At 52.8% G+C, this 140810-nt stretch overlaps 6 protein-coding genes across 7 annotated transcripts; 2 read left to right on the forward strand and 4 right to left on the reverse strand.

The window, feature by feature from the left end:
• Positions 1–19134: 19134 nt before the first annotated feature.
• CNTN2 (contactin 2) lies at positions 19135–31547 on the forward strand (the record flags this gene model as incomplete). Its single annotated transcript, XM_082494604.1, has 22 exons — positions 19135–19267; positions 20516–20681; positions 20964–21139; positions 21457–21552; positions 21874–22083; positions 22632–22731; positions 23004–23179; positions 23875–24011; positions 24549–24678; positions 25572–25722; positions 26005–26132; positions 26508–26683; positions 26822–26942; positions 27228–27386; positions 27528–27677; positions 28422–28492; positions 28685–28919; positions 29362–29477; positions 29826–30012; positions 30363–30475; positions 30564–30732; positions 31438–31547. 22 exons carry the CDS (start codon positions 19135–19137, stop codon positions 31545–31547), a joined length of 3210 nt encoding a protein of 1069 aa, XP_082350730.1.
• Positions 31548–46578: 15031 nt separating this feature from the next.
• Positions 46579–47370, reverse strand: TMEM81 (transmembrane protein 81; the record flags this gene model as incomplete). Its single annotated transcript, XM_082494396.1, has 1 exon — positions 46579–47370. One exon carries the CDS (start codon positions 47368–47370, stop codon positions 46579–46581), a length of 792 nt encoding a protein of 263 aa, XP_082350522.1.
• Positions 47371–49041: 1671 nt separating this feature from the next.
• On the reverse strand, positions 49042–60673 carry RBBP5 (RB binding protein 5, histone lysine methyltransferase complex subunit). The gene is made up of 13 exons (XM_082494650.1): positions 60492–60673; positions 60209–60381; positions 58756–58896; positions 58117–58279; positions 57543–57652; positions 57249–57368; positions 56807–56960; positions 56628–56699; positions 55933–56050; positions 55060–55129; positions 54728–54957; positions 54356–54433; positions 49042–50874 (listed from the first exon to the last, which is right to left on the reverse strand). Exons 2-13 carry the CDS (start codon positions 60349–60351, stop codon positions 50846–50848), a joined length of 1428 nt encoding a protein of 475 aa, XP_082350776.1. The 5' UTR covers positions 60352–60381; positions 60492–60673; the 3' UTR covers positions 49042–50845.
• Positions 60674–64651: 3978 nt separating this feature from the next.
• Positions 64652–89052, reverse strand: DSTYK (dual serine/threonine and tyrosine protein kinase). Its single transcript, XM_082494433.1, has 13 exons — positions 88768–89052; positions 81306–81691; positions 74470–75133; positions 71688–71962; positions 71223–71306; positions 69853–70029; positions 69444–69573; positions 69041–69197; positions 68177–68309; positions 67869–67982; positions 67269–67383; positions 66018–66152; positions 64652–64972 (listed from the first exon to the last, which is right to left on the reverse strand). Exons 1-13 carry the CDS (start codon positions 89006–89008, stop codon positions 64785–64787), a joined length of 2799 nt encoding a protein of 932 aa, XP_082350559.1. The 5' UTR covers positions 89009–89052; the 3' UTR covers positions 64652–64784.
• Positions 89053–98786: 9734 nt separating this feature from the next.
• Positions 98787–116792, forward strand: TMCC2 (transmembrane and coiled-coil domain family 2; the record flags this gene model as incomplete). 2 transcript variants are annotated; one of them, XM_082494542.1, is made up of 5 exons in its annotated part: positions 98793–99272; positions 105305–105469; positions 113430–114364; positions 114680–114815; positions 115425–116792. In XM_082494542.1, the coding sequence occupies 5 exons, from the start codon at positions 98793–98795 to the stop codon at positions 115734–115736; spliced, it is 2028 nt and encodes a 675-aa protein (XP_082350668.1). In that variant the 3' UTR covers positions 115737–116792. The 2 variants fall into 2 exon arrangements, with proteins under 2 accessions (XP_082350669.1, XP_082350668.1); XM_082494543.1 differs by lacking the exon at positions 105305–105469 and having other exon boundaries at positions 98787–99272.
• A 12242-nt stretch (positions 116793–129034) lies between these two features.
• NUAK2 (NUAK family kinase 2) lies at positions 129035–140606 on the reverse strand (the record flags this gene model as incomplete). Its single annotated transcript, XM_082494641.1, has 7 exons — positions 129035–130778; positions 130868–131000; positions 131357–131476; positions 132510–132575; positions 133566–133717; positions 135188–135308; positions 140376–140606. The coding sequence occupies 7 exons, from the start codon at positions 140604–140606 to the stop codon at positions 129646–129648; spliced, it is 1956 nt and encodes a 651-aa protein (XP_082350767.1). The 3' UTR covers positions 129035–129645.
• Between the last annotated feature and the right edge of the window lie 204 nt (positions 140607–140810).

The following is a 140810-nucleotide window of genomic DNA, read 5'->3' on the forward strand; positions in this document are numbered from 1 at the left end:
GTACCGGGACAAGACGGTGTCTCTGCCTCGAGCCCACCAGAGGTATCCCGGGCGAACGGGACGAGAGCGGCTGCGGGGACGGGGAGGCACAGCACCGGCACCTCTCGCTGCTCACCGCCCTTCGAGGAGGGCAGGTTTGCGTTTGGGGAACCACTCCAAGAGCAGCGATAACTGCTCCCACCCACCCAGGCAGAACTCGCCACTCTTCGCAAAGCGCTTGCCAACCGCCTCGGCCACCAGCGAGGCCTCAGCACAGGCACCGGCGTCCTGTCCGGGGGGGGGAAACTGAGGCACGAAGGCGCAACGGTTGCTCAGGGACAAGCCCTGAGTGTGGCTCCCCGGGACTGCCCGTGCTCGTGGTGCTGGCTCGGCATGTTTTGAGACACGCTGTCCGGGCAAACAGCAGCGCCGCATCCTTGCCGCCGCCGGCTGCAGTACCAACACCCTTCAGAAGCACATGATAGGAGCCGGAGAAAGAAGCCCCCGCGGCTCAGCAAACATATGGGAGCATCAGGGTTTAACCCAGCTCCCCCCTCCTGACCCCGCAGGTCCTGGCAGCGAGCGATGCCTCCCCCCGGGGCCAATCCGGCACTCCCCAGCCTCTTCTGCCCCCGAGGCTCTGAAGTGCTCTTAACGGAGGCTCCCTGGTGCAAAGCCCTGACGGGAACCGGCTGAAGGAAGGGGGGGGAAAAAAAGCCAGCAGAGCCTATTTGGCTAATGAAGATGTAATTGCTGCGGCCCTCGCTAATAGGATGAAAGTATTAGTGCTTCCTGCTCCCGTGCTGCGGCGGGGGCTTTATCCCCCCCTCCCCACCGCTTACTTGAACAGCAGTAAGGGAACAACAAAAAAAGAAAAGCCCCTTTTGGCCAGTGGAGGAGAGCTCCCCAGTGCAGACCGGGGCGATGGAGGCACCGGCCACCCTCGGTCTGTGCCCCAAGGAAGGATGAAGAAAAAAACTGGACTTAGCCTTTGATGCAGAAATTCAAGCTCGCTGGAACCCAGGGCCCCCTGCAACACCTCAAAGCCACCACGTCCCACTGCCCACAGCCACAGGAACCGGCAGGGCCACAGTCTCGGGCTGTGCAGGCGGCTGCTTCCACCATTCCCATAGCACACGCGGCATTTTCATCATCCAAGAGCAAGTGACAATGGACCCATCCTCATCCTCGCGATCGATACAGGGGGAGACACGCGCACATTAGCACTCGTCCCTTTTTACAGCAGGATAATGACACCCATATCTTCCCTGACCTCTGCCCGCCCAGTGGGGCGACGGGGCTGGATCGATGCCGACAGACTGCCTCCAATTACCCTCCTCCTCCTCAGAGAGGCAGCTCCAGCCTATTGCCCATTACCATAGCTAAGAGCCATCCACTGTCGGCACCGGGAATATCCAAGGGAGCCCTTAGAGAGCTGCTTCCTCCCCCAGCTGCTACCGCTGCCATCTCAGAACACGTCTGCACTAGGATGAACGCCTGAGAGGTCACCAATGCCCTTGTCACCTGCAGAGAGACCCTCGGGGAGCTGCTGGTAACAGAGACACACACAGAGAGGGGGCAGAGGACAGGTCCCCCTCCCTCCCCCGGGGACGGGGCTCATCACCTCTCTTGGGTTTCCCTCTGCGTGGTCCCTCCATTAGTTCCCTCGCTGGGGGTCAGGATCCAGCCCTATTCTTCCTTTCTGCCTGGCAAAAGCGAGTGGAAAATTTATCTGAGCGCCTGCTATTCCAGGTGAGGGCTGCAGGAAGGGCTGTGGGCAGTTTCTCCCAGTCTGACCCCAAAATGCCAGCAGGGAGCAGAGGACGGGGCAGCTAGGCGAGAGGAAGGGAGGTGGGACCGGCAACGCACCCCGCTCCATCCTGGCCACTCTCCTGCCTGCACCCGTCTGCTGGAAGAGTCTGGACCGCTGGAGCTTTGCCAATCGATAGATACACTAATGCCTTAATTACTCCTCTGTAATTGCAGACCATTAACCTGCGGACAGCCCCAGAGCCCACTGATCTCCTTACATCATTAACAGGTCTGGGCTGGAGCTGGGAGGGATGGAGAGTGCAGGGTGGTCCCCGCCACGCTCCCGAATCCTCCGCTCCCCACCTCGTCTGGCAGCGACCTGCCCACCCGCAACACCCACCGCGGGGGTCCTTCGCACCTCAGCTCGCTCAGCAGCAACAGGATCGGCAGCACTTCTTTCCCTAAAACCTCAGTGCCTGCAGGGCGTCGTGGAGGAGGTCCTGGAGTGTCCCTGTCACATCTCATAGCGTCACTCCACCGGGACAGCCCTCCCCCCGCAGCCAGAAAGCGGCGAAGATCTCGTGGCTGCAGATATTCCCTGGGAAGGGCTCCGGGCGCAGCCTCGGGGGGGGCACAGCCGCTGTTTGCAGAGCGCTGCCAACGCAGGCGAGCCCAGCCCGAAGCCCCTTGGACCACAGCAACAGCCAAAGGTGTTTCTGCACACCCAAAAACCCAAAGCTGACCCCGGCTGCCACCCCCGTGTCCCTCCCCCCCCTCCCCACCGGCAGCGGCGTGCAGAGCCACCCTCTCGGTCCCTCTCCGCTAACCCCGCTGCGAGGGAACCCCGTCCTCCCCCGTAGGTACCACCTACGACAGCCGCGCTCGGCTCGATGGAGCTTCCCAAAAATTTTGCTATAAAGCAATCTCCCCAGCGCGCCCCCAAGCCTGGTTACGTGTGCATCTATACAGATACACATACATTTAGGCACAGGGCTGTGCATACACACACCGCACAGAGGTGGGTGTCTGTGCGGAGACACCACCCCCCCCCCCTCCCAGCTGGCGTTAATCCCTTTTCTGCTTCCAACCCCACAGACGTGGGCTTGGACACCACCCACCCCCCCACCCCCCCCCGGGCCCACACCTGCTCCGGCCCCAGGGACGGGGGGAGCCGGCGGCGATGGGGCAGGAGAGGGGTTTCTGCTGGGGACTGGTGGGAGCAGCAGCCAGGGAGGCAGAGGAAGGGCATGAATTATGCATGATGCTGCAAGTCGCTCTGCCTCCCTGACTGGTCCTTGGACTGTGGCAAGTGAGGTAAAGGCAGAAGAAAAAAAATACCCTCTCCAGGGACCGGCGTGGTGGTTGGCAGCGAGCGAGGGAGCGCGCACGCAAGGAGGAGGAGAGGGAGGAGCACATCCTAATGCAGAGATGCTGCAGTGGCTTTGGGCACACACATCCACACTCCGGCAGGCACCAGCCGAGCACTGCCTCGCAGCTCAGCCCCCGGCGCACGCATCCACCCCGCACAAGGTAAGCGCCTTCTCCATCCTTCCTCCATCCGAGAGGGAGGAAAGCGGCTCCGCGTTTCAGGGCACCGTTCCCCCATCAGAGCCAACTTGCAGCCGCGCTCGGCTCCGCTCCGGCGAGAGGGAACCTGCCAGACCGGGGAAGCAAGAGCAGGGGATGGTTTGGGCATTTCTCGGAGGGTGATGGCTCTGCAGGCGATGTGGGCTCTGCCTGCGCTGGAGAGGAGCCGGGGGTGGAGGTGGGAGGGAGAGGGGGGGGGCTACGGCTGTGTCACTTGTGGCAGGGACTGAGCGGCCGAGGGGGACACGGCTGTCAGCAAAAATGTCTCTTATGGAATAACTCTGGAAATATTTTTATTATTAATTATTACCGTTATGCTTTTCCGGGTGCGTTCCGGCTGGGGGCACTTTGCGAGCCCGCCGGCAGGGTCGGGCATCTTGAACGCGGCGCCTGGGAGGGGTTGGGGAGGGCTCGCACAGCTTTTGCTGCACAAAACTACTTCAGCATCTCCAGCCCAGGCTGGCAGAGCCCGGAGCAGCCCAAGAGACCCGGGCTTCCCCTCCAGGGAGGGAGGACGAGGAAGACCGCGGTGTCCCGAGTCCCCCTCCTTATACACCCCCCCCACCCCGGGCAGACCCCAGGTGAGGGGTGGGAGATGGGGATGCTGTGGGCACAGGGGGGGGTATTTCTGTGTCTGAGGGTGGTTGGGGCTGTGTGTGGTTGCTCCCCCAGTGTGGTGGGGGAGCTCTGGGCAGTGATGCACTGGGGGGGGGTTCAGTGCAAAGTCGTGGATAAGAACTTGCCCACCGCAGGGCGGGGGGGGCAGCAGCAGGCAGGGCACCACTTCGCTCTCTCCCCCTCGCAGCGGGACGGGTGGTGGGACGGGGAAGCAGCCGGCGGCAGGGCAGGCTGGGGTGTGCTTTGCGGGGGCTCCGGTTCCCGGGTCTTAAATTTCCCGAGTTCCCTCCTCCCTTTGCATCTCGCCCACGCTGACCCACCGACTCCCCCGGGCTCGCACCACTCCCACGAGCCTCAGCATTATTTTTCTGGCTGGACCAGGCAGTATTCATAAGCGATTGCCATCTCCCTAAGGAAACACTAGCTGCTTTGAGGACGGGAGGCAGCGGCCTCTCCATCCCAGAGCTGGGAGCAACCCCGGGCCAAGACTTTAGCCAGAGCCCCAGAACGGCTCTTACTCCTCCCAGGCCACCTCCAGGCACGTCCACAGCAAGTTGTCGGGGTACCGAGCTGAAGCACAGGCTCTCGCATAAGATTTCGGAGCAGGTTTGCATCCACAGCCTGGAGAGGTTCATCTGTATATTTGGTACCGAGCACACCCAACAGCAACACCACCAACCCCAAATTGCTTCGCTAATACAGGAAAGCAGTAGGTCCCAAACTTTCTAGAAATAACTGCTCTTTGCAGGGTAGTTTAGAATTACCCAAGACTAAAGAAAACCGAAAACGAGAGCGTCATGTCAAGCCCAGCTGCACGCTCGCCCTGGAGCGCGATTAGAGTGGACCGAGACAAAGGGATGCAAAAGCTCTGCTCCATCACCCCATCAATTACTACCAAACAGAGCAACCACGACTTTTGTCACTCAAAATACATCTGCAGAGAATGTAATGGCCTGTGTTATTTTCTCTGCAGATTTACCACAAGCGTATCATAGAAGGCAGAAAACCCGACCATGTCATTAGGGAGGTATTTCCCCCCACGCGTACCAGACGCGCCGAAACGCGGCGCACATGGGGTCTGACCCACGGAGCCGGGAGTCCGCACGGAGACTGAGCTCACGTGCATCAAAGCCCGGCCCGGCCGTTCAGCCACCTGCACGCTTTGTCTATGCCCAAAGTCCAAATTATCCATGGAAAGTCCTCGACCCCGATGACAGGCAGACACCTCCCCGCATTTCTCAGTGCCTCCTCCCTTCAGCAACGCCTGCGAGCCCCGAGGTCTCCCGTGGCGCTTCGCCCATTTGCGATGCCCACGCCACCACCGCAGGCTTAAAGAGTTCTCCCCGGCGGTGCCGGGCACAAAGCAAACCCACGCAGTCACCTGGAGCACGTCACATCCCGAGGAAGCCTCCCGACAGCCGAGCCGTGCGGGGGTCCCCGCTCAGCGGAGCGGAGCTGCGGGAGCCAGCGAGCCCTGGGCTCAGTAGCCACAGGGCTTGCTCAGGCTTGCCCACACCGGCCAGCCCAGAGCGCTGCCCTTCTGCTCAGAACAGGGATGGGTTTTGCTCGGCCTCGTGGGGACTGACTTAACACAGTTAACTACTGCCTGTAGGTATCCCACACAGCTGCAGGCACAGCTGTCCCTTTCCTAAATCAGTGCCGGGCACTATCAGCCCTGCTTGCCAGGGATGAGGAACCACGGGCACCCAGGATGATTTTGGGATGGGCTGATGGCAACCCGGAAAGCTCAGGGCTCTGCTGCAGTGGGAGCACATCGCTGCGCACATCCCCTTCGCAACAGGTTAGCTTGCAGCGGTGCCATATAAACAAATACATCATGTAGGAAACCCCAGAGTTGACACGGGGCTGTCAAAAACGCTGTTAAAGCGCAGATACACAGAAAGAGATAAGAGAAACTTCCTTAGAGACTCCTTTAAGAGCCAAAAAACATAGATGGGAGGGAAGAAACATCATTCAAATCTGCTGTGATAAGCTGTATCAGGCTCCTTCTCGACACTTTCTGTGTTTTTCTGACACTAGATGTCTTTGGGTGCTTGCAGAGCTGTAGAGAAGGAATAGGTCTCGGCAGACACAGAAACACAGTCAGCTCTCAAGCTACATAAAAGCTGTTTCCTTGAACCCCAAATGTTTTCTTTATGACAAACGCTCTCGGTCCCATTCCCACAACGCAGTTGTAGGGTCTGGGATCTTACCGGAGAGATGTTTAATGCAACCACGAGGGAGATGGCCCAAGACCTCGGGGGGCACGAGAGGTATTCCTACCCACAGCCCGCTGTGAAATGCTGAACCCAGCCCCCAACAGCAGCCTGGGTCCTAAATTATTACATGTATTATTTATTGTACAGCCTGTAGAGCTGTCAGTCCCGCACCAGAGAGCCATAAAAAAGGGAGCCTACACTGGAGGAAGGAAGAGGGATACGTGTTTTGTGCCGGTTCTTGCTTGTTTTTAGAAAGAAGAGAGCAGCTTGGCGCGATTTGGAGACTGAGTACTAAAAACTGCTTTAACAAAGACAGGCGAGAAGGTCGGACACGGGGCTGATGCCTTCCGAGGAGCAAAATAAACATGACACCATTGTAGGGGATATCCTAACCTTCTCCCAGGAGGGAGAGGATTTTAGCAATGCTTCACCCAGGTCCCTTCTGCCTGGGGGTACTACATCCCCCCAGCGTCCCAGTGCCCATCACCCCCAGTATGGCCAGCACAAGCTCCCAGCGGTGCCAAGGGGAGGGCTGAGGAGCTCTGCGGGGCCGGGGCAGACGCCCGGTGCCGTGCCCGGACCCCCACCGCACCGGGAAGGCTCTTGCCCTCGCCGCTGGCGTGACTTTACCCAGCAACACCAACAGGGTGGCCAGTGCTGGTAGGCGCTGGGGCTTCCCCATCTAACACATCACCTCCCTGGGGCTGCCAGGACGCTTTCCTTGAGCTCTGCATTTTATTCCCACCCCCCACCCCCCACCTGTGCCTCTCCCGGCCCCTGCCAAGTGATTTACCAGGCAGCAGCAGAGGGGAGGGGACACGGAGCCCGGCTCCGTCGCAGGTAGGAGCTATTTATACCGGTGCCACATCAAAGAGTTTCTGTGCCGACGCCACGGCAGCGCTAATAGCGGAGAGTGGGTGGGTTCGCCAGGCTGGCGGCGCCGCGGGCGTCCCGGGGTTCAGGCAGAGCCCCCCGGGGCCGCGCTGCAAAGAGGAAAGGAAAACCTGCAGCGGGGAAGCTTTATTTTGGAGTTTTATTTGGGGGAAGATGATGGCAGCACATGGCTCCCTCCCCGTCCCTTCCGCCAGCACAGTGCCCCGACGCTCAGCCTCCCTCAGCATCCCCAGCCCTATAACCTGCAATTCCTAAGCAAAGAGGGTGCGGGGCTGTGCCCAGAGAGTGGTTTGCAATACAGTGAATTTGCAGGGGGCTCTCTACGAGACAAGCCCAATATTTGGAACTTCAGCAACTGTAATCAGGGTATTAACGAGGGTTTCGGGGACACATCGCCTCTCAAGCACCCGTTTGCTAAACTGGAGTCACTTGTGGCCTTGTTTTCAAAGACTTTGAGCATCCTTCCAGCTGCTATCGACTCGGGCTATCGATTGAAACAGAAATCTTCGGGGAGAGCTTAGGAGCCGCATGCTGGCGGCCTCGGTCCAACCCCACGCTGGTGCCCAGCTCGCGGGGAAACCCCCTCCCGAGCACAGCATCCTCCAGCCCCCTGCCCCCGGGGTCCCCAGCCGGCGGAGGGGGGGTGGGGGGGGTGTCCTCCTGCCTGTTTCTGCCCATCTCCTTTGCTTTCCGTGCTGGTGCCCACGGTATTTCCTCGGGGCTGAGGAGCTGCTGCTGCGGCCGCCCCGGCAGCGCTGCCCGTGGACCCCCGGGTCTCGCCCGGGGGAGGCACACGCCTGGTGCGGGTGTGGGGAACCCTCCTGGTCCCACCGAGCGCTTCAGCTCCATAACGCCGGGGATTTAGGAAGGGCTTATCGCAGCCGAGCTGAGGGTCACGCAGCTGGGGCTGGATTTCCCCCACCCCGAGGCACTCAGGTGATCGCAGCCAGAGATGGGATCCGGCAGGTTCAGGAAGGGGAGGGAGGAAAAAAACAACAGAAAAGCAAAACCAGAAAAAGCAGAAACACCAACTGCAAAGCTCAGGTCTAAAATTCAAACTGCGCGACACAAAAGCAGTAAAGGCGCACTCAACGTCACCTGCTTTATTACAATTGGATTTTACCACTACAGTGACTCCGGCCCCAAATCCATCCCACCCCCCCGTCTCCGACTGAGCGCGTGTCCCGGCTTTGTCTCCCGCGCAAAGCGGCGCTGAGCTGAGCACCAGTGCGGGGGTTTGCCTCTCCTGGGAGGGGGGAACTTGCTGGCAGGGGGCTGGACCGAAAGAAAACTCCCACCGAGACCCTCTTGCAATGAGGTGCCGTGACCCGCGATGTACACGAATGCGCCAACCAATTATTAGGAAAAAAGCACTTAAAAGACACAGAGGAAACAGAGAGTACTCAAGGACGGTGCCTTAACGCAGCTGTGCTGCTTGGCATCGCCTCGGAGAGCCCTGCCTGCTCCCTGCGCCAGCGCGAGAAGGACCAGACAGGCCTGCTCTGTCCCCAGGTGATGCTAAACCTCTCTCTGCCGTTCGCAGGAGTTGCTCTCGGGCACCGGGACTGTCCCGCCTACGGCACAGTACACACTTGTCCCCGTACCACACCATATAATCCGCTCGGGGAAGCGCAGACCGCGAGCAGCGACTCTTCTCCCAGCGAGAGGCTCCAGCTCCCGGCGCTTTGCTCAAACACGGGTCCATCAAACATAAAATTGATGCAAAAGGCACAAATGTGGCAGCCTCGGTCCCCTCCCGGCAGCGCAGGGCTCTCCCCGGTCACGCCAACGAGGGGTTCGTTGAAGCAGAGTTTCCCGTGTCCCACGGGCAGGGCTTTCCCTCCCCTTGCAGGGATTTTTCTCCCCTCTTTTCCAGGATATCGGATGATCTGGGCTGCCCCCTCCCACCGTGAGCCCCCCGCACCTCTGAGCCGCTCCCCTCCCGTCACCCGCCTCGGGAGGAGAGCGCAGGAGCCACTGATCAAATATTGATCCTTACCACGCCAGTTCCATTACAATTCAATTAATCAGTGATGGATAAGACACAGCGGGGCAGCCAAGGGGCTGGCGCAGGGCGGGAGCTGCCGTCCCAGCGCGTCCCCTCCCCAGTTGGTCTCTCAGCCCTGGGAAAGGGATGCCCAGAGCCCTTCCTCCCCGGGGCAGGCAGCACACAGCGGGACACTGGGGACATGAAACACACCAGTAGCGCTGGAGTCACTGCTGACCATGCCCCAGTGCCGTGTTACCCCACACACATGTACCTGCGCACGGACAGCCCACGCGTGGGTGCCCCACGTGTTGAGACGTACACGTTCCCTCCAGCTGATCCACCCCGGCACACTGCGCAGCCACGGGGGGTTTAGGCACCATCGTTCACACGTGAGGCTCTGCCCTCCACCCGCGTCCCACGCCAAATCCCACAGCCCGCTGCACTCTCTGAAGCGATTAATTAGGGTCCACCCCGGCCCTACGAGGGCTGCCAGGCAGGGAGCGGGCATGGCATCGCTCCGGATGCTCCGTGTCAAAGGGAGAAGCACATTAGTTTCCATGGATATGGTGATTCAGAATTGCTCCAGATGTAAATTGGTTTGCAGCAGCGCTCTGCCAGGAGGCCCTGCAGCATCCCTGCCCAGCCCCGCGACGCAGCACCACGGCGCCCAGTCAGCTCCACTAAAAGCGACGAGGACCAGAGCCAGATCCGATCTGAACCAAACCGAGCCTCACCCCAAATAAAATCCCACCCCCGAGTTTTGGGGGTGCCCCATCAAACACAGCTAACTTTCCTTCTAGCAGCAGGCACAGCAGGATGGCGCGGTGCACTACCCCTGCATTGGGATTTTGCTGCTTGACTTAATTTCTAGAAGTACGATGCGTTTCAGCCAACAGCTCCCAGAGGCAGGCAGGACGCTGGAGGCTCTTGCCAGGGAAGGGACAGGGACACAGAGGCCACGCTGGGGGCTGAGACCACAGCACAGCTGGGACAGGGCACCCCAACCTGCCAGCAGCCACCCAGCTCGCAACACAGCAGCACAAACCAGTCCGGGCTGCAGACCCCACAGAGAACCAGAGCAGATGCACAGTGCCAGCACCCAGTCACCCCAGTGACACCAGTCCCGAGGGAGCTCGGGCCACCCTTCCCAGCCATGCCAAGGGGCAAACCCCCACACCCATCCCCTCCTGTTAGGGTCCTGCCACACTGCAGCTCCTCACCCTTCTCCTCCAGGTGCTCAAATACCCCCAAATTAAACTTTTTGCCCCCCCTCTTCTTTCCCTCCTTACCTCTCTCCACGGCACCCTCCGGTCTCTGCGCTGAGCTGGGAGGGCAGAGCCCAGCCCTGCCTCCAATTATACTAACGAGGGCTGATTGCAATTGCTCACACCTGGGACACGGGGCCAGGGCAGCGGCTCTGGGGGCTCCGGCTCAGCCTGGCTTCTGGGAGCCCCCCGCTCCCGGCCCCGCTCCCGGCCCGGGGCTCAGACCCTCTGCCACGCACCGTGTCCCCTGGCCCCGAGCCGGGCTGTTGAACATCACAGCCACGGCACCGCATGTCCGTCCGTCTCCCCCCCCCCCACCTGGCCCAGGTGCAAAAGCAGCAGTGAGGGCAGACGGACAGACAGACAGACAGACTGAAACCACTCGCTTTAACCCACCGCAGCTGGGCGTGAGCTGCCCGCTCAGGTGCCCCCTTCGCCCAGCACGGCAGCAAAGCCTTCCCGAGGCAGGACGCGCCGTGCCGGGCACTGCAGCGTGGTGCAGAGTGTGTCCCCCCCCCCCCCTCTGTGCCAACGCTTCAGCCCATCGGGCAATAACAAACGCATCCGGAGAGCAGAGCCCCCGCTCCAGCCCCGGCTGCGGGGGGCATCGCCGCGGCCCGGCAGGGAAGGAGGTCGGGCTGTGAGCACCATCTGCTCCCGCAGCCGCGGGCCAGGGGGCTCCGAGCATCCTGTGCCAGCCTCGGCGCCTCCTCTGCAAGCACGGCCCGGGGGGAGCGCCCTCCTCCTCCTCCTCCTGCGGGTCCCCACGCTGTCCCCTCGCTCTGCCCGGCTCCTCCGGGCGATGCCGGGAGCGCCCAGCCCAGGGCAGGGGAGCGCGCCCTGTGCAGGTGAATGCCACCCCGCAGCGGTGACAGCAGCCACCCCCCGGGCTCCGTCCTGGGCAAGGGTGACGGGGCGGTGTAGCTGATGGCCGGGAACGTCCCCAGGCAGAGCAGCTCACGCTGCTCCTCTCCCTCAGCTTGCACAGCGGAGGAGAAGACCTGCGCAGAGGCAGAGCCTTTGGGACTTTTCCAGCATGCCAGGAGCGATCCAAACCCACCCGGGCAGGAGAGAGGGCACGCGGGACTCCCCCAGCTATTGTTGGAAGTGCTTCTGGGCCACAGCTCTGCTGCAGCTGGGGACAAAGCCAGCAGTGCCCTCGACATCAGGTCCTGACCCGCACCGGGGAGCAGGTTCCCCCCCGACAGGTTCCCCCCATGGCTGCACAGGGTTTGGTGTCTGTTACGGGGTGACTGGTGAGTGTAGGGAGGGCTGAGCTCCACCGCAGCCCCCTCTGGGGCTGCTTTTGGTCCTCATCCGGACCTCGGAGGCTTCACTGCTTGGGGTGGTTTTTGAGTGGCCCAGGATGCTGCTGCAGGTCCTGGACCCACTAACAGATCTGAACCCCCCAAAAAAAGCTCAGGAAAGGCTGAATCCAGAGTCTGCATCTAAATCAACCTCTCCTGAGCACAGGCAGTTTTACAAGAGGACAGATACATTACAAGAAAACCATTTGCAACTCATTGAAACACGCTGTTCGGGAGACGGCCAAAATGTCCCTAACCTTGAGCAGGTTTTGCGAGCCAAAATCCAGGAAAGATCAAAAGCGTGCCCTTTCCAGCCTCAGCGGCGATCCGCGATGAAAGGGAACTCACAGCGCAGGACAAATTCCTGCATCACCCACCCTCAGGAGCAATCCTTCCCCGGGGAACGCTGCAGCAGAAGGAGCTGCCCCACTTATAGCCCAACCGCTCATCTCATCACCCAACCGCAGGAGATTGAATTACACCCGTTTATGCTGGTAATAGCATCGCTTTGCCTGTGATGGCCACGTCACCTCTTGCTAAAGCCCATCTCCTACCGAAAGCCATTTCTGGCCCTCTCGCCCCATGCCCGGAGTCCTGCCGGAGCTCCCTCCTCCGAATGATGCTGCTGCACAGTCAGAACCGGAGCTGCGGGCGCTGGACCGGGCAGCGTCTCCTCTCCCAGAGGTTCGGGAGGACTCCAAATCTCTCTGTGGCTCTTTAGCTCTGCCTCTACGATAATGGATCGCTCCCGGCTCCCAGGGGCTCCAGAGGAAAGGGCTAATGCACGTGTTTTCGAGTGTGCCCGGGCCTCCCTTGCTACTGGAAGTATTAATGACAGCATCCATTAGCGGGGATGACAGATCCCCTTTCAGTACAACAGAAGGCTCTCGAGTGACTGTCAAAATACCCGATGAAGAGGGGAAAGAACAGGTCCCCGTGGGCCCTCTTCTAATTAAGGATGGAGAGCAGGCCTCAATATCAGATGCGAAGCGCCCGCCCATGCTTCGGAGAAGTTCAGAGTCGGGATCCGCGGCTCTGGGTTGCAGCTTTAAGATGCCCCCAGGGTCCCAGCGCAGCCCCAGGTGCGATCTCGCAGCGTCGGGCCCTCGGGCACAATCCGATCCCGGCACTTAGGTGATGAGAGAATCAGGAACACGCAAGAGGATTACTTCATCCAGTCTCTAATTGCGAACAAATACAGCGTCAGCACTTGTAGAAATTACTCTGTTACTCTCTTACATGTTCGTTTGCTGCGGATCATACCTGCAGCTCTCCCTGGTTATCACATTCCTAATTTTTCACAAAGGGGTTAAAGCACGGGCTGGGCTGGGGCTGCGTTCGACAGCCCAAAGCAGCAGCATCTCGCCGTGCCCCGGCTCAGCCCGCAGAGCAGCGGCACCGCACGACTCATCTTGGGAAAGTTTCAGGAGCAAATACCCGTCTGTGTGTGTGAGGGGGTTCTCGGAGCAGTGGGAGGGACGGACACGAGGAGGTGAGAAGAGAAGAACGACGTGAACGTTAAGGACCAGAGCAGATGCGGAGGTCGGGGTGGGAAAGAGGGAAGCCTCAGAGCCAGAGCCAGCAGCAGAACTGGGCATCAAAACTCTAGTTTACATCATAAATAATGAATCAATAACTAATTAAATAATTCAAATCAGCTTAATTTCTACAAGATAGCAGCTTTGCGCAGCCACAGGGAAGGAGGCCACAGGGGGATGCCGGCAGCGGTGTTCCCGCAGAACAGCATCGCAGCTCGGCCCCCTCTCCCCCTGCTCGGGTTTCAGCTCAGCCCTCAGCACCGCTCCTTTAGGCGAAAGCACCCAGGAGCGGCAGGACGCGGTTTGCTCTCCCTCGGATGCAGCATCCCTCTTTCATACAGCAGAAAGCCTGAAGCGCTGATAAAAGCCGCAAGGCGGCAGAGGGGCAGGAGCAGCCCCTCCGGCCCCCCGGGAGGGCGGACGGCCAACACCGCCCTCCCCGACCTCCTCACGCTGCCCGCTCCTTATTACAAATAACAAAAATCCAACTTTCCCACACTCTTTCCTATTTGTTTTACAAGCGAGAGGACAAACGAACAGAAGAGAGCGAAGCTGCAGCCCCCGGGGCAGAGGCAGAGGAGGACCAGGGCTGGCAGCGACGGAGCCGCCGGGTGCAGGGACGGCTTCGCTGCACGCTGCCTTTCGCAAACCCCGGGCATTGGAACACGCCGGTGAAGAAACCAAACCGCGGAGACTCGGAAAAGTCAACGTATTAATTAGTGCAGCGCTGGCATTGCCTGCAAGCCCACATCGCAGCGCTGCCTGCAAAACAGATCCCGCAGAAAGCCGGTCCTTGTCCCAAAGTGCTTACGCCGCGAGCACAGGACCCGCGAGCGCGAAGCGGGCAGAGGGTGAAGGCAGGGGAACAATGAGGCAGTGTTAGCTGAAAGGCCGTGGGTTCAGGACACCGTTTGGGGCACGATTGTCATCGACATCAAGTGATTTCATGTGACCGACTCACTTCAGGGCTGCTGGAACAAACTGCGCGGAGCAGCTTTCATGTCAACGCGTCTCGCGCCCTTCTCCGCTTCGTCCCCAAATCGCCTCCCTGTGACACCGCTCGGCCCTCTCCCGCCGGGCGCTGCCGTTTCTTTATGGCGGGGTCCCTCCTTCCCCGGTGGGGACGAGGAGGCACTGGCCTTATTTAGGGGCCCGGCATAAAAAGAAGTATTTCAGCGTGGCACGAGCTAGGTAAGGGCAGGCAGGGCTCTGCGCTCCGCGTGACCGGGAGGCCGGGATGCCGCCCTGCGACACAGGATAAAAACCGAGGAGGATTTGGGATGGGGTCTCCTCCCTTTCGAGTGCTGGTAGCAAAATGATGTCTTTGGGGTGAGGAGACAAAGAGAGCGGGTGTCTCTCCCCCCGGCGGGGGCCCCGAGGCAGGACGGGAAGCAAACACAGGACTATCTCTGTTTGCTCAGGTGCGTTTCAAGCGCTGCCATTAATGAGCGGGGCACGGGGCTTTTTAAAGCGGCCAAGCGCAGGGGGCTGCATCCCATGGGAGAGGGGGCTAATCCCCGCTCGGAGGAGCTCAGGAGCAGCACTGCCTGCTCGGGCAGACAGATGGGCCGGGAGAGGAGTGGAAGCGGCACCAGCTGGAGCAGAGGGATGAGCAGCACGCGCAGCCCACCAGCAGCCCCGCTCTTGGCAGCGCCTTCGGCGGCAGCGCACCGGGGCGTGTGTTTGGGAGGGCACCGGGGAACACGAGGCTCTGCTGGGCTGTGGGGCTCCTCCATGCATTATTTCAAAAGCGTTTGTTAACAAAGAGGAGGAAAAAAAACCCCACCCCAGCTGGAGTTAGGAGGAAAGAGGTGCATGTGCTGAAGCTGCTCCCACGGTGGGTTTCGCCAGGAGAGCGCAGGGACCAGGGTCTGCACAAACACCTCGGACCAGGGTCTGCACGAACACCTCTGTGTTTTGTTCGGGTTTTGTTATTTTTGAGAGATCTTGGAAGATGGGAGTCTGCAGAGGGGACTGGAAATCACTGCTCCACCTACTAACGTGTCTCAGGGCACCAGGAGGCGCCTTGGCGCGCCGTTAGCTCTTGATTAACTATCCAAATGCATTTAACTTAGAAGAAAAGTGGGAAACACCCCAGCGGGCTGCGGCTCAGCCCCACGGAGACGTCCCGGTGCGGCCACTCTGTGCCGCTCGCCCCCCGCGCCGCCCTGCGAGCCCGAGTGCTGCGCGGAGGCTCCGCGTTTGAGGCACCGCGCACGGGGACGAGCTGCGCTCCCCCGACCTCCGCCAGAACAAGAGACTCGGGGCTGCCACGACTCCCAAAAGCCGCCACTGCCTGCCTGAAGAGTTTCAATTAAAGATGCCTTTTTCGGCAAAATAACAAGAAGAAATTCTTTCTTCCTTCTCCCCGCCCCCTACCAATACCCTGTGTAATTCTGGCTTTGCGCTTTTTAATAAAAAATGGTAGGAAAGAAGCATTATTTTTGGAGGGAGAAAGAGTAACAGATAGTAAGGGAGGAGCAACAACAGTTCCCCAGCCAGACCCGTCACGTCAGAAAGAAAAAGAGCTCCTTCAGACCAGCTGTGTCCCTCCCCAGGCAGCTGGATGTTTGCTCCCGAGTGACTGTCACCCCGGGCCCGTGGCCAGCGGGGACGCGCAGCTGGACGCCGGACCCTCGAGCAGAGCCACAGAAACGCTGCAGATAACTCCTTTTCTGTCTCTCGCAGGGCTGCTGTCCCCGCTCACCCGCAGAGGCTCGGCCGCGGTGGCCGTAACCCGGCCGGAGGCGCAGGATGGCAGTCGCCGCTGGATTTGTCCGCACATCCGTGGCTGTCGTCACCTTGCTGGGTAAGAGCAGCCCCTCGCCTCTCCGGCCGGAGGTTTCCGTGGGAGAGCCGAGAGGGGCCATCCGGAGGTGCCAAGCGGGACATCGCCCGGAGCACGCGCTGTACGTGCTGCGATGCTCACCCGGGACACCGGGACGCATCCCTCCCTGCTCCGCACGGGGCTTCTGCGGCTGCAGCGATGCTGAAGCCCGATTCTCCCGGGTGGTTTACGCGACCGGGGGATGCGACTGTGCTACGTCCAACCTCTCTGTACCACTCAAGAAAAGAGGACGGGAATGGCTGACACACAAGTCTCCCCCTTCCCAAATTCAACTTTAGGTGAAGTGCAGGAGATGCAGGTCCTCAGGCGAAGCCCCTCTGCAGCCCGCGCTGCCCAGCCTTGTCCTGGCCTCGGCACAAGGAGGAATCTCCTCCTGCCAGCAGGACTCGTTCACGGTGAAGCCGCTTCGCCTCCCGGTTTTTCTAGGGATGCCTTTTTGGCCATACCCTGACTGCAAAGATTCCCTCATTCATCGGGGACCATTTCTGGATCTCAGGGAGTCTCAGGCTGCACTCTGAAGGTCCCTTTTCAGCAGGGAGACATTTCTTTTCAGACAACTGAGAATTAGATGATGTCTTCAAGCTAATTCATCATCCCAGGCAGAGCCTGCTCGCCTGTCCTTATAAATATCTAATTACCTTTTAATGTTCTCTGGATCCCCGAGGAGGCAGAGGGAGGGGTGGCTGCCCTAGATTGGGAGGCAATTAGCCTGTTTGGAAATTGGTCTGACCCAAATCTGGTAGAGGCAGCAAGATGGAGTTGGGCTCTCCCATTAACCAGCTGAGTTCCCGCAACTCGCTCCCTGTCCAAGCTGAGCCCACAAAAATGACTCACTGTAAAGCCCGTGAGGGTTATTTTCTCTTGACCTTTGGCTGATGATGCAACGGATCTCAGGAGCCAGCTGAGAAATCCTCACTGGGAACACCAGCGAGGGACCAGGGACAAAATGATGCCAGCTATAGATGAGGCTCAAGGAAACACTCCAGAGGGGGGTGAAGATCCAAAGCCTCCAGATCCAGGCTGTCGGCTCCAGCCCCGGGAAGCCGGGTTGGCAATGTCACCCCTCCCTCGGCCGTATCACCGAAAGGAGGACTCCCCAGTGATACGTAAAGGTTTAAAGCTTATGGAGTGCACAGAGGCGACTCTCTAATGAACAAGGTTGTCAGGACAGTCTAAAACTCTCTCTGGCCTTTCCTCATTCAGTAAAAGCCACAGAAAATCTTGAAACGTAACGCTAGCCAAAGCGCTGTCCCTTTGTTCCTCAGAAAGCTTCTCGTTAAAAATAACCCTCTGTTCCTCAGAGAGCTGCTCTTTAAAAATAACCGCTTTGATTCTGTGCACGTGTGTGTGTGTGTCTGTGTTCAGATTTCCTATAAAACCAATTAATTGCCCAGCTCCCTCATGTGCCAAGGCTTCAGGCGGTGGTCAGTGCTCCGGAGCTACGGCTATGCTGCCTGTGCTCAATAAAGGGATTGCTGCTGAGGTCCTCGTAAACTGGAATACATCCTGGAAAACGTTCAACGGAGACATTTAGCATTTCCTGGTCTCCAAAGCTAGTGCGGAGCTCAGCACAAAGGCAAAGAGTTCGGCCTCCAGGACACCTGGGCTTTCCAGGTCTGACTTTCAGCATATTCCAAATACTAATAATAACACAAAACCGCCCTGCCAGAAATAGGGCAGCGCCACGGCACGAGGCGGGCACTGGCAACCACCTCCCTGCTCACCGCACTGGCAAAGGAGATAAGGTTTGAGTTTTGTCTATTGCAGCAATACCTGGTATAAAGTTTGGGATTTTTTTAATGTGCACAGAGACTGCTGTGTCCTTGGTGGCGTATTTCACGATACGGTATTTTCCTCTCCCAAACAACAGCACAAGTCACTCCTGGAGCGCTCTGTGAAACGTACAAACATTTCTGCAGCTCTTTTCCCAAATCTTAATTTTCAGATGTTCCATTTTCACCTATTCCTATTTATTTTGGTGTTAACATTTTATTATTCCTGATAACAAATGTTGTTCTAGAGAGGCGTAGCAGCGTATTTACCATAATTTCTGCTCTCCTAGCTGGATTTTTAACACAGAACGTAGAGCTGCATAAGGCATGCCCAATTCTGAGCCCATCACTCTGCTTCTTGCACATTTGGCTTGCAGGCTTGAAGACATTTCTTTTGTGTTTGTCTTCTGCCCGCCACCTGAGCAACAGACCCCAGGGAAGGTACCTGTTTTGGTAACATTAAAAATTAGAGTCCTGGGGTGACAGAAGTAGCCCAAATGATCAGTCTCAGAGGTACTGAGATTTACCGCTCTGCTTTGCTCTCAATTCTTAGTTCTAACCATACCCTGAACTTCTAACTGCTTAATTATTACTTTAATCTCACAGTTGCTTTGCCTAATGAGTGAGATCCAGGCATTTCACCCCCAACATCAACCAGACACCTTGGAACTGCAGATAAAAATTCATCCGAACTTCTGGCATTGATTACATTTGAGAAAATCAATGCCTGAGAGTTGTAGTCCATAACCTTGGCAGAGAAAAAGGGACAGCAGCAGATAGCAACGGGGCGCAGACTCTGGGTGGAATCAGAAGGGATTATTAGCATAATTTGGCTTGATTGGGAAAGAGCACCCCATGAGAAAAGGCATGCATGTGAGTGTTAATAATATATATTTTATTAGTTAAATAAATAGAAATTATTTACCATATGCTACCTGTTAATCTCAAAATGTAAAGCTGTTAAACCTTAACCTCTTCACTACCATCTATCAGAACACAATTAATACATTACTTTCTTATTAATTCTCCCTTAACTCATGATTATTTTACCTGCTGGCCAGCAGAGTTATTTCCAGCTGAGACTTGCTCAGCACAGCCATCGCTGACCCAACTGAGAGCAGATTTCCAGTTTACACAAGCTTCTCCTTTCTGAGTAACTATTTCAGAAGGAAAATGGCACCTGCACTGATTTGAAGAGGATACGACCCTCAAAACGCTGCATTTCTCTTATTCCAAAGTAGTAGACACGGGCTACAGTCCCTCTCCCCTGCGTGACACCAGGGACCATCAGGCTCCTGCCTGCACGCAGCTCCCTCGCAGCAGCACATCCCTGCTGCCGGAGCCCGGGGCCCGGGTAATTGGCTGATGCTCGGACACCAGGAGCAGCCGACAGCTGCTCTGAACCCACAGAGCCAATTAGTGGAGCCCCTCTCCCGTCTCACCCTCATCTCCGCGTGCAAGAGCAGCCGGAACATGAGACGAACCCCAGGAGCTACAGGTAAAGGGCTGCTTCCCCCGAGCCCAGGAGAGCTGAGCTGGCCATTCCCTGCTGGAAGTTACTCTTGCATAAAACATCACACTTACTGGAGTCACTTAATTTAACTAGTACCCATGCTGTGTACTGCAGGGAAGGAAACAGATTGCTGGTTGGCATGGCAGTTTTAAGACAGTTATTAATTCAATTACAAAGCACGGAAAGATCCTGGGGCTGGCTAAGCATCTCGGAGCTTATCGCTGCAGAGGCAGAGGGGGACTGTGCTGGGAGCACACCGCCTTGAGGGGGCTCCATCCCTGCTAAGGGACAGGCACTTCTCAGGGTGCCAGGGAGAGAACAGACTTGCTGGCGATCATTATCCCGCTAGCCGCTTCTGCAGCGAGGAGATTTCCAGGCAGCTTCTGCTTTGTTCTTACTCATTTGCACTGCCGTTCCCATAAAGCCCGTGCGGAAGGGGGTCTGCTAGATTTGCCATCTATCTCAGAGTCACTCCCTGCGGACAGCTGGCACTCTCCAGCATAACATCATCACCACACCAAAGGGTGGCCCAGGACGGCACAGGAGAAGGCAGAGAAGTTCCTCTTGTGCCTATGCCTGAGCCATACTCGTGACAGCAAGATCAGAGTCAAACCCATGTCTGAACACTACAGAGGAAGCTTCAAGCTCACCCTGTTAGTTCAAAAGTAGAACTGATACCTGCAGCATCGGTTTGCGCATCAGCGAACAGCAGGTTTGAGTTGTCAAGAGCTGATGATGCTGCAGACATGGGGATGGAGGGGATCTGCCAGGCGTGTGCAGGGAGGCAGTGGCAGAGCTGAGAACTTACTGCGATGATCCAGATTCTCCTCTCTCCTCCCTTGTCCTGGAGAGAACTTAGGAGAAACCAACCAGCCAAAGTTTGTACGGACAGGGGAGGAACCAGCACGTCTTCGCTGCCAGGGAGGGCATCCAGGCGTTCCAAGCTCCAGTCTTGTCCATGCGTGGTTTTCCAAGAGGCGTGTGTCAGTGCTCCTTCACCTTGACGTCTTTAAGCATGTCTGGCCCCTCTGGCAGGGCAGAGATGGTGCGAGATGCTCAGTGGGAATCGCACATTATCTGCCCAAAGCCATAGTTGGGGCTGCGCTGTGGTGACAGATGGGTTGCGATTTTCATGTTGCTCCTTCTTTTATTCTAGATGCAGTTCTCACGCTGCCAGGGACACCCTACAAAACTAAAAATGAGACATTTTAGAAAAAGCTAAATTGAGCTGAGCGGGTTTTCCCTCTCTTGCAGTTTGGTGCCAAGCACAGAGTAGCACAAGGAACTACGGGCCAGTGTTTGAAGAGCAGCCTGTCCACACCCTCTTCCCCGAAGGCTCAGCAGAAGAGAAAGTCACGCTGGCTTGCCGAGCAAGAGCCAGTCCTCCTGCGACCTACCGGTGAGCTCGCCTGCTCTCTCTCTGTACCAGGACTGGGACACAACCATCAAGAATTTTGCTTTCTGTTCTCCCCTTTTATATAAAGAAAATCACTAACACAGGAATCGGCCTCCTCATCTACATGTGATGCGCATCCTTCCCAGGACACAGACCAGATAAAAATCTAACTCAAATCCCAACACACCACAGCTGGAAAAACAAACAAGCACAGCCTCCTACGAGGCACCGTGAGTGTTGCAATGAGTATTTACCCCTCTCCCTCTTTACATTTGCTCTTGGCAGGTGGAAGATGAACGGCACAGAGCTAAAGATGGAGCCAGATTCCCGTTACAGGCTGGTTGCCGGCGACCTAGTGATAAGCAACCCAGTGAAAGCCAAGGATGCCGGCTCCTACCAATGCGTGGCATCTAATTCCAGGGGCACGGTGGTCAGCAGGGAAGCCTCCCTCCGCTTTGGCTGTAAGTTTGTCTCCACAAGGTAAATGAAATGCAGCCACAGTTACGCTGGGGGTAAACTGAGCCCTCCTGCTCACATTAATAAAGGCTGGAGAGAAGCTGTCCTGTGCATGGTACACTTGCAGAAAGCCCCTGGCACTTTCCATTAAGATGGAGGTGTAATAGAAATTTGATGCACTACAGAGAAAGTCAGTAATATTTTTGGATCTCTCTCTGTACAACGACTGAAAACACCAGCCTGTGGAGGGGGATATAAAATACAGTCATTCCTCCAGCTGTTCTTTTTTCGTCCACGGACAGGTTTCACTTTGCCTGTTTAGTTTTGCAGGAATTCTCCGCAGAAGAGCGAGACCCTGTGAAGATTACAGAAGGCTGGGGAGTGATGTTCGCCTGCAGCCCTCCTCCCCATTACCCAGGTAATGCTTGTCAGCATCGCCACCAGCAGGGATCAGCAGCACTGCTGGCACCAGGTGGAGAGATGCAACGGAGCAAAGGATTCCCTGACATGTGAAGCACTCCTTGCTTTTCTTTGGGAAGTTTAGGGAAGCAAATTTGTTTTTAATTCAGACTCTGTAAAGCAACACAACAGAGGTAGGACTTGGCACAGGGAGAAAACAAGGACCATCCCAGGACCAACTTCAGCTTGGGCTGGTCTAGAGAGGGGCTGGCTGGGTGTAGTCCCACCTGGGAGGTCACAGGCAGCTCGTGCAGTTTGTTCCTATTCCTTTTCCCCACAGGCTTATCCTATCGATGGCTCCTGAACGAGTTTCCCAATTTCATCCCAGCCGATGGAAGGCGTTTCGTCTCTCAGACCACCGGAAACCTTTACATTGCCAAGACAGAGGCTTCCGACCTGGGGAACTATTCATGCTTTGCCACCAGCCACATCGACTTCATCACCAAGAGTGTTTTCAGCAAGTTCTCCCGGCTCAGCCTCGCCGCAGAGGGTCAGTGCTCTTGGATTATCATAGGGGACTGGGCACAATGCAAAATTAACAAGCCACCACAAAGCACTTGGGCTCCACAGGACTGCAGCAGTGCACAAATCACCCACCACCCTCCCAGGGGAGTTTAAGAGCTTAAAAAATATTAATTGGCTGGAACGTGGGGGAAGCAGCCCTCTCTCCAGGCTTTGCTGCTTGTGCGGCTACAAACCCCATCCCGGAGTTACTCTATTTGTTTATAGAAGGGAAATGGGAGAAGGTGCAGCCTGCGCAGGCTCACATAGCCCTGAAACTACTCTCCTCTGCCTTTGGTGACCTGCCCTTCTTGGGAATTAATAATAGTCCTGAGATGTTGTAAAGAGTTTTTTAGAGATGATAGTAAGTGCTGTTGTAAGAGGAAAATGAAACTTAGTCTCTGCCACCTGTAAATTATCCAAATGCATGAAGGTTTTGCAAAGTAGCGTAACCTCGTGGGTACCTCTGCCCTTTAAGACCTCACATGTGCCATTTTAGTCACCCAGAACTCCTCAACAGTGCTTTCCTTTTAACAGATGCCAGGCAGTATGCACCCAGCATAAAAGCCAGGTTTCCTGCAGACACCTACGCTCTGGCTGGGCAGATGGTGACTTTGGAGTGTTTTGCCTTTGGAAAGTGAGTGCAGCGTCTGTGTCGCTCAGGCTCGGGATGGGGAGGGCATTGCAGAACCTGGAGCTTTCACAACCCCTTTCTTCAATGGGTCTACTGTAGACCAGATATGGAGGGGGAACAGGAGGAGGGAGGAGGTGGCTAAAGCCATCTGTCCTGCTGGCCAGGGCCCAGCTGGGGTGGGACCTGGGTGGCTGAGTGGGGATTGAGTTACACCCCCTCGTAACACAGCATGGGGTACGCGAGAGCTGGCCTTCACCAGATTCACTTTTGCATAGCCCCGTTCCTCGAATAAAGTGGAGGAAGCTGGACGGCTCGCAGTCCTCCAAGTGGATCGGCAGCGAGCCCCTCTTGCAGATCCAGGACGTCGGCTTTGAGGATGAAGGCACTTACGAGTGTGAGGCTGAAAACATCAAAGGGAGAGACACCTACCAGGGCCGCATCATCATTCAAGGTAACACATTTAAACACACGCCTTCCCAGAGCACAGCAAGATGCTCCAGGCAATGGACTGAGCCTTTGGGAGCGGAACCACCACCTCTGATCATGCCTCTTATCAGCCCAAATTAAACCTATTGCAAATCCCTAACAAAGACCTGCAGAGATCACTGGTATCTTTCCTCAGTGAATACATTTAAGCAATGGCAAGCAGAGAGACACCTCCTAAATTGTTCTAAAATAATCCTAGCAAAAATGAGGTAACCAGGGAAGGAAGCATAGTGGTAAAAATCAAAGTTGGCTCTCAACCAAGATCCTCTCCAAGCCTGGGTACTTCCACAAGGGTTAACGCTTGGAGCTATTGATCAGATCTAGTCAAGTTACAAAACTTAACCTGGTTCTCTTAGTCTGAATCCAGTCTTTCCTGAAGTTCAGAATGACAGCATTTACTAAGAAGAGAAACCAGATCTTCTTCAGATCTGGATTCTGCCATAATTTTGTGCAGTCCACGTGCACAGCTGCAGCCAGACCCACAGAGGACTCGGCTTTGCATCACTGCACAAAAGGCAAAGGCTGTTACTATGGTGAAACACGCTGTGATAAATAAATCTGCCAGCAGAGATGACACAATGAGCATCCTTCTGCTTGCCTGGCACGACAAACTTCTCATCTGATCTCCTTGGCTCTGCCACCTCTCTTGCTCCTTTGCAGCTCAGCCGGAGTGGCTAAAGGTGATCACAGACACGGAAGCCGACATCGGGTCCGACCTGCGCTGGAGCTGCGCGGCCGCTGGCAAACCCAGGCCCGCCGTCCGATGGCTTCGGGACGGGCAGCCGCTGACCTCCCAGGTACCGCCAGCGCAGGTCTGACAGGGAGAGCAGCTCAGCCAGTGCCCACCGCAACTCACAGTACCGAACTACAGCTACTCCAGACTTAGACCCTCTCCTGCCTCGCTGCAAATGCATCCCAACCCCGTTTTATCACCCCGCATCCCTTTTCCATCTGCCCCCATGAGGCTGCAAAGCAATGCCACAGTCCTTACTGACCGCAAATTCCTTCCCCTGTCACTGCCATCCCAGCCATTGCTTCATGCAACTACAGGAACTCATAGCCAGTTATCAGGGCGGATAAATAGCACCTTGTACCAGTCTCTGTATGACCTGCACGTTGCTGCTCAGGCGCTCGGAAGTCTCAGCAAACAGAGCACAGTGACGTGGGGCAGTGACTGGACACACAGCAAAAATGTCCTGCGTTTTCTCCCATGGAAAACCAGGCTGGCTTCAAACTGGCAAAAAGTCTGTAACGAAACTCAACCCTGAACACACGAGGCTTGAGTTCCATTTTTGTTTTTCTCATCTAATGGGTTCATCCTCTTGTTTGCACAGAACCGCATCGAAGTGAGCGGTGGAGAGCTGAGATTTTCCAAGCTAGTCCTGGAGGACTCTGGCATGTATCAGTGTGTGGCTGAGAACAAGCATGGCACAGTATATGCAAGTGCTGAATTAACAGTGCAAGGTAATTTCTCATCTCCCAGTGCTCTGGGTTTCAATGGGACACTGAAGCATTTTAGATCTCTTCCTAATAATCTATGCTTGTGATCTCAGAGTAAGATAAGAGCAGACAAAAACTGCTTCACTCACCATTGAAATATAGTTACTCCTTCAACAAGACACTCTACAACCCTTTAAAATTTACATCTTGTGTAAACTCAGTAATGCTGAAAGAGAACAAGGACATCTGTTTAGCTACAGAAAGTGTACAGGACAGACTGCAGCAGCAGTACGAGCTCTCTTCCACTACACAGCCTTCCTCTTTTTTTGGAGGAAAAAGGTCAAAGAAAAGCGTTCAGTATCCATTCAGCCTGCTTTGATGGATGGTGACTGGAACTGGAGAGATGCCAAACTTGTTCCACATTGGTCTCAAAGCTTATCTCCTCGTGGTCAGTAGATGCCAGAGAGAAATCAAAGGCCCTAAGCATCAACTGTTCAACACTAACACACTGCAATGCATGAGGCCAACAGATAAACCCCAATTCTATCTCTGCAGCTCCAGGAGGAGCTTTAGGCAAGCTGGATGTCTGCATTGGTGACTTTGGTCAGGATATTGAAGAGAATATCCTCTACATTTTCAAAAGCAGCTGTTCTTGTGTCTCTCAAAGACCTTGCACTTGTTAGGGTCATATCCCATTGCTACGTACGACACGTATGTCGCATAACACCTGCCTCGGCAGGCGTTAGAAACTGCCCGGCAGCAGAGGAATCACTCCTTCATCTTGCTCACCAGATATTGCCATGCTTCTATTACCAAGTCATCTAACAACAAATCAATACCTAGTTACACGGCAGTTAAAATGCTCACACAGCAGGGTTTTCTAATCATTCCTTAATCCTCTTTTTTTCCTCCTGTAGCCTTAGCACCAGATTTTAGACTAAACCCAGTGAAGCGACTGATACCTGCAGCCCGAAGTGGGAAGGTCATCATCCCGTGCCAACCAAGAGCAGCACCAAAAGCCACTGTGCTCTGGACCAAAGGGACTGAACTTCTGACCAACAGTAGCAGGTAGCAGCACAGAGTCAGCTTCTACCTAGAAACCATAGCTAAAATCACATTTTTTTCCTTGCCAGAAGACTGGACTTGATGACCAAAGTGTGCCGCTACATCCCCGAACATGAGCACTTCGTTATTCCTCTAGTTTCTCCTTTAGAAAACTCCTACATAACATTTCGCAGTCCTGTGTCTGTCACCAATTCCTCTAAAATCAGCAAGTGTTGGAAATTGTCAGGTGTACAGAGTGAACAGACATTTTAACCTTCCTCTTGTATGGTTCTTTTTTCTTTACAGAGTGACTATTACCACAGATGGCACCTTGATCCTCCAGAATATCAGCAAATCTGATGAGGGAAAGTATACCTGCTTTGCTGAGAATTTCATGGGCAAAGCCAACAGTACTGGAATCCTCTCTGTTCGAGGTAGAAATGTTTGCCTTGATTTGGGGTCAATCGAGCAAGAAACATCTAAGAATGCCATGATGTGATGTTTCTCCTTTCCTTATACTCCCCAAAATCAGTGCAATACTCAGGGAATCAAAGACTTTTCAACCTGTGGAGCAGCAAATCTTCTGCCTGACCCACCAAATCATACCTACCAACAACTGGTCCTTGAAACAAGCATTTCCATTTTCTAACCCCCGTAATCCTTCATCTTCCTCCTGTAAAACTACAGCTGTTTGAGAGGGATGGCAGCAAGTTGGGAAATGTTAGTTGATTTGGATGCTCTGCAGCATTAATATACACCCGGTACGTGGACATTTGCAGCTAACAGCCCTCCCTGCTCTTTCTCTGCAGATGCCACCAAAATAACATTGGCACCATCTAGTGCTGACATCAATGTAGGTGAAAACCTTACTCTACAATGTCACGCATCCCACGATCCAACTATGGACCTAACCTTCACCTGGTCACTAGATGATTTCCCCATTGACTTTGATAAGTCTGAGGGGCACTACCGGCGAGCCAGTGTGGTGAGTAGAAAGGGCCACCACGTACCACCAAAAAGGACTGAAAATTGATGCGAGCCTCTTTGTTTGCATGTAGAATGCTGGATTGTGATCAGGCGTGTTCAAACACTCTTCCCACTGTCTTTTCTCTTCCCCATGCAGAAGGAAGCTATTGGAGACCTCAGCATCTTCAACGCCCAGCTAAAGCACTCGGGGCAGTACACGTGCACAGCTCAGACAGTTGTGGATAGTGCTTCGGAGACAGCCACGCTGACTGTCAGAGGTAATTTCTGTCGTAAGGTCCCCTGCTCCTGACTAGCCCGAAGTAACGGCATGGTCCTCACAAGGGATTAGCTCACTCTTCCCTTGCGACCACCTCACCATCTAATATTTGAACTGGATGGGACAGGCTTATGAGCTTTTCTGGAGGCCAAAATTGGAGGTGAGGCTTCCTAGCTTCCAGAAAAGAAAGGCCCGGTTTTAATTTATGACTTGCATAATATAAAAAGAAATAAGTTACCAAACCTTTCATCTTAGTAACGTGTCCATCTGTCTCCCATCATCCCAGGACCTCCAGGCCCCCCCGGAGGTGTGGTGGTGAGAGACATAGGTGACACCAGTGTCCAGCTGAGCTGGAGCCGCGGCTTTGATAACCACAGCCCTATTGCCAGGTACATCGTCGAGGCGCGGACCCTCCTCTCCAGCAAATGGAAACAAATGCGTACCAGTAAGTGTCCTGAGGGCAGCAGCGGTGGCATGGCCTGTGGTGGCTGCGGGGCACCGCTTGCTGACAAGTTCTTGCTCTCTGCGCGTAGGCTGGCTGCCACTCGCTCTATTTGTTCTCCTCTCATGTTATTGGATTATATAGATCCTGTCAATATTGAAGGCAACGCAGAGACAGCCCAGGTGGTGAACCTCATTCCTTGGATGGATTATGAGTTTCGGGTCTTAGCGAGTAACATTCTTGGAGTTGGGGAACCAAGTTTACCCTCCAGCAAAATCCGCACCAAAGAAGCAGGTACGTGCAGATACACTCAGAGGCAGAAAGGGGAATCCGAGGTACCTGTCCCTGCATGCGGGAGGGGGAAGGCTGGCTCGCAGCACGCCTTGGGCCCAAACAATTAGTCATCTCCTTGAGTGCTCCTAGAGGAGATGCCATCGCAAAATGTTCTGCCTTTTTGCCCATTTACACGTCGAAGACAAAGCAGTACCAGAGCTGGCAGCTAACTTCACCAGCACTACATGCAATATATTAAACCATTATAAATCCTGTCTTCAAATCCTATACCTTCTGGGCAGTAATGATTAGAAAGGGGAAAGAGCAGTCATATCACAGAGCACAACTCTGCAAAGACAAGGTAAATTTCCCAGCAAACAGCTGTGAATTTTCATTCTGTCTTCTGCTGCTTGATCGTGCAAGCAGAAGGGATGTAAGAACAGCAGGAGAACTGCTCTCAACATACCAAGTGCATATTAACTCTTTTCTAATAAAAGCTCTCCTCCACATCCCTGCTTTTGAGCTTGATTCTTGTCTCCTCTGAGACATGCTGCCTCCAAATAAGCTTGTCAAGCCCTGGCCAGTATTCTAGACCTGATTTTCACAAAACATCTGAAATATGGCTGAAAACATAGAGACCAGCACTTTCATACGAGCTGTCAAAGCCTGGCTACTCCCAGTCCACGCCATGTCTGTGCTCATCTTCATCACTATTGTTTCCTTAACCCAACCTGTGCTGGCTGCTTTTGTTTGGGGACCCGACAGCACCTACTGTGGCACCATCTGGGCTCAGCGGAGGCGGAGGGGCTCCCAACGAGCTGATCATCAACTGGACGGTAAGTCAGCAGCACGGCACCAGCCGTGGATGCTGGGAGAGGGCCAAGGGGAGGAGCACGTGCCATTCTTTTGGGAAATCGGGGCTGTAATTACATTTTTGATATGTGGTTGAGGCCAAGCACTGTGCTTAGTCCAAAGTCTTGCTCATTTGAACGGACCGAGGCTCCTCTCTCTTTCCACCCCCCTCACAGCCAACGCTGCGGGACTATCAAAACGGAGATGGCTTTGGCTACATCTTGTCATTTCGCAAGAAAGGCACCCAAGGGTGGCTGACAGCAAGGGTGCCGCACGCAGAATCGCTGCACTACGTCTACCGCAATGAGAGCATTGGTCCCTACACCCCCTTCGAAGTGAAGATCAAAGCGTACAACAGGAAAGGAGAGGGACCAGAGAGCCTCACTGCCATCGTGTACTCTGCAGAAGAAGGTAAAGAGGGACTGCGGTGACTCTGAATTCACCGTGCTTTGTCCAACCTACCAATGTGTCCTCAAACAGCTCCCTGCAGAGCTGTGTCTGTCTGAGAGCTCAATGATAGGAGAGGTTTCTTTTACTCAAAGAGCAGCTGACACTGATTTCAGCATAACATTTATCTTCTACTTCAAATACGCAGCTAGATGTTTCCCTAAGCCCAGCCCTGACTGTACACCCAGAGCTTCAGAGCAGACGCAGATCCTCACAGCACACAGCTGTGGCCCTGCTTGTCCTGCTAAGTCCCTAAATCCCTTCCCCTTGCTTTGCTCCGTACACATAATACCAGCTGTCTGCCTGCACGGTAATGGTGCTGCAGGAAAGCCCTTCGTTTCAGTATGGTGATTAAGCTGCCCAAAGCGAGGAAGAAGATTTTATTCCCTTTTGTTGTCTTTTTCAGAACCGAAAGTGGCTCCTTTCAGAGTTATGGCCAAGGCTGTTCTGTCCTCAGAAATGGATGTGTCCTGGGAGCCCGTTGAGCAGGGAGACATGACTGGAGTGCTTCTGGGCTATGAGGTACGAGCCCGCAATGGGAATTAGAGATACGAAACTGAGATCGGAGAGTCCAGCAAAGAAAATTCCCCCAGGCTGAGAGAGGTGAAAGGAAAGAGCATTTTGTTTCCAGAGATGGAGGATAATTCCTGGACAGCACGAGGCTCTAATAGGGCCAGTACTACTGCTCACAAGAGAGATTAGTAAGAGAGAAACATCCTTTTTTTCCCCGCTGTAACCTTACTCCTGGGCACATGCTAAGCTAAATGCATAGGAAAAATACCAAAGGGTGTCCAGTGCTGGTTGTGGATGGGGCTGATATCTGCAGATACCTCTACCTTTACTAAACCTATCGTACCCTCTTCTATTTAGATCCGGTACTGGAAGGATGGTGATAAAGAGGAGGCAGCCGACAGAGTGCGAACAGCTGGGCTGGTCACATCGGCTCATGTAACAGGCCTAAACCCCAACACAAAATACCACGTGTCAGTCAGAGCTTACAATCGGGCTGGAACCGGCCCCCCCAGTCCCTCTACCAACGTCACAACAACAAAACCACGTGAGTGAGCCCTGACCGCCTCCATTTAGCACACTGTACTCCCGGGGGCTGCTGCATCCTCAGAGGATCCCCGGTGATCAGCTAACCAACTAGCTTTTACATCTTGGTGCTCTAACGCCTTTTTAATTAGTCCATAAAACAGTTCCCTAAACTTCCTTAGATCAGCCTTATGATCTGTGCATCACTTACCTGAGAAGATCTGTGCTCAGAGTGCTGTTTGCTGGGACACCTCCCTTTAAACCAACCATCAGCCCTGTTGATAGTCGTAGAGTCTCAGGAGACGGTTGGAACCAGCACAACCTCATCGGTCCCTGACTTACTGAATCTCTGTCTTGTTTTGTATCTCTTAGCACCAAAGAGGCCACCTGGCAACATCTCCTGGACTTTTTCTGGGTCTACGGTCAGCATCAAGTGGGACCCAGTGGTGGCGAAGGCAGACGAGTCTGCAGTGACGGGGTACAAGGTACAGGCAGCACGGAGCTGGCCGCCTCTTGTAAGTGACCCTAAGGAAATCACAGTGAACATAAACTCAAACTTGCTTCTTCCAACAGATGCTTTACAGGCAGGACTCCCACTCTGCTCCCACACTATACCTGGCCAGCAAGAGCCGGATCGACATCCCCGTCCCTGAAGACTTCACTCACGCCTTTGTACAGATCAGGGTGACGGGCCCCGGGGGAGACGGAACCCCAGCAGAAGTTCACATCCTCCGAAATAGTGGTACGTACGCTCCTCTGCCTATCCACACTCCGTGCACCAACACTCATTTACAGGGTGCTTCACAGACCACTGGAAAATGAGCTCAGAGAGAAGAGTTAATCTGCAGGACTACTTGCCTGTCATTCACTACCACTGTCCTTTGATAAGTAATGGCTTAGTCATTACCTCCTCCCCTCCCTGGCCATAGCACAACAACAATAAATGCTGTTATGTTTTAAAATCTCACTCTTCCCCCCCAGGCACATGGGGGAACATCCAACCCCAGTGTTTTAGGTTGAGACTCTTGAATTGGTCTTGGGCTCCCTTGTGCTGTTTGCTCAAAGGATCTTCTGACATACTCCTCTCCAGCCCTCCACCAGCTGACCTCTCCCCATGCTCTGAGCAACCTTTCAGTCTAGTCTGGACCCAACTTCATTATTTGCAGCTAAAGCCCTCGAGGCCCCACACAAGCCCAACTCACATTCACTAAGTGTGAAATCCTAACCCTGTTTGTGAGGCCCCAACTCCAGCAGGTTCCCTTGATTCAGGGGGTAAGTACTCAGGGCTCACCTCCAAATACTGCGAGGTTCATCAGCGACAATCACAATACGAGCACGCAGAACCCCAGAACGAGCAGTTTACCAGCCCTCCCAAGTCTTTCCTCAAGACGTCAGGTTGTGTCTGTGCAACAAGACAGTTGCTCCTTCCCCGTTCCCTTTCTTTCAGGGACGAGTATGATGGTGGAAGACTCAGTGACGAGGCCAGTGCCACATGCTGTCATTATCACAACTAACTCTCTAGTAATGGTGGCCCTGATCAACTACCTGGAGCTCTGACGACGGCCAGTGCAGCAGAGGACTCCCGGACACGCTTCCTCCCAAGCCAGTGGGGAACCACGTAATACTTGGTGCTGCTGCAACTTCGAGTTTGTACCACAGCAGCATTACAGAGAAAGGATTTGACAACATTGTTTTAAGGGAGAAAGAAAGAAAACAGCTTTTTGTTTGTTTGTTTTGGAAGAATATAAGCTTTCATACAAGACATGGGTCTTTAACCAATTAAAATTTTTTTAAAGGAACGAGTAAAACGAAGAATTCTACGTGAATTCTGACAGCCAACTGCCCCAGACACTGTATCGAGTAGGTTCTCTGCCTTATGAAGCCATGTACTAAAATAGCCAGACTGCTAAACTTGACTTCTTTTTGATTTTTTTTAAAATATGTACAGTGAATTTTGGGGGGAGGTAACGGGAGGACGGGGACTGAGGATTTCACAGTGATCAGCATGTTCCATACCAATCCCAGTCACAGCCATCTCTAGCAAATTATGGGACAGGATTTCCCCCTCACCCCCCATAATACGAGCCAAATTCTGCAGCAACCAGCCCAAGGAGATAAAGCCACAAGACAGACTGATCTCTGCCCCATCCTGAAGATCGGTGAACAGAGAGTTCAGATTGTGAAAAGCTTTTTTTACAACCCTGGTGTTAACTTGCAACCCCAGCCTATTGTTTGTATCAACTGTTATGCTGTGAGGCGCAATGTTCAATGTTATCCATATCCCACACGTTTTTGGGGTGTTTTTGTTATACTTCTTTCCTTTTTGTTTGGGAAGGAGAAGGGGTAAGCGAAAAGGAGATACTTTCTCAGCATCCGCTAATTCGGAGAGGCAGTTCTGCCTAATAATGGAGACGTCAACATACCCAATTTCAATAGAGAGAGGGTCTTAAAGGAGGAAGAAAGAGGAACATTACATAATTTAACCAAGAACTGGAGACTCAAGGAAGCCATCACTGGGGCAACAAGGACAATCTGGACTCAGACTCATCTCCCTACACAAACAGTCCTGTCCAGCCAAAATACCAGTCTCAACTTGGGACCACAAGACTGAGACTCAGTCAGTAAGTCAGTCTGGTTTTCGGGGCCAAGGCTCACACAGCCAATGTAAGTGGGAGAGTGAGACCCCAAAGATGTACAGGGATGGGAGGGTGAGACCCCAAAGATGTACAGGGATGGGAGGGTGAGACCCCAAAGATGTACAGGGATGCTGAAGTGCACCATTAAGTAAAATGGCTGGGAATGGATGTCGCATATTGAAAGCTCTCGGTCTCCCAGTAAAGCAAGCAAACAACCAAAGTTAACTAGAAGCTGATTCACAATTGCTTGCTGGTTAGATCCCAAGTGCGCTTTTAGGGAACTTTACCTGCCTGCAACTCCCTCCTTCCCAGCGGACAACACTGCTGGCCAGAGCAAGCCGCCTTCCAGAATCACCTGGCGAAGGGCTATGCTTGCGGGACTGCGCGATGGCGAGGGACTGACACGCAGTTTCTACACTAGATACCCATTCCTTGCCCTTGCTAATCATTTTAAAACTCCCATGTCCTAGGCGTTTGTGAGCATTTGAGAGATTACACGCGTAAATCCCTGGCCTCCCCGAGGAGTTATGCCTGTTGCATCTATCCACAGTATCCCTTTACAATTCTTTTAGCATCTGGAATCAACAAGGTAAATGCGCCGGTAGGTTCACACCGCGTGCTGCAAACAGCAAGGCTCTGGAGGGAGGAAGAAGGGCTCCTACGTGTTTAGCAAACAAGAGAACTGCTTTAAGAAACAGGCAAAGAAAAAGAAACTTAATAAAAGAGTCTAAATATTTAGGAGCACAGCTGCAGCAAAAAGAAAGCGTACCTTATTGTTTCCATTACAAATAATACCTGGGATAAAGTGGAAAAAAAAAAAAAAAAGAAAACAACAGCTCCCACTGACACAGGGCAGACTGAGGCAGGCAGGGCAGGCAGGGCACCATCACCCCCGGCGCCTGTCCTGAGCTCTGCACCTCTCCGTGAATTACCCCCCTCGGTCCCTCGAGCAGGCTGAAGCACTTCTTCCAGAAGGATAACAGCTAAACATAAATTATATTTTTGTATTATTTATGTTCTTAAAGATTTAAATATGTTTTTATTGATGTTTGGAAGCTTTGTTTGGCAAAATATTTTATGTTGTTAATTCAGCATTTTTGTTATCACCTTTATCTTGCTGGGCCTTCACCCTTTCTCCCACAAAAGATGGGATGAAAGGAAAATTAGGCATTCAGTGTTAGCTCAAAAGCAAGGCAAATTAGGGCTTGGGAAACAGCTACCTGCTGGATATGCAGAACTAGCAGTAGCCATGATGACAAAATTTAGGAGGCACAAACTAACTGAACCTCTGGAGCTCACGAGCAGCGCTGGACGATGCCCACTGCAGCCCTGCAGAGGCAGGGCCCCGATTCAGGAGAGGAGCAAACAAAAGCAGCGAGGTTAGATGATGTGCCCAGAGCCTTCACCGAACGGAGGTGCAGATGCTGGAGGCACCCCAGGTCCAACCCTGCGGAGCAGCCAGCACTCCACAGGGGGGACCAGAACCGAAAGCCCTCGCGCTGAAGATGTCTGCTGCGCTCCTCGGGAAGAACTGCTGCACGGGAGGGAGCTGCTTCCACGCATGGCTGCAGCCATGAGGTTCATACTGGTTTCAGGCACAGACTCTATGTGACACCAGATGTGTTCACCCCATCGTGCATCACCAGTCCCATCCGGGGCAGCCGAAACGCTGGCTCTCGCCCACGGACACAGCTAATTCCCTTCTAGAGGGATGCTAGACACCTCCAGGGCCGAAGAACGTGCTTTGATGGACCACATGTTGGATGGGCTCTCAGCAGCAAGCAAAGTCCTCCTGCAAAATTCAAGGGCTGAGGTTCAGCATCAGTCTAGGTCTGACCACGCCAGCTATACAATGACTCTTGCAGAAACTTGGTCTCAACAGATGTTTCCAAATGTGTCTGGTAACACTGGTGGCTCTATTTTATTGAACTTTACAGCGTTGGAAAGCATGATGCTTTATAGTATGGTGCAAACAGTACCTAAAGTGGGTTTTAAATAGCAGTCACCTGCAACATTTCCCTGGGAAGGTTAATATGTTTTCCATGCATTTCTTTGTTAAACTAGATCACAGCCACATTTTATATAAGAAGTGAAAAACTACATGAGTTGGATTTCAAATGTTCCTGTTTGCACTGTTCTGCATTGCAAATGGGCTGAATGTATTCTAATTTGTAAAACTGATGGGATACTATTTTCTAAAGCCTTCAAACGACAAGTAGCTCCTCTTGAAAGTTAAATGTCTTCAATCTGAATTCAAGCTATGCCTCTTTTTTGGGAAGGTAAATCATCAGTACATAGAGTTTCATCAGTACGCATTTTAAACCAAAACACTGCTGAGCTTTTGCAACATTTTAAGGATGACACATAGAAGCATAGAGGTACGACCTAGTGATAACCACGACGGCATTACAACCACCCACTCTAATCCCAGCTCTGACACAGACTCCATCTACAGCTCCAAGCAATTACTTCACCACTTGCTGCCTCAGTTTCCCTTCCTGAAAAGCGAGGCACAAGGGGGTCATTGTGTGTTTGCAAATTCTTGCAGTGTGACAGTCTCTGTAGTCACACTGCTGGCAGAGGCGGGACTGCGGCTCCCGTGGGGTATCAGAGCTGACCCAAGCTACCCAGCTCGGGCACCAGGAGCAGCGCACCCGTGGCAGCACAGGCATCAGCAAGGCTGATCACTCCCTGTCCCGCTCCTGGGTGGTAAACCTGTCCTTGTGCCTGTGTTGTCTCTGCTACCTAGTCCTTACCTAACTCGGCCAGCCACAGCTCAGCCGACACCAATGTTTCCTGAGCATCAGCATAAAGACTCTGAAAAACGCACATGGTAAACAGGCAGTCTCTCCCCCACAGACTTTTTTTTTTTTTTTTTTTTTTTTAAAATTTGAGGGGAATTTGTTGATACGCCAAAGCTGCAGAGCGGAAAAGATAGCGGCATATTATGAAACACAACAGGTAAAGGACAAGGAAATGCGCTGGGTGAAGGACAGGGGACATTGGGAAGGGCAGGGGACAGAAAAAAACTTTCCACTTGCAACACTGGTAGATGGGAAAGGCCAAGTTCAGGCGCAGACTGTTACAGGCTAAACCCCGCTCCAGACAAGACAGCTCAGTTTTTGTGTTTAGGCACAAGCCACGTTAACACAAAGACTGCCACTGCCTTAAGTGGTCTGTTCTGCCATGTTATTTATCAGGGGGTTAGGTGACCCACAGAAAAGGAATGGCACATGCAAAGGCAGCATTTGCACCTAGTTAAACTTTATACAGGCTATAAAAAAACTACACAGAAAGCCTGTCCAGAGCCACCAACGTGAGAAAAAGATGTGGAAGAAACCTTCTCTGAAGCCACTTAGAGCTTCCTAAAATGCAGCACAGGGGTTAACAGGAAAGGTATTCAGAGCTGGGGGAGAAAACTTAGATTTCAACATCTTAACAGAGTTTACTGTCTTTACAATATTGCATTACATTGCAAATCAATTTCCTTTCTCATTAAGAATCCCCTACATTTAATTGCTTTGAGCATTTGCTGTAGAGAGCAACTGACAGGGATGAGTTAAGTGCCGTGGTTTCTGTTCTCAGCACTGTAATGGCTCACTAAGGAAAGTCATCTAATTTCACAGGGTCCCCCTGACCCGTCAGCAGTAAAAACCCACCTGACAAGGGTGCTGCAAGGAGTTTGCAACAAGGGTGAAACATTCTGAGACTCCCAAATGAGAGGAGTTTTACAGTTCCGATTTATTCATATTTACCATAAGGTAGTCTTCTACCTGATACTGTTGAATTTACAGACTGAAGATTGAACTTCTAGTTTTAGGTTGTCTGGGCTGAATTCAGCATTCAGCTGTATGAGTTTGAACGAGGAACAGCTCACATTTGCAACAGGACAGATGAAGTGTTGTGCCCCGTATGAGACACTCATATCTTTGCCCAAGAAACCAGTTGGATAACACAAGCATCACATCCAGCTAGTGCCTGGGGGGCCTAAATCCCATCTGCTCTAAACGTGCAAAGCTATCCCCCATCCACAGAAACCCTCTGCTGGGAATATTTTAATCCAGCTTCACTACACACAAACAGGGCAGTTTTCTTCTCAGTAACTTTGTTGTACACTATTTTTTTAAGAAAACCAAATGGGAAACATTGTAAGCATACTGTACTTATTGTAATTACGGTTATTTATTGGCTACAGTAGCACGCAGTTCATAAATAAAGATCTTCAGAGACTTTAGACGACTACTAGAGCCTGGAGTACTTCTGTCCAGCCTTAAATGCAATTAGTACCTTGCTTGCTCAGGAGTCCCCCTGGCCCAGGACTGTATTTTTCCTGACTGCCCATTGTGCATACTAATACAAACAAGGAGCCCAGGGAGACCCCATCCGCACAGAGCTGGACCCTTCAGCAAAAGTTAAGTCAATTAAGATATAGTAAACACAAATTCTATCCCATGACAGTGATAACTAACCAAAACAGGAGACTGTCCATAGAGCAAGGAACTGCAGGTGTTGAGGGTCTGGTTAGAGATGTTAATGTAACTCATTCTCTCTGGCTGGTATTCCAATGGCTAGGAAGCAATGCTAGAAAAATAAAAAATTTTATGCACCTTATTAGCAGAAAGGGTAATTGATTTTTGGAATAGCTTGCCAAAAAGCTTCATCATCAATCACAGCCTTTAAACCAAGACTGGAAGTCTTCCAGGAAAGGTATCCACTAGATCAGCCCCAACCTCGTAGGCTTGTGAAGGTTCACTTACATTATAGAAAATCATTTCCTTCATTGCAGGAAGTGCTGCATGAAATCACCTCATCTACATTATGTCAGATTAATTCATCACAGTCATTCCGTCTGGCCTTAAAAAAAACAATCTACTGGCTTCCTTCTACCTTTGGGAAGGATGTCAGGAGATCAGTTTGAGCAACTGTACGTGGTACAGGCCTGAGGGTCTCCACCGGAATCACAGAATCATGGAATTTTCAGAGTTGGAAGGGACCTCTAGAGACCATCTAGCCCCACTCCCCTGCCAAAGCAGGATTGCCCAGAGCACATCACTCAGGACTGCATCCAGGCGGGTCTTGAAAACCTCCAGAGAAGGGGACACCACCACCTCCCTGGGCAGCCTGTGCCAGTGCTCCGCCACCCGAACCGTAAAGAAGTTTTTCCGTGTATTTGAACGGAACTTCCTGTGTTCCAACTTGTGCCCGTTGCCCCTCGTCCTGTCACTGGGAACCACTGAAAAGAGTCTGGCTCCATCCTCCTTCAACCCACCCTTTAGATACTTGTCCGCAATAATAAGGTCTCCCCTCAGCCTTCTCTTCTCCAGGCTAAAGAGTCCCAGCACTCTCCGCCTTTCCTCATAAGGGAGATGCTCCAACCCCTCAGTCATCTTAGCTGCCCTACACTGGACTCTCTCCAGTAGTTCACTGTCTCTCGTGAACTGGGGAGCCCAGAACTGGACACAGCATTCCAGTTGTGGCCTCACCAGTGCAGAGTAGAGGTGGAGAATGATCTCCCTCGACCTACTGGCCACACTCTTCCCTATGCAGCCCAGGATTCCACTGGCCTTCCTGGCAACAAGGGAGTTCAGCTGAAGTCAGGCGCAGCCGTGCTGGAGAGCAGACATGGGAAATGGGGCTCAGCAGCACAAGGTCGTGGGGCGTCTCACCCCAACCCTTTGCCTCAGCCCATCTTGGATGCGTTCACTTTCCTGCAGTCCCTAAAAGAAACACCATGTTTGACCGTGGGGTGCAGAGGGGGGCTCAGGCTCTGGCCACAGCAAGAAGACCCTCTGAGCCCCTAAGGACAGAGGGATGGACGGAGGGAAGCAGTCACTCCTCCTCTTCCCAGAAGCTACAGCCGCCCAGAGCCTGGGGGGACAGGCGTATCTGATCGCCATATAACACTGCGCAGCTCCGGGTGCCGATCGCAAAGGGCTCAAAGAGACTGGGCTCAGCTGTGCTCAAACCCCGAGCAGGCTCCTGCCCCTCTAGCCCCTGCTCCGCAGAGCTGCAGACAAGGCTGCTCATCACCGGGGCCATAATTAGCTGAGGGATTTATGCTGCAAAGGGGCTTTGTAAAGGTGAGGGCAGCATCATTAAAGAAAGCAGCAGGGAGCAGCCAAGACTGATATGAATCCCTCCCCAGTTCACCCCCCCAGCAAGGGCACTCCTGCTTTCGCAGGAGCCATCATTAAACGCTGCTGCACATGATATAAATCAAGGAGACAAATGTATCGTCACTGACAAACTGGCGGGTCCTACTGGTAAGGCAAGCACAGCCCTGCGGAGAGAGCACGCTGCAAGCCGTGCTGCACCGAGGCTGGAGGAAGGATGCTGTGAGGCATCACTTGCGCCCGTCAGTCCCAGAGCACCAGCACCAGCTGATTACTGTAACCTCACCACAGCTCAGCTGCACTTAAGAACAAAAAACAGTTTATCTAGGAGTGCCAGTGTGTTTCCAGCAAAGGCTCCCACACAGATTTCAGGCATTATGGCCGTAGCCATGATGAGTACAGCCCTTGCTGCGGTGTTTTGGCAGGCCTGGTCCCAACAGAGGTATGTTTCTACCTGTAAATACCAAGGGGAAGCAGTTAGCTAACTTTCCATGAAACTTAAGGCATTCAGCACACAGTTCAAATTATTATGAGTTGTTTAGGGTTATTCCTGGGGGGGGGATGCTGGTTGGATCCATCATGACTGATGGATGCTGGTTGGAATGAACCCAGCAGCCTGGGGCAGACGGGCAGAGTGAAGCCAGACGAGGCTTGTAGCATCAGCCCAGCCTGCTTCGCTCCTGGGAAACTGATAGAGCAAACTCCAGGAAAGAGGAACCACTTGAAAATGATCTTTCTTCTCTCCTTTTGGGACCAAATCAAGGTACAACTAAGTTATCTCTGTGAGTAAATCTTTAAAGCCAACATATGTAAGAGAGGGTTCTCACCACTCTGAAGATGGTTCATACCCAGCATTTTCACAGCATTCCAACTCAAAAAATAAGCAGTTGATCTCTTTACCTCTGTGGACAACAGGGTGCAAAACAAAGCAATACTTATATTGTCAGGGATGCGCAGGGTCAGTATGTTAAAAGCTTTGTACAAACCTATGCTACAGTTGGTTTTGTTTAATCATATTCTTTTTGCTTCTGTCTTAGCGTTTGGGCGGTTACTACCTAACACGAGAGCCAAATTTTCAAAAGAACTCAACATATAATATTTGAAAACTCAGAAACCCATATTTTACTGCCTAAAGAGAATTTGTCCCTTATTGACACTCAGTTGATATTCAATAATATCAATATTGACCCCCCCCCCCAAAGCCAAAGACAAAGCTTTTGCTAAAGGAAATCTCAAAACAGTCAAGTGAAGGAAAGAGCTATTTTATATGCTGCTAAATAATTCTCGTCTAAAGGTTCTGATTAAATTAAATCATTGCATCAAATTAACAATCATCACAACTAAGCACAAAAAAAAAAAAACCTTATTGTGGTGTACATTTGACTCAGCATACACTAACTGAGAGTTAACTGAAACACTCCTGCTTAGAATTACTGCTGCAATAGTGAATTTGCTTTTCTACACTCAGCCTAAGATGACGCAGGAACTAAACCCGCAGTATTCTGCATGCTTTACCAAAACACGCTGCCTTGTACATGAGTTCCACAGGTCTAAGCTGGCATCACCAGAGATAGGCAACAAACAAAGATATTTATGCAGTATTCTGTGGCAGAAATAACTGCCAAAAAGCTGCAGTTTCCTGGAAAAAATGCAGGGAAGAACACAGGCAAAACATCAATAGCTACTCAATGTATCTGTGCTGGGAAAAGGACAGCAAAAGGAAAGGGGAGAGTGAACTCTGAATTTCTCTGGTTTTCAAAAGCATCATTCCATGGACTTGGAAGGAGAACGTTCATTGGCAAAGCGGTTCCCAGAACAGTGCAGAAGAGACCATACACTGTCCTTGGGAAGAGAGGCACACGATGCAGTCCGTAGTTACGCATTCACATGCATTTCTTAGCCATAAGCAAAGTATTTCACTCTTTACCTCCTAAAAAACTCTACAGGAGGTATGGAAACATCCATCCTGCCATCAGCCGCCAAAGCAGCCTGAGCACCACCGACGGGGACTGCATTGCTGGCGCGTTCACCAGCCCTGCTGCTGCTTCCACAGAACCAGAGTCACTCCTGTTTTGTAAAATGCTCCCCAATACCTGACTAGGAAAGAAGTTTTACAAAACCAAAGGTCATTAAAGAAAATTACTGCATTTCCCGTTACTTCCTTTATGCTGTGCAAGGCTTAGGGAATGTCTGCAGCAAATGAGATGCTAAATAAATGAGCCAAAGGGAGAGGGAAGCAGCACATGAGAAGCAGAAGTGAGTGGGAAAGGGGGGAGGAAGAACACAACAGCCCAAGAGCTGCACTGTTCCATATACCCCGGCAGATCGATGAACTACTGCAGGCAACTGCAGGAACATGCAGAAGAATTAACACAGATCAGTGTGAAGAGGATGGAAGAGTCAGACAGTCCCACCTCGGTGCAGAAGCAGCATATGGGGTTTGTTTTCCTCTTTGCTGCCATTCAAGTTCCAGCAGTTAAGGCAATCTAGTTATTCAATTTAGATAAGCTTCAGTAGCTAACAGCAATTTAAACAGCTGCCTATGCCTCACCATTCTGTTATTACCTCCTTCTTTCCAAGTGCTAATGCCATTAGCAAATTGACTTCCTCCCTCACACAATCTGTCTGGCTTTAGTACGTACAACACTAATTGCTTCCTAATACTTAGGACCATCAGCAGTCAGCAGAAGTTTGTACCGCAAAAAACCTCCAGCTGGGAACTGGCAACGCGCAGGGTTTGCATGCAGTCCTTCCATCCTCTCCTCCAGGTGAGGCAGACAAACTGGCCAAGTGTGGGGAAAAATAAGTTTAGGCACCATATTACCAGTTCAGAGCAGAGAAACTTTTTTTTTTTTTTTTTCCTGCAACTCAGCCAGTTATGTTGGGAAGAACAGGGACAGTGACTAAGAAAACATGCAGATTACAGGAAGAGACAAAGAAACGTAGGGGTGGGGAGAGCGCGCTGTTCTGAAGGGCCCTTGCTTCCGCTGCTTTCGCTGACCTCCCTGTACCTCCAACCTCCCCTGTTCCCCTTTTGTGACCTTTCGTTCCCTCAGCTCAGGCTGCTCTCCCTTCCTTCCCCTCCATCCCCCAGCAGACCTGCTAATGTAAACATCAGCCAACATACTTTAGATTGTTGTAAAACTCAAAAGTGTACAAGGAAAGTGCTGTTTCAAACAGGAACTGTGCCAATAAGGGGCCCGGTCCCATCCTTTCTGACAGCTGGAGTCACACTGTCCATCACAGCCCTCCATCTTAAAATAAGCATTAAAAAAAAATTAATCTTTCCTGCTCCAGACATCTGGCTCCCCTTGGAAAAAAAAGAACACCACACCACAAAACAAAGGGAGGACACAATAAAAAGATGAAGGACCCTTTTGGCTCTCGCTCTGACCTCCTCAGCTAAGCAGTGAGAAAATGGATTGTCCTGGACCTTTCATGTAATCTTTCTGCATTTCTAAAACACAGCTGCCCACAGGAGCAAGCCCTGCATTTACATTACAAAGTGCAGAGAGGGTCTTCCAGATGGGACAGCTTCTCTTTGTTGATTTTAACCATTAGCTCCCAAACCAAGCTTATGTGTTCCCGCTATCCACAGGCTGTGGAAAGAGAAGAATTTCCTGGGGGTGAGAAGAGTTTTGTAGGGCTCGTTTTATGCAGAGTTCACTCGCTGTGGCGTTAAATCTGGGCAAAAGGCTGAGTCAATGTGTTTCGCCCTGCACAGACGAGGCTCACTGTGGTTTTACTCAAGGTGATTAGAAACAGGTTTTAAGATAAAAGAAACCAGTTAACCTACAGCAGGTATCAACAGGGCAGCTTAACAGTAAACCGATCCGAAACAGAGAGTTTACTGTAACCTTTTTTTCACATTTATCTTATATATCTCTTACCTGAGATACAAAGATACGATTTCATCTCCCATCTCTGCAGCAGAAAGAGGAAGCGATTAAAAGCCCTACCTACATAGATCCCTTTCCACAATTTGGAGAGATACTGCTGAACCTCTGAGCAGTTAATGCTGTAGTAGAGCTACTGGCTTCAGGGGCAGGGGAGCTCTTTGGCAGGGCAAAGGAATCGTGCATTAAGGAAACATGAGATTAGGACATACGAATGGGCTATTTTGCAATCTGCTCCCCTTCTAATCAGGTCAATGGAAAAACTCTCTCCAGAGCCAGCTTACAGGAGGTCCTAGAAACACTCCAGAGCACGGGGGAACAGGTTACACTGGAAGTGCATAGACAGAAGTCTGCCATGAGCCTCCACGAACATCTGATGCTGCAACGCAGACGGACTTCAGAGTAGGGAACGAGCAATGCTGCAAGGAAGAGAACGGCAGCAAATCAGGTTTAAATCTCTGCCTAGATGGGTATGTACCACATGTTGCTCAAGGTAAAACGTCTCCTAGAAAGCCACAATAGCGTAGCATGCGAAGCGCAAGGTCAGCCGACATCTCTCAAAGTTGCTTTCCAATCAACTGCATCCACTAACCTTAGAGCAGGCTGATGTAGCGCCTGCCTAGCACCGGTTCTTTGGTTTGGCCACTCGGACAATAACAAAAATACGACCCTCAGCATGCCAAAGCCCAGAGCCAGCCCCTCTCGCTGGGCTGGGGAGGGACCCATCTCCCTGTTCAGTTTCTCCACAGGGCTTTGTTTGGTCACTTGCTGCCACAGGATTGCAACAGCGATAATGAACCTAATTACCCATTTCCTGCACCCCACGCCACAGGAAAAGAAGAGTTGAACTATAAGGTATCCCATCCCATTTTGCCTCCATAACTTCCAAAAATCTTTCTCAGTCACCTCAGCCTTACGTCATCAGGTTTGCTAAACCAGATGTAACGTTCCCAGCTCTCATTGTATCTCTCTTTCAGGCATTAGCCCTCGTTCGTCACGATGAGTGGTGTTTCAGCAGCTGTTGCTCCATCCCTGCAGCTCTCTCCAGCGTCTCGGGGAGCTCGGTAAGGCCCCGTCTCGGGCGGTTTACAGCAGCAGCAGGGAGAGCTTAAGGCAAGAGAGAAACCCTGCAGTTGCACATGGTTGGAGGATGCTTAGAGAGATGACTCACGCTCAGCCAGGGAGGAGAGCCCCAAAGATAGCTAACAGCTTGTGGGTGTTTGTTTTTAAGGCAGAGAGCAAAAGCAGTAAAGGCTAAGAAGAAAAGCAGGCATTTCTCCATCCCAAGTGGGAGAGCGGCCTGGGCTTTAGCGACACCAGCGCTCAGCCGGGTGAGAATTCAGGGCCAGACGCAGGAGCAGAACCGGCCCATGGCCAGGAAGGTCCCAGTGCAGATCTCTGCACCAGTACACCTGCACAGAGAGGACTACTCACGGACAACTCCCCCACCCACGATGAGTTAAGCGATTCCAGTTTCTGCGGTGTAAGCACAGAAGATTTCAAGAACTCCTGGAAAGCAGGTGCAGCCAGTACCAACCAATTCCCAGGGAACAAGAAATGCCTCACGGGTCAGGAGCCGAGGAGGAGGGCTACAAGAAAACAGAACCAGTGCCTTTGGGTTGGTGAAAATAGCACCCCAAGAGAGAAAGGGCTGCAGCACAGGGGTGGACTCTGCCTGCAGAGTGCAGCGAGCAGGGACAGAAATAAAGCCAGCGAGAGCAAACCTTCTGCACAGGCCATAGACATGTGCCCACCAGCTCAAAACAGCTTACGATTCCTCACCAGGCACATCACTACAGGAGCTTCCCACAGGAAAAGGCTGCTGCAGAGTGTCTAAGCGACCCGGCTAGAGTGTCAGCAAAAGCAAGGCGATGCAATGGAAGCCCAGAGGGCAGAGCAAGGGATAACGGGAACAGATGGAGGCTGGCATGCGAAAGGAGCAAGTGGTCCTTGAAGAAGCAACACAAGAAGCGACTGCTGAAGGACAGGGCCTTGAGAATCGCAGAATAACGAAGCAGACTGACCACAGATGAGGATGCCCTCAGCGAGCTAAAGATTGGGAAATACTGGAATAAGGCTCAGAGAAGGCAGCACGTGCTCTTAGCCAAGGAACAGAAACAGAGAAAAGCATTGCAGAGCCAGAGGGAAGAGCCAAGCGAAGACAAAGCCAGCACCGAGCACAGGAGAGACTTGAGTATTGTGGAGCTGAGCCAGAGGAAAGTGATGAAGAACAGAAGCAAGAAAATCTTCGACAACTAGATCACCATCCAGGAGCTTCTGACCCACGGGACCAGGTCACCAGATGGAAGAAGGACATACCGTCCCTTGCTGACTGCCACAGCTGTGTAGCAACCCTCCTGTCCCTTCCCAGAGGGTCGCCCCAGGCATCAGGAAAGCACGGTGCATCTTCCCGAAGGCATCTTCTGTCATTGCAGAACAGTTCCCCCCAACACCTCCAAACTCCTGCTGGTTATTGTGCGCATTAAAGTCTCCCCACAGAAACAGGGAAATCAGTAGAAATACAAACTGGGAATCCAAGGCTGATGACAGGCTTGCTTCTCCACTCAAATACAGCTAGACAACCCCAAGGTCCACAGATCATCGTACTGATACACTTATTACTGACTTCACTGTACATGAAGATTTGGATCGTTACGTTTCAGTCTGATTTTTTTTTATACAGGATTCTCTGCAAACAAGGTATTTACATCTATATCCATCTCTTTCTATATTAAAGCTCTTTTGTTGCTGTTCTGGTAAAAATAAAAAAATAATAGTATGCTTCAATCTTTAATATTAGAGACGTATCACTATCTTCCCCAGAACTGGGCATGCTATGCATTCCTGTACTTTAGTTCACAGAAAAAAAAAAGGAAACAGACTTAGTAAATATAGTTGTTTACTGTAAAATAAGAGACAGAAAGTAGAAAGAGAAGGCACTTAATAGGTCCCTCTGTGGATTCTGCTACCAAGGGGGAAACAATACTCCCTACTGAGCTGCTGCGTGTTTTATACTTATTAATCACCAGGAAAAATGAAAGATCCACAAGCCCACTGAACTCTTCCCTTCCTCCCCCTTTAAAGATTTGAGGAATACGCTCAGCTCTGAGTCATGATTAAAAACACCCAGTTACGTTCCTAAGCAGCACTGCTCAATTGGAAGATTTGCTTGTGCGACCCAATGCTCCCTGCTTTGCTGTTCTACACTACAAAGGAAACAGGACAAGCTCCAAGCTATCACTTGAAGATATTTACAGTTTTCTGGGCTCTAGCAGAGAGAGATAAATCTTGCTAGAGGAAGCAGGCAGTGGTGGTCCACCCCTCATCCCCACACTGCCCCGCAGTTGCTGAGACCAGGCCCTTGGATCTGATGGAAAGGACACCACACAGCCAGGAAACCTGGTCTGTAAGCCCACCTCGAGAACATCCTTACTTCTTTGAAACCTCTTGCTGGAGAAACACCATCTACCAAACAGTGATCTGCGACAGCTCACATCACCACCGAGTTCTGGGCAAAGCAGAAGAAATTCAAGGAAATATCAGGATTATAAGTTATTAGCTAAATAAATAAAAAAATCCAGACACCTAGAGGTAAAATAAAGGCCAGCTAGAAGAGCGTGGCGAGGTAGCTAGCAGCAAGCAGTGGGCAGTTTCTCTGGCTCAGTGTCCTCTAATTCCTGTCTGGCCCATTCCAGACCATCCTTTCACGCACCGTGGAGGCAATCTGCCTTGCCCCATCTGGAGCTATTGTCTGCAATACTCCATTAAGACCCAAGCTCTGGTGCTACAGTCCTGTACTAACTTAGCAGCCTCCAAAGCTTAAGAAAATATTTGGTAATAAACTGTGTTAGCCAGAAAAAAAAAAAAGTTACAAACATTGCCATGAAATACCATGTCAATACTAACAGAGAGACAGAGACAAGCAATTGCATTAAACCTCAGTTCATTTCTTGGCAGCTCTCCTTCCCAAAATCTTCTGCAAGAAGTAAAGAGCCATGCTCACCAAGACACCTGCTATCACTCCGCTTACAACTCCTATCAAGCATTCATAAAACAATTCTCCTTGCCAAAAATGCTGCTGCTCTTGCACTTCTTGATGGGTGCTATTTTCTGTGTTTCCTTCCTCCCTGTTTGCCGCTAACTTCTGTTCCCAGGTCAAGGATTTTTGAAAGTTCAGATCCACTAAGTCATTTTGGATCACTCTGACCCCAAAGTAGACCCTCTTGATGACTTTGAATGTCTTCAACATCTGCACATCACATCGGTAAGTCCCTGCATCAGACTCCCTGGTAGGGGAAAATCTGATGACAGGATCTGGGTTATTGAAAGGTTTGAACAGTACATCGTTTGTGGTGATAAGGCCTTGGGCAAGCCTCCACGTATAGCTGTAGGCTTGGCTACCAAAGCCGACTGCGTCGGAGGTCAGGCAGCTGAACTGGAAGGGTTTTCCCACATGGACAGTGAAGTGGAGTAAGCCACAAACCCAGCTGGTCAGGCAGTTGGACCTGCGCAAGGTACAATTCCTCCTCTCTCCGGCAGGAGTGATCTCGCACATCTCCTCCAGCTTGAAGCCCGGCCCACAGGTGACGCTGCAGGATGTGGCGTTGACTGCAATTTTCACTACAGCTGACTTCAGCTCTGCTGGGATGGTAACTTTCTCAAAGGAAACTACCAATGGCAGATAGAAAGCACAAGATAATATGCCAAGGATGTGGCTGTTCCCCCAGGTCTTCATACCACGGTTTTCCATCAGACATACTGCTTTCTAAAGCCATGCAGATTCAGTAGTCAAAAAAAAAAAAATCACAAAATCATTCTTTGTAAGTCTTCAAACTAAGTATTTCCGAAATCCCACCAGCAACATCTTCAAGACCTATAACTTCCATTAGGAAAAATCCTCCAACAAGACAGGCTTGAAGTACAGCACTGCTAGAAAAGATACAACACGTTACTACATCGGTCAGAACGTGAATCATGAATTCCAGTTCTCGTAACAAGGCAGCAGAATGTTTTAATCCACATTATGCCAACAATTTGGATATATTTGACAATTTAAAAAAGATGAAGTCCTCCTTTCTCTGTAAGATTTTACATACTGTTCTAGATGAATTTCCACTGTAAATTAGTACTGTTCCAATTTAATTTTCCCACCAAACTATAAGGCAATGTAAGTAATCATTACTGGAATCCTTAAAATAGTGCTGGTGAGCATAAGGAAATCATAATTCCCGATGCAGCACCTGTACAGTTCTGTCTTACATACATGCATCCTAAAATCTGAAAGTACTCCCCAAATTAACAAGATCACAAAAACACGATTTCAACCTCTACATAGCCCGGATGGCACTGACATCAAAGGGAAGCTGAACAGTATTTTATCACTGATGACATCCATCTCTACGCAGGGCTCAGTGCAGTCACTCCCATCTCCGTGAGCCCACGTTTCTGGGGGAGCGGTGACGATGTCACAATCTGGCTGCCCAGGTCAGAATGTGGCCCCAAACCTTCCAAGGGAGAACAACCAACTCCCAAGTCAGAAGCCAAAATGAGTCCTCTGAGATGAGGACTCAGCCTAAAAGCATCGTATTGGGCTCCTGACATCCACTGTCAGACTCGGAAGGCATTCAACAGCACCGGTCTCATGGCATCACTCAGAGGAGCAGCGAGCCCGAGCCCTTTGCTCTGTGTCACATAGAGCCACCAATTCCAGAGAGATCCGAGCCAAAACCTCCACGTTCAACTGATGCATCTGTAAAACAGAAACCACTCATATGCTGCCACTGCAGCAAAATGCTTGAAGAGGAGACATCCCAGCATAATTCACTTAGTGCTCAAGCGCTCCAAAAGAATAATGCACTACTAAAAAAGTTCTTCATGAAAAAAATCAGTTACTTATTTTTGACGAAGTAATTGAACTATGGCCAAGGCGGTTCAATAATCAGCACCTCCCTACCAGCAACCGAATTATGGATTGCAGAAAGGATTTGGATTGCCATGTTCATCAACAGTTCTGCTAATGAATATCCATACTTCTCTTCCTAACGCTCCTTGATTTATTAAAATTAAGGCTTCTGAAGATCTAGTATTTGTATTTTTGACATTCAGTTTCCGGAGGTGCACTCCACACCCAGCACGCTTTGTGTTCAGCCCCCCTTTCGCATGTCTGTCTCAGAGTGCCGAGGCTGCACCCGGGTATACCGGGCTTTTATTAGAGTACAGATTTACTCCTCTCTCTTGAAAAGAGATCATCAACCAAATACCACACTGAAAAAACCCAAACAACACCACACCAGCTGTGGTGAAGGCACAATATGTTTGTGTTTGCACCTGAGCTGTATTGTAGGATTCCTAAATATTGTCACAATACAAACAATCGCAGTTGTATGGAAAAGCCAAGACTTACCCATTGACTTTAGGAAATAAAACATACCTCTTTATTTACAAACACAAAAACTAACATCACTGCGATATACTACCATCAAGCCAGTATCTGACAAATATTGTACAAAACTACAGATACCAAAAAATAAAATAAGAGATGGAAGAAAATAAACCAAGGACATATACACTGTACAGAGAAGTTTTAACAGAAATGAAGGCTGGAGTCTGTGGCAAATCATATGCTTTAAAATAATCTAGAGAACCACTGCCTGTGCATCTTTTAAAGCTTGTGGGGTCAGCCACACCGCATACGGGTGGATTTGACATAGCAGTGTTCCAGGAAAGATGCGACTCATCCTACAAGCAGAGAGAACAAAGAAAACTAATCCTGTACGCATGGGAATGAATTTCATTAAATGAAGCAGACCACTGTACCAAAGCCGGAAATGAAAACACCAGTTCTAAAAAACCTTCTGATTTAAAATGTCTCCTCTCTTCCCATGCTTATATCTCACTCAACTACTGCATACTTCCAACTGCAAATTAATAAATCTCTTTACGACTCCTCTTCTTGGTTTTTAATGTCTGCGGGATACTTTGCAAATTTAAATATGTGGTGATAATCTCAATAATTACATCTAGGGAAAAACTGAAAGTAATTGCATAGGAATTATAAAAGTCTATAAAACAAGGAATGAAAACTTTCTTTTAACAGGCGGTTGGTCTAGCACAGAGAGGTGTCAGGATGTAGGCACAGGACAGAGACAGTGTCTCTACCCCTTCCCACAAGGAAAATATTACAATCATCTTTAAGGAATAAAAGGTTAAAGCCTGGCTGGGAATGAGCTGTCAGCATTCATCTTTTTTCCATTCTTGATCCAGAAGTGGGGAAAAAAGCCCTGAAAAACGATTGTTTCAGTTTGGAGAAATACTGGTTCTTTTTTTTTTCTCTAACTGCCAGTACCTACCAGCTAAGGAGGAAACCAATTGTTTCTGGTGGGGCACCTCACAGGAAAGAGAATAAAGACACTGGCAAGGACAGAAATAAACTGCCAACACAGCTTTTCATATCGCAGGCTAGAAGAAAGCATATAAACCGAGTATTTTATCTAGAGCTATTTTCACTTGTTCCTTCTCCCATAAGCAGAGTCATCCTTCATGTCTAAAATATTCACAATATGAAGATTCATTCTTTGCAGACTTCAGAGGCGTCTTGATTCTTCACATTAAATCTCTATCCACTTGAGACGAAATCAAACCTGGCACACAATCAGCAGCAGCGTTTCACTAAGCATGTCAGCACAGAAGACATCACACTGAGCTAACAGAACAGCTACGGCAATGCAGCTGGCCTAGAAGGACTTACAACTCACCGAAATGAAAATTAACAGCAAAGAAAAGGAAGTTTGCAGGATACACAGTCATACTGCATCAGGAATAAAAATACACACTTTAGGTATTCTTCAATCCAGGAACAACAAAAAAATATATTTAAAAGACAATGGCTGATAAGCTCTGGAGTGGCAGATGCTGGGTACCAGCTCACTTTAGAAATAGTTTTATATGTCAACACAAAGGCAGTCCAGTTAGTCTCTTTGCAAATCGCATGACCTGAGAGTCAGCATCTTACACTGTTCGATGAAGAGGCAGTTAAGGAGGAATGAAGGCCGTTTCCTCTTCCATATTCATTTCTTACAAAAGTCACTCCCTGAATCCATGAACAATCAGTCTGCTGTATTAGTCAGTCCACTCTGACTGAGCATTTCATCTATTTTCCACATTATGGTGCCAATATAGGAAAGAATACAGGAAGATAAAGAAGAGTGTCTTCATAACAATTCTGAGATTGCCCCACCTGCTGAAGAGATCAAAGACAGGTGAAAAATAAGTAACCAGACTCAAACAGATGTTACCAGAAACCAAGAGACCACCAAATATGGTAGCATTTCCAGAAAAAAAACAGGAGAACAAGATTTTCTAGATAAAGCCATTCTTTTCAGAATGAAATATAATCAACAAGATACTATCTATGACAAATTAAGACCTCCAGTATTTCTGCATTTGTATTTGAGATCACGTGCACAGGCATGGACGAGGTGGCTGAGGAACTCTGAGCTTTTACTCCACAAAGCGACAAGCAAACTTACCTGGTGTAAAATGTTTTGATTCATAATCCCAAAGTGTCAAAGCAAAAGCACAACTGGAAACATCAAGTTCCACCTAAGTTTGGGTTAAACCACACTGCCGTAAGATTTATTTTAAAACTATAAAATGGATCAAGCTTCTCCGTTTGGTTATTCTGAACCCTGATTTTGACATAGCAGCTTTAAGAATAAGATATTTACTGCTGGACTGCACAGCACAGTGACACGGACACGCTTGCAGCAGGCTCCAGGGCCCGGCCACGCAGCTTGCAGAGAGACGCTGTATTAGGGCATATCACAAACATTTTCCAGCAGAGAAATGCTTGTCGTGTGACTGTTTTAGCGACTGATTAGTTACTTCAGAAAGCAACAGCACAAGGAACTAGCAGAATTAACAGCTTCATGCACGAGAGAGGGAAAAGGCAGTCTGGCTCTAGGATCCCAGGGAAGCGGGTATTTGCACGTAGCGGAACACCGGCAACCCCAAGGAAAAAAAACTGGCTGCCCGAAACAGGAATTGTAAGCGCAAGCCTTGAAGAGAACAAAGGAAGACAGACATGCACTTCATGGATTAAGAGACTGCTGTGAGTTTGGAAAGATCCAAGTGACAGCTTCTTTCAGTGGACAATCTGTTCTTCTCGTAACATGACTCATTACAGACACTTCCAACACTGACTACTGAGATCTACTGCATGGATCTATTAGATCCTCTTAAGTCAACAGTACTGCAAAAGGAAGCACAATAACAGGTCCTAATGAGAGACAGAAATCCGTCCTCGCAATATTAATTATTTGCCTATAGCTCAATCAAGCTAAAGAACACCACCACGGTAAAAACACCTTAAAGTGCTCACAGGCAACAAAACTTAAAAGTATGTCTTAGAAAGCTCAACCAACTCCAACAGGTGGGTAAAGTAAGTAGGGAGCTTGGGTCTAAACACAGTTGTTCCTAAGAAAAGAAAAATTCCATTTTACAGTGTCCAAAAACCAAAGCTAACTGTACTGGCACCGGTACGCACATCCCAAGTTCAGTGGCAGTAAAATTCCACTGTTGTCTTTTATAGCCAGTCAGACTATATTATAACAACTGCATGGGAACATTACAAGAAAAAACACAAAAATCCTCCCAAATATGGCTTTGCAAGGATATGTAAAAAAAAACACCAACCAAAAAAGAAGTCTAACGTTGCTTCATTTGAAAAGTGTTAGAGGAAATGGGAGTATTATTTTTCCAGCTCTCAGAACAGACTAATGCAACAGTGATCACAAGCTGCAAGAAGAAAATACAGGGATCTATCTACAAATGTAGATCAAGCAAATTAGTAAAACAAGTTAATAATGAAGTTACATAAACATACCTTGAAAAAGCTGAACAAAAACACTTGCTATGAAAACCACTTCTCTGAAAACAGACTGCTTATACAGCTACTTAAACATGGGAAAGTCAGAACATCCAGCATTGGTTATTTGAAGCAAACGATGACTGACATTCATTTTAGAAGCCACATTGTTAAGTTTCCAGTGCACGATCCTTTCTCATTTATATCTATTTGCATAGGGTCATGTTAATTTGCGGTGTGATAAAAGAAAGCAATCAAAAGGCCTGCTGATGAAACTAACGGTTATGCTCATTTGGTCTTCAAACCACTCTTGTCCCTCCACCGTGGTACAACAGAGCAGTCAGGATGTGTAACAGATGCCAGCAAAGACACCTGAGGATCCACACAACCCACATCATTCCTTACTATCATACTTTAAAACATACTGGATGCCCCCTAATGACTTGAGAAGTCAAAAGAGAATCACTCTGTCCAGTAAATCTGACACACCAGGAGCTAATCACTACCTCCCAGCCTACAAACGAGGTCTAAGGATATTCTTGGCTCTCTCTTGAATTTCTGGATTTTGCAAGGTGCAGTATGAGAGGATTAAATGGAAGCCCAGAAAACATCCACCACGTTTTTCCATGTATAGATTAAGTTTCTTTTATCCCATTCCCTTTTTCTGCAAACAGCAATTATCAGTACTAGTACAAGCCAGATAACAGGAGCTGAGCAGGAAGGACAATGAGCAAGGTGGGTAGCGTAGGACCAGCAGTGAGGGAAGGAAGGGGGGAGGAAATAAACTCACTTCTGTACAGTCTAAAATCCACAGCAGCAGCTGCTGAGTTCAAGGAAATGCAAAATTTGCTATACCAATTCCACCGTGTCTTTGAAATTGTTCATATATCAACCCTGAGTTCTTCATTACCATCTAAAAAAATTGAGCCCACATCACTTAATCCAAACATGCGCTTCCTTTACTGCGCTAGAATGAACTTCTCCCAAATAAGAAGCTGAAGTAGCAAATGAGACAGATGGGAATCAGTTTCTCTGAGACTAAGCCTGGGCCCCAACAAAGGTGTCTGCAATAGTCCTGTTTTTTGGTACACAACCAACAAAATATGACCAAAAAAAAAAAAAAGAGGAAAGTCCACCAAAACACATCCTCATTTACAGCAGCCGTACTTTCTGGAATTTAAGGCTGCTGTATAGCTAGGAACAGAAAATTCAGCTCCTGAATTTTATCTCAGGGTTTGTTTATCAAACGGACCATTATCGATGCTCCATTTCCTAGTTCTGCTTACAGAACTTTTCTGTTCTTCAACACTCTGCCTAGTATCGATGGCACAAAATGTCAATTTCAGCTTCAGAATCCTTCACTATTCACATTTTCCTCCCTCAAAATCAACCCACCAAAACCAAATGTTATCACTCTTTACGTAAGAGCTGACAGAAGTTATTGAAAAGATTAAAGTTACCAAAAGAGTTTTTGCTTTTGAAGCAGTGCTCAATCTCTATTAAAAACCCTACATGCTCTTCCTATGCAGTAACACAGGCATGGATATCAGTTTTACTGCAAATATTGAAAGCACTTCCACTTAAAAAAATGTAAAATTTTGCCTATCCTTGACAGCAGCTAAACGTTTAGTGAACAAGTGCCATTTGGGAAGATAAAATGCTATGACTATATTAAGTCAGGGTCTGTACAAAGCAAGGCCACCAAGCAAGCCAACGACGCTCACGCTGGGTTCCTTACCTGTCAAGGGCTGTCCCAGCTCCGCCTGCACTTTACCCTTCGCTGCTCCTTCCAGAGGTAAAGCACCTCTGTCCCCTTTGTAGAGTTTCGGTTTAAATGGAGAATCTTTGTCTTTACCTTTTGATCCTTTAGGCCTGCCTGCTTGCTTCTTCTTGGATTTACCATCTCCCTTCACACCCAGCAGCGGATGGACTTCTGTGGAGAGACAATGTGTTACCAAAGTGAATTATCCCTTAAGATGCTTATATCAGGATGTACAGCCCTTGGTGTCAGACACAAACACCATTAAGAATGACAGTTTCAGGATGCCTTTACTCATTCCTTGCTTGCAAAATGCCCCCACATTTGCAGAGTTGGGGGCTATTAATAACTTTTGTAAGAAGTGACTTCACAGGAAGGAGAAAATTAAGGAGTGACCTTCTGAACCTGTGGTTTTCAGACCATCTCAGATGCAGAACAGGCAATAAAACAATGGCAGCTTCTACGCACCATCATTAGGTACTCCTTGTAGTTCAATGTTGGTGGTTTTGGGCTTCTTCTTTGGTGCCTGAGGTCCATCAGAGGAGGACTGCCTCTTCTTCTCAGAACCTATTCCCTCATCAGTTAAGGAACTCTGAACCGCATCTGGTGGAGGTCCATAGGGGTTTTCTTCTGGATCTTCCACTTCAGGAGCAATGGGTAAGTAAAGCAGAGCCTTGGAGTCCTCCAGTTCTTCATCACTGTGAAGCAAAAAAGTTTGTTTTCATTTAAATCTAACATACTGTATAGGGAATATTAGTGATATATTTTGTATTCATACTTTAAACAAAATATTCTTTCACCTGCTACAGAAGGCAGCAATGGGATCCACGCTAGTTACATCCACTTCTTCATCTTCTGCAGCATCAGCACCTGAGAACCAGGGAAAAAAGATGAACTATAGACCATAAGGACCAAAAGACCAAATTACTTAGAAAGAACGAGACTGACTGTGCTTAAATGTCTAAGCATGCAGAGTGACAATTAAAGCAGAAAACAAACCTAAAGTATTTCCTCTTAAATCCATCAGGTTTTTGTTTTATTTTTCTGTGTTCTAATACAGACCTATTGTTATAAAACACTAGTAAGAAAGCTACATAAAAGATTTTAAATCTCCTAGATGTTTTGTTGTTTTCACTAAACTAGTTCTAAATCTGATTAAATTTATGTTAATGCTTAATTCTGATAAGCCAATGTTACACTTGAATATTCAAAACTGTTACACAACAATTAATCTAAATATGAGAAGTGCTGCAAAGCCTGGTAATGAGGAGAGCTCTGTGGTGTGCTGGGAATAATCCTCATCTCTTCCCATAGTTTAACCGTAGCCTTTCACAGTACACAATTTTTTGGCACCACCAAGTGGCCAGTTTGCACTGCTATTGATTCAGATTCAGCACTGCTGCTGCTCAGAGCAAGCCCATAGGACGATACACAACTATTTGCTACTGCTTTCTGCTTAAACGTGTATTGGAGAGGAGAAGCATTTCTAAAAAAAAAGGCGCACGTCAATTGGCAGGAATCACATTGTGTTAGTTCATACAACTTCATTTACCCCCTCTTGTTTTGTCATTTAACACCCATGTATATTACTGACCACTAGTTTTATTTTTTACTACAGTCACGTAGTCAGACTACAAACTATTTGCTACATAGAAACACAGTTTATGCAGTACCTGTCTGTTCTGGTTCACTCTTATCTTCATCTTCAATGTCAAACTCTGACTCTCTCTCTTCATATTCAACATTTTCATCCAGCTCTTTGAAGTCAGGCGCAAAGGCACTCCAGTTTTCCTAAACCACAAATTCAAAACGGTTTTTACCTTGTGCAAAGGAACAGCAGCTGTAGTGAGGACTCATGCAATCACAATCTCATTCTGCATTAAAATCCCCCAAGCCACACGCAAGATCACAAAAATCAAGCTGCATTCAGGTCCAGTCACGTGGCAAATTATAAACTGCACAAGTTAGTTCCTACTGAAAATGACATCATAATATTCCTTAAGTATTGTGATGTATGTAATAATTACCCTCTTCGGCAATAATTACCAAAGCTGTATATTCATGTTTAGCCACTTAGTCTTGTTTCGCTCACCCAGATTTCCTGAGCTTGCACAACACATTCAGGACACCATTTCCGCACAGTGTCCCTGTGATGATATTTAATGCAAAGCTTAACTAGTTCAGCAACTGAAATACGAGCACCCTCCTCACATTCAACAAGATGGCAAACATATGTCAAGTTAGGCAGGTGAACCTAACGAGCTTGTTGAATTGGGATTTAATAAAGCATACCAACATGCAACCATTCAGTCTACTAGGATGGAGAGCACTAGGAAATCCTCTTAAGGAAAGGATCTACAACGCTTACCACTTGATTCTGAGCCCATATTGACACAACACCACTCGAAATAGAAGCTATGATCGGTCGGACAGGATGCCACTAGATTTATTTGGAAGAGAAAAGAGGAGCTTAAGTGGTAAATGGAATTCGGCAAGCTTAGTTTTCAAAATAACAAGAAACATAGAAATAGCAGACAGCTTTCTTACTGCTACATCCAAGAGCAGCTCTCCTCTGGTCCCGTGGAGAATCTTCACTAGGTTTCCGATACTCTTCTCCCAAATGTACAGGGCATGCTGTCGTGCTGAACCTGCCACTATATATTCACCATCACCAGAGAAACAGCACTTCTTCCACGGCGTCCTGCACGCAAAGACAACATCACAAGTTAAACAGTTAAACAACAGCACATAGAGGACGAAGAACTGTGGAGTAGGCTTGTTCTTCAGACCGAGATCTCACACACTCCCATCCATCAATAATATTTAAACTTCAAATCAAATCGAGACAGATGGGTTTCAAATGAAAACATCTGTGTATTACACTGAGTAAGACACTGAGCTACCCTTCATCCAGAGACTCCCATTAGTGCCGAGCACACAAACCTCACCTTTCCAAGTCAGGCTGACCAGCCATTCTGCCGCCTCTTACCTGTTCACTAAATCCTGCAGCTTCTGCATCGGTTCAGGCTCCCCATCTCGTCCACAAGTTAGAATTTCACGGCCATCGTACACCCTGATTATCCTGTCAGCTGTGTTTATTAAAAAGCAGCTGTAGGAAGGAAGGCACAGAACACGCATCGCATTAAAAGACTAAGAAGATAAAAAGCATCAGAATGTGTTCCATGAAATAATTGTGGGGGTTTTAAGACTGTATTCTCTGTCAACCTACCCTACAGTTTCAATTAAACTTTAAAAATACCACTTGACAGATGAAGTAACTCACCTTCCTTTCCGAGCAAATTCAATTGATTTAATAGCTGTTGTGTTGCTGGTTCCAGTTGTCACTCTGAAGGAAGCAACAAGATCCTGAGTGTCTGTTTTTAAGACCAAGATCTGAAGATTAAGGAGACAGAAGGCAATCATTGTCTTCACTGTAACTCATTCCCCTTTCGGTACCTTTCACATCATCTACTAACCCTGACAACAGAAGCCTCAGCAATCTACACAGGAATAGTTGGGATTCTGCGACTGTAGTTTCTACTACAGTTTCTGCGACAGTTCTGCGACATAAACATTGGTTTGTTTACACTGGAAAAGGATCCAAGAACATGGTCAAAGTCAACAGCAACACAAAGACCTAACTCAGACAAAGTATTATCGTCTAGAGATCTTCAAAGATAAAGTGCGATGCTTTATTCAGAATATCATATCAGCGCATTATTAATTATTCAAGAGACATTCGGGAAGCCTTACTTGTGTATAAAAACAAGGAATACAACCCAGAAACGTTAAGCATCTTGATAAGAACAGGAAGTAATCTAAGCTTTTGCATCCAGTGCTGCCTGCTGAAGTCTCACCTTCCCCTTGGCATTGCCTGTATAAATGTATTCCCCTCGCCTGTCAAAGGAGGCCACAACGTTGAGATCGGAATCATCATCCACAGGCAGGACAACATGTTTGGAGTCTGACAGCGTTAGCATCACCGGTGCCGACTTCATGGGACAAACCAAAACTCTGTTTCTGCAAAGCAGATAAAGAAAACTTAGTAGGTTCTTCTCTGGAAAAGAAGTTTCCACGTTTAGAAGAAACAAAAAATCTCAACCTATAACAAGAAATACAAAACACCTCTGTATTTTTATTATCTTATTTCATCTTTGTCACTTTAATTGCAACATGACGTTAGGCTAAGTCTACTTTCATTTCCTTTCTTTTTCTGGAAGCTTCTCCAAGTTTATGCAGTAAATTTTAAACTCAACAGGCCATTTCTATGCATGCTTCCAAGAATTATTCTCTTGTTTACTTGCTTCCTTTTTATATTTTCATAATAAAAAAAAGCCACAACAAATCCAGTTAGGGCTCTAATCACAAAAAGATACGCTGACAGCATCTACTAGATTTGGCAAAAATCACTTTTCAAACTGCAATAAAAACTGTTTATTAACTCTTAAATCTATCAAAATGAGAGCATTCAACCCTTTTTTTTTCACAGGACTTACTGGTCTCGAGGGTGGTACTGAACTTTTAAGATAGGTGAAGGAAACCGAAATCTCTGGTCGCAGTCTCCAGACAGCACATCCCATTGCGACACAATGTTATCAGTCGAAGCACTCACCAGTTTGTGACCATCTCGACTCCAGCTACAGTAACGAGAGGCAATTTGAGTACAAGTTACTCCTTAAATGCACAAAACATGCAACCACAGTTTAAAACTATCAGACCGAATTATCAGACTCAGATATAAATATTAGCCTGAAAAATAATCTAACATCCAAAAACTTAATACGCGTAACACATTTGATAAAGACAGGAAGGGATTGAGTGCGCCCTCAGCAAGTTTGCCTTGCCACGACACCGAGCTGTGTGCCACAGTCTACACGCTGGAGGGAAGGGATGCCAACCAGAGGGACCTACACAGGCTTGAGAGGTGGGCCCATGTCAACCTCATGAAGTTCAACAAGGCCAAGTGGAAGGTCCTTCACCTGGGTCAAGCACAACTCCAGGCTGGGCGGAGAACGGATGGAGAGCAGTCCTGAGGAGGAAAACTCGGGGGTGTTGGTTGATGAGACACTCAACATGAGCCGGCAATGTGCGCTGGCAGACCAGAAAGCCACCCGCACCGTGGGCTGCATCCCCAGCAGTGTGGCCAGCAGGGCGAGGGGGGGATTCTGCCCCTCTACTGAGTTCTGGGGAGACCCCCCTGCAGTGGGGGGGGGCCCACCAACAGCAGAAGGATGTGGACCTGTTGGAGTGGCGCCAGAGAAGGCCACGAAGATGCTGTGAGGGCTGAGCCCCTCTGCTAGGAGGACAGGCTGGGGGACTTGGGGGGGGGGGGTTCAGCCTGGAGAAGAGAAGGCTCCAGGGAGACCTTAGAGCCCCTTCCAGTGCCTAAAGTGGCTACAGGAGAGATGGGGAGGGACTCTGGATCAGGGAGGGAAGCAATAGGATGAGGGGGGATGGTTTTAAGCTGAAAGAGGGGAGATTTAGATTAGATCTTAGGAAAAACTTCTTTCCTGTGCGGGCGGTGAGCCCCTGGCGCAGGGTGCCCCGAGAAGCTGTGGCTGCCCCATCCCTGGAGGTGCTCAAGGCCGGGTTGGACAGGGCTGGGAGCAACCTGGGCTGGGGGGAGGTGTCCCTGCCCAGGGCAGGGGGTGGCACTGGGTGGTCTGTAAGGTCCCTTCCAGCCCAAACCATTCTGTGATTCTATGATTTTCGAACTCTCTCAAAGGAAACCACCCTAAAGTGTAACTGGCTATCCCACCCTGGGCTGGCATTTCAGCGATCGACACGCCCAGGTGTTAAGAGCTGTCAGGGTACCAGAGCTCAGTAAACACAGGCATGCACAAATTCTAACAAAAACACGAACAGCCTTTCATATCCACAAAACTACGAACTCAATTACGAGTAAACACCGAGGTCAGTTCTTCCGAGAAAAACCGAGCCTGTTCTCACCATAAGGAGCAGACGGGGTGGATGTGGGCGCTGATGATTTTGGCGATGCCCCTGGTGAGGAAGTCCCAGATGACGATGCGCCCGTCGTTGCAGCCCACGGCCAGCAGCGTGCCCCAGCGGTTGAAGGTGCAGGTCAGGGCCATGCTGATGCAGTCCAGCGTCCCATCGGCCTCCTGCGGGGAGAGGGCAGCCCGGGGAGGGGGCCGGTCAGGCCGTCCCGCCCGGCCGCTGGCAGCAGCGGGCGGGACGGGGGCAGCCCCGCGGGGCGGGGGAGGACGTTTACCTCAGGGTAGTTCTGGCCGAAGGACTCTGCAACGAAAGGCAAAGACGTGAGGTTCGCCCGCCGCCCCCGCCCCGGCTGACCGCGCTGCGGGGGCGCCGCCTCGGTACCCGCCTACAGCCGGTCCCCGGCCCGGCCGCCCCTCCAGCCCCGGCCCCGGACCCACCGAGCAGCTCCAGGTTCATCGCGGCCGCCGTCCCGCTCCCTCCGTCCCCGCCGCCGAAGGACCCCGCCGAGGGGATGGGGACCTGCGCTGAGCCGCCTCGGCGTTCGCCTGACGAATCCCCGCTTTCCTCCTCCTCCGGTCCCGCGGCCCACCGGTACCTCACGGCTCGGTTCGACTCGATCCGCGACGGCGGGGCCCGGCGGTGCCTCCTTCCCGCGCGGCGGCGGGGCTCGGTAGCGCGGCGGGGCTCAGGCAGCGCGACGGACAGCCCGGCGCCTGCGCGCGGAGGGGTCCGGGCGGGCCCCGCGGCCGCGGCCCGAGGTTCCGGGGGCGGTGACTCTTACAGCGGACGGAGCGCGGGGGCGGGTGGGACAGCGCGGGTCGGATGCAAGAAATTAACAACACTAATGATGACACGAAGATGCTGGGAGAGTTGGGGGGGGTCCAGCCTGGAGAAGAGAAGGCTCCGCGGAGACCTCAGAGCCCCTTCCAGTGCCTAAAGGGGCTCCAGGAGAGCTGGGGAGGGACTCTGGATCAGGGAGGGGAGCGATGGGACGAGGGGGAACGGTTTTACACTGGCAGAGGGGAGATTCACACTAAGTATTAGGAAGAAATTCTTCACTGTGTGCCCCGAGAAGCTGTGGCTGCCCCATCCCCGGAGGTGCTCAAGGCCGGGTTGGACGGCGCTGGGAGCAACCTGGGCTGGGGGGAGGTGTCCCTGCCCGGGGCAGGGGGGGGCACTGGGTGGTCTTTAAGGCCCCTCCCAACCCAAACCATTCTGTGATAAAATACAAGGGTTGAGCTGGGCTGTTCCCGTTATCACACTCTCTTTCCCCCCCAACCAAGCACACAAAGCCACTGTAAGAACATGTAGTGCTATTTTATTGTTAAGGCCCGAGGGAAGTTGAAACAGATAAAGGGATGCTTTCTCTGGAAAAGCTTGAGGGTGAAAAAAAAAAGTTAGTTATGTAACTTAAGCTAGAATTAGCAGGGCTGAAAGCACGAGGCTGCACATCCCATCCTGCACCAGGACCGTGCAGGCTCCCAGGAGCCTTATAACACCATATCTGCTTTTCCATCCTACAACAAGGCATTCCTCTGAATTAAGGTATCTGCTGCTTCAAGACACATGGTAAGCGTGCTGCAGGCTTCTGCTCCAGCAGCAAGACCCAGTGTCACTGGGCCAGGCTGCTGCAGCCCTCCAGACCATTCCTCAGCCCCTGTAGCATGAAGGCCTTTTCTCCCAGCTTGTCCCACCAAGTGTAGGGTGAAGGAAAGGCTTAACGCTGGGCTGGGGAGTCTGAAGTTCAAAGCAAGCTCTGCACAGCTCTCAGGCTGTACTTGAACCTGTCGCTGGTCAGCGCATCTTCTAGCGGAGCCTCCTCAGCCACGGCAGCATGTAAACCTCCCACCTTCGTACACAAAGCTTTTTTCCAAAATCACTTTAGACCTACAGGATTGGAGAGGAGAGGTTTACTCCCCACTGTTCACAGAAGTCAGCCTCAGCCTCTGGGATGTACCTTGTTTTAAGTGGCAATGATCACATTACTGGAACAGCACACACTGGTTTGTGTCCACGTACAGCAGAAGCCAGGCCAGCACCTGCTCACATGTGGTACATTGTACAATGCACAAGTTAAGGACCCTTTTATACATAAAAAAAACATACTGTAACAAACATCTTCAGTAGATTGAGGCGATAACGGTAACCTTATCTGGGAGAAGGATTCCTGCTCAGCTCAGACTCACTGCACCAGGCTCAGAGGTGTTTGAGTTTGGTACCACTTTCACTTTACAGCCTGTGAAATCTTTCAATAAAGTAATTATTCTCCCCATTTTCCTTGTTGGAGGTGGGGAGGGAGAACACTAGTTTTAAAAATACACAGGGTGTGTGAAATCTCTCAGAACAAGTTCAGTCAGGCAGACTTTATACCCAGAGGAAAAAAAAAAAAAAAAAAAAAAAAAAAAAAAAAAAGGGAATGCAGAGAAGCAGCGGTACTGAGTTTGGAAAAACCTGCAGATCTACAATGCCACACATGCAAAAAGACAAACCAAACAGAAAAAAAAGACATCAAGGTAGCTACAAACAACAATAAAAAGGCATCAGATAAGTGTCTGGAGATGGCTACAGAGGAAAAGCTATACAAGACATTTCTGGAATTGCATATACAGAGATTTAAATTTTATTCATACATTTATTATTTACACAAGCTACCCCTATTAATCACAAGAGACTGACCTTGACTCTCCTAGTTTTAAATAAGGTTATTAACCACCACACACAGTAGAACAGAGTTAATACTGTTAGTGTCATAGGTGGCATGAGCGTGCACCAAGGCAGTGAAACGCCTAACGATTCTACTTTGGAAAAGTATTCGTTCTTCTGCGCATGTGGTTCTTGGTTGCTGCACTTTCAGCTGGTGAGGCTGTATCTATATAGAACCATTCTGTTAATGCCATCACAGACCAGAAAAATGCCTACACGTGCAGGTAAATAAAAAAGTCTTTTATATATATATAAAAAAAGCATTATTTCTGTTTATTGCACAAAGAAAGGAAGATTTAAACTAAACTAATACTGCAGGGTTACGTATCCCTTTCCTTTGTTCAAGCTGTTTAACAGGCAGACTATCGGTTGTAATTTTGCTGTCTACTAGCCAATAAATTCCAGCAACAAGGTGCAGTAATTCCACATGCCTACACTACTTTGGATGCAGCATGCTAGCTTTCCTGGGAAACAAAGCCATTGCGTGCCCATCCCCTGCAGCTGGGAGGAAGAGTAAACCCAGGGAGAACTTGCCAACTCAGTATTTCCTCATGTAGTAAACAAGGTGCATTTTCTATCTCAGCCTCCACCCCACAGGTATATTACATTAAGATCAACCAACCTTGCCCCAGAAATGCAAAAGGCAAGGGGAAAGGAAAATATTTTGGAAGCAGCCCTCTTGGGAAGGGCAGCAGTACCACCCCACCCCATACCTTCCTTGAGAAGGATTCCCCCCTCCCCTCCATGTTTTATTCTTTTCAATACAGTCAAATTAAAGATCCCAGAGTGAAACGATCAGATGAACGGACACCGCCACAATACACAGCTACTGAAGAAGAATGAATGACCTGTTTTCCCTCGAGTACGTTCTCACCAAGCATGTGACATTAAAAAAGCTGAAGAAACCTTATTTTTTAAAAAAAGTCTGTCATAGTTAGCATGATTTAAAACTGTCATTGCCTTTACAACTAATTCAAAACCCAAATTTAATTAAAATGAATTGGCATTTTCCCCATGGATAGTCATTAGTTGTAATGACTTTGTTTTGGTATTACAATATGTAATCTCTGAGCAGTCTTCCATTTTATCAGAAGACTGTTAAAGAAAGGTCAGGTTTCTTCAGACATTCAAATAACTATTATGAAGCAAAACTACCAAAAAGAGCTTGTTTACGTAAGTAAGAGGTGAAGGGTACATAAGAGATAAATAGCTTATAACTTGGGGTATTTGCACTGCAGTGGAACAGTAGATAAACCCCCTTAGGTAAAACATGGAAGCTTTGCTCCTGTCAATGTAAACATTTTGAGTGTTACAAGAAGCTAATACAGATAGACGCTCTTAGCTTCTAAACACTTTCTAGCCTAGAGCTTCTGTTTTCTCTTTCCTCTCTGACCACACTGTAATTGATGCCAATCGAAATAAGTGATTGGGATAGTTACGTGTGGACCGAAGGCCACCTAAGACCATCAGTTAATGGGAAGAGTTTTACTTTACTGAGTAAAGACTGTTGTGATCAACTCCTAGCAACGCAGGTGCTACCTGGAACACACAAGATGTTTTTCTTTGATTGGTATTTGTGGGGGATCAACAAAAATCCCTTTTAGTTCAAGGGTGTGGATTTTCTATCTTATTTGCACAACTCCATAATAAAAGCTGCAGCAGGGTAACTAGCATCAGTGGGGTGTACCAGGGGAGATTTCTCTGGGCGCTATTCAAGATGGAACATCCCCTTTGTGAGCAATCTTCTAGTTGCTATTACCTGTCCCACTCATGTTAGCCACAAAGAGCTACATCTGAAGAAGCCATCTCCAGAGTTAGGGGTTCAGAATTCTCCCACAGTTAAAATTTCTTCTGTGCTTCCTTTTCAAGTAGAGTCATCCAACCCTTTATTTGGGTGCTCAGAGCTTGACTTGCAGAGCCTGTCCATGATCCCCTGCAGCATAGGTTGAACAATCCCCAAGAGAGGACGCTGGGAGGAGTCTCCGTCCCAGCAGGCTTCCATCAGCTGCCAGCATTCCTCGTCAAACACTGGCAGACGCTCCGGGCGAACGCCTGGGAAATGGAGAGAGACCTGGTTACCATCAGTACACCTCAAATCAGAGAGAAACTTTGTTGGATCCTCATTGCTTTGGTGCAGGCTGAAGTGACCAAAGCGGACTGTCCGGGGTCTAAAGCTCTTGATAAAAGCTTACATTTCATCAATGTCACTGAGACATCATTGGGAGCATTGCCCAGTTGCTCAGGAGACCGTGCATGCTCCCAGAGAATGGCCAACATATTTACTGTCACTGGAGCCTCCTCTCTGCAACTATTTGAAAGCAAAAGGAGTACCCTCACCTATCAGAAAGCAAGTCCTCCCCACATCCACTCATAATGGTGCCTTTGGGAGCAAGTTCAACAGAACAACAAGCAGCAAGTGCAGCCTTCTGACCAAATACAAGACTCACTCATCTGAGTTAATCTTTTTCACATGAGAAGGGGAGAGATTATATGGACAGGAACTAAGGACACAAAGTAGTAAAGCATACCAATACCACGGCACAGCATGAAGGATTAAGCTACCATTAAATATACTGCTACACTAAACCTACAAAGGCATAAGAGTAAGTTTATGTTTTGGGGAAAAGCTACCAGTGCATTTTATTCAACATCCAGCCCAACAGTGCCAGCTTCCCCAGCATGCTGCACATGAAGCGCTTGAATGTACAGATCTCCACTGCCTCCAGAAATTGCAAGGGATTAAGCATTCTTTAGGGGATCATGCCCACAGCTGGTTCTGGGATCTGGTTTACATCATAAGTGTTTTACTACTTCGCACGGTTTAAGCGGTGCACTAGCACAGCTCCTATGACACTATGGCAAGGAGGTGGTTAACTGTAAGCCTCTTTCTATCCCTGCTAATTTTAGTTAGATTTTCAGTAGAATGCGTTCAAGTTTAACTAGATACACGTTATTCTTTAGACTGCCAATGAAGCAATACAACTTGTATTTTTATCTTTCAGTTACAAGAGGGTAAAAATGGATTTCCTCATCCACTCTCAAATTTTACTCAAGCATAAAAGTATCAGCCGATAGAGTTCAAATAAGCCATTTATACCTCTTCTCACATTGTTCCAAAGGTGATCTTTGCTTGCACATCTCTCAAAAGCCTCTGGTAACTTCACATGTCCCGAACAAATGTACCAAAACAGAATGCCAAATGCATAAACATCCACTGAGTTATCATACTTTCCTGTGACAAAAATACATTTGATCAGCAGGGCAAACATCATATTCAGCACTGGAAACTGAGCAGTCTGAGAACTAATTTCAGTGTTCCACTTCCTCCAATTAAAACCACATCTACATTGCCAGAAGGCAAGACATGTACGAAGCCTAATAACATATCAGAGGGATAAAAGTTAAGATCTTCCAATTCTCAGAGGATTGATACACTTAACCTGTACCAGCAGTTCCCAAGCTGAGGTTCATGGACCACGGCAGGTACTCGGGTGTCTTTCAGAGACTTAAACACCAACATTTGTTAGACTATCGGCTCAGTTTGGCTCTGCTGCTAGCCCAGGAGACTGATGGAGCTAACATCAGCCTTTCCATCCAGAGTTTGACAATTACCCATTTACAACAAGCTCACCAACTGAATAAGAGGAGATTGAGCACAGTAAATGCTCAGGCAAGGCTAAGCCAACGCCCACCTCTAAGATCAAGGTCTATGGCCTGCTAGTCACAACTATTTCACTGTTAGTAGTCAGAACCACCTGAATAATAGTTTCTAAATTAAACACAAATAGAGTTGCTTCAGTTTGTCTGCAATCTTGTCAAAGCAGGGACAGCATCTCAGACAGACCAAAAGGATTCTGGTAAGTGTGGTATGGACCTCTAAGTGCTACTGTAAGATGCTTGCTCAGGGAAAAAAAGGCTCAGAGACCGTGCCTGCCAGAAGCACAATGCATAGTGAATTTGAACACACTCCACAGGTTAGTAACAGCTTGGAAATTCCTTACCTGGTATCTATACAAAAACCAGGGGATCCTTTCTGAAGTATTTGCCTATGAAAGCCACATATTTCCAGCTTCCTAATAATAAATTATTTAACTTCCCAATTGCAAGAGTATTAATCACATCAAGCACAGTTTATGAATCCCACAGGTCTCTTTCAAGTAAAGAAAGATTCAAGACTGAGACTTAAACTACAGGAAAAAAATACATACCATGCATTGTAACCAGGCAGTCTTCTGATTTATTTTAATTATTTTTCCCCTCATGAGCAAGTTGAGATATTAATTCAAAGTATTGGCCTTCAAAATTCAAGCCAGAGTGACACAGTAGTGGATTCAATCAACAAGCATACCTGTAAAGAGCTCAGGAGCCATATGAATGGGTGTGCCTACAATACTGCCAGACATCATGGCTTCTGGTTTGCAGAACCCCAAATCAGTGATTTTGGCTCGGTTCTTTTTGTCAAGCTGTAGAAGAATTCATACACAGGCAGCTGATAACCATACTTCTCAGTTTTAGTATTGCATTTTAATATTAAGGTTTTTAAGTCTTGTTTATGTTTGAAGGCTTGGGCATTTGTTCATAAGTAAGCTTCTCCAATTACTTGGCTGCTCTTGGACCTAGTTAAGCTCAGTAACAAGGCATGCCTTCACTTGTCTTCTACACAGAGGGTGTGGTTTCGGTTTAACAGAACTGGGAACTGGAAGTCCTACTTGTAGCTCAAGCTCTTTTCCTTCAAGAGAAGTCACTCTACTGCTTACTTTCCCCCAGGCTTCCTGCCTGAAAATGAGCTGGGGAAACCTCACTGCAAGGCTAGTTGTGGCTAACAATACCACAAGTTAAAAGATCCTGTACAAAGAAAGCTCTTACTTCACTTACAGCATACTTCTCCCTCCCACTAAAAAGGCCTCCTAAGACTTCAGGATTAGCCAGATACAGAAGTTTTCCTTACCAGGACATTTTTAAGTTTGATATCCCGGTGCACAAGTCCCTGACTGTGAAGATAACGGATTCCTTCAACTACATCCAAGGCAATCTGTAATCGTGTTTCTAATTCTAGCCCAGCCTGAAGAATAAACAAACACAGATTTAACTCTTACAAGTGCAAGGTACTTTCACTTACTTTTATTTGCCAAAAACACTGAAAACAAAACAATTATAGCTTTGTTTTACAGACTAATAAATATTTAGATGCGATTTTTCTAATGTATATATATAAAAAAAGTATATACACACACACAGAAAACAGATTGTTGCTACCTTTAGTCCTGTATAGAGGTCTCTGTGCAACCGTTCCATTATCAGTAAGACGGCAATGCTGGAGCCTCCTCCATAGCCATAATCTATCACAGAACCATGGAGATGTACGAGCCGCTCGTGTGTCTGCAGAGACCTAGAGAAAGTTCAGCACGGAAAGCTGGTCATTTTTGTATCCTCCCCTCCACCCCAGGCCAAGCCTCACCTTGTAAAGGAAAAATGCCCAATAGCTGCAGCTTTAGCATGATAGTAAGATACACCTACACTATGTGCCATAGAGTAAAAACTCACAGCACCCCACAGTTCTGAGGACCATAACAATAAACAGCCGTCTGATCCAATTAAACTCAGGAAAGCCTATTAAAGGTTATAGTACCAAAGAAATACTGTATTATTTCAGCTGTCTGTACTGCAGCACCTGCCTGCAGCTGTTTACTGAAAATGAGCTGCTTTCTGCAGTGCAGACCCATAATTTTCTTTTGTGAATTCAGATAGGACCAAGACAGATTGGGAAAGGAGGGATGATTCAACACCAAAAATCAGGGGAGAAGAACTGTTTGCTATCATGCTCTATTAATTCTAATTTACTTTGCCAAATAGCAAGCATTTGAACAGCATAGACACCAGAGAATCAGATTAAGGCAGGAAGGAGCATGTCTGCCTACCAATCTATGCCTGTTACATTTTTGCAGCGGCACTGGCAAAAACGTGGTTTTCCTCTTGCTAGAAGTGGCAGCTTAGCATTTCATGAGGTCAAGTCACTGTAGAGTAGAACAAGCACGATTCTGCCTATGCAAATAGTATTTGTTTGCAGCAGCAAAGTTAAGCACTGTTCTCATTCCACATGGATCTCCTTATGATACACACCTCATATAGTGAAACTCAAGTGCAAGGTCATTCCAGTGCTTCTCATCAGGAGGAACAACAGATTTCAGCGCACATGGGAAATGCCCTCCCCAGCTGTCACACAGATAGACCACGCCATACTGTCCTCGGCCCAGCTCACGGCCCAACTTTGGTTTGCCTGTAAGGCACAACATCAATTTAGTCAGACATTAAAACATGTTTATTTCTTTCCATACACTATCAGGCTGGCAGCCCAGAGCTTTTTGTAGGCCAGCAGCTGAAGGTACTCAGTATGAGTCAGATGGAGGCTCACTGAAGTAGTTGAGCGAAAAGCAAAACACGCCTCCTACTCCTTTACACCCACCGGCTGCTTCAGAAGGAGGGAGCAGAAGATAATGCAGAGAATATGGAGCACAATGCTCACCATGTAACAGCACATCCTGGAGGGACCTGCTCTCCAGCGAGAGTCGTGCTAGCCGAGGAGCATGATCCTTCCGCACCTTCAGCCACAGGTCTTCTGTTTTCTCCAGCCTGCCAGAATGGCCATCTTCTAACTGCAAGAGATCACATATACACTGTAATCCTGCCTGGTTTGACGCCCTAGTGTAATGAGGTCGAGGGTGCTTGCACTACTGCACAGAGATCCTACTTAAAGCACACCTAGTTTAAAAACGGGACTTAGTACTAGGGCACTCACATCAGCTCTGCCACCCCTACCTACAGAATGGCAGCATTCACTGCACGAGCTCCTCATCTCTGCAATTAAAAATCCTCTTTCCACGAGTGTCAATGTACAAAACAAGACATCCTTCTTAACAGCTCCACACACTCACCTGTCGCAGAGAAGCTGCAAAAGCCTCATGGGAACTGTTTAGCCTGGTCCGGAACTGGCTGCAAATGCTCTTGGCTAACTTGGATGCACTGAGGCTCTCAATAGCGTCTTGAGCAACTTTCCTCTTCCAGTCACTGGTGATGGCAGGTGGGCTGACCCATGTAATCCGCTGGATTATCTAGTAAAACAGGAAACAGAATTAAGGCCCTAGCACAGAAAAAAAAAAAAAAAAAAGCAAAGGATCAATCAATTTACTCAGACTGCTTAGATATATTGTTGTAATAACACAGTGTCATCTGCACACAGAATTGGGCTAAATAATTACCTTACAGTAACTACTAGCAATTTAGAAGCATTGATCATAATACTGTTGTACATACACACACTAAGTAAAAGACTTGATTTTTCTGAATATCTGCTTAGTTCATTCCTACAAGCCAGCCACCCTTTCATGTCTGACCAAGAACATACATAGCAAGGCAGCCGCCACTTGGAAAACCACACCACTGTGGTGCAGCTTGTAGGCTGAAAGAACAGGCAGCATCAGCAGTGACCCAGAGACTCAGGAAGAGAGATGTTCCTAAACTGGTGAAAGCTACAACGAAGCAGCTTTTTGCTGGACTGACACACTGTCAAGGTGCGGAAATACTAGGTGTTGGTATGCACCACTTCCCTTAAATTGCTGGGTGATTAAGATGCCCTGCCCCACCCTTTATTAGAAGCCACAGAAATCCAGCTGCTGCACGCCCAGTCTGGATCCTTCTCCCAGGCAGAAGGAGGCATCTGAAGGTTTGTTTCCACCCAGTATGGACTGCACCTATTTGGGAAAAATTCTCTTCTTCTCACCCATCCATACAAGGAATCTCAAGAGGGAGAAGGCAGTAACACTCAGCAGCAGCTCAGAGCAAGAATTTCAGAGAGATGAATGCTTTAACAGAGAGACATTTAAAACAAAGACCTGAGGAAATCTGGACTGCTCTGGAGGGAGAAGAGTGAATTGACCTGAATCAAGATAAATTGCAAAAGAAAAATAAACAAACCACAAGAAACCCCCAAACCCAAACAAACCACCAGTTACCAAAACATAAACAACAAGAGTTTCAAAATGCTGATCAACATTCCTTTGCTGTTTCAGAACAGAAAGAAACCATTAGAGGTATTTGCTTTAAATTAAATATTAGCATCCCCAGGAATACACTATACACACAGCCTTAGTGCTGAGTGGGGAAGCAACAGCTTTCCAATGCACTTGCCAAGAGTCAAATTGAGAGGTGAGAGGGCAGCTGTGAACATTCACATTATTCTTTGCTCTAAAAAACATTTCACTATAGAGTGACACGTACTAGAAATAAGTGATAAAGATGCCCATACCTGTTTGATCTGTTCCCACAGCATCCTGGTCACTGTTGAGCCAGAGTGGAAAGTGACTTCAACATGATAGGCTGCATTTAGTATCTGGAAAGCAGGGGAAAGATGAAAGTATGGGAACTTTGCAAGCTATGGTCACTATAAAGTTTTCTAGACCCTCTGAACATGAAAAAATGGACACTACACGGGATACTCCACGATTCACTTGGTTCAATTCATTTATTATTAAGCTCATAGGTGTTTTGAGGCTGCAATTTGATTACTATGTACAGATTTAGGAAAAGTACTAGGTCTTTAAGTGACTGTTCCCCAGTTTTAGCACCTCCCTCAACAACACTAGACCCACACATACCCCAGGAGCTGTGTTCCTCTAATTTCACTAAGTGTCTCAGTCTCCTCCCACCCTTGCTGGATCAGGATAAAGACAATTATTAAGAATATTCTAGACAGCCATTTAAGCCACCATACCTGTTTGAGATAATTACTTGTGATGTGTACAGAAACATCCTTTGACTTCTCCAAACTCCTTGCAGGATGTACTGAAACCTCCCAAGACTCCTCCAGGCTCTTCAGACATCTCTCCAGAGTCCCTACAAAGCTCTCTCGCAGATAGTCCACTGAACTAATTAACTTGTTGGCAACTGCTTGGTTTAATCGAGAAATAATCAATTCCTGAATTTGCTTAATACAACACTTTATGTCCTTGGAACTAACAGGTTCCCCATTCTCAGGAATGATGATATCTGCACAAAAGAAAAGAAAGAGGCATCTTTTGTACTCTACATATCACCGTTGCAACAATGGCTACCGAGAGCTGCTTTGAGTGTTTTGCTAAGGAGCTACCGCACAGCCCCAGTCCAGCCAGCTTCTGCTTTCACCATTTTGCTGCTTCAGTTTTATTACTTTAGACCCAGATGACATAAACTGATGCCAACAGTGTTTCTATGTCATACAAAAAAAAACATGTGAGCAACAGAAGAACACACATGCTGACTATAGCAAAGGATCAAAGGATTAAGTTTTTGCTGGTCTGCATGTCTAATGCTACAATGCCAGTTTTACATGAGGCCCCAAATGCAATCGTACAGATCTTGGGTAATTTGGTATCCTGTAATAGAAAGTACTAAACCATTAGAGTAGCTCCAGGAATGCACACCTGGCTACTCAGGGAAGCTAAAAATCGCATCTGACCAAGGTGGAAAATACTCTGATGTTTGCTTCCATTCACCGGCGTTCGAATTCACACGCTACTCAAACTCTAACATCTGAAAGACTCTACACAAGCACTCTCTAGCTACTACTGGTTTACAGTGGTACTGTGATGACAAGTCAACTATAACCTCAAAAATTAAAGGGCAGAAGCACAAAGCTGTCCTATCTAAAGTAGTACAGGTCAGGAAATTCTTCCAGGCCACGCTGCGATCTGTAAGCACTGCTGGATGTTGAATGTTATGGAAGTGATATAACAGCCACCCCAGCTATGTGGAATTTTCTTCCTGGTACCTTGAAAAGGTTAATTACCACTTGGTATTTTTAAACAAACACTGAGCAATCACTGCTTATGCACTGTAACCACTCTGAGCATTACTACATTACTACCAGGAGCTGAAGACCTTGTCTCTGGATTTTGGCCAACAGCCCAGCCTACTTAAAACAAAGCCAGTGATCAGCAGATGGCATTAGCTCCTCAGAATAACATCTTCTTCCTTTTAGGTTATTACTTCAAATGCTGATAGCAACAAGAGGCTACACTAAGTACTCTAAGTGATATTTGTTGTGCATATAAATCTCTACACGCATTTACCGCAGATGTTTTAGCTTGTGCTGCCCCTAAACAGACTCCTGCGCACACAGACTGCTGAACTCGAGCACTATAGCGCTCCAACCCTGCAAAGAGTGGAACAGACAGTACAGGAATTATTACCTGTATTATTATACTGGAGCAACAGCAGCCCTAAACAGGTAGAATTAACACACTTACTATACCCTTAGCATATGCTAGTTTGTTGGGGTTTTTTGCAGCATGCAAATAGGTTAATGTTGCAATTAAAACAAGCTCTTTGAGGACGACATTTTGCATGGGCACTACAAACCAAGCATTTCAAGAAACAGGAAAGATCTTATCCATTTCCCACTGGCAGAAGCAAAAAGATCCAGATCCTAACCTGCAGGATTAAACATAATCCATAATTTCTTTTTGTCTCAGGAGATAACACTCCAGTTTGAAACTGGGAGGAACTCAGTCAAGACAAACAAAATTATCTAGAGTTTTTGCTTCTCTCATGCCTCAAAACAGCACTCAATTCACAAAAAATATTTTCTTCTAAACCTATAGCCTAGAGTTATTTCCAATTTTATTTTAAACAGAAAAACCTTTCCCCATCGGCCCAGTGAACTGCATTTCCTTAGAAAAGAAATTGTTATGGTAAACCTCTGCTTAGCAAGCAGAGGAGAAAAGAGCTGTGGAGTATCAAACTACAAATCTTCACTTTGATGTTTATGACAGACCACATATACCTGCAGTCAAAATTTGGATAACCTCTCACCCTTTGCAGTTTACACATCATTCTATATGCTTCCAGCTTGTGTGTTCCTAGAATTTCTGGTACTAGAAGAGGTAGTGAGAATTCTCACATTTCCCAAACCACACACTAAACACCAAGTGTAGGCCTCAGGAGCACAATATGTTGTGTTGATTTTTTCTTCAATTATTATTTTATTTAAAAGAAAACGTTACCTATCCAACAGGATTTCATTTTAAGAGGTTCTATACCCAAAAGCCTCATGCAAACCTCTCTCAGGCAAAGAAATCAAGCAGAAAGTACAAATCAAGCCTTCACTGCTAAAAAATTCAAACAGCTTTTTTTTTTTTCTTAGACAGATTTGTTCCCAAGTCTCAACACATCCACAGAGGCAAAGTTGAAAGTTATTTTCTTCTTCAGCAGAATAGGGAATTAAAGCAGAGAAATAAAATACCCTAACCCAGAACTGTGCAGCAAGCTCTGGGGGAAAGAGTCTGATTTATAAGAAACCAAGACCTAATATGTTCAGGCCTCTCACTAAAGACAGTGCTTTTTACCCAGGAGGTAGTACAGAAAAATTCTGTGTGTATTAGTTCTGAATTTTCTTGCAAAATCACTTGTCCAGACTGCCACTCAACCATCCCTTAGCAGATGGCAAATTTTACCCTGCCACTCTCCTTTAAAGCCCCTAACCTCTTCACTCCCATTACTCTCCTACCAGTAGTTACCTTTGAATTCCATATTAGCAGCATCCTCCAAGAGCTCCTCTTTCATATTGCTCAGAGTCTCTACGATCATGTCTTTCATCTCCTCTTGTTTGCGGTTGGCAATGTTCATCAGAGACTCATAGAGCTCATTCTCCTTCTTGCGGGTATACTCCAGCCTCTTGGGGGTGATTTGCAGGTCTCGCTGCATGTCGAAAGCCTGGTTGATGAAGATGTTGAGGCAGCGGCAGTGCACCTCATTTAAACTGGTAGCTGCTTCCACGAGATGCTTCTGAAGCACCTGCCTGGAAAAAGTGCTTAGGAGACGGAGCTTCTCAAACTGCTCCACCAGCATGCTTTGGGCATCGGCATCAGGACCGGGTGCTCCGCAGCTGCAGTGGTTGGTACTCAGGTACTCCAAGTCCATCAGCTGGCAGTAAAGGGAGGACTTTTCATTACCATTTTTTTTGGGAGAGATCAGGTCAACCCCCGACTCTGGCACTTTGAAGAAGAAAATAGGCAAAGAGAATTTCTCTTTGATTTCACGCAGTTCATTCTCATCTGATGAAGAAAGTTCAGCCTCACTGATGGCAAAGATGACAACAGGCAAGACCTGGTTCACATACTCTCCCAAGGTGGCTTCAGCAGACTGGAATCCACGACACGGTGCTACCACAACGTCCACTTCCTAGCAAGTGAAGAAGTTAAAAAAAAAAAAAAAAACACACACACACACACACCACAAAAGGTTTGTACAGATCCTTTTAAGATCTGATACATGCAAAAAAGCATTGTAATTCGTTGACAAAGTGCAAAACCAGAAACATTCAAACCCTTTAGAACGGTTCTGGAATCTCACATACAGCGTCATGCTTTAGCATGTAGCCTACCTGAAAGGCTGACAACAGCCCTCTCGCAGGCATGGGGCCAGACATTGGTTAGTGCCCACGACTCCAAAACTCTTATTTTGTACCAAGTGCCTTTGAGTTTTAGCCTAGTTCTGAACAAAATTTAGAACAAGTTTCCTGGGTAAGCGCTATTGCGGAATGGTTGTTACTCTCTAGCTTATAACCGCCCCATTTTGCAACAACGTCTCCCATTGATGTTCACCAGCTCTGCGGCACTTCAAGGAGATACTCACACTGTCAGTTTTCAGTATAGCTTCCAATGGTAGAAAGTACTACGCTAGCCACTACTGCCAAAACAAAGACGGCACAGTAACCCATTCCAAAGAGTTCACATCCAAAGGACAGATGAGGAGGAACAGATGGTTGTATACAAAATTAGTTATGACTTTCTTCAAATCCAACCAAAAGCTAAGAGATGTATTTTATTTATTTATTTTCTTACTGCATAGCTTGACTGCTTTGGTCATATGCTCCTGCCGACATTACTGCCTACTAGCCCTACTAAAAAGGGCCAGTCCTAAAACCTGCCTCTTTCCCTTCCAAGGAAGGAGACGAGATTCACCTTTGGATATGCAAGAACAGTGTTACAGTTGCATATATCATTCTACTAAAATAAGGAAAGAACACGTCAAAGGCTTTGAACCAAAGACAGCATTTAAGTGCCACTTTCCCAACGCATAACGGGGGGTGATAATTAAGAATTCTTCAATCATTTTTCTCCACCAGCAAAATGAGACTTGACCAGGTCTCCTGACTGCTCTTCGAGCTAACAGGCAGTCGGTGCTGCCACGGGACTCCCAGGCGCTGAACTCCAACCTGTCCGAAGCACAGGAGGTTGAGCAGAATGGGATGTGCAGTGCCACAATATTCACCATGACGGATGACTCACGCCAGTGACTGTAAACAAAGGAGGAAGCCAGTGCTGTCTCTAGGAGACAGGGAGAAAACCAACACAGACAACTGAGTACAGCATAAGCAACTGGTCCTTCTGTTTCCATAGAGGCCTCTCAGGCTCTTCCAAAGAGCATTAGCAACATTTCTTGCCTTTGTTTTTTTTGTGTCCTACAGAAGTTTAAACCCTGTCTATGCAGCTTCATACTATTAGGGATCAAGTCTTCCTGTATGGGGAATACCTGTGACTCACACTGGATTCCTGAAATTTTTGAGCTGGTTCTCACAAGGTCACACTGCTATAAACATATTTGAACACTTCTGACAGAGCTGTAAGCATGAAATTGCTGTCAACTAACTTCATTCATATTTTCCTTAACTAAAAGGCCCTTTTTAAAATATCAAAGCCTCCCACTTAGCAATCTGAACATTAGGTATGCCAATATCAGAGTTACAGCTCTTCCACTTGAAGTATGATGCAGAGGTGCTGTCAACAGCAATGCAAACGAGACAGTTTAAAGAGAATGCCATGCAGACACACTACGTACTCATCTATGGATTCAGACTTGCAATGCCAGGATGACCACCGCATCCCATATCCCAGAACAAAAATTAAAATCACTGATCAAGTAGGTCTTGACCTACAGTAAGACACGGGGAGTCTCACTAAACACATTCAGGGACCACTGAAGTGTGCCATTTTACTGAGTCCACAGATAATTCCTCATTTCCAAATCAGTTAATAAGAATTTATTTGCTACATCCCAAGAGGACCTCATCCTATTTTGCTAGGCTTCGGGCAGTTTAATCACTGTTTGCTTAGTTAACTGAAGTGCTGAGCAGCTAGCCCAATTTAGCCAGATTTTTACCCAAACTCATACCAAGCAGACTGTGACTGAAGGCCCAGCTCAGTGTTTCTCTAAGCCAATTTGAATATTCTGCCTTCCAAGAGTAGTCCATGAATCACTGAAGTCTGACAATTGCTGCATTTATTACATGTGATCTAATTTCATTGCCTCCCTATTAATTTGAGTTACATATATATCCCTAGGTTCTACTTAGGCTTTTTATACCCCGCCTAATTTTTTTTTTTCCCTGAAATGTTGCCAGTTTATTCTGTTTCCATGGGATTCTGAGTTAGAAGTTCAGTAATTCTAATCTAGAAAGAATTCCAGGTAAGAAAACTGAGCTACACCTCTGGTCTCCAAACATTGCTGTCCTTTACAGCACATAACTACTTTGATTTTGTGCAACGACCCTGAACCCCACTTGATCAGGGAATTTGTTTTACCTTTGCTGGAAGGGCCAGCCCAAGAAAGCCTGTGAGGTGTACACACTCACGAAACAGTCTGAGAAGCAAAGCTCTTTCTCTGACCATGAACTCTTCTCCTGTAAAAGATATATCACTAAGCCAGCAAAACTAGAAATAGAGAACAGATTTCACACAGATGGAAGAATAACCTCACGGTGCTGGCATTTGCAGTATCTTCTACACTCAGTTATGCCAGCGTTAAGGGACAGAGGAAGAAGACTTCAGGTATTTCATGCTGGTACGTGGCAGGAGCATCTCAACATACCCCAAAGTAAACTGATGCTACATGGAAGGAAGAGAGTCTCAGCCAATGTGAAAGCTTTTCAGTTTTCTGTATTAATGCCACAACCGAACATGTTAAAAATAATCTCAAGAAGGAGATGAGGGCATGTTCTTCCAAGTTTTAAGCAGGATGCACATTAAAATAACCACCCAACAGGTACTTAACATTCTTTGCTACTTGTAACAACTACTAATTCATATGACCTGAATCACTGCTAGAGTACCTGAAGAAATGCAACAATAAACCCAAACTAATTCAATTCTTCTGTTAGAGCTCATAGAACCATCTTGTATTTCTTCATTCATTTTCCAGCTTTGTCAGAGCAGCTGAAAATTTTACAAGCCCTGGCTAAAACTTTTCAGCCCGAGACTCAAAGTCACATGAAGCACAAAGCAAGACAAAGGCACAAAAAAGGAAGCTTTCAGCCGTGTTACCCTCCTCCCATTCAGCCGTACCATCCAGATGAAAACCAATACTTCAGAGAAGTCCATTTCAGCTTCCAGGCACAACTGATAAGATTTAGGGAAAAAGCCAACTGTTTACTCCCACTATAAATCTAATAATCTGTCTGGCTAAATGGATTATTCCCCATGACCTAGATGCATTCCCGTGCAGAGTGATCCCCAAGGAATAGAGAAGCTTTGCCAAAGTTTTTCCTTTCCTGATATTTTTACATTTAAAAATAACTAAGTTCACATACCTATTAGCACAAGGTAGTGTTCTCACAACAGCCAACCCATGCAAATGAAATTTTTGGCTCCCTCCTCCTCACTCCCTTTTCCGTAAAGCAAGTTTTGATTAAAACATCCTTCAGTAACCCAGAAAAGCAAGCATGGTCCCATGCTGGATATCAGACTAGAGGAAAAAAACTCAGGGTGCTCCACTGGCAGTTCAATACTAAAAAGTAGTATATTCTACACTTGTATGGAATTTATCTCCAAGTAAAAGAAGTAGTTTAGTTAATATTTGGATACTGTTAACTTACAAATAACTTAGCCTTTCTTTACCGGAGTAATGGCTAATGAGTTTGGATTTAGCAAACAAGTATCTGCACCAAGAAGCATGATTCAGCATTAAGTGCCTGCACAAATCAGCAGCATGTAATCTAGGTGCCCAAGCCAGGCTGCACAATTAAGTCTCTCGGTAAGAGATGCTTAGACCTGAAAAGCTACACAGCATTCCCCAGGTCCTGAAGTCACCAACAGCTCCTTTGATGGCAGCCTACTGGTAGATAAGTGCCCTCACTATGGGAAACTAATGTGACTTCAAACAAAAATCCACAAATGAAATCCTCATCTCCTGTAACTGTTCAAGTCCAAGGACCCACGAATGTTTCTTCAAACACTAGTAAGGCATTTGAATATCTACAATGTAAGGTTACTATGAAACACAGTACTACTTGTAAGCACTCTGCTGTTGGGAGAAAAAAAAAAAAAAAAACAAACAGATGAAGATACAGGGATTCAAGGTAACAGGTGGGGCAAAATTCAGATTTATTTCCCTCCCCCTCTGCCCAAAAGCGGCTGAGCTCCACCAAATTATTTGGTTCCTGGACAAGTTTAAATCCTTAAGATCTGTACTGAATACCATGCTATTATCAAGCATGCAGTTGTTATCAGACTACCGGTTTTGTTTTACAAGTTAAGAAAAAGCAGAAGTTCCTTTAGAGTAGTTCTGCAGACATGTAACTTTGGTTAGTGTCCAAAAAATCTCATCCATTACTGCTCCAGATACATATTCCACTAGTTACTGAAGCGGTGTCCATAACTAGCAGATATTTACTTTAAAAACTTTGTTGTCTTGGTGTATGCTGAGCAGAGCTGGAGAACACACATGAGCCAGAAGGGTGGAAAACTCCAGAGGTCTCTCAACAGGAGGTCAGACTCCTGTAACTTAACAGGAAGCTATTCCTGGCCCAGTTACCTGCTAAAATGCATCAAGTTCTATCAGCCTTAAAAAATTTGTTCTTCCTTTAGCCCCTTAAATTCATGTAAGGAATCCTTTGACTCAATCTGAAGCTAGCTGTGATTCACCCTCCCTCTCCTTCTTTTGGAATAGCTTTTTATTTCACCAACCCTTTTCAAATTAATCTGAGTAGCTGTTTTCATCTGAGTGTCCTAAATATAACCAAAGCCAGACAGAGAGAGCTTTGTCACTCACATGAGAAATCTGAAAGAGGGTTGTAAACTGCAGTGTGCCTGAACTGGCCCATATAAAAATGTAACCAAGTAAAATAAATGTAAAGCTAAATACTCTTTTATGCATAAGCAAGGCAGGATTTTACAAGCAGAAGATCCAGAACAGGCATTTGCTCTGCAGCACCAGCAGCTCATCTGGTGGTGCTCTTTGGGAAAGTAGTGGATGCCTCACATACAGTTTATACAAACATGGCACTTCTGTTTTCTTTCCGTGAATACTGGAAGCCACAAACACACTTCAACATAGCATTGACTCTGCTGATCTCATTAGAATAGGCTTAAATTTAGCTACAGACTGGGTTTGTAAAATGAGTTTCAAACCAGTGAAGACAGACTGCGTCTTCATTTTCTGCCTGCTTACAATCCTGTCTCAATTCATATATCCAGAAAAAAATTACCTCGCTATTTTATTGTTCAGCTATGAAGTTCATACTCTTACTCATGTGGCATCAAATCATATTATTTGCACTTAAGCAATTTATATTTAAGAATTAATTATCTATTCCAGATATTTGACTCCCAAACACAACACTCCAGATGTAGTATACTGCAATAACAAAAGCTCAACATAAGATATGGAATGCAATGAAAGCTTATAGAAGCTATAAAAAGCTATGAAATACAGCCCTCACCTTTAAAGATACTTGTTAAACACCAAACTGCAACACTTACAGGACAGGAACACGTTTTATGAACAAGTAAAAGGAAAGTCACAAAGCAAGATACTAACAGCATTATAAACAGCACTGAGAAGAGACTCCTACCTTCTTGTTCTTAACACCTCCAATTTCCATTGACACCACAGAAATATAAAAAGCCACCCTCTCAAACGAACTCATGTCATTTTATCAGATGTTGGAATCAAGAAGCTTTTTTTTCCTGACAACAAGCTCTTCAGGACAGAGATAAAAAAGTACATATCCTTGTTATGACGGCTTCTAGCTACTATCAGACAGCAAAGCTAATTCTGAATGAGCTTGAAACTGGAGTAAAATTTTAGAAGATACTTGAAGTTACATCTAAGTAAGCTTGGCTTCTGAGATGGATGGAAACGTTACAGAGGAACGATAATGCTAAGAGTCAACATTGACACAAAAGCACACAAGCATAGACAGTGATGTCCACTTAAAATCCTAACACGAGACTTCCAGCTTCTATTTAATTAAAAAAAATCCTACGCTTAAGAGATTGCACCATTAGCTTTATTAGGGACTACAAATGCTACATCTTAAGTTCACTATGACAATGGTACATGGACACCTAGTTACCTTTAGTAGTGAGTACGGCAGCATGACCTCCAGCTCTGCTATCCGGTGAGCAGGATCTTCGCTGTCCCCATGAATTTCTAAGTCCTCCTCTGGTATTGTGTCCCAATGCCCTCGGTGGGCTGCCATCATGTGAACTAGTTCATACTGCTCAGGCAGCGCCAGGCTAATCCGTGTTTGTGTTCCATGTGTGAAACGGATCCGTCGCCTCTTACAATTCTCCTCATTGCTGATTTTGGTGGTAGGGAGCAGCTTCTCACCCAGCAGTATGTTGAGTAACCGGCATTTGGCATTACAGTTCTGGCCAAGAATCAGAAGGCAAGGGTGCCAGCTCACAGTCCGCTGGAGATGCTCTTCCTCATGGCGAGGGAAGGAAATGAAATTCTGCCCTAAAATTGAGAACAGACTGCATTAGAACAGGTTGGCTGAACACTAAGTCTCATATCTCTAAGTCAGCTGAACGCAAAAGTTCAGATACCACTGCCCCACAGCCCACCAAGAAACCCACAAAGCACCAAGAATTTGCTTATGTACCCTGAAACTGGTGTCAGCAATTCCGCATTTCTACTGCACCAACACAGAGGTTCACAGCAGGTTGATTCTCACAAAGCTGTTAAGACAATTTCTTGCTGTTCTCCCCAAATATTTCACTGGAAAGCATTTACACAGAGCTCTCTTTAGCAGGTTAGTGCAAGACTAATGCTAGACCCTAAAAGTCAAGAGAAAACAGCTGTCAAGGTTGAAACAACCAACGGGCTAATTTTGCCTCGGGCTGGAACAGTGTTTTGCTTTGCTCCAGAGTCCAAGGAGGCCCAACAGGTCACTAAGGCTAACTCTTCCCAAGTTTTGAGGGCTTGGCTGTACAGAACGTTCCCGTCACATACCAGAAATAAATTCTATCAACTATGAATCGGTGACGGTTCCACCCACAAACTTAAAAATGTCAAATTCTTTGCATCTACCAAATCCCAAGAGTATTACCGCACAAGCTTGTTGACCAAAGTCTAGGATCATTGACATTAAAACAGCAAAACCTCCTTTCTAGCCTCAAGGAAAGGCATTCTTGCAAAATTGCTTCTCTACATGAAGCAGATGACAAGACCAAATTTGCTGAGACATGGTAGCAGAACTAATAGCCTCTGCCAGCAATTCCCTATGATAGAAATACAATCACAGCATCTAAAGAAACTGTCACGCTTTCACCAGCCACAGCAGAGATGAGCCCAAGGGAAGACACTCTCTGCTAGCAGCCAGAAGGTTCCTAGTGCAACCTAAAACACAATAAAAAGCGGCTTCACTCCTTTGATTGCACTAATAGTACACATCTTCCCTAACCTATATAGTTGAACTAAATAGGCACAGTTTGCCATGTATTCTTACTAATTTTAAGAACAACATTTAAGCTGCAAAAGGAAATTACTCAACATCCATCTTCTTCAGAGCAGCAGGACTCCCTGTAATCACTCTCCTTACCAATCTTCCACCTGAAGCATCAATTGTACCATCCCACTAACCAGGCCCTTTGAATTCTTAGTCCATGATGCTGCAACTCCTTGCATTTTCCTTACTATATTAATTCAGCCTCAGTACTGAATTTAGCTTCTCCATTCTTTTAGAAGTCCTAAATACAGCTTTTCCCATGCTTAGTCATCTAAGCTGAAGTCTAAGAAGCTTTGCGTTACTTTATGCATAGCAACAGAATAATTCTGGTAGTACAAAAAAGACGGATACAAACAAATTCCCCATCTGCTGCACTTCAGCACAATCCCTGCCAGTACAAAACAGCTAGTGTTCCACCGCAGCCAGAGTGCCAGCCCATGTTCCCAGATCTGAAGGCAGATGGCATCCAAGAATGAAATGGCAAATGGAGACACCAGTCCCCAAAAGAACTGCCAAATCCAAAAGCTATAAACCAATACGATTGCCCTGATATTGGGCAAACTGACAACAACAACAGTTTAAAGATAGACTCAAATACAATATAGCTGAGAAGCACCAGCAGGGATTTTGTAGGGGAAGGTCCTGTTTCACCAGGGCTATTAAAATTCTTTTAATGAGTCACGTTCTGGCATCCAAAATTGTTTCAGCATCTCAAGCCACAAGAAAACAAGACACACTCATATACCAAGATATTCCTCAACACCACTAACCAAATTAAAGATAACATACAACAGCTATTCTAGTCCTCATTCTGATAGCGTTCCATTCCTCTATTTTAATTAGAATCATTCACATCCAGAGGAACACCACATGTAGCTGGCCATGTCTCAGACCCAGTTTGAGGGTTCTTTAACGTCTTGTTTAAGATTTACCTTTCCTTCAAATCTGCAGTCTGGAAACAGGACTGCTGGAGAAGTTCTCTCCCTCAAAGGGGTCCTTCCGTCCCATACAACATTAAGGGGACATCCTCCCCATGCCTCAGCAAGCCCCTCCCCTGCACCTCCACCCCACACAGCCCTGGACGCTGATCCCCATAGACAAACCGTTTGGAAAAGGTTAAGGGAGACATCACTTCTTGAAGTGTGACTCTTCCTAACTGTTTTTTTAAACAAGCCTTTCAAGATCCACAACCATAGCAGAACGGCTACATCAAGTGACTGAAGGGCAGAATCTGGCTAGCAGCTCACAAAAGATAAAAATCAGCAAAATCCCACAAATAGCACATTTAAGCCTTCATCTACAAGATAAAGGATTTCTTTGATCTGGTTACATCTATTGAAACTTCAACTGGAATTCAGGGTGGCTCTTCAGCTACCGAGTATGAAAAAAGCAACTCTAAAGGCATTCTACAGGACATGGAGCCTTCTCTGCACAGGCTTTTGAAAAGCAAAGAAGCAGCAGATTGCACCTTCCCTTCATTCTGGTCAGCCTCTGTATTTACCGGTTCTTAACACCAGCACAAAATGATTGAAATACAGCAGCTTAGCTGAAATTATTGAATCACAGAACAGATATATAAATACTACATCTTTAAAACACCTTTCGTCTTTTCATGCACACAGTCTCCCTGTGATCAGCACTTATTCAATAAGTTTACAAGCAGCAATATCAGTAACAAACCCATTACATTTAACATTATGTTACATTGCAATATTCCAAGAATGTGAAGTGCAAACCTGGAACCAGCACCAAAAGCAAGATTTGACCGTATCAGGACAAACGCAGTGCACCATCAAGGCACCCAAGTCATAGCAGTGGTTTCAACCCGCACATACCTATCACTGCATATCTTGCAGCAATCTCAAGGTCTGAAAAACCTGACACAAGTTGCAAAGCCATAGAGCTATCACTGATATTTGGCATTGCAGAAAGTATATTGCTATTTCTGCACATCAGAATAAGACATGGAGTAAAAACACTCATACAACACTTAAAAGGTAACGCCACTAATCTGAACATGAAGAATTCAGGTTGGGAGGAATATGATCTCCCATGTTACCTAACAAAAAGTAGATTTAGAACTTGGTTACTGAAGAGATGTACTGATATTCCCCTATCTGTGAGCAGCTCCTGTTTGTGACAGGATTTTTGCCAAAGATTTTAGCTGTTGCTACATACTGTATCCATATACTGTGTCATTTGGAGACATGTGATAAACACTTCAAAAAAAATGGCTGCAGGGGGAGTCCTTAAGCGCGTGCATCCTATTAAGATCCTTTTGATGAAAAGAGGCCTGTCCAAGAACAAGGACGTCTCTCACCAAGACTCATCTCAAAATTCAGTCCAACACTTGGTAGAAGAATCTTAGGTTGAATTTATAGAATCTATAGAAGCCCTAAGCATTTGCTCATCTCCTTTTCAAGGAAGGCCAACTACACTGCCAGTCTCACTTGTCTTTCTATTCCATTTTCAATAATACATGTGAAGAACAGTACCTAAATGAGGCCAGACCCTCATACTTCTTATTGCAAATACTGATACCTTTCATAGAAATCTTTACATTTCTATGGTGCTGGCAATGACTTGCAGCATGCTTTGACCATAAGACTTAGATTAACACGCTCAGTTATATAAACCAAGTTTTAGTTCCACCCCACCACACATCTATTAGCACAGTGGTGGTAACTCCAGGAGAATGCATGCAACTAATCAATATACCAACATAAGCAGCTCCTACAGGAGCAGCTGTTACAACATTAGCAGCCCCCATGGTCTGCAGAACCAAGCTTTGTCTTTGGCTTAACTTGAAGCTTGTTAGCAAGTGCCTCCTCATCTATTTGAGGAGTTATTTCACAAGTACCCTACCGACCACCTCTCCACACGTTATCTAGTCTTAAAGCCCATCTTCTTATGTTGACATATCTAACAGCACAATAGGAGCCCTAACCTTCTGAGGATCCCAGCAATATAGGCAGAGCAGTCACATTTTAACCAGGATATACCCCCTCGGTCAATATAGCATCAGGATGAAAACTCTTCCAAACCCTTTGGTTAATACATCCACCCCCTACAAAATATATTTATGTATGAGTCATTAGGCTACCAAGCCTAGGGCTTTCCCCCCAGCACACGCTCATTAAGATAACACCGCAGCTGCTGACCCAAACTCTGGAGATGCTGTGGATATCTGTACCTGAGGTACAGCTCTGTGTACAAAAATTTCCAAATTAAGGAAAAATATCAAAAATATCAAAAACCTTCAGGTTCCTAGGTGAAAGAGTTCAAATTATTTCAAGCACAGAATGAAGAAAATAACTATAATTAATAGAAAGTAGGGTTTCCAGTTTTTTTTTCTTAGTATCTTTACGTATTTTAGTAAAATCTGCTACTGAGTCCCTACTTAAGACTTGTTGTTTTTTTTTTTACAGAAAGTCAGTACAAAACACACTAGCTAACAGCACCAAGAATAAAAATCTGTCAGAGCTGTGCAGGCTAAAGCTACAGGATTGTCATAGTACTTCAACAAATCATTCTTAAAAGCCTATTCACGACAAAGCAGAGCTAGAGAACAGACAATATGTTGTTGAATACTTCAGAAATGCAGACAGTGCAAACAAGACTTTCTCCCTCCCCTCATAAACAGTAGCTGGAATGCAATTATTTTTTCCCTTGAAGTTATTTTACTTCTCTTGCTATGAGGAGTAAGTCCTGGTACTAAGGCCACAGAGGGAACGTTTGGTCAACGGCAATCCTTTATTGACAAACCACACATTGCCTATCATCCTCCTAAGCAGAGGAGGGTGGGATGTAAAAGCAAGTACAGATTTGCTCCCTCAAGTACCCAACCCTGAGTGACCCGGCTTACCTTAAAGGTCAGTGGCTACTACTTAACTTAGCAGGTACTGCAAGGTCTGGTTTTGGACAGAGCAACCCAGGCTGTGCTTTAGGCTGCTTGAGTCGTGTTGATTCGAAGGGCAGATACCCTTCTATGTTGTTATACCAGCATCACTGGTGTCTCAAAAGCAAACCTCTTAACGTTTGTTTTGTTTCCAAGACATCTAAATTTACTTTCATGGTTTATTTTTCCACTTCAATTGTAGGCAGTAAGTGTCCTGTCCATTTCACTTCCCAATTCCTTTGTATTTCACAAAACATTAGCATTCATGCCTGAACCCACTGCAGAGCACTGCAAAATCTGCAGAACTGTTCAGTCAAAATTCCTTACTTTGACACCACCTGTAGGGAAGACTCTAAGAAAAAGTGGTTCTGAAGTCAGCGACAACTGTGCTCCTTAAACCCTCTGCCACTTAAGATAATCTCCCCATGTTACACAGGGGGGGAAAGCTTTATTACCAGCCACTAAGTTTGAGAGTACTGGAAATGTACAATTGAACTAAAATTTTACAGAAACAAGCAGCTCTGTCAAAATGTGATTGTTCCAACAAAGGTAATAAGCAATACCAAGGCTCTCAGTTTTGGGCAAAGGTTTGCATCTTCTCATATCTTAAAATAATAATAATCATCGGTTCACAATTATTTTGCAGTTGACTTATTTAAGAAAACTGCAGCCTCCATTATTTTACCAAGTCCTGCTCTTCATCCTCTCCCTTCCGCTTTCCACACTCCCCTCAAGGCTGCCACCATGACTTCCCACCTTCTAACATGGAGCAGGTTTATTAACTTGGTCTGTCCCAGCTAGAACACATCACCACTTCACCAGCTTGAAAACTACTGATTTAAGTTTTATTTTTAAGAACAGTAAATGTTATACAACCTCTGCAGTCTGAGTCTACGCTGTTCTTGCTGTTTGCATGAACAAGCTCTAAAGCATTCAGCCTTTCCCTGAAGCTCTGATATTTAAGGGCCAGTTGGTAACACACTCATCAGTAAAGTTAAACTGGGTCCCCATCCACAAAGCCCTATAAGCAGGCTTTCAAAGATGCAATTGCTATTCAATTAGCAATGTTTTACAAGAAGCAACCAAACAGAAGACCAGCTCCAGTGGAGTGCTACCATTCTAACAGCATTGAGACCCACAGAAAACAAGTGAAACCAACTAGTTCCTACTTCTTGGAAGCCACAAAAATGTAAACAAACAGAAACACCACATTTTTGCAAAGCAATTCACTTCTATTCTGACAGTTTACCTGGAACACTATTTACACAGACTGACAAAAGAGCTCAACAACACTTCAATTTTCAAACCAGGATTGTAAGCATAAGACAAGCACGGACAAGTATCTTGTACAAGTAGCCAACAGAGATGACTCATGAGCCATTTGGAAATGAATAAAGATCTTTATATATATTTAATGTCACGCTCAACCCTTCTCACAAGACAGTCTTATGGAAAGACGAAGTTCTGTACATCGCTCCCACCAGCGGCAATGTTTGTCAACAAGTGACAGATGAGGATAAAGCAGATGAATGAAGCCCGGCACTATTCTCACAAAGTCCTATGGCAAACACAGCAACCCCGCAAGCCCCCCACTCCCAGGTGCTGCATCCCAGGTGCCCCCCACTCCCAGGCGCCCCCTCTCAAGGGGGGGGCTGGGAGCTGGAGGGTGGGGGTTAGAAAGATGAGGAGAGGGGAAGGGGTTTAGGAAGATGGGGAGAGGGGCCCTCTCCCCTGAGAGCATCCATCACCCCCTGTCCCGCTCACTTCACCCCACAAAGCCTCTCACACCCTCAAGACACCTTGTGGGAGGGGAGGTCTGGGAGCTACAGAGTGGGGGCTCAGGAGACGGGCAGAGGGGAAGGGGACTAGGTGGGGGCTAGGGAGATGGGCAGAGGGGTCCATCTCCCCAACAGCCCCCATCACCCCTTGGCCTGCTCTCTTCACCTCACAAAGCCTCTCACCCCCCCACCTCTCCATATGCGCCCACAACACATCTAACCCCCCCCATTACAGACTCTACAGCGCCCCACAGCCCACCCAGCGCCTCCCACCTGCACCCCGACCCTCACAAGCCCTCACTCCCCCCTGGTTATCCCCACAGCCCACCTTCATTCGCCCCCCCAGCCCCGAACACATGCCTCCCCGCCCGCCGCCCGCCCTGCCGGTCCTCCCCCGCCCCTCTCTCACCGCCGGGCCCGGGACTGTCCCGGGGGGCCCCGTCGCCAGCCCCGGCGGGTAGGCCCTCGCCAGCCGCCGCCGCAGTGAAGGGGTGCCCCTGGGAGTACTTGACGTCGCGGAAGAACTTCTTGGTCTCGCGCAGGTTGTGCTGCAGTCGCGCCAGGTGCCGGTTGTAGTGGCCGAAGGAGCGGCAGAGCTCGCGGATCACTCCGCCGGGACCCCGCCACGAAGGGGCCCCTTCGCCCTCCATGTCCTCCGGGTCCGTTCCGCTATCCCCTCCCCACCGCGGGGGACACTCGGCCCCTGCCAGGCTTTACCGCTCCCGGGGCCTATCCGCCCTCCCGCAGAGAAACGGGACGCGCCCCTGGCGGCCGGGTTTTCCTCGTCTCTCTTTTTTTCCCCCCCACCCACCCCTCCCGCCTCCCCTACCCCCGGGGCCGCCGCCGCCGCCTTCCTCCTCAGGGGCAGCGCCTCAGCGAACGGCGCTGCGTGCGGCGCGGAACCTTTATCGGGGCGCCGCGGGGCAAAGGGGGAGGAGGCCAGGCGGACCCCGGGAGCGAGGCATGCCGGGAGCTGTAGTTTCCCGCGCCGCAGGGCACGACGGGAGTTGTAGTCCCGTCACGGTCCCCCGCAGCCACACCCGCACCGGGGCCAAGCGGCGACGGAGCCTCGACCGCGGCGGGACGGTCCTGCTGCGCGGTCAGCACCGCGGGGCTGCGGCGGGCTCCGGCGCGGGGGGTCGAGGAAAAAATAATAATAATAAAAATAAAATTAGAATTAAAAAATACATAGTTAGAAAGGGGAAAGCAAGGGCAAAGCGGCGGCCCCGGGGGCAGGGCAGCGGCGCGGTGTCGCCCCGTCTCCGCGCTGCGCGGACCGGCGCGGCCGGGGGCGGCGGGCCCGGCAGCACCGCGCGCCGCGACAGCTCCGCGCCGCCGCCGCCAATGGCCGCCGCCGGCCCCGCCCACCGCCCGTCGCCATTGGTCGGCGCGGCCGCCACTCCGGCCCCGGCGGCGGCGGCGGCGGCGGCGGGGATGCCGATGCCGATGCCGGCGGGCGCGGAGCCGCCGCGGCGCGGAGCCGCCGCCCGGCCCGGGCACGGCGGGGCAGGCGCGGGCGGGGCCGGGGCGCGCAGCCCGCGGGCCCCGCAGCGGCCGCCCGGGCGCCGCCCGCCGCCGCCGCCGCCGCCGCGGCTGTAGGCGCCCCCGCCTTCCCGGGGGAAACGGCGCACCGGTATGAAGCGGTGCCGGTCGGACGAGCTGCGGCAACCCGAGGAGGACCCCGGCGCCGCGGGGGAGCCGCCCGGCCCCGCCGCCATGGAGGCCAAGCCCGGGGAGGCGGCGGCGGCGGCGGCCCCCGAAGCGGGTGCTGTCCCGCCGCCGCGCACCAAACCCCCCGACCTGAAGGTGAGCGGCGGTGGCAGCGGCCGGCGGGTACCGGCGGGTTGGCAATGGGGAGAGCATCCCGGTGGGGTCACCGGAGGGGTCAACAGTGGGGTTACCAGTCGGACAAGCACCCTATGGCATTACCGTTGGGGTTACCGGTGTGGTGAGCACCCAGCGGGGTTACCGGTGGATGTACACCATGGTGGGGTACCACCATCCTCACACCCTGTCCCTGCTCTGCTACAGGTGTGACCTTGGAGGATGCGGGATGGCCCCAGGATGGGCATGCTTCTGGATGAGGATGTCCTGGGATGGGCATGGTCCCGGGGTGGGGATGGTCCCGAGATGAGGATGCTCTTGGGATGGAGATGATCACAGAATGGGGATGGTCCTGCAGTGAGGATGCTCCTGGGATGGGGATGGTCCCAGAATGAGGATGGTCCCAGGATGGGGATGCTGCTGGGATGGGGATGTTCCTGGGATGAAGAGGTCCCAGGTTGGGATGCTCCCAGACTGGGATGCTCCCACACCGGGGATGCTCCCAGGGGAGGGTGTGCCCCTGGGGTGTGGGTGCCCCCCCCAGTGGTTGCCACCTCCCAAAGCTGAGATGCCTCGTGGTAGGCTTGCACAAGCACGCACGGGTCTGGGCACCACCGAGGCCACGGCCCTGCTGCAGCCTGGCCACCGAGAGCCAATAATAATAAGGCCGTGGTGGGAGAGGCGGGAGGACCCTGGTGACACCACCCGCCCTTGTCAAGGGGGCTGCGGGCACGAGGGTTGCAGCCTGGGGCAGGTCTGGGGTGGGCTGCCATCACCCAATAAGCTTTTTGGGGGTAACAGGGCTGTCCCCCTGCCGAGGGGCCGAGCAGACCCCGGTAAATAACCACCGGAGTCACCCCAGTGCCGAGCGTGGGGGTGATGCTCGGGGGACACCAACTGCGCTGATGGGATTAGTGCTGCGGCAGCCGGGAAGCGGCGGTGTATAAATGGCCCCGAGGCTGCTCCTCCTGTGCCTTCGGGCTGTGTCCGGTTAATGAGGAAAACAAGTTAACGCGGCACTGCAGCGCTGCGGGAGGGAAGGGAGCCGGTCCCCGGCGGCAGGGTGCGGGCAGGGATGCGGGCAGGCAGGATGGGGCGGTCCCGGGTGAAATTGGGCAGAAATTTCCTGTGGGTTTGGAAGCGGAGCAGCTCTGACCCCCCCAGCTGTTCAACAGGGTCCCGCTGGCATGGGATGCGGTCGGGTTTTATGTTGCAGAGATGAAGTCTTTGGTGTTTTCGGGCGCTGCAGTACGGCCGCGGGCAGAGCGTGCTTGTGGCAGCGCTGTCAAAGGTGATGTGGCGGTCGCACCACCGTGGTATGGAGGTGCTGCTTCCACTCTTTGGTTTCAAAAAGACATGGACAAAAGTGGGAAATGTCCCTGGTCACTCAGGAGCAGCCTGGCTTCCAGGACAGAGACCCTTGTTGTGGAGCACCCCAGCCTGCTGCTTGGCCTAGAAGAAGGTTTTACCGGCATGGTCAAGGTCATGCAGGAGCTTGGAAGCACAGCCAGGACCGCCAGGCTGCTGCTGTGCCTGCATGCATCCCTTCCAGAAAGGCAGCCAGGAAATAAAACCCCCCATTCCCATAGGAAAACTCAGCTGCTTTAAGCACAAGAAGCCCCACAGCCGCAGGACGCTGCTTGCTGCCACACACGGTGCCTTTTCCTTGATGTCCGAGCTGCAGCTCCTGCTCCTGAGGGCGTTTTGGCTTTGCTGATGTGACATACAGCTGCTGCAGCTAACCCAAAACCAGCTGGAGGGGAGAGCCCTGTGCCAGGGGAAGGCACATCCATGGGGATGTGGTGCTCGGGGCCATGCAAGGCTTGGTGGGGTGGGATGCCCTTACCTCGAGGAGGCTTGACTTGGCTTGGCCGAGGTGGTGCTTCTCATCCGCATCGTCCCCCAACCTCTCTCCGTCCCACCCAGGGCCCTTTTCACCTGCACAGTGAGGCAGAAAGCGGTGGCCGCGTGGGGCAAAAGCAGCCGCAGCTTGTGATGGGGACGGCCACCAGGCCAAGCGGTCCTTGGGCGGCACGTCCAGCTCTGAGCTGGAGCTCAGCCCGGTCTGCAGCGCGGGCCAGCTCGCAGCAACAGCGGTGGCCAAATGCCCATTGATTTTATCGATGCGAGTATGGTACCCGAATGCGGGTTTGCTTCGCGATGCTCACCTTTAACACATTTGTAGCTCAGCAATTAATTGCCCGCATGGAGTGAATCCTCAAACTTGCTTCGCTGGGCAGAACGCATGAAAAACTGCGTCTCGGTGCTGCCCACAGCTTCCGCAGCAGAGCTGGGCGCTCTGCCCGGCCCCGCCACAGACACCACCGATTCAGCCATTTCACCTCCTGTTGCTCGAATTAGTGGCATCGTTAATATAATTTTCAAGTTTTCCCACCCCAAACCCCCTCTGGAGCTGCACTGCATTCGCCACGGTGGGGTGGGTTCCAACGAGCGGGTCCTTGGCCCCTCTGCTGTCCCCAGGCTGGCATGGTGCCACGCGCCAAGACCCACAGATTCGTCTCCCCATGGATAGCAAACAAGCATCAGCTGTAAACTTTTATTTGCTGCCAGCCGAAGATGGATTTGAGCTGGCAACCTGGAAACAACAGGCTGCTTTGTGTCATCTCCATCCCCTGAACCCCAGCAGATCCGTGGCAGCGATCCGTTCCCCAGCCCCGACTCCGGCTCCTTTGCCAAGAGCGAGGGCTCCATTAGGGGAAAAGAGAAAAAAAAAAATAAAAAAAAAAAGTTCTGGCAAGGAGCAAAGCAGATGCATGACACATAGTTCTGCTCAAAAATATGTTGGGTGGCAGGAGTTCTGCGCTCTGCAGCAGAGTGACTGGATCCATACAAAACACTGCAGAAGGAGACATCCAGCCTCTCGCAGCTGCCGGGGTGCCCGGGTATCCCACCACGGCGTTCACCGCTTGGTCCCACTCCTGCTTTCCTGGAGCATCTCAGAGCTGAGTGTTTACCTTGGGTCTCGCTCTTTCTGTTTTCCCAAATGGGCTGATCTGGCCACGGGCTGAAAGTTGAAGCATGACATCATTTCCATCTCCAGTTTCATGATCTTGGTCTTCATGGCTCTGCCTTTCCCCCCTTTGAACCCGAAAGCCAAGATCAGCAGGAGTCTGGGGGCACTGACCCGAGCCCTTCCCTCTTCCAGGGCCTGATCCAAACCCCACAGAAAGCTTCCCTTGGGCTTCCTGGAGCTGGGGAACCTCTCCTGGAGCTGGAGAACCTGTCCTGGGCCTGGGGAACCTCTCCTGGACCTGGGAAGCCTCTCCTGGGGAGGAGGGAGATGAAGGACAAGGAGAGGTCCCACCACAGGATGTGTAGTCCCCAGCACAGTCCTGCCCTGAGCAATGGGGTTGGGACAGGGGTGGCTGGAGGGGACAGGGTGAAGCATTAACCTCCCATTTACTCACAGCAGGTCAAACCCACTCAGCTCGTTTATTTTTTCCAAAGGTCCCTCACTACGAGGGCATGGGTCTGGGGGTGGAGACCCCCCTGATGCGGTTCAGAGGCCCCCCCATGGCGGAGCCTGTGCAGGCTGCTCGCTGCAGGGAGGATGCAGAGGACTCCTCCTCTCCGTAAAGGTCGCCAGCCCCTATTCTAAACCCTCAGGTACATTTATATTTAATCCCTCGCACGAACAATTTTCCAGGCGTATTTTGGTCTTGAAAGGACACTGCCAAGGTGAGCCGGCTCCCCTGCGGTTACTGGGATGGAGCTGTTGTCAAGCAGCTCGAGCAGGAGCAGCGCGGTCCCTGGAGCGGCCGCATCCATCATCTCCCCGGGGCATCGCTCATCAAAAGCTCTCGGGCTGTTGGTAGGGACCCCGCTCTCACCGCTGTGGAGCTGCACGCTGGGACCCCCCGGCCCCCCAGGGAGAGGGGAGCATCCCCCGCGGGCAGGGGGCAGCCCTGGGGACAGCGTGTTTCCCCGGGGTCTCTGCCAGGCGCCGTGGAGGGAGGAGAGCCATGGCCGGGGTGCGCTGCCCTCCCGGGAGCCGTGCGATGCTTCCCAGCAGACACACGCTGATGTTGGTGTGGGCTGCTCAGCTGAGGCCAAGCGCTCCATGCCCGGCCACCTATGGTCCCGGCCAGCTATGATCCCTCCCTCCAGATTTGACCCCCCGGGGTCTCCATCCTCGCTTCCCACCGAATTTCAGCTCGCAGCATCCCCGCAGTCAATTCAGGAGACGCGGAGGTGACAGACGTAGGAAAAGCGGTCGTGGGCTGCCACTCGCTGTGTTATTCCCCAGGAGCACATCTGGCTCCTCTCGGCACCGGCAGCAGAGATGTCACTCTGCAAATACCACCCGTGGTCGGGGGCTCATAGGGGTCCACAGCCACCCCGGCCGGAGCCACACCGGTGCTGACCCTGCAGATATTATTCCAGAGAGCGTTTAAGGAACTGTGTGTCACTACAGCGTTTTGGTAGTGCATTGAACAACATGACTAACATTTGTCACATGTTTGTTCTCTCATCCTGTCCTCGGGAGGAGACGCCTGTGCGGGGGAGTGCTTTATTTTCCATTTTAGAACATCTATACATTTTCCTTGGCGTTTGTGGCAGCGGGAGGAGTGGCGGAACGGGGGCTCGGGATGCTGGTGTGAGATAGGGCTGTGAGGGGCAACTGGGCTGGCTGCCACCCTGAGGGACATCTCCTCCCCCAGCCCCAGCCTGGCTGTGGGCAGTGGGGTGCGGGTGGTACCCCCTTGCTGGGGACCTGTAGGAGGATCAGCAGGAGGATGAGAAATCCTATGCAGGAGCGAGCAGGACCTCCCAGGGTCCTGCTGCTGTTTGCGGGGAAGGGGATGGGATGGGACGGGATGGGACAGAACGGGATGGGATGGGATGGGACGGGATGGGACAGAATGGGATGGGACGGGATGGGACGGGATGGGATGGGATGGGATGGGACGGGATGGGACGGGATGGGACGGGACGGGACGGGATGGGACGGAAGGGGACGGGATGGGACGGAAGGGGACGGGATGGGATGGGATGGGATGGGATGGGATGGGATGGGATGGGATGGGACGGGACGGGACAGAACGGGATGGAATGGGATGGGACGGGACAGGACGGGATGGGACGGGACAGGACGGGATGGGATGGGACGGGATGGGACAGAACAGGATGGGACAGAACGGGATGGGACAGAACGGGATGGGACAGAACGGAACAGGATGGGATGGGATGGGACAGTCTTCCACTGTATCTGTGCAATGCCTCCAAAGGGCTGCAGAGTCTTGGCTGGAGTCTCTGGGCGGGCCAGGGATATAAATAATTAACAATAATAATAATAATTGAGCAGGGCTTCGCAGCATGCGGCTGTGCTATGAGGTCATGGCAACAAGATCCCCTCCTTGTGCGTCTGAAAGCCAAGTAAGAGGTTTGGATGTCAGGGCAGAGCTGGAACACCATTTAGTGAGAAACTGGGAGGTTTCAGGCTGCGTGGCCGTTGGGCAGCGGCAGGAATGCCGGCCCTGCAGAGCCCGGCACGGCCGGAGCAGGATGGGGGGATGCGCATCCCTGCCCCAGCGGGCAAGGGCAGCACCTGCCTCTCCCATGGGACATTGCCAAAGAGCAACGTCCCGGACAAAACAGTCACTGTTTTCCTGCAAGATATGTTGGTTTGGGTTAAAATGGGTATTTTTGGCTCTTGTCCCCACGGTGTCCCCACAGGGCTGCGACTCTGCTCTCGGTGCAGGCAGGGCGGTGGGATGGGTACGGGACGGGGGGTGGTTCACGCAGCCCCTTCCTGGCGTCTCACGCTTTAGCGATTACTTTTCATCGGCGGATCAAGATGTAAGAAGGAGGCAGGGGGTGCGACCGTGGTCAGCCCAGAGCTGTGCTCAGCCAAACCGTGTGCCTTGGGCTTCACCCCGCAAGAGCTGCGCCACTTACTGGGACGTGATGCAGGAGCCGCTCCTTTGAAGTCCGTGGAAACAAGTCCCCGCCGCCGAGCAGGAGACCCTGGCTGCATTAAGGAAAAAGACAAAGGAAATAAAGATATTTTTGTATTAGTCTTAGTGTTTTACAGCTGTCTACATTGAGAAATTAATCTCCGTATTCATTGCATCAGTTATTAAGCAACGGCTGTTCCAAAATAGCCCGTGCAGATGCTGTCTTCTGAGCCACGAGTAGTTTCGTGCCAGAAAAAATGCCTCTGCTTTGGAAGTGCAGTAATATCCCGGAGTAACATAAAACCCCAGAGTTTTTACAGCAGCAAAGTCTCTGCAATAGCCACGGCAGAACGGCTTGTTCGTGGTGACCACTCCTGACAGCTCTTTAACGTAGAGAAGCCTTCAGCTTGACAGGCCACCGATCCGCTGGGGGTTCAAGCCCAGGAGAGCAGGGCTGGGACTCCTCTTTTTGCTTCCCTCCGCCTTTTTGCCCGTGCAGATCCCTTACCGTCCCGCCGGGAGCTCTACCTGCAGAGCCCAGGAAAAGTTCTTCCAGGAAAACTTGGAAAGGGCCTGAGGAGGGTTTCTCTGAAAAGGTGAATTTCTGTCAGATCGCGCTGTTGGGCCAAGAACCCCCTGAGGGCGACCGGCTCCCACCTCCATGCTGGAGCTGGAAAAACATCCTCCGCTTTATTGCCGGCTTCACTTTTATTTTGTTTTCGTTACCCTTAAGGAAGGGAGTTGGTCGTTCCTTTTCACTTGGACTTTCTAAAGGGCTAACTGTGCATCCGAGGGTGTGCCGTACCCTTGACGGTAGAAATCTGTGGGTTTAGAGTTATTACCTATCTAATGCTGTCTCTGTTTCCATAGAGACTCTATAAATAGAATAAAATTTAAATCACTATTTCCTGAAGTAGCAATTTGGCACCGTAGATTTATTTTATATTTCCTAGGAAAAACTAAACGGATAGAAATTTTCATTATGAATGGATAACAGAAGGATTAAAGGGTTTGCCTGTAGCGTTTAGTGACACAGGATCTATTTGCCGATTCCTTGCCAATATTACAGGTGGGATGAGAATTAGGCCCTTATGGATTTGGACCTTGTGGCTTTAACGTCTGGGATTTTTAGGAGGAGGAGTCCGTCCTGTATGGCCGTGAAGCCTTCCATAGTCTGCAGCTCCCGCAGGTCGTGTCTCAAACGTCACTGCTTTTCCAAAAGCCGGGGCTTTTGCCAAATATCCGCTGGGGCTATAAGTAGCTCCCAGTTCTGTGCCCGCTTCACGCCGGTTTTCAGGCATAAGTTAATGGCAGCGCCGCACTTATGGGAACCAGCATCCCTGGGGAGAGTCCCAGCCACAGTAAATCCGCGCTGAAACGCCCCTGAAGGTCAGCAGGGTCGGGACGGGCGTCCTCAAAGGTAGGGTGCCCGGCTTGACTCCAAAATAGCGACAGAGAGCAAGAGGGCAGAGTCGTGCCTTATGATCTGCTGAGTTCCCGGTAGCTGAGGCTGCCTCAGGAGGGGAGAGGATCTTTCCATGCCCCAAGACCATTTGCTTGCTGCCTGGGAGCCGCGATGGACCAGGGATCTGGGATCCGCTGAGCCCTTTGCAGATGCTGGAAGCCGCTGCCCCCGCCGCTGCCCCTCTGTTCGGTCCCACACAGGGGATTGCGGAGGGCACCCGGCCAAAATCTCCCGTGGATGCAAATCTGGGCGTTCCAGTGACTGCGGGGAAACCGCTCCGGGCTGACCTGGCTGTTATCGAGAGCACAATCTGTTCCACCATCCATATTGCATGACTTCGCCGCGGCTAGCGTCCACCCCGATTCCCAGGAGCCGTCACGAGAAAAGCCATGTGCTCTGTGGGAACATGAGCCTCAGACCCCCGCGAGAGGAGGACCCGGGGGAGCGGCATGCCCCCATCTCTTGCTGGAAACCCGTTGCTGCCCAGCAGGGACTGGATTTGGTGACAGTGGGCCATGAGCTGCGGTTTCACCCCTGTAAGTGAGGCCAGCCTGGTCCCTGCTGCGCTCGGAGACCATGGAAAATCCCCTGGGATAAAAAAAAAAAAAATCCCCTGATCCTTCCTGGAGCAGGTTTTGGAGAGTAGGTGGCTCCTGGCAGCGCGGCGGTGGCCGATGCTCCAAGGCTGGCAGTAACCCTGGCGTCTCTAGCGAGGGACAAGGCTGCTCCGTCCCCGCTGCCCGCAGGGTCGGGGTCTCTGCGCGGCGTGTGGCATTGGCCGCAGCAGGGACCCTCCTCCCTCCTTTGCTCTGAAGGGTCCTTCTGCTCCTCTGGCTACTTTAGGGGCAGCCAGCGCTCACCGGAGACCTCCCTCCGGCGTGGGGAATGCTGTTGGAGCTGCGTACCTGAGCCGTCCCGAGCCACCATGCATCCCGTGTGCCATCAAATGGCCACTAAATGCTTAATCTTTTTCCACGGGTATAAAGCGCGGTGCTGGCAGAAGGGCTTGTTCCCTTTTGCAGATGCCTTTGGGCTGGTGTGGGGTCCCCAGAGCCCTCCAGAAGCTCTTTAAGCCCTCAAGCTTCATGTTTCGGTTCGGTGCTGGTGTGGGCACCGTCCGTCAGAGCTGCGTGTGCTGAAATGGGGCGATGCCGTCTCTTCCTGACAGTAACCAGGGTTGTTTTCTCTCCTCTCCTGCAGAAAATCCAGCAGCTGTCCGAAGGGTCCATGTTTGGCCATGGCCTGAAGCACCTTTTCCACAGCCGCCGGCGGTCGCGGGAGCGGGAGCACCAGAACTCGCAGGACTCGCTGCCGCCGCACTACGGCATGTCCGACCACGACTCCCCCGACGAGAAGGAGCGCTCCCCAGAGATGCACCGCGTCTCCTACGCCATGTCCCTGCACGACCTCCCGGCGCGTCCCACCGCCTTCAACCGGGTGCTGCAGCAGATCCGCTCTCGCCCTTCCATCAAGCGCGGCACCAGCCTGCACAGCGGCAGCCGGCGGGCCAAGAGCGGCTCGCTGGAGCCCCAGAAAGGGAGCCCCCACCTCGTCCGCAAGGCCCCCCAGGACAGCAGCCTCACCGCCATCCTGCATCAGCACCAGGGCCGCCCCAGGTCCTCCTCCACCACCGACACTGCCATCCTCCTGGCCGAGAGCGGGGCCGTCTACCTGCTCACGGAGGACACCGAGTGCCTGGCTGATAAGGTGGGGCTGCGCCGCGGGGACGTCGCCATGTGGCTGGGGGGCACGAGCCCACGCTGGGGGGGCTGGGGCAGGACTGAGCACAGAGCACCCCAAAATGCCGTCGGGAAGAGTCCATCCCTCGGGGCAGCGCTGGTGGCACCGGGTGTGCCGGATGGCAGCCCCTGCCTGGGAGCGAGTCGGCTCCGGGGGCGGCTGGGGTTGATGCTCCCCTTGCGGGGAGGTGGAGGCAGGAACATGCCCCGGTCCGATTCCCAGAGCGCGGTTTGACGGAGAGAGGAAGGGACCTGGCAAGAGCTGTGTGCCCCGGTGGGGTGGGACCCCCGGCGCGGGGTCGGAGGGGACCCCGGGCAGCCCAGCGCGGGGCGTCTACAAGGGCTCAGCCACACGGCTGCAAATCGGTCCCGTCTGAAGCGATTTTTAAACCGCTCTGCACAGAGCTAATAGAGAGGATGGTATTTCCATCTAGCGTTTAGCCCCGTTAATTATGAAACAGCTGAGATTAGCGCAGCGGTGTGGCACGCTGAGGACAAGGTGCAGGCGGTGAGAGGTGCTCCGGGTGCCGGTGGGATTCTCCGTGTCGGCTTCTGTCCTTGGCCTTTGGAGCTGGGCAGGTGTCACATTCCCAAACTGCTCTCTGCAGCCCTGAGGGCTAGAAGCATCCTCCTTTTTTTTTATTTTTTTTAGTTTACCTGAAAATACCAGCAGTGAATTGGCAAAGCAGTAGGGCTTGGGGTGGGGAGATGGCCAGGCAGACTCCGGCACCCCGCGGGGGCTCTTGGGTGGCTTTTACGGGAATAGCTGTGTAATAGGGTGGCAGCGGCTGGGCAGAGCTGCTGGGGTGGGATGGCGGCGGGGGTGTCGGGTCCACACACTCCTCCCAAGCAGCGGGACCCGGCGGGCACTGGGGCTGGGGGCGATGCTTCCCACGCGTCCCCTCCAGCCGCTCCTCTCTGCTTGGCACCAAGTCTCCTAGAGGGAAATCTGACCTGGAGACTTCTGTTGCCCTCTGAGCTAATGGAAAGAGGATCAACCAGATACTTTTTCTTTCTGTTTTCGCTCGGCTGTTTCAGCGCTGAGCTGCAGCTGACGCTCGCAGCGGGTGCCAGCGCTGCTCCTCTGCCACAGCCGTGCAGGGACGGGGCCACCACCGGGATGTGGGAATCTGGTCCCAGAGGATAGACACATCGCTGTATTCGCAAGAAGTGGCTGCCCAGGTCCTCCTCTCCCCCCTTTACAGTGTGCAAACCAGGACACCCCGACCCTTCCCTGGCAGTCCCCGCTCCTCCCGTGCTGCACCCACACCAAGTGCCCGAGCAGGGCCAGGAGCCACTCAGGTTGTTAATCTGAGCATCTGCAGCCAAAATTTCTTCCATCTGACCCGTGGCATGGGCCTTGCAAGGAGCCCGGTCCCGCTGAGCCCTCTGGGGTTGCGGCCAAAGCTTCGAGCCAAAGCGGTTCACAGCGGGACAGGAGCACCCGGAGGGAGGCGAGAGCAGAGCGGGTCCCTGTCCGCTCACGGAGCAGCACAAAGAGCGCAGAGAGGGGATGAATAATTAACTGCATATGACACAAAGAGTAATAAGAAGAGAAGCGATACTGGGGCCTTTGTGAGGCAGTGGAAAAATAACCTATTTAGAGAAACAAGAGTTATGTGATATTCTCATGCCGTATTATTTTTCCGTAGCCTTCAGGAAACCCAGCCTCCAGCCCGCAGCAAAGCGGCTCCTCTTCCGCGGGGACGGTGGCTGCTGCCATGGTCTGGGCTCGAGCGCACCCGGCACGGCTCCGCCAGACCCCGGCAGGAGCGTTGGCACCGGGGCTTTGGGCCAGCAGTCGCTTCACATCGCCTCTGCCTTGTCCTGCTGGGGTCAGACACCTCCTGCCCATTTCACCCTCGGTTTGGAAGCCGCCGCCCCAGGGGTGCACAAGACTCCTCCAAAAGAGCCGTTTTTCCCCAAAAAATTTCATGCTGAATTTTCCGTCTGAGCACACACCGGATTAATCCCTCATGGGATCGCTCAGCCTCAGCAAGCGCTTTTTGAACAGCTATTGATTTCCCCTCCCCCCCCCCTTTTTTTTTCTTAATTATGTTCTTGCAGTTTTCCCTTCCCTGCCTTCACCCGCACCGGTCCCCACACACACGGTTCCTCCCCCCTGCACCCTCTAATTCCCCCCCTAGAAGCAGCTGCCAGGGTGCTGCAGCCGTGGGGAGCAGACGAGAGGGATTACGGCACAGTCCGGGTGTTCGGTTCCGGCTGGGGCTTGTGGTGTAACGCAGAGATGCCGCGCTGCCCGCACGCTGCCCACACCAGCAGCTGCCCCGTGCCCTGGCACGGCCGCCCATCACGGGGAGCATCACCAAGCATAACCCCCCCCGGGGCTGGGGGGCGAGCAAAGGGCTGTCACCTGCGCCACATGCTGGGGACAAGGCTTTGCAGGGTGATGCCCACCTGGAGCGCATGCGTTCGTGCCTCCCCCCCACCCCGACTTCCACCCCGCGCTCTGCCCACCTTGCGCGTGCAAAGAGCAGCTCCCGATGAGGGTGGGATGACTCGGATGTTCCCTGCCTCCCACTGGCAGTCACGCAGCTTGGGACCATGGTTTTGTAGGGTGACTCTGCTCCAAGAACCGCAGCCGGTCGGTGTGTGCCCATGGGGCGCGTACCCTCTGGTTTGCGGCAACACGGATCTCCGCTCGCTGGCGAGCTGGGGGAGCCGCTTCTCCGGGGTTGTGGGTACCAACGGCTGGGAGCACCGAGGGGCTTCAAGCAGCCACTCTCCCATGCGTCCCGTCGCGCATGGCTCGCTCGCTTAGCCACAGCGAGGTGGCATATTTGGGGTGTACGTTGATGTTGGTGTGTCCGAGGGAGCATGAGGCCAGTGCCGGTGTTTCACATGAGGACATGCCGGCCTGCAGACAGGGTGACACGTGTGACAGTGGTGGTGGCAGCAGCATGGTCGGGGCAGGGGGAGGCTGCGGGCAGGGACCACGCGTGGTGATGGGAGCGTGCTGGAGAGCCTTCTCCTTATCTCACTAATCTCCTCCTGGTGACCCGCCAGCGCCTTGTGGGAGAGGCGGGCAGACGGGCATTACCGGCTGGGACGGCCGCCGAGGCCCCAGCAGCGGCTGTGGGGTCTCCCCACAGACCCCGGTCCCCCGTGGCCGTGGGGTCAGCCGAGCGGCGGTGCTGGCGGGGCAGAGCATCCCGGGGGGACCCTCGTCCCCGTCCCCTTTGGGGCGGCTGGAGCTGGACCGGGGCGGCCGTGGGGTTTTGTGCCTGGTGCTGCCGGGGAGCTGCGCGGACGCCTGCGGGGACTGCGGGATGGTCCACGTCCAGGTGAGCCCCCGCCCGGGGCCCCTCCGACCACCGCAACCCACAGCGGGCAGCGGCGGGGGAGGGGGGGGGGGGCGAGCGGGAGGGAACCGGGGCCGGTGGCCGTTAGAGGGCAGCGTTACCGCATCGGCGTGCACGGGCGTCTGTCCGTCTGTCTGTCTGTGCTCGCTCCCCGCCGGCGGCTCCCCGGCAGCCCAGAGGGATCCGCTCACAAGTGTCACGAGTGGCAGTGCTCAGCCCCGGCCCGCAGCGCGGCTCGGACCCGCGGAGCATCCCCCGAGGGGGGCGAGGGGCCGGACCCCGGCCGGGCTCGCTGCCCGCCTGCCCTTGGCATCCCTCGGCAAGTGACAGCACCAGCTGCCACCGCTGCCCGCGGCCCCCCGTGCCTGTCCCGCAGCCGCCTTGGCCCCCCGGCACGGATGCTTCTCCTGTGAGACATAGGGGAGGGACGAGGGGGATCAGGGGGGCTTTGTGCCACGTCTCGGCTTTAGGCTTGCAGGCCAGGCCAGCCGCCGAGCGGCTACGAGCCATGCTTATTTCCCTGCTCCCGTCTCCTCTCCCCGCTCCGCTGCTGCCTGCCCAGTCTCTGCGGGAGGTGGTCTGCGGTCCTGGGGCTCTGCCTTGCCCGGGGGGACCTGTCCTTACAGTCCCATCCCCACCGTCCTGCTGCCCTCAAGGGCACCAGCGCTCCCAACACAGGGCAGGATTCATCCCGCTAAATTTAGATGCCTGCCGGGTCAGTGGCTATATCGGGGTGAGAGGGATTAGAGCCAGCAGAGACAAACCCGCGGTTTCTGAGCATCCACCCCGGGGGCAGCTGTGGCCCACGGGCACGGAGGGGTCTGTGCGAGCGGTGGCCGGGTGGCTGCGCGATGGCTCAGCCCTCGCTCCAGTGGCTCAGGACCATCAGGCAAAGTTCATCTCCCCTGTCCAGGCATCTACTTTCTGCCTTCAGTGTGTCCAGCTCAGCCTCGACCCTGCCGGCATCCAACCGCCTTCGGTTTCAGGGTGGGGACGTGGTTTCTCGCCTCCTACGGCTCCAGTTACCCAGAACTGGTCTCAGTTGACAACTGGGATAGGGACAGGGGACGGGGACCCGGCGCAGCCCAGCCAGGACCCCCCAGGGTTGGCACAGCCCAGCCACGGCTGGGCATCCCCCCGGCACCTGACCCCTGGGTCCCGAGGGGGTGAGCGGGGAGCGCCAATGTATGGAGACCCTACAAGTGCCAAGGGTTTTGGGGGGGGGGGGGGGAACTGCTGACCTCCGCTGCAAACTGGGCATCATGAAACTGGAGGTGCGTGAGTACTCACGTCCAGGTTGGCTTCCACCTCTGTTTCCGTGTGTGTCACAGGGGAATGAGAGTCTGTGAGCGAAGGATGGTGGTGGGAACTCATTCCCTCACTCCCATCGGGATGGTACGTCGAGGAGCACTTTGGGAAAAGCTGATAATAGCTGTGAAGACAAAGATACCCGAGATTGCTGCTTAATTAATTCAGGAGAAGAAGAATATCAGACTCGGGTACTGATTCACCCCCTAGCAGAAGACATCATGTTCCTCAGCCTTCGTTGACATATGGCTGTTGTTTCCAGCCCACCAGCAGCTCCCGCTCCCCGACAGGCAGGCGCTGGGAACGCTGCCGTGCCGCCTGCCCCGGGGGGGATTTGGGTCGAGCGGGCGGCGGGTGTGCGGGGTGGATGCCCAGGGCGGACAGGGCAGGATCGGGGGAGCAAGGGTGTCTGTCCATCCCGTCCCCTGCGGCTGCGGGCGGGTGGCGGGGTTGTAGCTGTGAGCAGGATTTGGCTCCTGAGTCAGGATGAGCAGAGCAGGGTCCTGCCTTGTGACTCTGACAGCGCCGGGCTCCTCTCCCTGCCTTCCCCCTCAAACCCTTCCCACTGAAGCTGCCAAAAATCCCCCCCCGTGCCCCGGCTGCCCAAGCACCCCGTTAGAGGTGTCGAAGCCCAGCTGCAGCATGGGCTGGGGGTGCTGCTGGGGGGTTTAATGCTGTGTCACCCAGCAAGCGAAATAGCAGCACCATCGCTGGAGCTCCCGAGGTTACCCCCTCCCGTAAAAACAACGACCAGAATTTTTCCAAAGATTCTCCAAGCGTAGGAAGGGCCCTGAATAGCCTCACCTGTGAGGGGTGGTCATTGAATCCTCTCCTCAGAGGTGTTCCTCCCAGTGACCTGCAAGCCCAGGGCACAAGGGACGGTCCCCGACCTGCAGGATGCGGTGTGGAATTAAGAAAGGCTGTGGTATGGGTGGGCACGGGGTCACAGGGACTTCCCAAGCCCGGGGTGGGCAGCGGGGACGGATCCCCGCCACCCCCGGGATCTGCCGGTCTGTACCCACGCAGCCGCCTTCCACGCGGGGCTCTTGGCCGGGTGCGCTGCAGGAGCACGCTCCCCGCCTGCTGCCACTGGGAGCCCCGTGGGATGGTGGCACGGTCCCAGCTCACACTGGGGATGGGGGAACCGCGGCAGCTCGTTTGTTTGTTCTCTGCATCGCTCGGAAGGCGCTTGGCGGTGCTGTTTGTTCTCCCAGCACAGTTGGAGGAGCGGGACCGGCCCCTGCGGCACCCAGCCTGTTCCCGCTCCCCCGGGCTCCCTCCCCGCCCGCGCCGCTCGTTCTTGGCTGCCTCAGAGCCTCGTAGTGCCTCCTCTGCAAACGCACGTCCTACGATCCTCTGCCCCTTCGACTCCTTACCCGCAGCCATGACGGAGGGAGAGGATCCGGCCGCCTCGCGGAGCACCGGGCTGGCGCTTTGCAGGAGCGACCAGGGCATCCTCATGCCGGAACCACATCCTCCCGACTCCTGTCCCGGGAAAAGGATATTGCTCTTAAATTCTCTGCTGGGTGTCTTTGTAAGTACCCCCCCTCCGCTCTCCTTCCCGCTCCTAGGCACCGGCAAGGCCAGGGCTCGGGGTGTCCAGGAATAAGGGGTGAGGAGCAAGGTGGTACCTGCAGGCGAAGGTCCGGCTGCTGCTGGGCTCTGCGCGGCCGCTGCTTGAAGGGTTGAGGTCTGAGCCAAGAAGCCACTCGCTTTAGACACCAAAAGCACTCGGGAACGTGAGGTTAAGGAGCGGTGGACTGTGCAGATCTTCACCTGTATCAGCATCCCGGCTCCCGATAATCTGTGCGCAGCTTTCCCAGCCTGGTCGAGGACTCTAGTGCAGCTGGGCTGGTCTTCCTCCTTTTTTTTAGTACCTGCTTCTCTATGCGAAGCTCAGGCCCTGTGCGTTCCCGCTAAGCCCGGCCGCAGCTGCTGCCCGTGCCGGCCAGCCCAGGCGGAGCCCCACTTCAGCATCTGCCCAGTGTTTGTGCTGCAGCGCGAGGTGACCCCTCTCTTGGTTGAGATGCTCAGACCGGGACTGTGTACGCATTGGGGGCCAGATCCTGCAGCACTCAGCGCCGGCACGCCCTGAGTGGGCTGCGATTTTGTGTCTGTCCGGGGATTTCCTTTGCACGGGAGCTGGGGTTTATTTATTTTTAAATTTGCCTCTTACAGGCAGGCCTGAAAAACATAGCTGCCGCTTTCTAAGCGGCGGACTAAATCTCTTAAAGCAGAGTTGGTGCTAAGGATGAAGGGCAGTCCGCCACCAGCCCCTCGGGTAATTTCCTTGCAAAATCCCCACTTTTCGCAAAAACCGGTGGGGTTTTTGCATCGCGTGGAAGGCAGGCTGCGCCCTCGGAGCGGAGATGCTGCACCACTGCTCCACCTCCCTTTGCTGGGGCATTAATAGGCGACGTTCTTGCTTCCGCGGCTATTTGCTAACCCCGACCTTCCCCTTGTGCTGGGGAGCTGAGAGCAGGTGGTTTCCTATGAATCAAACTGCCTGAAGTCCCCAGTAAATAAATAAAAAAAAACGCTCCCCAGGTCTCGTGGCGGCAGGCTGCCTGCAAAGTCTCATCCTGAGCATCCTGGCGTTTATCCAGTCCTCACTTCTTCAGCCTCCCCTGGGGAAATCCGTGCTCCGGCATCCTTCCCCAAGGCCAGGCACAGCCCGGCAGGTCAGGCAGGAGGCGTGGGGGGCTCGGGGAGTGGGAGGGGGCATTGCAGTTAACTGCAGGCTGGGGGGACCGAGTCGCAGCGCAGAAGCGGGGCTGTGCCTGGCAGCCCCCAAAACCACTTCCCTCCGCTGCCGGCAGCTGGGCTGCGAGCGGACAGAGGGGAGCAGATGGGTTTTGGGGTCGGCCCCAGCGCTTTGAACGAGGGAAATGGAAAGCAGAGCTCGGAGCAGGGACGGTGTTTTCCAGAGCATCTGGTGCAGCTGGGGATTTTTCCTGCCCTGCTGAGGCTGCAGAAGAGCGATGGGAAGTGACCTCTGGCTCCTGTGCTAAAACGAGAAGTGATGTTATGAGAGATGTTAAACCAAAGATGAAGGTCCCTCGGTAATCTGCCCCGTGTCATGCCCGGAGGTGTCCGTGGCCCAAGGCATGGCCAGGCTGCAAAATCCACCCTCGCTGGGGCAGCTCGGTGGGACCGGAGTCCCTTCCCCAGCGCGGCTGAGCGCCGTCCAGTAGGCACAGCCGGTTTCTGCTCCTGCTGGGTTTAACTTACCGGGGAATCTGCTCTTCTCTGTGCCTTTCGGCTCGGATGGTACCGCAGACTGCAACCAATGCCTGCAAACGGCGGGTGAGTGTGCGGGAAAGGGGCTCAGCGCTGGCACAAAGGTTGCTCACACGGACTCGCAGCCAGATGGGGAAGGGAGGCTTTGTCCTGCAAGACCCTGTGGTCCTGAGAGGACAGACCGAGAAACACGGGAGCTGCTGACAGCCCCGTGTCTGGAAGCAGCTCCCATAGGGGTTAGGTGGCCTGCGGGGATGCTCAGGTCAGCACGGGGCTGGGGTGCGGGGACCAGCCGGGTCCCTCCTGCGCTGCTTCCCCGCCGCGGGGCCAGCAGCCAAGACTGGTTTGGGATGACAGCACCAGCGAGCTGAGCTGTCGCATGGTTGATTCAGCCTGTCCCCGCTCCCAAGCACCGTCTCACCCGCCAGGCGCGGCGGCACGGCTGGCGATGCCCTGGGGAGGGTTCTGTGGATGGTGTCGGTGCCGCGGCGGCGGGAGCTTGGGCTAGAAGGGGCAAAGGATTTTAGTTATTGGTGGCAAACTGTGCTTTGGCAGCTTCACATCACGCATCGGTCCGTGATGGGCTGCTCCAGCTCTGCCTCCTCCCCGCTCCCGGTACCCAGTGGTGCACGGAGCGCTGCCAGCATGGGCACCGGTGCTGGAATTGGTCAAGGAGGGTCCAGCAGCGCCGGGCTAAAGGATGGGGTGGTTTAAGGAAACACGTTCCCGGCTCAGAGCAGCCCAAGCGGAGGCTGTTGCTTCTGTGCCCTTTTCCTCCTGTCACACTGGTCAGCTTATCTGCAGCCACATGTGCTCCCGCAGCCCGGCAGCGCAGGCAGCCCGCGGCAGCCCCTGCCCCAGACCTGTCAGAGCCGATGTCTCCTGGAAGGGGAGGGTTCCCGCAGGGAGGCTTCGCCGCCGTTGCGAGGGCAGTGTCCGTGGCGAGGTTTAGGGGAGCTCACGTTTGCAGGATGCAGAGGGACCGAGACCTGGGGATGCTGCTTTCATGGAGCCGTCGAACCAAACCTTTCAAATCCATCCGTGCCAAGTCAGGTTGATTTTTGTGCTACCTGCCCCAGCTGCTAAACCCAGGCAGGACGGGCTCCGTCGCGGGCAGTGCTGTGCTCGCTGCGCACCGCAGGGTAGCTCAGAGGTGCAGCGTTGCACCCAGAGCCTCCCCGGCACAGCAGGTTACACTTCCAGAGCACGGACAGACGTAGGGACAGCCCGAGAGATGATGAGATGAGCGGTGCTCAGCTTGTCTCAGCTGTGGGAGCAGCCCAGTCTTCCCCATTAAACATGCATCTAGGTCACGATCAGCTCATCGGTCCGGTCTGTACAATTCAATGTGTGGCTGAAAAGACTTCCCAAGCTGTTGTTGCCTTTTTTTTTTTTTTTTTTTTTTTTTTTTTGAGAAATAACTAAACCAGAGAGCTGCAAATGGAGCTTTCTCATTTCGCCCATTGTCTGCGGCTGCACAGATGCTCTGGTCTGTGGCCACAGTCGGTTTGAGGTTTCGGCACCAGTGGGGCACGCTGAGGGCTTTGGTCTGGCACAGCGTGAGGCTGTGGGCTTCCATTCTGCTTCCCTCAACCGCTCTTATCCCAGCTTGCTCCCGCAGCGCTGGCCGCCCTGCTCTCTGCAGCCCCGTGGGTTTGGGCTGAGTCAAAGGCACAGGCTCCGGGTCTCCTTTCTCGCCCGGGACTTTTGCTTTGGTCCCTCACCAGCTCCGCTGGCCCCGGCATAAACGCAGCGCCTGGGGGGGACTTCGGACTGCCACCGGCTTCTGCAGAACCACAGCCTCCTGTTGTCCCTGCTGGCTTTTCATCCATCCCGTTTAGTATCTTTTTAATTGCACGTGAAGTATGAAACGCTTGTTTCTGGTCAGTGGGCTGGATGTGTTTTCTGTGCATTGCGTGTTCCCACGTGGCAGAATTGGGTCCGTGCATCCTTCTCCATCGCTCTCCACGCTGTGAGCAATTCTGCAGCACTCCACCGGCCGGACCCGGCTCCATCCCAGTTCACGGCCAAGACACTACCTGGTCTGGACACCAGTGGCAGGTTCCCGGCTTTTATCTCCCTCGGGCGGTCCCCTTCCTTCCTTGGCGGCTGTATTTCTCCCGCGCGTCGGTCCCACCCGGGGTTTAGCTTTGCGCGTGCCTCTCCCGGGCTCTATGTCCCGGTGTGTGACACAGCAGATGACAACGGCCCGTCCCGACCCCCTGCGTCAGGGCACAGGCGGCGTACGGAGCTGGAGGCGTGTGAATATCCCGCCACAGGGATGAAAGGGGGGGGGTTTGCATTACAGCCCTGAAAGCTCCAGTCGCTGAGAGCTGTAAACAGCTCCGGCAGATTTCCTGAGTCGGCAATCCCGCTGCACCCACCGGCTCAGCCCCAACGCTGCGCTCAGTCCCTGTGCGCTCCGGAGGTTCCCGGGGACGCGGGGCCGACCCTGACGGGGGGTTTGCGGGAGGGATCTCCTCCTCCCTCCCTCCCTCCCTCCCTCCCTCCCTGCTGCTCCCCTGAAACTTTTGCTGCCGTCAGCTGCCGCTTTCCCCGGGTCAGGCACCCTGCCATGGCAGCCAGCGCATCGCTGCCGGGCTCCGTGCCGCGGCGGGGACGCGGCCGAGCAGCCCACGCCGACTAGCCCGGGGGGACCCGAGCCCTGCCCGCCATGGAGGTAGGTCCCGGCAGCCGTTGGGGTTAGAATAAGCCGGCGGAGAGGATGGCGGTGGGGAGAGACACCCGTAGGGGCTTTCGGTACCTCTGTTTCTGGCGCTCGGTGAATGAAACCCACTGGCATGATCCGTGCCGGCGCAGCAAAGACGGGGTGGGAAGCTCCGCTGCGAGCTGAAGCCCTTAACGTGCCTCCCTACATTATGTAAGAAAAATTGTTCCCAGGCTGGTAAATTAGCGGAGGCAGCTGCTGCCGGCCCCTTGTGCCCATCCAGGGGTGGCACGGGAGCAGGCAGGGCACAGAGGGGGGCACAGGGCTGCCTGCTTCGGTCTCTGCTGCAGGCTTGGAAGGAGGGTGGGAAGCGTGAGTCAGGGCTCCTGCTTCTATTTTCATTGCCTGGGGCGGGTAACGCGGTCTGGTGGGAATAGCGGCTCCGCTCCGGGAGGTCCGGGGCTGCAAACACGTGTGGGGATGGGGACACCCAGAGCATCCCCTGTAACGCCGGGCTAATTGCAATCACCGACTCACACGGCAGATGCTGTCCCGAATTACGCTGATCGAGTGCGCTGGGGAAGAAGGGCCATGGGAGCAGCCACATTTAATGCCTGCCCCAAAATCAACCTCCCCACGTCCACTGCTCACCTGCATTTCTCTGCTGGCCGGGGCCTCTCCCCTGTGGCTTTCTGTGGCCACCAAGGGCCCGGGGCACGGTGACACCCGTGCTGTGGAGCTGCCGGATCGGTGCAGCAGCTCCTTGGGTCCGCCCTGCCTGCCAGCGTCCCTCCACAGCTCGGTGGTACTTATTTTTTCCGCGCTTGAAGGTGCATATGGTCCTTCCCACGGCCGTTTCATCCCCGTGGTGTATTTCAGCTGGGAACCACGGTCACACTTCGCAGTGAAAGTCCTCTCTCAGGGTCGACGCAGCAGAAGCCACGGGATGAGCTCATCCGCTGCGCTTCCCAGTGGGCTATAGGGTATGGAAAACAGAATAGTTCAGGGCGTGAGTACGTGTCTTGAGAGTTTTGTTCTGAACTTTGCAATAATTGTGCAATCTCTTAAGAATGGCTTTAAATCCCTTCCAGTCGTGGGTGTGCTGGGCGACCCGCAGCCCCGCGCGAACTGCCGGGCCCCGAGCTCCTCACCTGCCACCCACCCGGGCTTCCGTCCGCCAAACCTGCAGCAGCAAACAAACCAGCATTGCATAATTGCGCCCGGCCGTGGCCCTCTAAGTGCTGTTTGCTCAGCTTATTAGCTTGAGCCTTTTGCATATCTCAGCTCTCCTGGGTTGAACTCCGGTGATAAGAATAATTTTTCTTCCTGCGTCCTGCATTCCTCCTGCATCCCGCATCAGCCCCTGCTCTCCCCTCCGAGCCGGCCTGGAAAACAAGAGCTGGAAAACAGCGTTTTCATTTCGCTGAGCCTACCAGAAGGTTTTCTGCATGTAGGGAAAGTGTGGCTTTTACTAATCCCCCGGTTAAATCCACTGCACAGTCATTTAGGCTTGCTGGGATTTAGTAGGCACTGTCTGTTAATACTGCAGAGATCGGTATTGTCTTTTTTTAGTTGTTGTTTTCAAAGCAATAACCTGATGTGGCTTTCCTGTGATGTGCCCTGTGCCTGAGAGAGCAGAGCTTTCAGCGGTGTTTGGGGAAAGGATTTCACCCCAGCCAGGTCAGCATGGATGGGCAGCATCAGGACCATGCTGTTTACCACCCATCCTGCCCTCCCTTCCCCCCGCGCTCCCAAATATACTCCCACGAAGAAATCTGGAAGACTGGCTTCACAGGAGCAAAGGTTTGGGTGATTCCCAAACCTTTCCCTGTTTGGAAACAAAGTTTGAGCGACTTCTCCCCTTCACCGGCCCAGTTGGGGTTTCCTGTTTCAGCATCTCCGGCGCTGCCTTTTCCTTCGCCACAGCCGATTTGTCCCTTACTGGGCAGAGAATTGCACATCTGGGCAAAAAGTCTGTTTCCTGCTGCTTCTAATTTCTGCCCCTTGATAAGAAACCGAAGTGAAACCCTTCGCAGGGCGTCTGGAGGGCCCAGCCTGGGTGAGCGGCTAAGAATAGCCCGGCAGCGGGGTCTGAAAACTCCGCACATTTGTTGGGATTTTTTTTTTTTTTTTTTTTCTTTTTAAGAAACGTGCTGATCCAGCTCCAGTTTCCCTTCTGCTCTCATCCTCCAGCCCCTGCCCCATATTACAGCAGCGCTGCTGCAATGGGGAGAGAAGAGGAGCCCTGGGGGGGAGCTGGGGGATGCTCCCACCGAGCTTGTGGTTGTCTGCTTTTGCCTCCCAGGGAGGCTGAGACCCCTGCGAGGACCTCCCGACATGAAGCACCAACACCCCCGGGCTCTCGGAAGGACAGCAGCGCTGGGGGAAAAGGAGATGGAAGTAAATAACAGGAGGGCAGCGTTTGCCCCGGCTTTTCCGAGCCCCGCGTGGGACCCGCTACAGACGGGAGGGTTTATAAGCAGCATCTTGAGAACATTCCTCCCTCCCGCGCAAGGCATTTCCTGGTGATAACACACTCCTAAGTAATGATCTCGCAGCATTATCCCTATTAAAGGGTCATTCGGGGAAAGTGTGATGGAAATTAGAAATTATTCAGGTCTGCCAACAGTATTTAACTTTCAAGCAGCTCTTAATTAGAAGCCAGGAGCCATTTATACAACCACTGAGATTTGCATAAGAATCTGCATGTAAAACCCAGCAACTGGAAAGATTTAGTGATTATTTTTTTTTCAAGTGGGAGGGTGGGAGAGCACGGCAGGACCCCGCGCTGCAGTCCAGGCTCCGCCGATGATTTGAAGTGTGGCCTCAGGCAAGCGATTTCCTCTCCCGAAGCTCTGATTTTTCCATCTGTAAAAGGAAAATCAGCCCGTGTCCGAACTTTCTCGGTGGCAGCTTGTGCATTGCCAGGTGAGAAACCTCGGAAAAGAAAGCAGAGGAGTCCCTGTGCCTGCGGCCTCCGGGGATCAGGAGCTGCTCCTGAGTCACCCGCAAATTGGGGTTATGGCAGAGGTTCTTTTCAGCTGAAAAACCGCTGTGTGCATCTAGGATAAAAGCCAAAGGCTCAAAATGAGACCAAAATACCTCCGGGTTGCTCAGTCTCTGCTCTCGCCGCTGGTTTGGTGGGAGATCTGATGATGGGTTCCAGTTTTAGCTCCTCTCTCCTTTTTCCCTGCCTGGCGCTGGGTGTCCAGCAGCCCAGAAACGTGGGTGCCCCTCTCCGCACAGAGCGAGGATGGAAAGTCAGAGTCGAGCTCCTGGCGGCGGATGCTCCTTGCTGAAAGCAATTGGCCAAAACCAGCCCCGAAACTGTAATTATTTTGTTGCTGCGCCTCTAACTGGCTTATTCCTGCGATGCCAGTGGTACGGCTGGGAAACGCTTAACCAGCCTGAAAAAAGACCAACAACTTCTCGCTCTTGCTCTGGTTAACTATTCTCCTGCCCAGCTCTCGCCTCCCTCTCCCTCCTCTGCCCCCCCAAGCCCATTTCTCTCCTGCCCCCTCCCCGGGGGCTGCCGGCGCGTTCGCTCCCTCCGTTGAGCATCGCCCTCCTCTCTCTTTGCTTGCAGCTGGACAAGGGGGACGTGACCGCGCTCAGCCTGCCCTCCACCGCCGGGCACGGCGACACCGACGGCACCGTCTGCCTGGACGTCCCCGATGGCACCCCTGACCCTCACAGGACAAAAGCCGCCATTGAGCACCTGCACCAGAAGATCCTCAAGATCACCGAGCAGATCAAGATCGAGCAGGAGGCTCGGGATGACAACGTGGCCGAGTACCTGAAGCTGGCCAACAACGCGGACAAGCAGCAAGCCTCCCGCATCAAGCAGGTTTTTGAGAAGAAGAACCAGAAGTCGGCACAGACCATCGCGCAGCTGCACAAGAAGCTGGAGCACTACCACAAGAAGCTGAAGGAGATCGAGCAGAACGGCCCTTCCCGGCAGCCCAAGGATGTCTTCCGGGACATGCACCAGGGTCTTAAGGACGTGGGTGCCAACGTTCGCTCCAGCATCAGCGGCTTCGGCGGTGGCGTGGTGGAGGGTGTCAAGGGAGGGCTCTCAGGTCTGTCCCAGGCCACCCACACCGCCGTGGTCTCCAAGCCCCGGGAATTCGCCAGCCTCATCCGGAACAAGTTCGGCAGCGCGGACAACATTGCCCACCTGAAGGACACATTGGACGACGGGCACCCGGAGGAGGCTTCGCGGGCTCTCAGCGGCAGTGCCACCCTGGTCTCCAGCCCCAAGTATGGCAGCGATGACGAGTGCTCCAGTGCCACCTCCGGCTCGGCTGGTGGCAGCAACTCAGGGGCAGGACCCGGTGGCTTGGGGAGCCCCAAGTCCAACACGCTGGACAGCCACCACAATAACTTCGACACCATCCTGGAGGAGCTCCGGGAGATCAAGGACAGTCAGTCACACCTGGAGGACTCCATGGAGGACCTCAAGGCCCAGCTGCAGCGGGATTACACCTACATGACGCAGTGCTTGCAAGAGGAGCGGTACAGGTAGGGTGGGTGGCAGCACGTGTCAACCCAGGGTGGCTTTTTGGGGACCAGGAGGTCAACATCCCGGGCTTGTCCAGCTAAGCCCTGCACGCCAGGGACACGGGGAGTTGCAGTCCCCACTGCCAGACCTCCCTGGGCAGCACTGCTCCTGGGGAGGGTCATGCAGTGCTTTCCCTTCGTCGGCCATAACCAGCTACAGCAGGAGCGGGGTGGGTTGGAGGGGCCGGGTGGTTTCCCCAGTGTCAGGGGCAGGAGGACAGCGGGGTGGCTGTGGGGACCTGCTCACCCCAGTGCCCCTCCGCCCCCCGTGCGCAGGTACGAGCGCCTGGAGGAGCAGCTGAACGACCTCACCGAACTGCACCAGAACGAAATGACCAACCTGAAGCAGGAGCTGGCCAGCATGGAGGAGAAGGTGGCCTACCAGTCCTACGAGAGGGCACGGGACATCCAGGTAGAGCAGCACGAGGGCTCAGCCCCCCGCTGCACCCTCCATCCATGGGGCAAGGGGGGGACCCTGGGCTGGGAGGGAGGGTGGGCAAGGGCGATCCCTCCCTCCAGCACCCTGCAGATGGAGTCCTTGCTGCAATGCTGTCACAGCAAGAAGCGGGTAACTAAGCCATGTCCGCAAAACCCCTGTCTGTGCCCCAGCGAGTCCCCGCTGTGCTGAAGTCCCCAGGTGCTCAAGGCAGGACCGGTCTCTGGGGGGATGGCTGCAGCGCTGGGCTGTTACGAGCCACGTGTGGGCAAACAAAGCCCCCGCTGTCCCAGTTTGGGTCATCTGCCCCGCTGCAGTAGGCGGTCCCGGCACCGAGACCTTCCCCAGCACAGGGGGCAGGGTGGGACGGGGCATGTCCTGCACATCGCGCAGGCCAAGGGTCTGTGGAGGGAATCCCCTTCCCAGCCGGGGCGGTCACCGCCCCAAGGTTGGCATGCACCAGAGCAATTTTGCTGCAAGCCACACGTTGCAGCAGCGAGGTCTCAGAGCATGAGGCGAGTACCAAAAGCTCCTGTGGGGCATCCTCGGAGCCACCGGCCAGTGCTGACCTGCTGTCCCCTGCAGGAGGCGGTGGAGTCCTGCCTGACGCGGGTGACCAAGCTGGAGCTGCAGCAGCAGCAGCAGCAGGTGGTGCAGCTGGAAGGGGTGGAGAACGCCAACGCCCGGGCGCTGCTGGGCAAGTTCATCAACGTCATCCTGGCCCTGATGGCCGTGCTGCTCGTCTTCGTCTCCACCATCGCCAACTTCATCACCCCGCTCATGAAGACCCGCATGCGCATCCTCAGCACCGCCCTGCTCGTCCTCTTCCTCTTCTTCCTCTGGAAGCACTGGGACTCCATCACCTACTTTCTGGAGCACGTCCTGCTCCCCAGCTGATCCGCAGCCCAGCCACTGTGGCCCCAGGGGCTTTCCATTTCCCGCAGAGGAGAGGGCGGGGGGACAGTGGTCCGGAGCTTTTGGGTTGTTTCTTCACGTGCTCGGTTCGGTTGCTTTCCCGGCCCTCCATCCTCGCTGCAGCCAGTGGAGATATTGCTTGGAGCGTGGCATGTCAGAGCCGGGATCCCTCAGTCCTCTGGGATGTTTGGGGAGGGCGGGATGAGGAACAAGGAAGAGTTTTGGAACAAAGTGGTAATTTATGGGACGATGGGTTTTTCTAGGATTTTTGGGTTGTTTTTTAAACGTCATTCTGTTCTGAAAGTCCATGGGAAGGAGGTCTTCTTGCAGAGCTCTTCTGTCAGTGGGAAGGATTGAGCTGGAGCAAACGCAGCTCTGGGAGAACTTCCTGCAGAGAGAGCAGAGGCATTAGTTGGGGCTGGGTTTTCCCTCTCGTCCTTGAAGACCAAGGTGGCCAAAAGCTCAGTATCAGAATGGAGCAAAAGCAAAGTACGTGGCGAAGGAGAAAGGGGGTCCGAGGCAAACGCAGCAGGACGTGCACATCCCACCAGCCTCTCCCAACCCCACCACAGCCCGGCCAGGACAAAGCGGGGCTGTGACATTGTCGCCGTGTCCCCATGGGGGCCTGGGCAGGCACAGGGGACCCGATGCTGGACACAGCAGCGGCACAAGTGAGATGATCCCCTCTGCTGGTTTCCCTTCATTTATTTATTTCCCCCTCCTTCAGCTTTAGTTGATCCGATCTCTTCAGGGACACCTGGACTTGCCAGCATCACGCCTCTGAGTTTTACAGCCTCTGCACCGTGTTGTGTGTGTGCGTGTGTGTGTGCGCGTGCGGTTTTTAATTTAATTCAAGACTCTGTTTCCATTTGTGAATCAAAGCTGGTAGAGCCGGGGGGGAGGCGAGCGGCTGCCTCCCCGGCCCTACACAAGCACAGCATGCTGTCTCGGATGTTTCTTAAATTATTTCATACATATATATTTATGTAATATATCTATACACACACACATATATATAAATATATATATAAAAGTATATGCACAGTCAGATCCTCCTCTGGTGCAAATGGGTGCCGCTCCACCGACTTGGGAGGCCCTGAACCAGTTTGCCTCAGCTGAGAATTTGGCGTTTAACATTTCCATGGCACATCCCAGCCCCACGCGCGGGGCTGGTGCGGGGCACGGGGTGCTCGGGAGGGTTGGGGGTGTCCCGCAGAAGGGGCAGAGGGAGTTCCAGCATGTGGAAGGGGAGGTGCGTGTCCTCTCCCACCTCCTGTGTGCTCCCAGGGCCAAACCCAGCCCAGCTCCCTGTGTCCCCTCGGCACTTGAGCATCACCCTCACGCTGGCACCACTCCCAGTGAATCCCAGCAGCCAGGGCTCGGTGCTGGAGCTCTGCACGGGGCAGCGGGTGCCTGCAGGAGCCCTGTGCTCTGCCAAAGGAACCGGCAACATGAGGGTGGGGGGCTGTAAAGAGGAGGGCTGGGGGAGCACTGGGCTGGAGACCCCAGCTTGTACTCTGGGGCCACAGCCGAGAGCTCTGGGTGGGAGCCCTGACGCCAGGGCACTGGGTCTGAATGCATCAGCATGGAGAGAAGAAGTGGAGGAGACTGTGGATGGAGAAGATCCACGGCTTGCAGAGGGTGACCACCACGAGAGGTGGCCCCACTGTCCTTGCGGAGACCTGCCAGCAGGTACCAGGTGCATCCCAGCCCACGAAGTTAAACCACACCAGCTGTGGTGGAGCTCAACATGGGGGAGCGGGGAGGGAGGAAGCTGGAAGATAAGCCTGCACGATTTCTGAAGCGCAGCAGCAGCAGGCTGGGTTTCAGCTGCTTCAACCTGGAAAGATGGCAAATGGATCTGAGCTGGCTGCTAAGCAGACACGGTGGGGAGAAGCAAGACAGTGTGGTTTTGGGGGGTCCTCACAGTACCTCTGCCTGGTGATGGATTGAGAGCTTGTGGATGGACCCCACTCCCAGACACCCTCTGTACTTACCAGAAAGGGCATGTACGAGGTGACAAGGGTTTAATAGCAGAGACAAGGCAGCTGGACCCCAGTGAGCAGAATGGCACAGATGCCTGTGGAGGCTCCCTGCTGCCCAGCACGCTGCTGCGGGTGGCACCCAGGGCACATCCTCTCGGGAGCAAATGGTCACATCTCCACAGACTTCATCGATGGGGGCTTACCCAGAGCTGGGCTGATTTTCAGGCTGGGGAACCCGCCACATCCTCAAGTTCAGCAGAGCTACCTGCCCCCCCCACCCCGCATCCCGGCGAGGTGCGTGCTGCACCAGCTCAGCCCTCACACCATTAAATACCTGTAAGAACGAAACAAGGAGTAGTTAAATTACGAAGTCAGAGCTCTCTAAACCCAGCTCCCTTCGCTGCTTGGCCCTGCCTGAGCCCTTGAGAGCCCCGGGGTGGGGGGCAGCTACCCCACCGCTGCGACCCCCCAGGCCGGCAGGAGAAGGGGGAGGATGGGGAAAAGCCTCTTTCCTACCGTTCCTCGGACGCCCTACCGGGCTGGGAGCTGCCGGTGCGGAGGGAGCCGCGGCCGCAGGAGGGCCCCCGGGCTCCGCCGCAGAGGGACCACAGAGCCGCCCCGGAGCATCTTCCTTAAACGGCGCGTCGGGGCAGGGCGGGGGCCCTCACCCCAATTAGCGCTTTAACCCCTTCCTGCCTGCAGCACGGCACTGCCCCATCTCCCCGCCCTGGGGGGCTGGAGCAGCGAGAGGGGCTGGGGGGGGGATGCCCCGGGGGGGGGGCTGCTGTCCCTGAGCTTGCTGGAAAGAGCTTCCCCCCCACACCCCGATTTCTGCTGGGACCCCCTTGTTTCAGGAGGGTGCAGGCTCCCTTGGCAGCGGGAGGTGGGTGCAATAGGGTGTCCGAGCACGGAGAAGGTGTGTGCCACAGCTCAGCCCCAGCAGTCGCTGTGTCCCCCCGCAGAGCAGAGGAGGTGATGGGGTCAGAGCATCACGCGTGAGCCCCAACCACCGCCCCTCGCTCAGGAGCGCTGCCAGGCCGGGCAGCCCCCCGCAGCAGAGCAGGGCTGCAGCTGGCTGGGGGCAGAGGAGCAGCCTGTGACACTTTGGGGCGTTCACATCAAAACGCCCGTGTCCTGGCACGGGCCAGCCACCCCCCCCTCAGCAGCAGCCAGAGGAGGCCCTAGTGCTGGGGCAGCTGGCAGAGCTCCTCCAGCCTGCGGGGCATGTAACATCCCAGCGGGAATTTTGGGATTTCTAGCACCTCCTGTCCCCCGACCTGCCCGCCCCCCACCCAGCTGCCTGGACTGGTCCCCACTTCCACACCAACCTGCCCTGGGGAGCAGCAGAGCCCGTGGGGTGGGTTACGCCAGCCAGGAGCAACATCCCCGCAGCCCCTCCGGCATCCAGCATCCTCCCGCTCCCCCGACCCGGGCACCCGGCCGATCCCCCCTCCCGTGGGCAAGCAGCTGGCAGACGGGGCCTGCTGGCATCTTCCCATGCCCAGCAAGGGGGAGGCAGGAGCCAGAAAACCCTGCGCAGGGAGCCAGGGAGCTGACGGTGACATTTGTGCTGGTCGCAGGGACAATTGTCATATGGCATGTGCAGCTCGGGGCTCCCTGAGGACTCACATTCTCCCAGTGGGCACCGGCACAGCAGGGCCAGGGGGGCTCATAACGGCCCCCTTTGTGTGGGTGGTGGGAGGAGAGGTGAAGCTTTGACGTCAGCCCGGGAGGAATTCCTTAATGCCATTCAGGCCTCCCTCGCCCGCGTTGCTAATTGCATTTTATGTAATAGCTGCAGCTGAGCTCCCAGTCCGCTATTGAGAGCGGGATAAGACAGAGTGACAGGGGCGGTGGGGGCCCGGGCAGCGCCGGTGGCTGTGAGGAACACCAAGCTGGTGCCACCGGGCACGGGGACCCTCATGCCCCCCCGGGGCTCAGCCATCCCTTCACCAGCGCAAGGAACAGCGGGAAAAACCGAGATGGGTTGAGGGTTTCTGCAGGGGTGAGGGGACCTAACGCTGCGGCACAGACGGAGGAGCACATCCCTCCACAGGGTTTGCATTCGCTGCCCGTCTGGGGATGGTTTGCAGCATTGAACCCGCACCATCGGTGCCACCCAAAGGTACCCTGGGGTGTCCGGGCACCGTGTCATGGGGCAAGGGGTGGCCTGGCAGCGCTGGCCCCCTTCCTCTGCTTCGTGTGCGTGATCGCCCATCACTGCAGCGAGCTTGGAAGAAGTAATAATAATAAATTGTTTTGGTATCTAAGGGGTAATTGCGCTTAATGGAGATGAACAAGGCAGCGATTTATCTCGCTAGCGTTGCACCATCAGGTTTGCAGCTGCACGAGCCTCAGATGATACAATAATGTATTTGCTGCCCTCTGCTCTGCTGATGGGTATCCCAAACATCCCCACAGCCTCCCCATTGCTCCGGGGAACTCCCTGTGTGCCCAAGGAGAGGAGCACCAAGAGCTGGAGGCTGCTCCCTCGTGCAGGCACCCAGAAGCTCTCGCCTCCATTTTGGGGTGCTGTTGGCATTGCCTCACCCCTCGCTTGCCCCCCCTCACCCCGCTGCAAACCCTGGCATGGAGACCCTCACCTGGGCACCCGCCGGGACCGCTGACCCAGGCACACCGTGGGGGTGCAACACAGAGGGGGAGTTTTCCCAAGGAGGAGGAGGAGGAGGAGGAAGGGGGGTTGGGGGGGGAAGTTGGCAATCGTCAATGGGAAAGACGGCGGGACCCCAGACGTCCCCTCCTCCCCGCCGGCGTGGCCAAGCTTAGGCCGTAAAAAGAAAGAGCTGGTACCAAGGATAACATGCTTCGCATTCCTGCGCTGTCTCCGGGGGAATTTCGACTGATCTACATGAAAAATACTCACTGCCCCCAAGGTCAAAGTGTCTGGGGGAAAAATTTCCGAGCGGAAAAGCTTAAAGCGGTGCAGAACCACAGCCGGTGGCCGGACTGGGGACATTCGGGTCTCACCTGGTGTGAGCGGGGATGGTCGGTGCCTGTGCCACCATGGCTGGTGCCAATGGCACCATAGTGCATGGCTAGTGCCTGCACCACCATGGCCAGTACCTGTGCTACTGTGACCAGCGCCCATGCCACCATGACTGGTGCCAGTGCCACCATGGCCAGTGCCTGCTCCTCTGTGGCTAGTGGCTGTGCTATTGTGACTAGTGCCCATGCCACCATGGCCGGTGCCAATGCCACCATGGCCCTCCCCAGACCACAGCAGGGCACAGGAGGCTGCTGCTGCCATCAGTGAGCCCATCCTGCCTTCCTCATCCCCATCAGGGCTGGGGGGGCGTCTGCCTGTCCCCACGTGCTTTCCCATGGCCAGGGAAATGTGTGGAGGGAGCCGTGGGCTGCGACTTCCTCTCCAGGGCTGCTGCCGATGGTGGGGGACCAGGGCTCCCGTGCACATCATCTGCAGACCATCAGAGGCACATTGACCACACCGTGGAGCAGCTCCTGGTGACACCGGGCTTTGGAAAGGCCAACACTTGTGGGTGCTGGCTGCTAGAGACGTGCTGTCCCTCTGCCACAGGCTGGTCGCAGGTCCTACAGCAGCACAGGGTCTGCCAAGCCCCCGAGCCTGAGCTCTCGGCCCCGCGCACCCACACTCAGGCACACGGGGCCAACAGCGGCACCTCGAGCTCGTACGAACCCGGCAGCGCGTGGCTCAGCTGCGCGGGGCGGCAGAGCAGGGGCAAAGCCCCGAGGTTGCTCCCTGAACCGCGCGGAGCAGATCCCCGGTGGATCTGGCTCCTATTATACTCGTGGCCAATCTAATAATTTAATTGCACAGTTAAAAATAAATACTCGTCTGGGGTTGGGGGAAAGAAAGGCTCACGGAAGAAAATTAAGAGGAATTTAATTAAGGGCAGTGCTGGGAATGTCTCTACCACAATAAAGATAAGGAGGATCAATTGCTTCTTCCGAGGATCAAAGCGAAGGGCTGGAGGGGGGAAGCGGGGCTGTCGGGCGGCTACAAAGCGCGGGGGAGGAGGGGGAGGCAGGGGGAGAAAGGCACACAAGAGAAAGCAGGAGAAAGACAGCTAGATAAGATTAGAAAAATAATTGATCGCGAAGCTCCGCCAGGGCTGCCCGGACTCGCAGGTCAATCCTAGCGTGGTGGAGGCTGGGGGGGTCCGTGCCGTCCCCCCGGCTGCCCACCGCCCCCGGCTGCCTCCCGCCTGGCAAGAGCCTCCGTGGCGGAGCAGGGGAAGGGGCAGCATCATTCCTCCCATTCAAACTGCCTTATTTCAAGGTGCCGACCCAGCCGGGCACCCCTCCGCTGAGACCGTGGCTTGGTTGTGCCGATCCCCAGTCACCCTCGTGGGGCGGAGCGAGGAGCGATGCGCAGGTCCCAACAGAAATCACATTAAATCTTCGGTGGCCCACAGCAGGCACCAAATGGCCAAACATATAGGCCAAAGGCTCAGGGTTCTGCCACCCCTCGTTCTCCTGGAGGGTCCATGATGGCTCTGCCATTCCCATCCCCGTCGCCCATGGGCTGGTACCCCTGCCGCTGCCAAGGGCAGGGTGCTGCAGGCAGATGCAGGCAGGGTGCTGCAGGCAGATGCAGGCAGGGCGCAGAGGTGTGGGGCTGCACCGCGGGGCAGCTCCCTGCCACCCTCCTGGGTGCTCACGGGGCACCGCAGCTTTGCGCAAGACTCTGCCTGTCATCCCTCGGGCAGCGCAGGTCCCCGGGGTGGCCCATCCGGGACGAAACCCTGACAGCGCAGTGACTCAGGTGGCCCCCGGTGGGACACTGAGGTTTGCAACACCTCTCACTGCCGCGTCACTGCGATGGCATCTCTACAGCGCCCGGGCCAGCACCCCTCCGGCCAGGCAGGGCTCTGCTGAGGCCGGTGCACCGGGGGAAAGGCAGACCCCGAGCAAGGCTGCACCGCGACACCATGACCCTCCTGGCCGGGTCTGCACAGCAGTGGGCACAGGGCTGCCGTTAGCCCACATGGGGGGAGCAGGAGGCTCCGAAACGCCTCTGCTGAGAGCCATTTCTGCATCAACTGGGAGCCTCCATCCCCCAGCCCAGCGCCGTGAGGGATCTTGTCCCATGTCTCACACGGGAAGGGAGTGTGGAACCACTGGGAGTTGCAGGGGAGGGTGATTTTCCCAGCGTATCTGGTTGCTTGTGAATGCAAAGAAGCACCCAGACGGGTTTCTTGAAAGGGCTGGACCTGGTGGGTCCTGAATTTGGGAGGTTGGTACCCAGCCAACAAGCAAGGCAGCCCTGACGATGCAGTGAGGCAACGCTTTGCACCTTTAGGCACCGGAGGAACTGTGTGACTCTGGCTTCTTCAGGTGTAAAATGGGAACGCCAACACCCGTCTACCCACGAGACCTCCCGCGGAGTTGCCAGGAGGGCTGCTTCTCGCTCATGGCGTTTGCATAGGTTGGGACATCATTGCCATGGCAGGAGCGGCTTTGCATCCCGGCTGGGAACTCCCCGCAGCGGCACTGCCCGGCGTGTGAGCGGCGCTGAGCCCCGGCCGCCCCCTCCCGCTCCCCACAGCCACTGCCTCCGGAAAAATGGGCTCCTTTCTTGCTTCACCTGCTTTTGCAAGAAGCCGAGCCCGCACCCGGAGAAAGCGGTTCAGCCGGCTCCGGCGGGGAGGGCCGAGCTGGCAGCCTGGCAAGGAGACAGCATCTGGGTGTGCCACGGCCCTTGCGGAGCCCCATGGCAGCCCTGCGCTCGCCGGGTGACAGCAGCCGGCAGCTCCCGGCGCAGGCGGCCGGTGACGGCACACCCGGCCGGGCAGTCGAGCCAGCGCGGCTGGTTCGCCGTGTCTCAGAGGGAGCCCCGCCAGCTTTGTGCCTCCCATGGCTGCTTTGCACATATATGAAGTACTTGAGAAGCCTATGGGGGTTTATTGCCATATGGCAGCTGCACGTGCAGCCATGACTGCCACCCCCCACCCCCCAGGGGCTCGGCAAGACGGGCTGTGCTGGGCAGGATGCTCAGGCAAACGGCTGTCCAGGGAGAGCATTTGTGGGTCCCACGATGGAAGTGCGGCTTTCACATGCCATCAGCTCACGGCAGGCACGATGGGGTGGATCATAGAGTCACAGAATGGTTTGGGTTGGAAGGGACCTTAAAGACCATCCAGTTCCCCCCCTTCCCCGGGCAGGGACACCTCCCCCCAGCCCAGGTTGCTCCCAGCCCCGTCCAACCCGGCCTTGAGCACCTCCGGGGATGGGGCAGCCACAGCTTCTCTGGGCACCCTGCGCCAGGGGCTCACCGCCCCCACAGGAAAGAAGTTCTTCCTCAGATCTCATCTCAATCTCTCCTCTTCCAGTTTGAAGCCATTCCCCCTCATCCTATCACTCCATGCCCTTGGAAAAAGTCCCTCCCTGGCTCTTCTGGAGCCCCTTTAGGGACTGGAAGGGGCTCTAAGGTCTCCCTGGAGCCTTCCCTTCTCCAGGCTGAACCCCCCCACCTCTCCCAGCCTGTCCTCCCAGCAGAGGGGCTCCAGCCCTCCCAGCATCTTTGTGTGTCCCCACTGGCCCCGCTCCAACAGGTCTATATCTTTCCTATGTTGGGGGCTCCAGAGCTGGAGGCAGTACTCCAGGGGGGGTCTCACCAGAGTAGAGTAGAGGGGCAGCATCCCCCCCCTCGCCTTGCTGGCCACGCTTCTTCTGATGCAGCCCAGGGTATGGTTGGCCTTCTGGGCTGCAGTCACACACTGCCGGCTCACGTTGAGCTTCTCGTCAGTCAGCACCCCCAGGTCCTTCTCCTCAGGGCTGCTCTCCACCCATTCCCCGCCGAGCCTGCAGGCAGGACAGGAGATGGCCAGATGGTTCCTCAAACAGCGCTCCAGCAGAGCTGGCAGGGCACAGCACCCTCTCCCCGATCCCCTCTGCCCCATCCTGATGCAGAGAGGACCACAGCCCACCCTGGGACTGCTGCACACCCCGGGACTGCGGAGCTCCTGGTCTGGATAGATGGGCAGAGTCATCCTGCTCAGAGAAATCCCATGGGCTGCCTCCTCCGGCGAGACCCAGCAGCCTGAGCATCACTGCCGCGGCTTCAGGAGGGCTCAGGGTGATTATCAGCAGTCGGTTATCTGGGTCCCCAGGGGGGGACAGGATTACATTTTTAAGTCTCGGGCTCAGATGTGACGCAGCCATTCCTTGTGCTCCTGAGAAACAGGATCAAAGTTTCCGAGTGCCGCTTTCTCCCCTTTTTCGGCCGCTCCAGGCTGCAGCAAAGTGCCATTGAAGACAGGATGACTTTCATGTGGGGATTTCTCTTCTTCAGATCTTCAAAGAAATCCAGCAATCAAACAGGTAGCAGTGGAGGCACCTTTTTTTTTTTTTTTTAAAAAAAAGGGCTTACTTTGAAAGCATCACATGCAAAAGAAACATCTAAACTTTGTTGTGTTAATTGTTCTGGCACTCAAAGTTACGACAAAATGTCTTAGAAATATTGTTGGCTCTGGGCCTGTGATGCATCAGAAAGACAAAAAAAATGCTCAAGCAGAAAACCTGAGGAAAAGAAAACCAACAACAGGAGATTTCTACAGGAAGGAACAGTGGCGTGACTTGGTCACGGCCGTCGGGGAGATGACGGAGGGCAGGCAGCTGATAGGAAAACCTCAGAGCACCTGGGGCATCCACCCGCATTTCCTTCAGCTGCTCCGTGCCCTGGGCATCGTTAGGAGCCTGTCACTAACGAGAGCGGGCTGTGGCCCTGCCACCATCTCCTCTCCACTGATGTGAGAATGGTTCTTGCAAACGCCGGCAGAGATGCCGACTGTGCCCCTGCAGCTGCTTTCTCAACACTTAGGTGCAATGGCTTTTGCTGCGGGTCGTCCCTGCGGGTCACAGGCACAGTCCCCCCCCGGGGAAGGCACACGTCTCCCTTCCCACACCGCGTCCCCCGGAGCCTGCTCCACCTGCCCCACTCCGAGCCCCAAATATGGGCTCGGTGCATCCGGGCTCCCCGGCACAAGCCCGGACAGGAGCGCGGCGCCGTGGGGTGACTCAGGGCCCCGACAGCTCCCCGGGGCCAGGGGAGCGCTGACAGCTCCCCTCTGCCGGGAAACCCAGCCCGGCCCGGGCAGGACCCGCGGGGAGCGCCGGCAGAGCTGCTCGCTTCCCCTCCTCCGGCCAGCTCAGCCCAAAAACATCCTTTTCCCCCCTTTTTCAGGGCGCGCAGGCACTGGGGCTGCTCATGGATGTTGCACGGGGATGTGGCTCCCACAACAGCCCCCAGATGAGCGGGGGTTACAGGGCTGGGCTGGGGCACGGCGCAGCATGACTGCGGTGCGAGCGACCCACCGAGCCACAGCCGTGCCATCCTCTGAAAAATCCCTGGAAATGCCCAAATTTCATGCCTGAAAATCACGCCTGCCCTCTGGCAGAGCCCGCAGCACCAGTCCCCTTGGGGCGGGGATGCGCCAGCCGCCCCCCGTAAGCAGCCAGCACCCCGAGGACCAGCAGAAGGGGTCCAGGCTGTCCCCCAGCAGCCACAGTTCTTGCTGTGGACTGGTTTCGCCTGCGTAACCCCTCGGGACAGCGACAAGGGAAGCTTGCACTGGTTGGCATAAATCCACAGGGATTGCTGTGCTCCGAGCGCTCCAGCATTACCTCATCAGCCGGGACAATTTATCTTTGGGTGTTTCTCCCCGTTTCCCTCTCCCCCAAGCCAGCCCGGCAGGAGCGCAGCTCCGCTCCCACGCGCCGAGGCAGCGCTGCCTGCGCCGGCAGCAAACGCGGCAGGTCAGCTGAAGTCACCCCCGAAAAATGGCATTTTCTCAGCAAAATGCCGCTGAGGTCATTTTCACCCGTTTCAAACACCCACGGGGGGGACGGGGGCTGCGCTAAGCGGCTCCCAGGAGCTTGGGAGGCGGGAGGGAAGCAGAGGGTTTGCGAATCCTCGGGATGAAAGGGCTGAATAAATGGAGCCGTTAATAATAGTGGTGGCCTGAAAGGGGGGCTCAGCCCCCGGCTGTGGGGGGCAACTGCTGCGCGGGGGGCAGAGGCAGCGGAAATCAGGGCTGGGATGAAAGGAGCGTTTCCAAGGGCTGGCGGCGGAATGCCGGGAGAATGGGCACAACGTGGGGAGGGGGGCACCAGCAGGGATGGGGAACGGTCACTGCGGCCCCCTCCCCACTGCCTCCGAGGTGCCTTTGGGCTGAGGTTGTCCCCTTCACCCGCTCATCCAGCCCTGGGAGTCTCTGATGGCATTTCATAGAATGGTTTAGGTTGGAAGAGACCTTGAAGATCATCTCATTCCACCCCCTGCCCCGGGCAGGGACCCCCCCCCCCCAGCCCAGGTTGCTCCCAGCCCCGTCCAACCCGGCCTTGAGCACCCCCAGGGATGGGGCAGCCACAGCTTCTCGGGGCACCCTGCGCCGGGGGTCACCGCCTGCACGGGGTGGGCAGAGGCACCACTCGCTGCTGCAGCCCTGGGGGGCTGCCACAAGCCGGGGCTGGGCTGAGCTGACGGAGACACAGCTCCTAAACCCGAGCAAACAGCAGCCGCCGCCGGCCAGGACACGCGTGATGGGGTGGTCAGCGCAGTGCCTCGTGCCCATGTGGCGCCCACCCGGAGCTGCCGCAGCTCAGCCCAGCTCTGAAGCCAGCAAGCAAGAACGTTTCCTTATAAATCATTAATGAAACGGGACTTCAGCACCCTGGGATGTTCCAGAAACCAAACCCACAGACACTTTCCAAAAAGGAGGCTTTGTCCCTCCGTGGCTGTTAAAACATCAGCCCGACCTGACCTCTGCCTTGGGATGCTCCATGCCCTGGACCCATGGGTGCTGCAGCCCCCGGCTCATCCCATCCCACCTTGGCAGCCCACGGGGCACCGGGACTTTGTCCGGGCTAAGCTGGATGCCCTCGGAGCAGCTTTAAGCGCTCCGGTGTTTCTTAATGGCGCGGGAAGCATGCGGGGAATGCGCGGCGGGGGGCAGAGCCTGCGTGGCCCCCCACGGCTTCAGCCACGCGGGACGAGGGGCGGCATTCCTGGCGAGGCAGCCCTGCCACCATGCCCTTGTGGCTCAGCCTCTCCGCGGTGGGGCAGAGGAGACCTGAAACGTCTCCTATTAACCCAACTGGAAACAGGAAATCGTTACGGTGCTTTATAGAGCAATAAAACTGGTTTCAATGCCGCAGCAGGAGAAAAGGATAAAGGAAACTGAGGGAAAGGGCCGGAGAGGAGACAGCCCTGTGGTACGCACCACGGCCGAGCTCTGGCTGCCGGGGCTCAGCCTCTCTCCATCCTTCCTCCAGTAGAGGCACCTGCAGGCACCACAAGGGGAGATGGCAGCTGCTTAGGATGCAGCTCCTGCCGCCAAGCCCTGCAGATCTTTCAAAAATCTAACCCCATGGCACCACCAGCGCTGTGAGAGGGGGTTGGAAGTGGAGCTGGGACAGGTGGGGAGGGGGCGACGCAGGGGCAGCGGGGTCCATCATCCTCCCAGCAGCCATCCATCTCCATTGCAGCTTTTCTCTAAACTTTGGGTTCATTGCCCCGTGGGTCAGGGGCACAGCACCATCACCGCACCAGTGCTGTGGTACCCCAACAGCCAGTCCTGCCCCCAGCCAGCCCCCCCCTCACTGGGTCACACAGCAGCAGCTGCTCAGCCTTAAAGTCTACAGCCCTCCAACCCCTCGGTGGGTGCCAACTCCCCACATAAGGGATATGCCAAGTCAAAGCTCAGCACCGCGCAGAAGCACCAGTTTAAGCCCCCCAGCACTGGAGAAGGGGCACACACTGGAGCCCTGGAGGGGCTGAGCACACACTGCATGGAGGTGTTACACCCCACAGGACATGTGTCCACAGATAACTCATGCTCACCGGCACTGGAGCGAGACCCAACACCATGCACAGCCCCATCCTGCTGGGAGCAGCGCAGGAGGCACCAGCACCCCCATCCCATCCCCTGCCCGCCCATGCTGCGATGGCACAGCAATCAAGCTAACAACTCAGATCCAACATTTGCTTTTAATTTAATGGTTTTGTCAAGACCACTTTGGAGGAAAACGGGGAAAACACACCCCCTGGAGAAGGGAAAGGGCCAGCAAACACACAGCAATAGTGCAATGGAGCTTCGACGTGCGGCACATGAGACAAGGGCACAGACACCTCCAGTGCCCCTGTGAAAGACAACTGGGAGGCCGGTACAGAGCCAGACACATCGCGTGCTGCTGAAGTTTTACATCAAGTCAGACAAAGGCAATAAATAAAGAAGCGGTGCCTCACCAAAGGCACTTTTTTTTTTTTAACTCCTTTCAACATTTCTTAAAAAAAAGAAAAAAAAAAAAGAGATGTTGGCATGAGAGCATGTTCTCAGACTGGGGTTTCAGCCAGATCCAGTTGGGTTTCTCAGTGCAGGAGAGGGAAGAGCCGTGGCCTGGGCGGTTTGGACCCCAAGAGCCCAGCGCCCAGGCAGCAGCCAGGGCAGCACCTTTCAGCCCCTCGCCTGGCCCCGCTACAGCTCCAGCTTGTTTGAGGTATATCACCTGCCCCATCTGTTACCTTGTGCAGCCAAAAAAAAAACCAGTGCAAAGAAAAAAAAAAAAATAATCCCCCCCAACCCCTTGGTTTCCCCCCCCCCATGATGAGATGAGCCTGTTTGCCAGGGAAGGACGGCAGCAAGGAGCCTCCGGGACCCCCACAAGGGTGGTGGCAGGATCAGTCGGGGCTTTGGTCCATTTAATGTCCCGGCCCTGGGGTGTCCCCCCCCACCAATGCCCCACAGTCACTGCAGCTCCCTCCCCACCTGCACCCACCCTCCTCCCCGAGGGACACGAGGCTGCAAAATAAATAGGTGGGACACGGCTCAGCAGCACCATGGCAGGGAGCACTCGGCCCCCTCCCCAACGCACACCACCCCGGGCAGCCCCGCCGGGAGGGGCCCTCAGCTCAACTTCATGCCGATGGCCACGGCGCGCCGGTAGACCTCGGTGATGTTGTCGCAGCCCGCCAGGGACAAGCTGCTCTCTGCCAGGGGGCTCCGGCAATGGGTCACAGTCCAGCGGCGCAGCCTGCGCCCTTCCTCCACCTCCTCCTCCTCTTCCAGCCGCAGCAGACTGTCGGCAGAGACGCAGCCCCGCATGCCCCCGCCGCTGTGGGGGACACGGGTGGGCAGGTCGAGCTGGTCGAAGGACTCCGTGGAGAGGATGCTGTCCTCACTCACGGCGCTGGACGGGCGGGCACGGGGTGCCTGGGGCAGGGGCACCTCGCCGAAGCCCCCAAAGCCCTGCCCGGGGGGACTCTCTGGCTCGGTGCTGCTAGAGGAGTACTTGCTGTTGTGTTTGAGGATGCCTTTCCGGCAGGCAGGGAGACGCTGGGGACCCTGCTCTGGGGAGGGGGTGTCAGCAAACACGCTCCCATCGAGGTCCAAGCTCCCTGCATCCAGGACATCCCCGGACTCACAGCACTCCAGGGACGAGTAATACCCCGACTCCCTTGTTGAGGGCTTTTTCAGTATTCCCTTCTTGGGCACAGCCATGGGCACCGCTCCAATGGCCGTGCTGCAAGGCAGCATCCCCGAGGACAGGATCCGGGTGAGACCTGCAGCGGTCACCTCACCATCCTCACCCCTCACCTCTCCTGTGGGTGCTGCTGGTGGGGGACCAGGGCCGGGCACCTTCTGCTCACAGGAGTTTCTCTTCTTCAGGATGCCCTTAGGCCGCTTGAGGATGGATTTGGAGGGGTTCTCCGGGGCCAGGGCCACCTCCTGCAGCACGTGGGAGACATCATTCTCCTTCTTGGACTTCTTGAGGGAGCGTTGCCGCTCCAGGGTCACACTGGGGATGTGCTGCTTCAAGAAGCATCGCATCTTGGAGCCGTTCTCCAGAAGGGGCCGGGAGGAGCGGCGAAGCCACTCTGCCACCGTGACCAGGGGGGACTCGGTCTCCCGCAGCAGCTCTTGCTCCCCAACAGGCACTTTGTAGCCCCAGTTCACCCACCAATGCGTGGCAATGTCCTCAATGGTGGCACGGCGCTCTGGGTTCACCATTAGCATCCACCGGATTAGCCCACAGGCATCTGGGGAAGAGGCAGGTCAGGCACTGAAGGGAGAGAGGGGTGGGGGTCGGGGGGGGGGGGGATGCGCAGGGTGGTGGGGGTCTGCCTACCAGACAGCTTCGTGGGCTCCCGGTAGTCCCCGCTCGTGATCTGCTTGACCAGAGTCTTGTAGTCATGGCCATCGAACGGCATCGTGCCATGGACCAGGATGTAGAGGAGAACGCCCAGGGACCAGCTGTCCACCTGCCAGAGGGAGAGACGAGCCTGGAGGGGGGCAGCGGGAGCGGGCTGCCCTGGCCCCCTGCCTGGACAGGCAGGACCCCCCAGCAAAGCCTCCGTGGCAGCTCCCAGGATGGCAGCAGCCACGGAGGAGGACAGAGCATGGGGCAGCTCCAGCCACCTGCATCCCACCACGTCCACCCCACTGCAGCTGCCCCACACTGACCACACGGCTCTTGGTCTTAGGGGGGCTGTTACCCCAAACCACACAGGCCCGGCTCTGCCTGAGATGCTCCGCTGGGAAAACCCCCAGCGCTTTCCCAAGTGCAAGGCAAGAGGCAGCAGGACACCCCCCATGCAGGGGACGAGGCACAACCTACCTCCGGGCCCTTGTACGGCCGCCCATTGATGATTTCGGGGGATGCATAGAGAGGGCTGCCGCAGTAAGTCTGCAGAAGTTTGTCCTGCTGGTAAACGTTGGACAGACCAAAGTCTGCAATCTAGAAGGACATTTATAACTGTTATCAAGCAGCAAAGTTCCCCTTCGCAGGTGGAACCGCATTGCCACCTGAAGCCGCAAGCTTGGCTGAAACCAGGGCTGCCCTTGGCACCCTGGTCCTGGGTGCCCTCCGTCTCCTTGGGGAGCAGCAGCATCGCAGCTTTCCATCCCCAAAACTGCTCTGGCCCCTCTCCCAGAAGGCTCACCCCAGACTCCGCAGCAGCTGCCCTGCGGCTCTGCCCTCCCAGCCCCATCACCGACATGCCGGGAGCAGAGGCGGCTGCAAAAGTGTGGTTAGAGGGAGAGCTGCCGGGCTCTCCTCCAGCTCATTCACAGCCACGCGAGGCTGCCTCAGTCCCTGTCTGCTCTACCTAGCACACAGGCATTCATTATCCTCGTTACACCCGTCACCTCTCAGTGAGCAGAAGGTACAGTCCCTGCTTGCAAGCTCCCAATTGCAAAATTACCCCCTACAGAGATAAAGCCCCGCAGCCCGTTTATCACCGACCGCACTGATTCCCGGCTGCTGCCGTGCCCTCCCTCCCCGGGCAGCTGCAGCGCTCCCGGACGGGGCAAAAAAGCATCGCTTGGGGCCAGTGGAGCCGGGAGCTGCCCCGCACCTCCTTCCGCCAGCCTGGCCAGCACGTACAGGCACCGGGACTTGCCCTGGGAGAGCTCTTTCTTATCCAGCCGGTCGGGCATTGACCTCAGTGTTTAGACTTTGCCCTCTTATCGGCAATCAGATATACATTTATGGCTTTAATAGGCAGTACTGAGGCTCTGCCTCTGCAGCCTCTCCCGCTTGGCTGCCAGGCACAGAGAGCGGGGGGCAGGTACAGGCACCCTCCTGGCTCCCCATCTCCTGGGCAAACAGCATGTAGGCGATGCCAGTGATCCCAGAGCCACGGAGAACCACATCCCCTGGGGGACCAGCGCATCGTGGCCACCCCTGGTCCATCCACGCTGGGCAGCATCCCTTAGACCCCTCTGCTGGGTGACACCCAAAGCGCGGCCAGGCTCTGCCTGCCTCTCACCTTGATGTTCCCATTTGCATCGAGAAGGATGTTCTCCAGCTTCAGGTCCCTGTGAACGATCCCATTCTGCACGAGGGAAGAGAGAGATGGGTTTAGTTTCGAGCATGTTTGAGGAAGGGAAAGTTGGGCGGCGCGGGGAGGTCACTGCCGTTCACCAGCACAGCGGCACGCAAACAGGACACGCTGACGGCAATCAGAGGAGCAGTAAATAATAACGCTGGGTGCATGGTGAGGACAGGCTGTAAACCACGTCCTGACACGGGTGCTACCAGCTCACCGTGCTGTTCGGGAACAGGAGCAGGGTGGCACCCACACCAGATGCCACGCTGGGCTCCCGCACCCTCCCCAGCCAGTGCCAGCTCCCACCAGGGGATGGTGGGCAGAGCTCTACACTTTGCCGGGACCTGCTGCTGCCCAGCTAAGAGAGACCCCAATGTGCTTTGGGTTCAGGAGGTGCCCTGCAACCCCCCCTTCCTGCCGAGGGCACGCGGGTACCCAGGACGGAGGCATGACCAGGTATGGCCTTAGAGCATCCTCCAGGGAGACCCACAGACTCAGGGGTCCTTGCAGGGCAGGCACGGCTCGTCCCACAGCCCTGGACAGGGCCCTACAGCTTTACATCCCTTTCAGGGGACAAGACGGGTGACCGAGGGCTCGGCTCTCCGCCCCGGCAGACAGCCCGGGCGTCTTCCCTTGGGCGGGTGGGACGGGAGTTGGTAACTCCCCAGCCGGGTTAGTCAGCCCCACACGGCAGCAGCCGAAAGCCAAGGCAAGGTCCTGCCAAGGAAGGACTTTCCAAAAGCCGCTCGGGCACTGCCTCCCTGCGATCCCAAGGGCTGCCGCACCCTCCAGATAAGGAGCAGGATTAACCCCTTTGCTGGGAAAGGCCAGCGGCCACGAGCTCTCCTCACCTCCCAGCCCAAGGCTGAGCTTCCCCGTCGGGCACTGGACCCGTGCCCAGCCCCAGCACCCCTGCCCGGAGCCGGCCGAGCACACGGGAGCCCATCCCTCCATTCTCCCCCCAGGAAGGCGGTGGGAAGCGCGGTGCCGACCCACCTTGTGGCAGTAGTAGACGGCCGACACGACCTGCCGGAAGAAGTGGCGTGCCTCCTGCTCCGTCAGCCGCTGCCGCTCACTGATGTAGTCGTACAGGTCCCCCTTGCTGGCGTACTCCATCACGATGACGATCTTGCTGCTGTTCTCAAACACTGCGCGGAGACGGGAAGCCACAGGGTGTTAAAAGGGATGCTTAGTGCTAAGGGACTTCTCATTAGCACGTCATTTAATGAGGAGCAGGTGGAGCCCTGACCAACCCTAACCCACTGCCCACCCCACCGCCTGGGCCCTCGGTCTGTGTGGCAAAACAGAGGGTGTCAGGGTTTCTGCAGGTACCTGCTCTGTGGTCAGACAGGGGACAGCTAGAGCTGCCACCCGTGTCCCACAGTGCCACTGGGGCTGCTGGCCAAGCAGCCTCTGCAGCCACAGAGCACAGGAGAAAGGGCTCTGCTCTGCCAGAAGGTGACTAAGACGTGTTGTTCTTCGCTAGACAGAGCCCTGCCAAGGGGGATGGTGACAGAGCTACCCGCTGGCACGGCCGGGTGGCCTTTCTGCACGTTCCCATTTCTCCCAACAGGGCCCCGGCTCAAACCAAGAGGTGGAGCTTTTTTTTTTTTTTTTTTTCCTGTTCGCAGAAAGCCACCTCAATATTTTTGAATTCCAGCAGTCAGCGTGACTCAGTCCTTGCAAACACTGCGCATGAAGTGCCAATCCACTTGCTTTTGTTTAGAGGACAAAAGGACTCTGGATACCTCACGTAAGGCAGCGAGGCGGCAATAACCCGGGCACCGGCCACATGCCGGCACAGCGCAAGGAGCCCCGGCAGAGCCAGCCCGAGGAGCACGGGGCACGCCGGCTTTGCGGCCAAAGAACTTGGTGTTTAAGCAAAGACTGATCCAGCTGGAGATTTGCTCTAAGTCTGGTCGGAGCTACAACTTGAGAAAGTCCCCTTCGGTTGGGGCTGCCCCGACACCCTGGGAGCAGAGCCCAGCCCTGGCCCCAAAGCCGAGCCCAGCAGCACCGGGAGCTCCCCCAGCACCTCGTGGTTTGGTTTTCCTGTGCCCCAGGGGAGGGAATGAGGAGGACTCCAGCACTGAGATTAGCTCCCGAGATTCCCATCGCTCTGGCACTTGCTGGTTCCCTGAACATGCATTTCCCATGGCTGGGGAGAGCATCCAGCTCAATGGGAGCCACACACAGCACCGGGCTTTGGGGGGGACTGTGGCCACCAGCTCCCCCCAACACAGCACAGCCTCTCGCCTGCAGCAGCGCCGGGGCTCCCAGCCTCAAGAGGCCATGTAAACTTTTGGAGCCAGCTTCCCTCTCCGGGCAGGAGGGGATGGGGAGGGGAAGCGGCTATTTCTGGAGCAGGTATTTCCCCTCCCCGCTGCTCGGCACGCAGGCGGGAAAACCACAGCCCGGCAGCATCTGCTCTCCCCGCCGGCGCTGAGTCACCAGCACGGCACAGGCAACGGCAAACAGCTCCTGCTCCGAACGAGCAGAGGGAGGAGAGTGGCGAGAGGTGACCCCACTGCTGCCGAGCCTGCCCCGGTACCCAGCCCCGCCGGGGGGCTCTGCTGCGGGATGCTGCTGGAGAGGGGAGGGGAGAGGGGAGGGCTCACCTTCGTGGACAGCAATGATGTGGGGGTGGTTGAGGGAGGACATGATCTCAATCTCTCTCCGGATATGGACAAGATCCTGCTCATCCTTGATTTTGTCTTTCCGGATTGACTTGATAGCCACCTGCAGATGAGCACACGCGCAGAGGGTCACCCGGCTGTCAGGGCCAGCAGCATCACTGCTTCCCAAAGCCCGTTGCAGGGCAAGAAACCCACCCCCCCTCTTTTGGGAAAGGGTTCACAAGCCAAAGATCAACAGCCCCACTTTGCCCCCCTCCCCCCCGGTGCGCTGTATCCGAGGGCCATGCGGCACGGCTCCACTGCAGCATCTCCAATAAAAGCGAACGTCATCAATTAGGGTTTTATACTTCCCAAGTCCTGTTGCTGTGCACGAGGGAAATGCTCCCTCCATCTCCCCCCAAGGGAAACCCACTGCCAGCTCCTACCAGAGGAGCTCCCCAAGGCTCCTCCCGCAGGGAGCACAGCTCCGCTCCTCATTTATGTGCCCTTACAGGAATTGTGTCCCGGGCTACAGCCGCCGCTGGACCACAGCCAGCCACAGGAATGTGACCTGCACACATGACTTGGAAGATAACAACAACAACGTCTTCTTGGGGTCATGAAAATGAAAAAGAAAACAACCCAACAGTTTTGGGGTTTGGTTTTTTTTTTTTCTTGCAAATACTTATTTCAAGGAGCTGATTATGTAGAGGTAAGAGAAAGCTTGGTATGAAAGATTAGATCCCTCCTAGGCACAGGACTGTGCTCCAGCCAGCTGGGAGAGCCGGTGCTGGCGATGTGAGCCGCTTTCCAGGCTTTCACTTGGGTTTTCAAGTTATCCTCTACAAGGAAATTGAAAGGGGCGGAGAAGGAAGAGTAAGTGCTGGAGAATAGATGCCTTCTAATCCTTTTTCAAAGGGGCTGGGGAGAGACAATGTGCTCCTAGGGCTGAATTTACAACTGAATCCAGCAGAACCTCTTTTTTTGTATCAGACAAGAATGCGGAACAGCATTAATCCTGTAAAGGGACCCCCGCACCAGTCTCCCAGCAACCGGGAGAGGGGCCATGGACACCCAGCAGCCCCAGCTGCCAGCACAGGAGCGATGCTCATGGCTGCGCCGCGCGGGGACCCTCCTCCACCTCCAGTGGGGTGAGATGGGTGCTTGGCCTCAACTCCCTCCGATTTAGGGGAATCGGAAACCTCACTCCTCGGGACCCAGTCTGCCAAGCATCAAAAGGCTCAGAGCAAGTTTGCAACCCTCACTAGCTGAGGTCCACCTCACCCGCAGCAAGTCACCAGATGCTAACACAGCGAAATCTCAGCTGCCACATCACTGTCTTCGTGGTAGAAGGATGTGCCAATTTTAAGGGCTCAGATGGGCACATGAGAGACAGCCGTCAGAGTCCCTTTAGCCCCAGAGCACACCTCTGCTGCACTGGGCCACTTCAGGCCAGTACTGGCCAGGGCAGGGGTTGCCTCTTGTGCACTGGAGGAGCATTGTGCCTGCACCAGCCCCAAGGGTTGAAGCAACCAAGCAGAATGGACTCTGGCCAAGGGAAGTTCAATAACCCAGGCCCAAGTTTCTGTACAAAGCAACACTGAAGGCACTTAATAGCTTCTCGAAAGCCAGGTATTCTTTTCCCTGACCTTTGTGCTAGGTTAACAGGTTAAAGTTTAACAATTTTTTTTGCTCCAGCCCCTGATTACCTGACCCCCCGCTAGAATGTGGGAAAAGCCTTTATGAAGCAAGTCGGCCTGCTCCTGCTCTCCCAAATTCCTGTTGACTCACTTTATTCATCTCCCTGCTAAAGCCTGACATCCAGTCCTCTGCATTTTGGGGTGCACGCAGCACATCTGCTTGCTGCCCAAGATGCTCACGCACATATGCTGCTGAGCTGGGGCTCGCAACAAGGTCCGCTCTCCATAGAAAGGCAAAGTGGCTCCAGGCTGCCAGCATGGGAAGCCTCAGGAGATGCCACTGGCTGTATTCAGCAGTGCCAGAGAACGCCCTCGCCGACGAGCCTGGCAGCTAGTGAGCTCCAAGGCAGGGCTGCAGCCGCCAGCAGGTTTATGGCGCTGTTAGAGCCCCGGGGCTCTCCCTACTGAGCGCTGCCCACGTAACAGTCGGGCACAACGCACAACAAGGGTACGGCACAGTTAGGGTCCACACCTCGTACCAGCCACTCAGGGTGGGATGACTTATCTGCCTGTCAAGCCCTGCCAGGGATGCTAATCCCTTGGCCGTCCCATCCTTCCCCAGGGGTGCCGAGAAGCGGCTTTGTTTCAAAACATCCCCTACCTAAGAGGGCTGACAGCGGAAGATCTCCCCTTGAGGCAGAAAAGGCCATGCCTGGCCACCCTGAAGACGGGGACCAGCAGCTTCAGGGACAGCCACAAGCTACGCACTGCCTCTGCCATCAATGCTATGAGAAGAATCTCCTGCAGGAAACAGCCCCGAGAAGTCCCGCTGTAGGAGGCTAGAGAACTCGAGAGTACTTTCCAAGTCAAAAAGGCATTTAATTAAAAGGTTTTTTGGGGGCAGAACAGGTATTTTCAGCAGCTGCTGAAAGATGCATTAAGCTACAACCCCAGGCAGCACTTCAGAAGTTGTTCCAGATTGCAAGTGCAGCATTTCATGCTCCATGAAATATGGATTACAACCCACTACGGAAGAGACCGGGGTTCGCCCCTTACAGGAGATCAAAAGAGGCTTTGCTGCTTTGGAATCTTCCAGGTGCTGCCTTCCTCTTGACACCATGCAAGCCCACAAAGAGGTTTCTGACACTGCAAGGGAGTCCCACGGGAGGTCCCTCCTATTTGGCTTGGCTGCAGCCCAGGGCTTGGGAGCCAGGCTGGGAGAAACACCAGGCTGGAAGTGGGGGGGGGAAGCCAGATGCTGCCATGCAAACAGGTGCAGGAGACAGTTTGCACCACCATGGCACACATTACTGGATCTTCAACCCAAAAGACAGAAGAAAAAAAAAAAAAAAAAAAAAAAAAAAGGAGAAAGAACCAGCAACTCTCTCCCCACCTGCTTGATATTTCAGGGACACAACAGTTTCCCAAGGACTGGGAGGGCACTCAGCAGAAGTACCCATCAAAAGGAGTGAGTGTCATTTCGTCTAAAGGATTTCTAACCAGAAAACAAGGGTGGGTTTTGTTTTTCTGTTTTTTTTTTTTTTTTTTTTTTTTTTTTTTTTTTTTTTTTTCAGACAAAGAATATTCATGGAAGTCCCCAAAAATCCTTCAGCTGCAAGAGCCTGGTCTTCCCTGCAGTCTACTGATTAGGCACACCTTGCTCTGAGCCAAGTCCAGGTTGGTTGGTTAAAATTCAGGGGGGGGGAGGGAGTAAAGAGAGCTAGGCAGTAAAACAAGATGGTTCAACATTCGGTGCATCTGACAGAGTCGGTTTCTGATTAGCCAGAGGCAAAAACCCATGCATGGAGCAGCTCCAGCTCTACAGCCTCAGCCGGTAACGTGGGATCCCCGCAGCCCACGAGGGGTAGCAGTACCTGCTCTCACACCTCAGCTTTTAGGAAGTGAAAGCCACTTAGAGAAGGAGCAAATAACAACCCAGCTCAGGATAAGCCCGAAGATTAAACAGGTCCGGAAACGCTGAGTGCTACACGAAAGAATTTGTGGGAAGAGGAGAGATTTGTGGTTAAGCCTCCTGTTCCTACAGGGCCAGCTCGCTGCGGTACTAGTTAGCCCGAGCCTTTGACTATCTCCTGCATTTATTGAAGAGTCATTGGCCTGTGTATTTCATTTGCATTATAATAGACCAATGCTGCTAGACAAATGAGCCCCCGTCCTAAGAGGCTTCCCCGGATAGGTAAATTTTCTGGCAGTGAAGAGATTCCCTGGACCAGCTTTGTTAGGAACAGACAGGGAAAGCCAAGTCTTCTCCCCCTTCGGAGGGGAGGGATCCTTCCAGGTCTGTGGGTGGAAGCTGCATTTCAAGGCCCTGATTATGCAGCAAAACTGCAGCTTCTTCAGAATCAGATAGGCTAATGGAAATGGCAGATCTGACTTAATTAAGAGCTGTCGCGTTACACAAGAAAACCTCCCAGATTTACAGTTGTTTTCCTTGACAGGCCCCTGTGGCACGTTAGAGAGCCAATCTCACGCCCTGCTCAGCCCACAGCACCTTACTGGGCCCGTCTGGCCGCCCGCAGGGGGGCCCTCGGTGCTCACCCATGGTCTCAAGATGGGCTGGTGGTGTGCCCGTGCCTTTCTCGGGTGCCATCCCGCACTGCGGGGTGCTTGGGGCTGAACGGGGGAAATCACCTTCCAGTTTGCCCTTTGAACCCCTGCAGATTCCTGAGGGACACGGCTGCCAGGACAGCAGCACCCCGCTTTCCAGGGGGTGAGGGTCTCCCCTTGTCTCCCTACACCCTTCCAGCACGTTGGATCGCTGTGCTCTGGGTTGAGCCGTACATTGCACGGAGCCACTTGCTTCAAGAGGGGCTGCGGTGTTGATTAAGTCACGATTTTAATGAGACACTCAGGGCTCGGAGGGGCTCGGCTTCGCTGGCGCTGCTGAGAGCCAAGGGGCAAACCCAGCCCGGGGGGCAAACCCATCCCCGGGGCAAACCCGGCGGTGAACTGGGGCGAGAGGAAGGGAAAAGCCCTTCAGACTCAAGTGCAGTGTTTGCTCTTCGCTGCCGGGTGTCTCCCGGCCCCTCTCGCCAGGAAGCCCGACGCGGTCAAGTGGGCGAGGGGAGCTGTAAGCCCCCTCCCGGGGAGGGGGGGGGGGGGGATGGCGAGGTCCCCCCCGGGTTATCCCCGCCTGCGGCACCGGCCCCGCGGACGGCAGCGCCGCAGCCTCCCCATACGCTGCGCCGGGAGCGGGCAGCGCCGTCCCGGTTACCGGCTGGGGAGAGCCTGTGCCCGGGGGGATGCACCGGGGCCAAAGATGCACGGGGACGAAATGGCGGGGGGGGGGATGCACCAGGAGGAAAAAAAAAATTAAAAGGGTGGGGAAGATGCACCTGGACAAAAAAAAAGGGTGGGAGAAGGAAAAGATGCACTGGAGAGAAAAATTGGATGAGGAGGTGGGGGAGGAGATGCACCGGGACGAAAAAAGGGGGGGGGGGGTGATGTACCGGGGGCTGCTCAGCACAGGGGGATGCTCAGGGTCCCCGCAGCGGCTCCCGGTGAGGATGTACCGGAGGCGGGGGGTTCCTTACCAGTTTACCGGAGCGCTCTCGGGCTTTTTTCACCTTGCCGTAGGTGCCCTTCCCCAGCGTCTCCAGGAACTCGTAGCGGTGTTTGAGGTTGTGCTTGTGGTGGTGCCGCTTCACCGCCTGCTTCTTCATCAGCGGCCGCGGGGACTTGATGAGCCCCTCGGCCAACGAGGCGGCCAACGCCGCTGTCCCCCCCGGCCCCGCCGTTGCCCCCGGCCCCGCCGCCCGCTCCATACCGCGCTCCGGCCCCGGCTGCTCCGCCGCCTCCCGGTACGGCCCGGCCCGGCCCGGTCGCTAAATGCGGCGGCCCCGCCGGCCGCGCCCCCCCCCGCGCCCATTGGCCGCCCGGCGGCGGCCGCCCCGCCCGGGAGCCGGTGCGAGGAGCGGGGAGGGGACGGGGACGGGGATGGGGATGGGGATGGGGATGGGGATGGGGAT

This window comes from Vanellus vanellus (genome assembly GCF_965231255.1).
Source record: "Vanellus vanellus genome assembly, chromosome: 23".
Lineage (NCBI taxonomy): Eukaryota > Metazoa > Chordata > Aves > Charadriiformes > Charadriidae > Vanellus > Vanellus vanellus.

Bases quoted from the DNA above. Each gene is read 5' to 3' on its own strand.
- RBBP5 (XM_082494650.1), bottom strand. From the start codon at position 60,351: ATGGCCCTGACCTGCACCTTCAACCGCTGGGGCACGCTGCTGGCCGTG. The intron at 57,369-57,542 runs GTGAGTTACTTC...TCCTTCCTACAG, and splicing joins GAATTTGCTCGGAAAGGAAG to CTGCTTTTTAATAAACACAG. The intron at 56,051-56,627 runs GTAAGCGTTGTA...TTTGTGGTTTAG, and splicing joins TATGGGCTCAGAATCAAGTG to GAAAACTGGAGTGCCTTTGC.
- DSTYK (XM_082494433.1), bottom strand. From the start codon at position 89,008: ATGGAGGGCGAAGGGGCCCCTTCGTGGCGGGGTCCCGGCGGAGTGATC. The intron at 71,963-74,469 runs GTAACTACTGGT...TCTTTTGTGCAG, and splicing joins TGCTAATATGGAATTCAAAG to ATATCATCATTCCTGAGAAT. The intron at 68,310-69,040 runs GTGTGTATCATA...AACTTTCTCTAG, and splicing joins CTTGAGTTTCACTATATGAG to GTCTCTGCAGACACACGAGC.